Raw genomic sequence first — 139,855 nt, 5'->3', positions numbered from 1 at the left:
TTATATCAAAAAAATAAAAATCCATTCTATCTATATTTTATGCCAAAATTTTCCTTACATACCATTTTTATCTTTTTGTTTTGTTTTTTTTTTTGTTCGTTTTTTAGCTGATCAATCTTCCCACAGTTTTATCTATTTTGTTCACCTTTTAAAGACCAAACTTTTGGGGCACCTGTGGCTCAGTTGGTTAAGCGTCCGACAAGAGCTCTGAGATGATTTTGGCTCAGGCCATGATCTCACGATCCGTGAGTTCGAGCCCTGTGTCCAGCTCTGCACTGTCAGTCCTTGGGATTCTCTCTCTCTCCCTCTCTTTCTGTCCTTCCCCTCACCCCCCTCTAAATAAATAAATAAATAAATAAACTAAAAAAACACTTAAAAAAAGACCAAACTTTCAGCTTTATTGAACTTCATTATTTTTGTTTTCTTTTCTGTTTTATTAATTTCCACTCTTTTTTTTTAAGTATTTAATTTCTTCTATGTAGTTTGGGGACAATTCTATTGCTTTCCTTTAGCTTCTTAAGATAGGCCATTTAACTCTAATTTTAAGGTTTCCTCTCCTCTAATATAAAGATTTAAACATACAAATTAGAATCAAAACACTGCTTTTATTGCATCCCATGAGTTTTGATGTCATGTTTTATTATTATCCAATTTTATACATTTAGACCATTCTTCTTCTTATAGAAGAATAATCCACTCTTGAGTTTTTACCATTTATCCACTCTCTGTCCCCATCTTACCTCTGTCTGAAACAAGTAAGAAGGTTGCTACTGGCATCTAGTGGGTAGAGTCCAGCATGTGGCTAAACATGCTTCAGAGCTCAAAGCAGTACCTCCACTCTGCCGACAAATAATTATCTGGCCCAAAATGTCAATAGTGCCAAGGTTTAGGAACACTAATTGAGACCAACATATGAAAGTAATTAACAAATATTGTTACCTTGATTTCTCTCTGTCCCCTGTTATAAATCAGGCATCTCTTCAGAGAATACCAGATAAAACTCAAGCATGGTGCTTTGTAGAGATTGTGGATGGCTCAAAGGTAAAATTTCCATGGTGTGGTTAGCTCAATTCCCAGTACTGTGTCCATGTTCTGGATATGAGAAGAAATGGAATGGAAGTTTAGAGGTCCATGAAATATGGCTGAGGCTATGGTTTTACCTGATCTATTTTCTATGTTCCACACTACATGTGGCCAGATGAAAAAGACCATGCCAGAATGCCATTCCCTGACATCAAACAACAGGGATCTGTACATAGGCCTTAGGCTTCAGTATGCTGGCACACTGCCAGCAATATAATGGATGCTTAAACATGCCGGATGGCTCTTAAAACCTGCCTACTGCCCTTACATGTACAAGTGGTCATTGAGCTTTGGGGAATAGGTGGGAAAATACATTTGTGAACAGAAAAATCATTTGCACACAGAAAGGTTTATTTTCAGTAATATACACGCCATACAAGACAAACGCCTTTCCAATGCACAGACCACTGTTTTTCTTGTACATTGCAAATGTAAGACCCTGGAGCTAGAATTAGAGGCTATAGCCCTTGACCAAATCCTGTCCATAACTAGCCAAGTGGCCATTATTCATCTGTAAAAGGGAGGTGATCTTTCTAGTTCTGCCAGTTTAGAGGTCATTGTCAGGTTTAGCATAGAAAATACTTGTGAAATGAACTATTAATGCTTGGCATTAAAATAAATGGGTTACAAAAAGCAAAATCATAATATAGGCTGGAAGATAGCAAAGACTTTATTAGAAAGGAACCAGAAAAGCTTTCCCACATCTGGGAAGACAATGCAGAGTAATTATGAAAGGTGGAAGTAAGAAAGAAGAATAATAAGTATATAAAAATGATTATAATGAAATAGTAAACAAGGAAGAAACAAAAAAAATCATAAATTTGTGCTTTGTGATACTGAGAGGGAAAGTGGTGATCATTTTGCAAGGCTGCCACAATGACTGTAGGTCAAGGAGAAAGAATGCCTACAGCTATCAGAGATAAACAGCAAATAAAGACGAAGGCTATAAGACTGAAGTTCTTTGCAGCAACATGCATACTAGCAGAGCCTTTTAATCACGAGTATGACTAATAAAGGTGGTGGCAGCATGCTGGATGCCAATGAAGCCTGGTAGTAGACTTTGGGACAGTAATTGGAGAACTGATGATTGAGAGAACTTTGGTCTCTGTCACACAATGATTTAGTATGTGGATCAACAGTAGAAAGGTTGGCAGCAGCTGGACACACAGCAAGTGTGGAAGCAGGTGGTCCTACAGCAGGTAGTGTGGCAATGGGTTGGGCAGCAGCAGGGCTGGCAGCAGCTGGGCTGGCAACAGTTGGACCCACAGCCACGGGGCTGACAGCAGGTGGTCCTCCAGCAGGTGGTTTGACAGAAAATTGGGCCGCAGCTGCTGGACCCACAGTAGCTCTACCCACTACAGGTTTGTCCACAGCTGTTGGGCCCACAGCTGGGCTGGCAGCAGGTGGTTTGACAGCAAGTTGGGTGGCAGCAAGGCTGGCAGCAGCTGGACCCACAGCCACTAGGCTAATGGCACGTGGGGTGGAAGCAAGTGATCCGGCAGCAAGGGGAGCAGCACGAGTGGGTCATGGTGTCAGGAGTGAAGAGTGGGCTTCTTCTGAGGGGTGAGTTTCTCAGATTCAGGTGCCTCTTCCTGTTTTGGGGATTTTATGCACTGGAACCCAAAGTTTGGACCAATGGGAAGGACTTTCTTTGTTGGTATTTACATGGTGTTCCATAGTCACTGGGGGCTTGTAGAAGAGAAAGTTCCACAAATTTCAAGAATATTTAGAAAATAAATGTTTAATGTGTTTCCTATTTGAGAATAACTCATATAAACATTTTTAGATTAAAGGAAAGTGGTCACATCAGCAGTGTCATTCTTCAGTCATCATCAAATCATGTATTCAAGTTCTTGCTGGGCTGGGTAGGGTCAGAGCAGCGGTCCCTCCCCAGCTTTGTTTCTTAGGTTGCATGTAGACTGGGAGTATCCCTGGAGTAGGGGAGCAGGATGCTGATATGTTCATAGGGATGAATTAAATTCGTGCCTGAGCCCAAATCTCTTTCCCCCCAAAGCCTGATTCAAGACTCCCACAGGCATATCTGTCTCTTGTAGCACCCTACCCCACTTGTATATCCCAGTTCAACCAAAGACCCTTGGGTAGAGGATGTTTGGCATCATCTCTTCCATATGGCAAGGCAGAACCAAGGCAGGTGAGTAGAAGCAGCAGCAATACACTTGGACTAAGCAAGCATCAGTCAATGTACATCCTTGTTGACCAGTACTCCTGATTTACCTAAGACTGAAGGCTTTTGCAGGATATAGGACTTTCAGTGGTATAACTGGGGCAGTATGGGCAAACCAGGGTGAGTTGGATGATTCTAGTCCTAATCTTACTAACTAGCCTAGTCAGTGACTTAATGTGGCTGACTACATCTTTATTGTGCTGAATTGTTTTTAATTTTTAATTCTTTTGTTTCCTTCCTCCCTCTCCCTGTCTCTCATTCTTCATTTCTTCCTTTTTATGCTATGTCTGTCTCTCTCTTTCTGTCTTTTCTTCCCTTTCCCCTCCTTTGTTCATTCACTCATTCATTCGTTTGTTTGTTCATTCATTCCTTCCTTCCCTCCTTCCTTCCTCCCTTTCAATACCTCTTGCTCTTCCTCTTCTGCTTTCTCCTCAGTCTTGTTTTTCTTCTAGATACTGTGTCTGTCCACCAATCTGATGAACAAAATATTGGAGTGACTGGTGAAAACCATAGATTGTCAATGATATCTTGAATATGCCTGCCATATGTCATAGATGTAAGTGTGTTAGATCTGCATCTCTATGCCTAAGGGCTGTTTTCATGCAACAGCAGAATGTCATGCTTCCTATACATACCACATTGAGAGAAATGCTCAACAAATGATTCTGGAGAGTTGGTTTATAAAGACTCTAGCTCCCTCATTGCTATTAGGAGAATCCCAATGTGTGTATGTGTTACATCATCTCTGATATATTTTTCAGGTTTAAGGTTCACTTGCAAACTGTGACACTGGCCTTAAAGTGCTCCCTCCCTGTGTCACTTCCCCACACTCCTACCAGTGTGATCTGTCCTCCCCAGAGTAGCTTGCTGGAGAAACCAAACTATGACATTACTTTACCCTTCTCAGTCCCAATTTCCTCATCTCCACAATTGGGAACCTTAATACCTATGTTGAAAGTTTCCTCAAGAATTAAAGATACTACCAATTTAATGCAATCCCAATCAAAATACCAACAGCATATTTTTCATAGAACTAGAACAAATAATTCTAATTTGTATGGAGCCACAAAAGATCCCAAATAACCAAAGTTATTTGAAAAAGGAAAGCAAAGCTGGAGTTATCACAGTTCAAGACAAAGCCATAATAATCAAAACAGTATGGAACCGGCACAAAAATAGACACACAGACCAGTGGAATAGAATAGAAAACCCAGAAATAAACCAAGAATTATATGGTCAATTAGTGTCTGACAAAGGAGGCAAAAATATCCAATGGGAAAAAGACAGTCTCTTTAACAAATGGTGTTGGGAAAACTGGATAGCTACAGGCAAAAGAATGAAACTAGACCACTTTCTTACACCACACACAAAAATAAATTCTAAATGGATTAAAGACCTAAATGTGAGACCTGAAAGCATAAAAATTCTGGAAGACAGCACAGGCAGTAATGTCTCTGATACTGATAATAGCAAATTTTTTCTAGATAGGTCTCCTGAGGCCAGGGAAATAAAGCAAAAGTAATCTATCAGGACTACATCAAAATAAAAAGTGTTTGCATAGCCAAGGAAACAATCAACAAAACTAAAAGGCAACCTACAAAATGGAAGAATTTGTAACCGACATATCTGAAAAGGGTCAGTATCCAAATTATGTAAAGAACGTACACAACTCAACACCTCCAAAAAAGTAACCCAATTAAATAATGGACAGAAGACATGAACAGACATTTCTCCATAGAAGACATATAGATGGCCAACAGACACATGAAAAGATACTCAACATGACTCATCATCAGGGAAATGCAATTCAAAATTATAAGATATAGCACCTCACACCTGTTACAATGGCTACAACCAACAACAGAAAAACAACAGCTGTTGGTGAGGATGTGGAGAAAGGGAACTCTCCTGTACTACTGGTGGCTCCATTGTGGAAAACAGTATGGAGTGTCCTCAGAAAGTTAAAAATAGAACTACCTTATGATCCAGTAATTGCACTACTGGGTATTTACCTCTAAAATAGAAAAACACTAATTCAAAGGGATACATGCAACCCTATGTTTGTAGCAGCATTATTTACAATAGCCAGTATATGGAAGCAGCCCAAGTGTCCACTGATAGACAAATGGATAAAGAAGATGTGGTATATATCTACAATGGAATATAATTCAGCCATAAAAATGAGTGAAGTCTTACATTTGTAACGACATGGATAGAACTAGAGAGTATAATGCTAAATGAAATAAGTCAGTCAGAGAAAGACAAATACCATATGGTTTCACTCATGTGGAATTTAAGAAAGTAAATGAAAGAACAAAGGAAAAGAGAGACAGACTCTTTAACTAGAGAGAACAAACCGATGGTTACCAGAGGAGACAGTGGTGGGGGAATGGTTGAAATAGGTGACGAGGATTAAGGAGTGCATTTGTGATGAGCATTGGGTGCTGTATGGAAACGATGAATCACTATATTGTACACCTGAAATGAATTTGACATGGTAGATCAACTATATTGGAATTAAAATAAAAATTAATAAAAGGAAAGATTTAAAGATAATGTACATGAAACATTTGGTCAATACCTAGCAAGTAGTAGGACCATGGGTCATGTCAGTTCTTCATCCTGTCACACAGATACCCAGCTCTTAAGAATCAGAGGTAGGCAAGTTTAGTCTTGGCAGTCTCTCCAGAGCATCCCAGATACGTAGGCGTCAACGTTGGCAAGTGCCCTGGACATGAGCCTTCACAGCTCATCAGAGGTCCTTCCACTGATCCCAGAATGTGACCCAAGGCTTAATTCTCCTTTTACTCTCAGAGCCTGAATCAAGCCTCACACCCCTGAGTGCTGAGGCAGCACCATTAGTTCAGGACCAGAAGCACCAGCCTTCTGTCTATCACAACTCCTATGAATGTCCACCTTGTTTTCTCTTTTTCTTCCTCACATTCTTCTCACCACCCTGGAACAGGCATCTTTATTTCCCTCAAATGCTTCATAGTTCCTTCATAAAATAATGGATAGTGTTTGTTCTATAGATGGTTCAGAGCCCATGGATTACTTGAAGTCATACATGCCCATTGCACAGACTCTCAGTCCCTGACATTGTCCTTCCTTAATTGTCTTGGTAACATTTTGATCACAATAACAAATTGCCTTATAGTTGGGGAGCATAATATGTTTGGCATAAAATTTCCTGATACCTTTTAACTCTGCCATTAAGTCCTGAGGACTAGGAGGCCAAACAAGAATGTGATTTCCACAACCCAAACACAAGTGTGTTCAGCCACGTCTGTGGCTAATGAGGACACCACATACTCACCTGTATCTGATGCAGAGGAGTGCTGAGGGGCTGGATGGAGCCCAAGGCAGCAAAAAGATCCAAGATCTCTAAAGGGAAGGTCCCACTGCCCCCACATGAGGCTGCTGATGGCTGAACTGTAGGATACTAATGTCTACAACTTTGTCCCAGATGTCACCTGCATATACTGGAGAATATTACTTCTGTGGTCAGAGAAGACACTCAGATGAACATCTTGCTGGTGCTCAGTCCCAGGATGTTTTCTAACTTGTCTGGAGAGATGAATGTAAGTACCCTTCATCAAGGCAGGAGACACAGTCTGGGATCTGAGTCTGTCCATGTCAGGTACATGACATTCCACTGTGAAATTTCCTTATCTGAAAATGGAGACAATAATTAGTGGAGGACTGTACGAGGCTCCAAATAGATACTGCATGTGATATGCAACCTGTGTATAAATCCTTACATCGAGAATGCTGTACAAGGAAACAAAGATCATATGGGATGCAGAATGGTACAGAATTTCTTAAGAAATATAGATGAGATCCTTTATATCTAGGGAGACCTTCAAAGTGATCATGCAAAGAAGAAAGCAGGATACAAGGACCGTGAGTACACTGAAAAAGAAAACATAATTTGAAGATTTACAGTAGTTGCAGACACCTATGTATGAATCCTGAGGATTTCTTTCTCTATATTACTGATAGGGAGAGGGTGAAGATCTTGACTGTGGAGTTAAGGCAGAGATCATGACTCGGTATCAGGATGCATGAAGTTAGCACATGACTCATAAGATGATGGAAGAAGAGAATCAGGGAGAAGTGGTCCACACTTCATCAAACTGATTCATAAGCTTGTAGACAGGCAGATGAATAAGAGAAATGTTGGCGATTGCATGCTGACTTTCAACAATGATTGGCAGTGACTTTGTTTTCCAAATGGCAAACCATGTTGCATGGAGATGATGGTTCTTGGCAAGGCAATCGGCAGCAGGAAGGATGGCAGCAGCTGGACACACAGCAAGGGTGGCAGCAGGTGGTTCTACAGCAGGTGGTAGCATGACTGGCAGCAGGTAGACCCACTGCAAATTTGTCCACAGCCGCTGGACCCACAGCATGTGGTCTGGCAGCAGGAAGTCACACATGTTGGCTGGCAGCATGTGGTCTGGCAGCAGGTGGTCCTGCAGCACGTAGGCTGGCAGCAGGAGGGAAAACATGAGTGGGTCATGGTGTCAGGGGTGGAGGATGGGCAGGTCCTGTGCAGAGGTGAGGTTTTCAGATTTTGGTGCCTCCTCCTGATCTGGGGCTTTTATGTGTTGGACCGCCGAAGTTTAGACCAATGGGTGGGACTTTCCTTGTTGGTGTTTACATTGTTTTCCATAGTCACTGGGGGCTTGTAGAAGAAGACATTCCATAAATGACAGGAATCTTTAGAAAATAGGTGTTTAATGTGTTTCCTATTTGAGAATAACTCATAGAAACATTTTCAGATTAAAGGAAATTTGTCACATCAGCAGCATCGTTCTTGCTTCAATGATCATCAGATCATGTATTCATTTCCAGTTTGACTGGGTAGTGACAGAGCAGTGATCCTTCCCCAGCTTTGGTCCTTAGGTTGTATGTGGATTAGGAGTATTCCTGGGGAGAGGAACATGATGCTGATATGTTCATGGGGACAAATGTAGATGTGTGAGCCCAGGTCTGTTTCCCCACAAAAGCCTGATTCAAGACTCCCACAGGCATATCCGTCTCTTGTAGTAACTCAGTTCAACCAAGGACCTTTGGGTAGAGATATCCGGTATCATCTCTTTTACATGGCAAGGCATAACCAAAGCAGGTGGGTAGAAGCAGCAGCAGTACACTGGGACTAAGCAAGCATCAATGTACATCCTTGTTGACCAATAGTGCTGATTTGCCTAGGATTGAGTGCTTTCTCAGGATGTAGGACTTTCAGGGGTGTAACTGGGGCAGTATGGACGAACCAGTGTGAGTTGGGTGATTCTAGTCCTAACCTTGTTAACTAGCCTAGTCAGTGACTTCATGTTTAGAGTACATCTTTGTTGTGCTGAATTGTTTTTAATTCTTAATTCTTCCCTTCCTTCCTTCCTTCCTTCCTTCCTTCCTTCCTTCCTTCTTCTTTCTCTGCTTTGTGTCCATCTCTCTCTTATTTCCCTTTTTGTCTTCCCTTTTCTTCCCTCTTTGCTTTCTCCTTCCTTCCTTCTTTCCTTCTTCCTTCCTTCCTTCCTTCCTTCCTTCCTTCCTTCCTTCCTTTCCTTCTACCCTTTCAATTCCTCTTGCTTCTCCTCCTCTGTTTTCTCTTCAGTCTTATTTTTCTTCTAGATATTGTGTCTGTCCACCACTCTGATGAAAAAAATATTGGAGTGACTGGTGAAAACCATAGTTTCTCAATATCTTGAATATGCCCACTGTATGTCATAGATCTAAGTGTGTTGGGGACAATTTCTACCTACCAGACCTGCATCTCTATGCCTAAAGGCTGTTTTCATGCAACAGCAAAATGACATGCTTTCTATGTGTACCACACTGAGAGAAATGCTCAACCAACGATTCTGGAGAGTTGATTTAAAAAGACTCCAGCTCCCTTGTAGCTATTAGGAGAATCCCATCATGTGTGTGTTACATCATCTCTGATATATTTTTCAGGTTTAAGGTTCACTTGCAAACTGTGACACTGGCCTTAAAGTGCCCCCTCCCTGTGTCACTTCCCCACACTTCTACCAGTGTGATTTGACCTCCCCAAAGAAACTACATGCCTGGACTCTATCCTTCAGAGTAGATTCTGGGAGAAACCAAAGTCTGGCATTACTTTACCCTTCTCAGTCCTATTTCCTCATCTCCATAATGGGAACCTTAATACCTATGTTGAAAATTTCTTCATAGAAATTATTAATTTCTAATTCTCAACTCTTCTTAAAGAATTAAAGATAACGTACATGAAGGATTTGGTCAATACCTGGCAAGTAGTAGGAACTAGGTTGTGTCAGTTCTTCATCTCATCACCCAACCATCTGGCTCTTAAGAAGCAGTAGTAGGCTCGCATGGTCTTGGCAATCTCTTCAGAGAATCCCAGATATGTAGTCTACAATGTTGGCATGTGTCCTGGAAATGAACCTTCATGGTTCATCAAGATTCCTCCACTGCTCCCAGGAGGTGACTCGGGGCCTAATGTTCCTAAGTCTTCAGCCCAAATCAAGCCTCACATCCCTGAGTGCTGAAGAAGCACCATTATTTCAGGACCAGAGCGCCAACTTTCTATTATAACTCCTATGAATGCCCACATTGTGTTATTTGTCTTCTTCCTCACATTCTTCTCACCCTCCTGGAACACACTCTTCATTCCCCTCAAATCCTTCAGAGTTGCCTCACAGAATACAGGAGGTTGTTTAGTTTCTTGGATGGTTCAGAAAATCATATGTGCTCATTGCACAGTCTCTGAGTCTTTAATTTTGTCTTAAATTTCTTTAAGAATTTTTTTAATGTTTTTTCATTTTAGAGAGAGAGAGAGAGAGAGGCAGAAAGAGAAGGGGACATAGGAGCTGAAGTGGGCTCTGCCCTGGCAGCAGCAAGTCCAATGCAGAGCTCAAACTCACAAACCGTGAGATCATAACCTGAGCTGAAGAAGGGGGAGTGCAATATATGCTCCATTTTTTTATTACAGGGAATTACTTATTTTCTCATTCTGGTGGTAGATGTTTAGTAGAAGCAGGTTATTCTGAATTGGATTTGCACGAAACAAAGATATTAGTCAGTTTAGATGAGACTCTATTGTGAGGACACAATGGATCCTAACAAGATTTCATGGGGACAAATTGCACGTGTGGCTGAACATATGGAGATGGGAAAGGCTCCCTGTTTTCTTGACAGCTCCAAAATGCAGTCCTACCTGTCCTCACATGTATCTGCTGCTTGCTGAGTTGTGAGAAACTGATTTTTGAACAGATGTTATCTGCATATATGAGGGGTTATTTCCTCCATTGTTAAAGGAGAAATTCATTTGCACAGCTTACTAGTCTTCAGTACTAAATATTGTTGCTACTTTTACTGACATGTAAAAGTAGTTGCCTTTGAGCAGGAAAAAAAAAATATCCAGTCCTGAATCTGAGTCTGTCCATTATTGGCTATATGAAATTACACAGTGAAATATTCTCACCTAAAATGTGGAATACTATTCATGTTAGGCTGTTGTGTAGCTCATGTTTGATGATACACATGGTACCCAATATGTATACAAAGTTCTGATATCAATACAGTAAAACAAAGCAATATGGGGAGAATTAGGGTATAGACTTTATTAAGAGGCATATAAGCCAGGTAAAACACTTGCATCTAACGAGATGACTCAAACGATTATAAAAAAATGAAAGTAGGAGAAATAATCATAAGTACATTGAAAATATGATTATGAAGTTTATTAATCAGTTGCAGGAATCTATGAAAAAAACATGAAAACTTGTTTTCTTAAGTTACTTTGAGGGAGCAGGTGACCCTGACTTCAGAATCAAAGCCAAGGTCATAACTTAGTACCAAGAATTTCTGAAGCTGCACATGAGCCACATACATGGAGAGAGAGACTTGGAGGAAGTCCTTTGCACAGCATCAAGCTGATTCACAAGCTTATAAACATATATGAGAAACAAAAATGTTGGCGATTGCACGCTGGCTTTCACCAAAATCTAGGAAGGAAATTTGGCCCCCAAATGGCAAGCCAGTTAACAGGAGGGTGTTATGTGCAGATGGTGTTTGGTAAGACAATCAGCAGCAGGAAGGCTGGCAGCAGCTGGACCCACAGCCGCTAGACCCACAGCAGTTTTGTGCACAGCCGCTGGACCCACAGCAGCTGGGCTGGCAGCAGCTGGTCCTGCAGCAGGTGGTATGACAGCAAGTTGGGCAGCAGCAAGGCTGGCAGCAGCTCGACCCACAACAGCAAGGCTGGCAGAAGCTGGACCCACAGCATGTGGGCTGGCAGCAGGTGGTCCTGCAGCATGTAGGCTGGCAGCAAGGGGAGCAACACGAGTGGGTCATGGTGTCAGGTGTGGAGTATGGATTCCTGTTCAGAGGTGAGTTTCTCAGATTTTGATGTTTCCTCCTGTTTTGGGATTTTTATGCACTGGCGTCTCCAAAGTTCAGACCAATGAACAGGACTTTCCGTGTTGTTTACATGTTTTGGTTTTTTTGTTTTTGTAGTAACTGGAGAATTGTCAAGGAGGAAGTTGTTCCTTTAAAGTGTTTTGAGGCTTCAATAATTTAGTCTTTGTCACTTTCTTAATTGAGAATACTACATAAGAACCTTTTTCAGAAATGAGAAAGTCAGGAATCAACACCAGCTACATTTCTGGTCATTTGACATGATGTGGTCATGTGATACTTTCTGCTGGCTTAGCAAAGGTCAGAACAATTGTCCTTTGCTTGCTATGTTCCTTTGGGCATAGTTAGATGGGAAGTGTCCTTTATTTCTTCTCTGATCTTTGTTATTTCCTTCTTTATTGTAACTTTGGTTTTTGTTGTTGTTCATTTTTAAAGTTCTTTGAGGTGTAAAATTGGTTGTTTATTTGAGATTTTTTCTTGTTTCTTGATGTAGGCATTTATCACTATTAACTTCCTCTAAGAACTGCTTTTGCTGCATCGTGGAACTTTTGGTCCATTGTATTTCAGTTTTCATTTATCTCAGGGTAGTTTTTGATTTCTGTTTTGAATCCTTCTTTGACCCATTGGTTGTACACTGCATGTTGCTTAGTTTCCACATATTTGTGAATTTTGCAGTGTTCTTTTTCTAATTGATTTATACAGTTTTGACTCTTGTCATAAAATATGCTTGCTATGATTTTAATATTCTTTTTTAATAAAATGTTTAAGTTGTATTTATTGATTTTGAGAGAGCCAGAGACAGCATGAGTAAGGGAAGGGTAGAGAAGGGAAAGAGAGAATCCCAAGCAGGCTTCCCATGTCAGTGCAGGCTCCAACTCACCAACCTGTGAGATCATGATCTGAGACGAAACCAAGAGTCAGGATGCCCAACCAACTGAGCCACCCTCGTGTCCCTTATTTTAATATTCTTAAATTTATTAAGACTTGCTTTGTGGTCTAATATATGATCTCTCCTGGATAATATTCCATGTGCACTTGAGAAGAATATGTGTTCTGTTGTTTTTGGATGGAATGTTCTATATATGTCTGTTAACTCCATCTGTTGTAACATTGTTTAAAGCCCATGTTTCCGTACTGATTTCTGTCTGGATCTTCTACCCATTGGTAAAAGTAGGGTATTAAAGATCTCTACTATTATTGTATTGTTGTATATTCCTCCCTTTAGGTATATTAATATTCACTTTGTATTTTTAGGTGCTCCTATAATATAAACATTCTGATAGAGAAATAACATAAGCAATTCACCTGTTGGTGTTTCTCCAACAAAAACATGTAAGTAAATAAATAAATAAGTACATATATAATGAATATATAATGCAATGGTAAATGGGATAGATTCCTTGATTTCTCTTTCTGCAGATTCATAATTGGTGTATAGAAATGCAACCAATTTCTGTATGCTGATTTTATATCATGCGACTTTGCTGAATTCACGCATCAGTTGTAGCAGGTTTTTTTTGTGGAGTCTTTCAGGGTTTCCATGTAGAGTATCATGTCATCAGCAAAGAGTGAAAGTTTGACATCTTCTTTGCCAATTTGTATGCCTTTTATTTCTCTTTGTTGTCTGATTGTTGTGGCTAGGACTTCCAACACTATGTTAAACAAAGTGGTGAGACATTCCTGTTGTGTTCCTGACCTTAGGAGGAACAGTCTTTCCCCATTGAAGATATTAGTTGTGGGCCTATCATATATGGGCTTTTATGATGTTAGGGCATGTTTCTTCTATCCCTATTTTCTTGAGGGATTTTTATCAAGAAAGGATGTTGTATTTTGTCAAATGCTTTTTCTGCGTCTGTTGAAAAGATCATATGGTTCTTATCCTTTCTTTTATTGTGGTGTATCACATTGATTGATTTGCAAATATTGAACCAGTCCTGCAGCCCAGGAATAAATCCTGCTTGATCACAGTGAATATTATTTTAATGTACTGTTGAATTCGATTTACTAGTATTTTGTTGAGAATTTTTGCATCCTGGTTCATCAGAGATATTGGCCTATAATTCTCCTTTTTAGTGGAGTCTTTGATTGGTTTTGGAATCAAGGTAATGCTTCATAATAAGTTCGGAAGCTTTATTTCCATTTCTACTTTTTGGAACAGTTTGAGAAGAATAGGTATTAACTCTGCTTTAAATGTCTGGTAGAATTCTCCTGGGAAGCCACTGGCTGAGGACTCTTATTTGTTGGGAGAGTTTTGATAACTAATTCAATTTATTTTCTGGTTATGGCCCTGTTAAAATTTTCTATTTCTTCCTGTTTGTGCTCTGGTAGGTGTTAGTTTCTAGGAATTTGTCCATTTCTTTCAGACTGTCCAGTTTGTTGGCATATAGTTTTCCATAATATTCTTTTATTATTGTTTGTACATCTGTGGTGTTGGTTGTGATCTTTCCTCTTTCATTTGTGATTTTATCTATCTGGGTCCTCTTTTCTTTTTGAGAAGTCTGGGTAGGAGTTTATCAATTTTGTTTATTATTTCAAAAAACCAGCTTTTAGTTTCATTGGAAAACTGGACAGCAAAATGCAGAAGAATGAACCTGGACCACTTTGTTACACCATACACAAAAATAAATTCAAAGTGGATGAAAGGCCTAAATGTGAGACAGAAACCATCAAAATCCTACAGGAGAAAACAGGCAACAATTTCTTTGACCTCAGCCGCAGCAACTTCTTACTTGACATGTCTCCAGAGGCAAGGGAAATAAAAGCAAAAAGGAGCTATTGGGACCTCATTAAGAAAAAAGCTTCTTCCCAGTGAAGAAAACAATTAACAAAACTAAAAGGCAACCAACAGAATGGGAAAAGATATTTGCAAATGACATACCAGATAAAGGGTTAATAGCCAAAATCTATAAAGATCTTTTCAAACTGAACACCCCAGAAACAAATAATCCAGTGAAGAAATGGGCAGAAGGCATGAAAAGACACTTTTCCTAGGAAGACATCCAGATGGCTAACAGACACATGAAAAGATGCTCAACATCACTCATCATCAGAGAAATACAAATCAAAACCACAATACCACCTCAAGCATGACAGAATGGTTGAAATGAACAACTCAGGAAACAACAGATGTTGGCAAGGGTGCAGAGAAAGGGGAACCCTTTTTGCACTGTTTGTGGGAATGCAAAGTGGTGCAGCCTCTCTGGAAAATTGTATAGAGTTTCCTCAAAAAATTAAAAATAGAACTATCCTACGACCCAGTGATTGCACTACTAGGTAATTATCCAAAGGATTAAAAAATGAAGGGGCACATGCACCCCAGTGTTTATAGCAGCGATATCAACAATAGCCAAATTATGGAGGCACCTGTGTGGCTCAGTTGGTTAAGCATCTGACTCGATTTCAGCTCAGGTCATGATCTCATGGTTCATGAGTTCAAGCCCTGCGTTGGGCTTCACACACTGATAGTTAGAGCCTGCTTAGGAGTCTCTCTCCCTCTCTCCCTTTCTCTCTCTCATATAAACTTAAAAAAAATAGCCAGATTATGAAAAGAGCCCAAATCTCCATCAATTGATGAATGGATTATATAGATAGATAGATAGATATAGACATAGATATAGATATAGATACATACATAGATATATACATATCTATACATATATACACATATCTATATACATATCTATACATATATGTATATATTGTATACATATATACAATGGAATACTACTCAGCAATCAACAAATGAAATCTTGCCATTTGCAACAATGTGGATGGAACTTCACTTATGCTAAGTGAAATAAGTCAGAGAAAGACAAATATATGATTTCATTCATATGTGGAATTTAAGAAACACAACAGATGAACATAGGGGAGAGAAAGGAAAAATAAGATAAAAACAGAGAGGGAAACAAACCATAAGAGACTCTTAAACACAGAGAACAAACTGAGGGTTGCTGGAGGGGAGGTGGGTAGGGGGATGGGCTGAATGGGTGATGGGTCTCAAGGAGAGGACTTGTTGGGATGAACACTGGGTGTTATATTGTAAGTTACAAATCACTGGTTCTACTCCTGAAACCAACAGTACACTGTATGTTACCTGACTTGAATTTAAATAAATAAAACTTTAAAATAATAAAAAATAATGAATATATATCATAAGACTCATACAATAGAATTAATAGAACATTTTAATATTTGTAATATTTTTGATAGTTCCCAGGTGCAACAATATATATCACAATATATATCAATGGTATAAATATACATATATATGTACCACAATATATATCAATGGTAGATAAGCAAATACATTATATCATATTTATTCATTGGAAAATTATAAAGAAACAGAATTGAAGGAATTTCCTATATAAATCTCACATTCATAATATAAAGTAAAAGTAGCCAATTCTATATTTCCTTTATAAAAAAAATCTAAAAACATTTGAAGTGACTATTAACATATACAATGTGTGAGTCAATAGAACGATAACCTACCTTTGGGTATGATGAAGGATATAATTTGAAGGGGATGAAGTAAAATTCTATTTGCTAACCTGGTATTAGTGACATGGATGTTCATTTGGTGATATTCTATCATATTTAAAATGATTAACTTTAATGCATTATAATTTAAAAATTGAAGAACTTAAATTTTTTTTTAATGTTTATTTATTTTGAGAGAGAGAGAAAGAGTATGAGCAGGGGATGGGCAGAGAAAGAGAGAGAGGGAGAGAGAGAATCCAAAGCAGGCTCCATGCTCAGAGCAGAGCCCGACATGGGGCTCAACTCATGACCACAAGATCACGACAGAGAGATCACAACAGAGAGATCACGACCCAACCTGATATCAAGAGTCAGTTGTTTAACTAACTGAGCCACCCAGGCATCTCAATTGAAGTACTTTTTAAAATTAATGTTAATGTCCATGACCCATTTATCAGGGCACTTGTTGGGATGAGCACTGGATGTAATATGTAAGTGACAAATCACTAAATTCTACTCCTAAAACCAGTATTACACTATATAACTAACTTGGACTTAAATAAATAAAAAATAAATAAGATGAATATTAAGCTCTAAAAACATTTGCACATTTTAGAACTCACAAATACCTTAGGTGCCATCTTACCTAGACTACTCCTTCAATTAAAAGAAAATAGGAGAAAAAAATATATAATGAGTTATATGAGGTCAATGACTATGCAAAAAATGAATTAGGATTAAGTCATGAACTTATCCTGCTTTCCCCGAACCACCCCAGTTATATCAATGAAATTCCACGTGCTGGGAAAGCCCTCAGTTCTGAGTATATCAGGACCATTTATTACTCAGGATAACTGACTGATGCTTGCTTAGTCCCAGTGTACTGCTGCTGCTTCTACCCACCTGCTTTGGTTTTGCCTTCCCATATGGAAGATATTATGCCAGACATCCTGTACCCAAAGATCCTTGGATTGGGATATGTAGGTAGCAGAGGGTACTACAACAGACAGAAGCTTATGGGAGTCTTTAATCAGGCTCTGTGGGGGAAACAGACTTGGGCTTATGCATGATTCAGTTCATCTGTGTAAACAGGTCAGCATCATGCCCCTCAACCCAGAGATATTCCCATTCTACGTACAACATAAGGACCAAACCTGGAGAAGGACAACTGTGCTGATCTTACCCAGCTCAGTGAGAACTTGATCACATGCTGTGATGATCACTGAAGCAAGACCAATGTTGATGATGTGAATAACTTTCTTTCATCTGAAAATGTTTCTATGAGTTATTCTCAAATAGAACACATATTAAACACTTATTTTGTAAAAATTCATAATATTTAGGAAACAACTTCCTTTTTTACAATTCCTCTAGTGACTATGGAAAGCAATGTAAACACCAACAAGGAAAGTCCTGCCCATTGGTCTAAACTTCGGGGGTCCAGCGCATAAAAGCCCCAGAACCGGAGGAGGCACCAGAATCTGAAAACCTCACCTCCGGACAGGACCCGCCCACCCTCCACCCCCGACACCATGACCCACTCGTGCTGCTCCTCTTGCTGCCAGCCTACGTGCTGCAGGACCACCTGCTGCCGGACCACCTGCTGCCAGCCCAGCGGCTGTGGGTCCAGCGGCTATGGGTCCAGCTGCTGCCAGCCTTGCTGCCGCCCAACTTGCTGTCACACCACCTGCTGCCGGACCACCTGCTGCCAGCCCAGCTGCTGTGGGTGTAGCGGCTGTGGACACAACGGCGGTGGGTCTAGCGGCTGTGGTTCAGGCTGCTGCCAGCCTTGCTGCTGCCCAGTTTGCTGTCACACCACCTGCTGCCGGACCACCTGCTGCCAGCCCAGCTGCTGTGGGTCCAGCGGCTGTGGACACAACTGCGGTGGGTCTAGCGGCTGTGGGTCGAGCTGCTGCCAGCCTTGCTGCTGCCCAACTTGCTGTCACACCACCTGCTGCCGGACCACCTGCTGCCAGCCCAGCTGTTGTGGGTCCAGCGGCTGTGGGTCCAGCGGCTGTGGACAAAACTGCTGTGGGTCCCACTGCTGCCAGCCAGGTTGCTGAACCCCCGTGTACTGCATGAGAACCTGCTACCACCCCACCTGCTGCTGCTGCCTGCCTGGGTGCCTAGCCCAGGACTGTGGATCCAGCCGCTGCTAGCCTGATTACTGCCCAATATGCTGTCAGTCCACTTGCTGTAGGACCACATGCTGCTGCCCTTGCTGTGTCCAGCTGCTGCAAGCCTTCTTTGTTATTCATCTGCCTATTTAAGAGCTTGTGAATCAGATTGATGAAGTATGGACCACTTTTTTAAAATTATATTCTTCCTTATGTCCTGTGAATCACATGCCCTGTATCCTGCTTCATGTATCCTGCTATGGAGCCATGATCTCTGCTTTGACTCCAGGTCTTTGACTCAGGTCTTCATCCTGTCCCTCTAAGTATCTAGATAAAGAAACAAATCCTTATGACTCATACATGGGTGTCACCAAATAATGAAAGACTTCATATCATTTTTATATTTCAGTCCTCCTATGATGCTTTCTACCTGTCATGATCACTTTGAATATCTCCCTAGATGCAGAAAGTCTTACTTACATTTCTTAATAAATCCTGTTCTATTCTGAATCTCATTTTGTCTCTCTTTTTTTTTTTTGTCCAGTGCTCCCAATGTGAGAATTTATACACAAGTTGCCTATCAAATGTAATGTCCATTTGGAGCCTCATACAGTCTTCCACAAATTATTATCTCCACTTTTGGATAAGGAAAGTTCACAGCAGAATGTCGTAGCTGACATGGACAGACTCAGATCCCAGACTACATCTCCTTCCCTTTCTGAAGTGCACTTACATTCATATCTCCAGTCGTGTTAGAAAACACCCTGGGTGGAGAAGCCAAGATGGTGGAACAGCATGGAAGTTTTTTGTGTGTCTCGCATCCATGAAATACAGCCAGACCAACACTAAACCATCCTGCACACCTAGAAAACTGATCTGAGGATTAACACAACAATATGCACAACCTGAACCACAGAACTCAGCAGGTACATGGTGTGGAGAGGTGAACCTGAGGAGAGAGAAGCCTTGGAGGGCAGGGAGCTGCTTTTGCATGTGGAGAGAGGATGGAGACAGCAGGGGGTGTGTGGATACGGGAAAAGCACCCCTCCCCAAAAGCAGCTGGAGAGAAAGCGGAAAAGTGGAAACAGCTGCAAGGACTGAACTAAACAGGGAGAAAGGAGAAAGAAGAGGGTTTAAATTCCATTAAGACTGTAAACAGGGGAGTGCAGAGTCTGAAACTCTGCAGCTCAATACCTGGAGGTGCTCTGGTGTGAAGGGCGAATCCTCAGGAGCAGAGTGGGGTCTGGGACATTCTTGGGCCACATGGGGAGAAGTGGTTCCACTGCTGGAAGGACATTTGGTAGAGGCTGTGAGGCCACCTGGGCCCAGCAGACCCCAGAGAATGGCCACATTCGCTGGTGCTGGAACGATGTCATTGGGGGTGAAGCCTGGTGCCAGATGTGTGTTGTGATTTCCCATAATCCCTGAGGTGGTACTGCTACACTGTCTCATGAACTTTTTCTGGGGTGGGCTGGCACCTGGCCCCGGTCTCTGGGCATTGGCAGCAGCACAGTCCTGCAAGCATCCCTGGGTGCAGCTGGCACCCAGCCATTGCTCGGTGAGATCCTCCGCAGAGGGTCAAAGACACAGTCCCTCAGAAGTGGGGGGCCAGGGAAGGCAGCCGCATCTGAGACAAAACTCAGGAGGGAGGTGCTGTCTGGGGCTCAGTCATAGACGGTGTGGAAGCAGAGAGTGGACGGAAGCCAAAGACGAAGGACAGGTCCGCGATTGCTGATTGGGGAGAACAGAGTTCCCATACTAGAGACTGGGTAGCTGGGTGACACCATTTTCACTGCTCCCGCCCATGCGCATATGTACCTACAAGCACCACAATCCACCCCAGTAGGCTAGCAGCGCCATCTAGTGGAGAACGGAGCCATTACACTAAGCCCCGCCCAACTGGGCCAACCTCGCTCTCCAAGAACACAAGTCTCACTGCCTGCTAAGTTCATGGACTATGAAGTACTTCATAATTTGACTTCGAGAGAAAAATGAAGTAATTTCAGTCATATTTCAGTCTGTTAGCTGGTCCACCTATTCAACTTTCTTTCTTTCTTTTTTTTCCCTCTTTTTCATTTCTTTTATTTTTCTTAAATACAGAAAGAGAAAAAATTCATTTTTATTTTCAATTTTTATTAAACATATTTTTCTTTAATTTTTTCTACTATAGTTTTTACTTTTGTGTAAAGTTTTTCAAAATATATTTTATTTCCATAATTTCATTTTAGTCTACCTCAGTGTATTCATTTTTTCAAATTTTCAAACAATTTATTTTTTTTCTTTTTTCTCCTTTTTTTTCTTTAATTTATCAAGCCACTTGCAACACCCAGACCAAAACACATCTAGGATCTACCATCATTTATTTGATTTGTGTGTGTGTGTGTTTAATTTTAATATTTTTTTCATTTTCATTTTAATTTTTTCTACCTCATTAATTGCTTTTCTCCCTTCAAAATGATGAAATGAAGGAATTCACCCCAAAAGAAACAGCTGGAAGAAACGACAGCCAGGGACTTAACCAACACAGATACAAGCAAGATGTCTGAACCAGAATTTAGAATCATGATAATAAGAATACTAGCTGGAGTCGAAAATAGATTAGAATCCCTTTCTGCAGAGATCAAGGAGTAAAAGCTAGTCAGGATGAAGTAAAAAATGCTACAACTGAGCTGCAATCTCGAATGGATGCTGCGGCAGCAAGGATGGATGAGGCAGAGCAGAGAATCAGCAATATAGAGAACAAACTTACAAAGAATAGTGAAGCAGAAAAAAAAGAGGGAGATTAAGGCAAAAGAGAACGATTTAAGAATTAGAGAAATCAGTGTCTCATTAAAAAGGAACATCAGAATCACAGGGATGCCAGAAGAGGAAGAGAAAGAAATAGGGGTAGTAGGGTTATGTGAGCAAATCATAGCAGAAAACTTTCTTAACCTGGAGAAAGACACAGACATCAAAATCCAGGAAGCACAGAGGACTCCCATTAGATTCAACAAAAACCGACCACCAACAAGGCATATCATAGTCAAATTCACAAAATACTCAGGCAAGGAGAGAGTCATGAAAGCAGCAAGGTAAAAAAAAGTCCTTAACCTACAAGGGAAGACAGATCAGGTTTGCAGCAGACCTGTCCACAGAAACTTGGCAAGCCAGAAAGGAGTGGCAGGATATATTCAATGTGCTGAATCAGAAAAATATGCAGCCAAGAATTCTTTATCCAGCAAGGCTATCATTCAAAATAGAAGGAGAGATAAAAAGTTTCCCAGACAAACAAAAATTAAAGGAGTTTGTGACCACTAAACCAGCCCTGCAAGAAATTTTAAGGGGGACTCTCTGAGGGGAGAAAAGATGAATAAACAAACAAACAAACAAACAGATAAATACCAAAGGCAACAAAGATTAGAAAGGACCAGAGACCACCACCAGAAACCCCAACTCTACAAGCAACATAATGGCAATGAATTCACATCTTTCAGTACTCACTCTAAAAGTCAACGGACTCAATGCTCCAATCAAAAGACATAGGGTAACAGAACGGATAAGAAAACAAGACCCATCTATATGCTGTTTACAAGAGACCCACTTTAGACCTAAAGACACCTTTAGATTGAAAGTAAGGGGATGGAGAACCATCTATCATGCAAAAGAAAGCTGGAGTAGCCATACTTATATCAGACAATCTAGACTTTAAAATAAAGACTGTATCAAGAGATGCAGAAGGGCATTATATCATAATCAAGGGGTCTATCCACCAAGAAGACCTAACAATTGTAAACATTTATGCGCCAAATGTGAAAGCACCCAAATATATAAATCAATTAATCACAAACATAAGGAAACTCATTGATAGTAATACCATAATAGTAGGAGACTTCAACACCCCACTCACAACAATGGACACATCATCTAATCAGAAAATCAACAAGGAAACAATGGCTTTGAATGACACACTGGACCAAATGGACTTAACAGATATATTCAGAACATTTCATCCTAAAGCAGTGGAATATACATTCTTCTCCAGTGCACATGGAATGTTCTCCAGAATAGACCACATACTGGGACATAAATCATCCCTCAGCAAGCACAAAAAGATCGAGATCATACCGTGCATATTTTCAGACCACAACACTATGAAACTCGAAATCAACCACAAGAAAAGATTTGGAAAGGTAACAAATACTTGGAGACTAAAGAACATCCTACTAAAGAATGAATGGGCTAACCAAGAAGTTAAAGAGGAAATTAAAAAGTATATGAAATCCAATGAAAATGATAACACCACAACCCAAAACCTCTGGGATGTAGCAAAGATGGTCATAAGAGGAAAGTATATAGCAATCCACGCCTTCCTAAAGAAGGAAGAAAGGTCTCAGATACACAACCTAACCTTACACTTTAAAGTGCTGAAAAAAGAACAGCAAATAAAACCCAAAACCAGAGGAAGACAGGAAATAATAAAGATTAGAGCACAAATTAATGCTTTAGCAATCAAAAAACAGTAGAACAGATCAATGAAACCAAAAGCTGGTTCTTTGAAAGAATTAACAAAATTGATAAACCCCTAGCCAGTTTGATCAAAAAGAAAAAGGAAAGGACCCAAATAAATAAAATCATGAATTAAAGAGGAGAGATCACAACCAACAAAGCAGAAATAAAAACATTAATAAAAGAATACTATGAGCAATTATATGCCAATAAAATGGGCAATCTGGAAGAAATGGACAAATTACTAGAAACATATACACTACCAAAACTGAAACAGGAAGAAACAAAATTTGAACAGACCCATAACCAGTAAAGAAATTGAATTAATAATCAAAATCTCCCAAAAAACAAGAGGCCAGGGCCAGATGGCTTTCCAGGGGAATTCTACCAAACATTTAAGGAAGAGTTAACACTTATTCTCTTGAAGCTGTTCCAAAAAATAGAAATGAAAGGAAAACTTTCATACCCGTTCTATGAAACCAGCATTACCTTGATTCCAAAACCAACCTCACTAAAAAGGAGAACTATAGACCAATTTACCTGATGAACATGGATGCAAAAATCCTCAAGATATTAGCCCACTGAATCTAACAATACTTAAAAAAATTATTCACCACAACCAAGTGGGATTTATACCTGGGATGCAGGGCTGGTTCAATATCTGTAAAACAATTAATGTGATTCATCATATCAAAGTTCATCATAAAAGAAAGTTCAAGAACCATATGATCCTCTCAATAGATGCAGAGAAAGCATTTGACAAAATACAGCATCCTTTCTTGATAAAAACCCTCAAGAAAGTAGGGATAGAAGGATCATACCTTGAAATCATAAAAGCCATATATGAATGACCCAACACTAATATCATCCTCAATGGGGAAAATCTGAGAGCTTTCCCCCTAAGGTCAGGAACACGACAGGGATGTCCACTCTCACCACTGTTATTCAACATAGTATTGGAAGTCTTAGCCTCAGCAATCAGACAACACAAAGGAATAAAAGGCATCCAAATCAGCCAGGAGGGAGCCAAACTTTCACTTTTTGCAGATGACATGATACTCTATATGGAAAACCCAAAAGATTCCACCAGAAAACTGTTAGAACTGATTCATGAATTCAGCAAAGTTGCTGGATATAAAATCAATGCACAGAAATTGGTTGCATTCCTATACACCAACAATGAAGCAACAGAAAGAGAAATCAAGGAATCGATCCCATTTAAAATTGCCCCCAAAACCATAAAATACCTAGGAATAAATCTAACCAAAGAGGTGAAAAATCTATACAATGAAAACTATATAAATGTTATGAAAGAAATTGAAGAAGACACAAAAAAATGGAAAAAGATTCCATGCTCCTGGGTAGGAAGAACAAATATTGTTAAAATGTCTATACTACCCAAAGCAATCTACATATTCAATGCAATCCCTATCAAAATAACACCAGCATTCTTCACAGAGCTAGAACAAGTAATCCTCAAATTTGTATGGAACCAGAAAAGACCCTGAAAAGTCAAAGCAATCTTGAAAAAGAAAACCAAAGCAGGGGGCATCACAATCCCAGACTTCAAGCTATACTACAAAGCTGTAATCATCAAAACAGTATGGTACTGGCACAAGAACAGACATTCAGATCAATAGAACAGAATGGAGAATCCAGAAATGGAGCCACAAACGTATAGCCAACTAATCTTTGACAAAGCAGGAAAGAATATCCAGTGGAATAAAGACAGTCTCTTCAGCAAGTGGTGTTGGGAAAACTGGATAGCAACATGCAGAAAAAATGAACGTGGACCACTTTCTTACATCGTACATCGTACAAAAATAAACTCAAAATGGATGAAAGACCTAAATGTAAGACAGGAAACCATCAAAATCCTTGAGGAGAAAGCAGGCAAAAACCTCTTTGATCTTGGCTACAGCAACTTCTTACTCAACACGTCTCTGGAGGCAAGGGAAACAAAAGCAAAAATGAACTACTGGGACCTCATCAAAATAAGCTTCTGCACAGCAAAGGAAACAATCAGCAAAACTAAAAGGCAACCCATGGAATGGGAGAAGATATTTGCAAATGACATATCAAATAAAGGGTTAGTATCTAAAATCTATAAAGAACTTATCAAACTCAACACCCCCAAAACAAATAATCCAGTGAAGAAATGGGCAAAAGACATGAATAGACATTTCCCCAAAGAAGACATTCAGATGGCCAACTGACACATGAAAAAATGCTCAACATCACTCACCATCAGGGAAATACAAATCAAAACCACCATGAGATACCACCTCACACCTGTCAGAACGGCTAACATTAACAACTTAGCCAAAAACAGATGTTGGCGAGGATGCGGAGAAAGAGGTACCCTTTTGCACTGCTGGTGGGAATGCAAGCTGGTGCAGCCACTCTGGAAAACAGTATAGAGATTCCTCAACAACTTAAAAATAGAACTACCCTATGACCCAGCAATTGCCCTACTAGGCATTTATCCCAGGGATATAGGTGTGCTGTTTCGAAGGGACAATGCATCCCAGTGTTTATAGCAGCACTATCAACAATAGCCAAAGTATGGAAAGAGCCCAAATGTCCATCGATGGACGACTGGATAAAGAAGATGTGGTATACATACACAATGGAGTATTACTTGCCAATAAAAAAGAATGAAATCTTGCCATTTGTAACTATGTGGATGGAACTGGAGGGTATTATGCTAAGTGAAATTGGTCAGAGAAAGACAAAAATCATATGACTTCACTCATATGAGGACTTTAAGAGACAAAACAGATGAACATAAGGGAAGGGAAACAAAAATAATACAAAAACAGGGAGGAGGACAAAATTTAAGAGACTCTTAAATATGAAGAACAAACAGAGGGTTACTGGAGGGGTTGTGGGAGATGGGATGGGCTAAATGGATAAGGAGCATTAAGGAATCTACTCCTGAAATCATTGTTGCACTATATGCTAACTAATTTGGGTGTAAATTTAAAAAAAAAATTAAAAACATTAAAAAAAGAAAACACCCTGGGTCTGAGCACCAGCAAGATGTTCATTTGAGTGTCTTCTTTGACCACATAAGTATTGTTTTCCTGTATATGCAGGTGACTCTGGGTCAAAGTTGTAGACATCAGTGTTCTACAATTCAGACATCAGAAGCCACATATGAGGGCAGCGGGACCTGCCCTGTAAAGCTCTTGTGAACACAAGATCCCTTTGTTGCCTTGGGCGCTGCCCAGGCCCTCAGCACACCTCTGCATCAGGTATAGGTGAGCAGGCGGTGTCCTCATGGGAAAGAGACACATCTGAACATACTTGTTTTTGCATGTGAAGCAAAAATCACATGCAAGAAATCACATTCTTGTATGGTTTACTAGTCCTCAGGACCTAATGGCAGAGTAAAAAGGTATTAGTTAGTTTTCTGCCAAACATATTATGCTTCCCAACTGTAAGGCAATTTGTTATCATGATCAAAATGTTACCAAGACAATTAAGGAAAAACAATGTCAGAGACTGAGAGACCATGCAATGGGCATGTATGACTTTGAGAAATCCATGAGCTTTGGACCATCTAAGGAACAGAACACCTTCCATTTTTTTGTGAAGGAACCATGAAGCATTTGATGGGAGAAAGATGCCTGTTCCAGGGAAGTGAGAAGAATGTGAGAAAGAAGAAAGAGAAAAAAACGTGGGCATTCATAGGAGTCATGATGGACAGAAGGCTGGTGCTTCTGGTCCTGAAATAATGGTGCTCCCTCAGCATTCAGAGATGTGGGGCTTGATTCAAGTTCTGAGAGGAATATGAGACTATGCTCTGGATCACCTCCTGGGAGCAGTGGAAGGACCTCTGATGAGCTACAAAGGGTCATGTCTGGGACACATGCCAACATTGGAGCTTAGGCATCCAGGATCCTCTGGAGAGACTGTCAAGGGCAAACTTGCCTACTGCTGGTTCTTTTTTTTTTTAATGTTTATTTTTTGAGAGAGAGAGACAGGGTGCAAGTGGGGGAGGGGTAGAGAGAGAGAGGAAGACACAGAATCTGAAGCAGGCTCCAGGCTCTGAGATGTCAGAACAGAACCCGATGTGGGACTCGAACCCACGAGCCATGAAATCATGACATGAGCTGAAGTCAGACACTTAACTGACTGAGCCACCCAGGCGCCCCCAGAGCTGGAGTCTTTATAAACCAAATCTCCAGAAGCAAGAGTTGAGTATTTTCTTAGTGTGGCACACACAGGTAGTATGACATTGTGCTGTCCATGAAAAGAGCCCATAGGCAGAGATGCAGATCTGGTGGGTAGAAATTGTCCCAAACACACAAATTTCTGAGATATATGGCTGGTGTATTCAATACATCTTGGACAATCTATGGTTTTCATCACTCTTTCCAACATTTTCTTAATTTGCTTAATAAGCTGATACATTTTCTGGATGAAACAAAGATAAGATGGAGGAGGATGAAGGGGAAGGGGAGGAGGAGGAGTAAGGAGGCAAGGAGAGAGGAAGAAATGAAGGAAGGAGACAGAAAAGAAAAGAAAAAAGAAAAGGAAAAGGAAAAAGAAAAGGAAAGAAACTTCAGAACAAAGGAGAGGAGAGGAGAGGAGAGGAGGAGGAAGGGAAGGGAAGGGAAGGGAAGGGAAGGGAAGGGAAGGGAAGGGAAGGGAAAGAGAAAGAGAAAGAAGGAAGGAAAGAAGGAAGGAAGGAAAGAGAGCAAATGTACATAAAAGTGTAATCAGCTACGTGAAGACACTGACAAGGCTAGCTAACAAGGTAAGGACTAAGTCACCAATTCACCCTGGTTTGCCCATACTGCCCCACTTATAACACCTGAAAGTCCCACATCCTGTGAAAGCATTCAATCTAGGTAAATTAGGAGTACTGGTCAAAAAGGACTCACACTTACTGATGCTTGCTTAGTCCCAGTGTAGTGCTGCTGCATCTACCCACCTGCTTTGGTTCTGTCTTGCCACATGGAAGAGATGATGCCAGACATCCTTTACCCAAGAGACTTTGGTTGAACTGGGATACAAGTTGAGTAGGGTGCTATGGGAGACAGATTTGCCTGTGGGAGGCTTGAATCAGGTTTTTGTGGGGAAACAGACCTGGGCTCATGCAGCTACTAAATTTGTCCCTGTGAACATACCAGCATCATGCCCATCACCTCAAGGATACTCCCAATCCACATACAACCTAAAGATAAAAGCTGGGGAGGGACCACTGCTCTAACCCTAACTAGCAGGAACTAGATCACATGATGCAATGGTCATTGAAGTGAGAATGATGCTGCTGTTGTGACCACCTCCCTTTCACCTGAAAATGTTTCTGCGAGTTATTCTCAAATAAGAAACCATTAAACACTTATTTGTAACGATTCCTAACATTTAGGAAACAACTTCCTCATTTATGATTGCCCCCAGTGACTATGGAAAACGATGTAAACACCAACAAGGAAAGTCCTTCCCATTGGTCTAAACCTCGGGGGTGCAGCACATAAAAGCCCCAGAACCGGAGGAGGCACCAGAATCTGACAACCTCACCTCTGGACAAGACCTGCCCACCCTCCACTCCTGACACCATGACCCACTCGTGCTGCTCCTCTTGCTGCCAGCCTACGTGCTGCAGGACCACCTGCTGCCGGACCACCTGCTGCCAGCCCACATGCTGTGGGTCCAGCGGCTGTGGGTCCAGCTGCTGCCAGCCTTGCTGCTGTCCAACTTGTCACACGACCTGCTGCCGGACCACCTGCTGTAGGACCACATGCTGCCAGCCCAGCTGCTGTGGGTCCAGCGGCTGTGGACACAACTGCGGTGGGTCTAGCGGCTGTGGGTCCAGCTGCTGCCAGCCTTGCTGCCGCCCAACTTGCTGTCAAACCACCTGCTGCAGGACCACCTGCTGCCAGCCCAGCTGTTGTGGGTCCAGCTGCTGTGGGTCCAGCAGCTGTGGACACAACTGCGGTGGGTCTAGCGGCTGTGGGTCCAGCTGCTGCCAGCCTTGCTGCCGCCCAACTTGCTGTCAAACCACCTGCTGCCGGACCACCTGCTGCCAGCCCAGCTGTTGTGGGTCCAGCGGCTGTGGGTCCAGCGGCTGTGGGTCCCACTGCTGCCAGCCAGTTTGCTGTACCCCCGTGTACTGCACGAGAACCTGCTACCACCCCACCTGCTGCTGCCTGCCTGGGTGCCTAGCCCAGGGCTCTGGATCCTGCTGCCAGCCTTCCTGCTGCTGATTGCCTCGCCAAGAACCACCGTCTGACTTGCCACTTGGGAATCGGTCACTGCCAAGCGTTGCGGAAAGCCAGCCCGCAATCCCCAACATCTCGGTTATTCTTCCGCCTGTCTACCATCTTGTGAATCAGCCTGATGAAGTGTGGACCGCTTCTCCCTGATTCGCTTCTTCTTTCCTTCCTCTGGGTCATGTGCCAGCTTCACCCATCCTGATACAGAGTTAGGATCTCTGTTTGGTCTCCATAGTCAAGAACTTTATCCTGTCCCTCTAAATACGTCAGTGAAACAACTCCTCAGGAATGACCTGTAACTCGTGGAAACTACTGAAAGCCCACACGGGTATGTTTTCTTTCTCGGTGTACTCAAGAAGCTTGTATGCCTCTTGCTGCCTGTTATGTTCCCTTTCAATGTCTCCCTAGACGCGGGGAGTCTCACCTGTATCTCTTAATAAATTCTCTATCATTTGGAATCACCTATTGTCTTTGTTTTTTATTTTATTTTATTTTATTATTTTAATATAGTTTATTTTCCAATTGGCTAACATAAAACACCCAGTGCTCATCCCAACAAGGGCCATCCTCAATGCCCATCACCCATTTTCCCCTCTCCCACACCCCTGCCATCCATCCTCAGTTTGTTCTCTGTATTTCAGAGTCTCTTGTGGTTTGCCTCCCTCTCTCTCTGTTTGTAACTATTGTTTTTGCCCTTGCCTTCCCCCACGGACTTCTGTTCAGTTTCTCAAGATCCACATATGAGTGATAACGTAGGAGATCTGTCCTTCTTTGACTGACTGATTTCACTTAGCGTAATGCATCCAGTTGCATTCATGTTGCTGCAAATGGCCAGATTTCATTCTTCTCATTGCCAAGTGGTATTCCATTGTATATATAAATCACATCTTCTTTATCCATTCATCAGTTGATGGACATGTAGGCTCTTTCCATATTTTGGCTATTGTTGAAAGCGTTGCTAGAAACATTGGGGTCATGTGCCCCCAGCATCAGCACTCCTGTATCCCTCGGGTAAATTCCTAGAAGTGTTACTGCTGGGTCATAGGGTAGTTCTATGTTTAAGTTTTTGAGGAACCTCCACAATTTTCCAGAGCGGCTGCCCCACTTTGCATTTCCACCAACAGTGCAAGAGGGTTCCGTTTCTCCACTCCCTTGCCAGCATGTGTAGTTTCCTGATTTGTTCACTTTAGCCACTCTGACCGGTGTGGGGTGGTATCTCAGTGTGGTTTGATGTGTATTTGCCTTATGAGGGGTGATGCTGAGCATCTTTTCATGTGTCTGTTGGCCATCTGGATGTCTTCTTTGGAAAAGTGTCTATTTGTGTCTTCTGTCCATTGTGTCAAGAGCATACTTAAACATCATAAAAGCCATATATGAAAAGCCCACAGCTAACATCATCCTCCATGGGGAAAAACTGAGAGTGTTCCCCGTGAGAGCAGGAACACGACAGGCATGTCCACTCTAACCACTGTTGTTTAACGTAGTGTTGGAAGCCCTAGCATTAGCAATTGGACAGCAAAAATGAAATAAAAGGCATGAAAATTGGCAAAGAGGAAGTCAAACTTTCCCTTTTTGCAGAAGACATGGTACTCTACATGGACAACCCAAAAGACTCCAAAAGAAGACCCCCTAGAACTGATACATGAATTCAGCAAAGTCGCAGGGTACAAAATCAATGTACAGAAATCCATTGAATTTTTAGACACCAATAGTGAAGCAACAGAAAGAGAAATAAAGAAACTGATCCCACTTACAACTGCACCAAGAACGATAAAATCCCTAGGAATAAACCTAACCAAAGAGGTAAAAGATCTGTATGCTGAAAACTAGAGAAAGCTTATGAAGGAAATTGAAGAAGATGCAAAGAAACGGAAAAGCATTCCATGCTCATGGGTTCGAAGAATAAATATTGTTAAAATGTCAATACTACCCAAAGCAATCTATACATTCAATGCAATCCCAATCAAAATTGCACCAGCACTCTTCTCAAAGCTAGAAGAAACAGTCCTACAATTTGTATGGAACCACAAAAGACCCTGAAGAGCCAAAGTAATACTGAAAAGAAATACTGAAAACCAAAGCGGGAGGCATCACAATCCCAGACTTTAGCTTCTACTACAAAGCTGTAATCATCAAGACACTATGGTATTGGCACAAAAACAGACACACAGACCAATGGAACAGAATAGAGAATCCAGAATTGGACCCACAAATATATGGCCAACTAATCTTTGACGAAGCAGGGAAGAGTATTCAATGGGAAAAAGACAGTCTCTTTGGCAAATGGTGCTGGGAGAACTGGAAAGCAACATGCAAAAGAATGAAACTAGACCACTTTCTTTTACCATACACAAAAACAAACTCAACATGGATGAAAGACCTAAATATGAGACCGGAAACCATCAAACCCTAGAGGAGAAAACAGGCAACAACCTCTTCAACCTCAGCCACAGCAATTTCTTATTCAAAGCATCTCCAAAGGCATGGGAATTCAAAGCGAAAATGAACTATTGGGACCTCATCAAGATAAAACCCGTATGCACCGCAAAGGGAACAGTCAACAAAACTGAAAGATGACCGATGGAATGGGAAAAGATATTTGCAAATGACATATTGGATAAAGGGCTAGTATCCAAAATCTATGAAGAACTTACCAAACTCAACACCCGAAAAACAGATAATCCAGTGTCTTTGTGTTTTTGTACCCTGTTTCCAATGCAAGGATTTGTACGTACATTTTACATCACATGCAGTGTCCGTGTGGAGCCATACACAGTCCTCCACAAGTCATTATGCGCATTTTCAGCTGAGGAGATTTCACAGTGGAATGTCCCACAGCTGACATGGACACACTCAGATCCAAGACTGTGGTTCAGGCGCTTGCTGAAGCGCACTTACGTTCAGATCTCCAGACGTGGTAGCAAACGCCCTTAGTCTCAGCACCAGCAAGATGTCCATCCGAGGCCTTCTTTGAGCGCACAAGTGTTATTCTCCCGGACAGGCGGGCCATCACTGGCACTAAGTTGTAGACGTCAGTGTCGTACAACTCAGCCACAGCAGCCATACGTGAGGACAGCGGGACCCGCCCTTTAGAGCCCTGGGGAACCCAGGATGCTCCTGTTGCCTTGGGTGGCATCCAGGCCCTCAGCACTCTTCTGCCTCACATACAGGTGAGCCTGCGGTGTCCTCGTGAGCAACAGAGGCAGCTGAACACGCTTGTGTTTGGGTCGTGGAAATCACATTCTTGTTTGGCCTCCTTGTCCCCAGGACCTAATGGGATATAGTAAAATGGCATCTTGTGATTTTCTGCCAAACCTATGTCTCTCCCCTCCTGTAAGGCAGTTTGTCATCGTGATCAAAATGCTGCCCAGAGAGTTGATGAAGCATGGTGTCAGGGCCAGAGAGATCGTGCAATGGGCATGTAGGACTTTGAGTAATCCATGAGCTCTGAACCATCTAAGGAAACAGAATAAGCTCTGGTATATTGTGGAGGAAGTTTGAGCAACCGAGGGGGAAAAATGATGCCTGCTCCGTGGGGGTGAGGAGAATGTGAGGAAGAAAAAAGAGACAACAACGTGGGCATTCCTAGGAGTCAGGAACGAAGTCTGCTGCTTCTGGTCCTGAACTACTGGTGCCAACTCAGCACTCAGGGCTGTGAGGCCGATTCAGGCTCTGAGAGGAAGAGGAGACAGGGCCCCGGGTCACTTCCTGGGAGCAGTGGAGGGACCTCTGATGAGCTTCGAAGGCCCCTATCCAGGACACATGCCACCATTGGAGACTAGGTACCCAGGATGCTCTGGAGAGACTGCCAAGGCCAAACGTGCCTACCGCTGCTGGTTCTCAAGAGCGCGATGTTGGCAAAATGAGATGAAAACCTGACACCACCCATGTGTCCGCGTATTTGCTGGATGTTGACTAAATCCTTCGTGAGCATTCCCTTTAATTCTTGGAGGGATTTGCAAAGTAGGTATTAAGGTTCCCATTGTAGACATGAGGAAATTGAGACTGAGTGGGGTAAAGGAATGTCAGAGTTTGGTTTCTCCCAGAAACTACCCTGAATAAAGGAGTCTGGGAATGTGGTTTCTTTGCAGAGGTCACATCACACTGGTCGGAATGTAGTGAAGTGTCACAGGGAAGAAGCACTCTGAGACCAGCATCACAGTTTGCAACTAAAGCTTAAACCTGAAAGATATCTCAGAAATCACACACACACACACACACACACACACACACACACACACACGTTGAGATTCTCCTATTTCAGCAATGAGGGAGCAGGAGTCTTTATAAACCAACTCTCCAGAAGCACAGGTGGAGTGTTTTTCTCCATGTGGCATGCTCAGGCAGCCTGACATTCTGCTGTGCATGAAAAGAGCACTTAGGCATAGAGGTGCAGATATGGTAGGTACATTATCCTAAACATACTAATATCCAAGACATAGCCCTGGTGTAGTCAAGACACCTTTGGCAATCTATCATTTTCACCACTCATTTCAACATTTTCCTAATTCTATTGGTGGGCAGATGCAATTTCTTGAAGATACACAACAATAAGACAATAGAAGATGGAGGGCAGAAGCAGGAGTAGGGAGGCATCAAGAGGAAACACAGGAAAAGGAAGGAGGTAGGAAAAGAAAAGAAGAGAGGAAAAGGAAGAAACACACAAAAGGAAGAAGGAATGAAAGGTATAAAAGGAAAATTGGAGAAAGGAAATAACAGTTTGAAGGAAGGAAAGGAATGGAGGGAAAGAGAGTGATGAAGGGAGGGAGAGAGGGAGCCAGGGAGGAAGGAAGGAACAGAAAGGGAAAGAAAGAAAGAGAAAGAAAGAAAGAAAGAATGAAAGAAAGAAAGAAAGAGGGAAGGAAAGAAGGAAAGAAAGAAAGAAAGAAAGAAAGAAAGAAAGAAAGAAAGAAAGAAAAGAAAAAAAAGCAAGAACAAAAGAACAAAAGAAAGGAAGAAGGAAGATATGAGAGGAATGAAGGAAGGAAGAAAGGAAGGAAGGAAGAAAGGAACAAACAAACAAGTGAAGGAACAAAGGGAGGAAGAAAGAAAAAGAACTGACATAAATAAAGATGTAATCTGTTACATCAGTGAAGGCACTGTGCAGGCTAGTTAACAAGGTTAGTACTAGAGTCACCAAATCACCCTGGTATGCCCATACTTCCTTAGTTATACCACTGAAATTCCCTTATTCTGAGAAAACACTCAAGCCTAGGTAAATCAGGACTACTGGTCAATAGGAGGTACACTAACTGATGTTTGCTAAGTCCCAGTGTACTGCTGATGCCTCTTCCCACTTGCTTTGGTTATGCCTTGCCATATGGAGAAGATGAGGCCAGATATCTGCTAACCAATTGTCTTTGATTGAACTGGCATATAAGTGGGGTAGGGTGTTACAGGAGATAGATATGACTGTGGGAGTCTTGAACGAGGCTTTTGGGGGGAAACAGGCCTGGGCTCACACATCTACTAAATTTGTCCCAGTGAGCATATCAGCATCATGCCCCTCACCTCAGGGATACTCCTAATCCACATATAACCTAGGACCAAAGCTGGGGAGGGACAGCTGCTCTGACCCTACCCAGACCAGCAGAAACTAGATCACATGATGTGATGATCATTGAAGCAAGAACAATGCTGCTCATGTGATCATTTTCCTTTCATCTGAAAATGTTTGTATGAGTTATTCTCAAGTAGGAAACACATTAAACACTTATTTTGTAATGATTCCTAACATTTAGGAAACAACTTCGTCATTTATGATTCCCCCAGTGACTATGGACAAAATGTAAACACCAACTAGGAAAGTCCTGCCCATTGGTCTAAACTTCGGGGGTCCAGCGCATAAAAGCCCCAGAACCGGAGGAGGCACCAGAATCTGAGAACCTCACCTCCGGACAGGACCCGCCCACCCTCCACCCCCGACACCATGACCCACTCGTGCTGCTCCTCTTGCTGCCAGCCTACGTGCTGCAGGACCACCTGCTGCCGGACCACCTGCTGCCAGCCCTGCTGCTGTGGGTCCAGCGGCTGTGGACACAACTGTGGTGGGTCTAGCGGCTGTGGGTCGAGCTGCTGCCAGCCTTGCTGCTGCCCAACTTACTGTCGCACCACCTGCTGCCGGACCACCTGCTGCCAGCCCAGTTGTTGTGGGTCAAGCTGCTGTGGGTCCAGTGGCTGTGGGAAAAACTGCTGTGGGTCCCACTGCTGTCAGCCAGTTTGCTGTACCCCCGTGTACTGCACGAGAACCTGCTACCACCCCACCTGCTGCTGCCTGCCTGGGTGCCTAGCCCAAGGCTGTGGATCCTGCTGCCAGCCCTCCTGCTGCTGATTGCCTCGCCAAGAACCACCATCTGGTCACAACACTGATTTTTGTTTGGGAAACAAAGTCACTGTCAAACATTGCTGAAAACCAGCATGCAATCACAAACATTTCTGTTACTCATCTGCTGTTTACAAGCTTGTGAATCAGCTTGATGAAAGTCAACCACTTCTCCCTGATTATCTTCTTCCTTCGTTTTTAAGGCTCACATGCCAGCTTTACACATCCTCATACAGCCATGATTTCTGCTTAACTCTATAGTCAAGATCTTTATCCTGTCCCTCCAAGTACTTTGGAGAAACAAATCCACATAACTGATGCTTAAGTTTTTGCAAAAATGGGAAGTGTGCACTAATATGTTTTCTTTCTCGGTGTACTGATGGTTCTTGTATGCTGCTTTCTTCCTGTCATGATCCCTTTGAATGTCTCCCTAGGTGCCTCACGTATATTTTTTAATAAATCCATTTGTCATCTCATAATGTCTTTTTTTTAATTTTTAAAATTTATTTTATTTTTTCAAGTCTTTTTTTAAACGTTTATTTATTTTGATAGAGAGAGAGAGAGACCGAGGGAGGGGCAGAGAGAGAGGGAGAAAAAGAATCCGAAGTAGGGTCCATGCTGAGCATGAGATCATGACCTGAGCCTAAATCAAGAGTTGGATGTTCAACTTACTGAGCCACCAAGGCGCCACTTGTCTTTTTTTTTTTTTTTTTTGTATAGTGTTCCCAATGTAAGGATTTATACACAGGTGGAATATCACATGCAATGTCTAATTAGAGCCTCATACAGTCCTCCACAAATCATGATCTCCATTTTCAGATGATGAAATTTCACAGTTGAATGTCATAAGCGATATGGACAGACTAAGATCCCAGACTCTGTCTTTTGCCCTTGCTGAGGTGCACTTACATTCATATCTCCAGATGAGTTAGAAAAACCCTGGGACTAAGCACTAGAAAGATGTTCATCTGAGTGTCTTCTTTGACCACGAAAGTACTGTTTTCCTATATATGCAGGTGACGTCTAGCACTAAGTTGTAGACATCAGTTCCCTACAAATCATCCAATAGCAGCCACGTGTCAGAGCAGCGGGACCTGCCCTTTAGAGCTCTTGTGAATACAGGATCCTTTTGTTTCCTTGGGTGCTGTCCAGTCCCTCTGCACTCCTCTGCATCAGATACATGTGAGCATCCAGTGTCCTCACGAGAAAGAGACACAGCTGAGCACAATTGTGTTTGGGTCATGGAAATCACATTCTTGTATGACTTCCTGGTCCTCAGGACCTAATGGCAGAGTAAAAAGGTATCAGGTAATTTTATGCCAAACATATTTTGCTCCCCAATGGTAAAGCAATTTGTCATTGTGATCAAAATGCTGCCAAACCATAAGAGACTCTTAAAAACTGAGAACTATCTGAGGGTTGATGGGGGGTGGGAGGGAGGGGAGGGTGGGTGATGAGTATTGAGGAGGGCACCTGTTGGGATGAGCACTGGGTGTTGTATGGAAACCAATTTGACAATAAATTTCATATTTAAAAAAATGCTACCAAAACAATTAAGGAAGGACAACGTCAGGGATTGAGAGGTCATGCTTGGGGATGTAGACTTCGAGTAATCCATGAGCTCTGAACCACCTAAGGGAACAGAACAACCTCCGGTATTTTGTGAAGGAACTGTGAAGCATTTGAGGGGAGAAAAAGATGCCTGTTCCAGGGAAGTGAGAAGAATGTGAAGAAGGATAAAGAGAAAATGATGTGGACATTCATAGGGGTTGTGATAGAAGGCTGGCATTTCTGGTCCTCAACTAATGGTGCTGCCTCAGCACACAGGGATGTGAGGCTTGATTGAGGCTCTAAGAAGAATAGGTACCTTAATCCCTGAGTCACCTCCTGGGAGCAGTTGAGGGATCTCTGATGAGCTGTGAAGCCTCATATCCAGGGCACATGCCAATGTTTGAATTCTAGGTATCCGGGATGCTCTGGCAAGACTGAAAAAGTGAAACGTATCTACTGATGGGTCTTAAGAGCTAGGTGTTTAGGTTATGGGATGAAGAAATGACACAACGTGTGTTGTCTACTACTTGTTAGGTATTAAATGCTCTATGTACATTATCTTTAATTCTGAATAAACTTTCAAGGAAGTGTAAATATTCTAAATATTTTAGAAAAGAAGAAACTAAGACCAAGAGAGGTAAATTAAAGTCATAGTTTGTAACCTCAGAGAATATATTTTGAGAAAAAGAATAAAATACAGTTTGTTTAGGATGTGCACTGCACACTAACAGAGAATTGAAGAAATGGGGTGAGTAAGGGTGCACATGAATCTACTATCACTGTTTGCAACTGATTATACCTGAGTGAAAATTATCAGAAATGATATAAAATATACATTTTAGAGTTACCCTACCTGATGAAAATGGAGATGGAATCTTCATAGACAACTCTCCAGAATCATTGGTTGTGTTTTTCTCAACATTGTATGCACAGACAGCATGATTTTCTGCTGTTGCATGAAGAGAACCCTTAGACACAGAGATGCATATGTGGCAACTGGAAGTTGGCTTGAGCACACTGAGATCAAAGATACACGATTAGTTGTGCCAGTCAGTTTCAGGTGCTATAATGAACTTCCATAGACTGGTTGGATCACACAGTAATATTTATATGCCACAGTTCTGGAGGCTGATAAGTCAAAGATCAAAGTGCTGGCTGATTACATGTTTGGTTGGACCTTCTTCCTGGTTTGCTGATGGCTGCTTTATAGCTGTATCTTCAAATGGCAAGGAGAGAGTGAGAGGGCTTTGGTCTCTGTCTCTTATTAAAAGAGTATCAACCCTATTATTGGGGCCTTATCCTCATAAGTTACAAGGTGAACTATTGTAGAAAAAAATAGCTATTAATGGGTCTATCAATTGATTTAATTTAAGGTATTCCATAATTATATACCATGATCCTTTAGGTTTTTGCAGGGGCCAGACAGGCAATCAAATACAGTTGTGCTGGGAGCTACCATCCCTGTATTCTTTAAGTCTTTGAGGGAGCACTAAACTCCATGGATTGCTATTGCTTCTCTTTAATACATTGATCAGGAAGCGAGAAATTTTTAGGGGCTCTTATTTCACCTTTGTTTCTATTATGGTTTTCATTTCAGATGTCTGGAGATGTACTTCTGCTGCAAAGAGTGCAGGTAGCTGAGTTTCCAACTGTTAGCAACTTCAGGATCTACATCAGCTTTACAGATAAGGCCCTGTTCTTTCTGTAAACTCCTGGATAATTGCACACCATGAAGGTACTAGGGCCTAGCATTTTCTTCCCAACATGAGACTTGTTAATGGCTATCTTTGCTCTGGATATCTCCATTGGGTTGACCAATGTTTTGTTAGACCTGCATGGCAGTCTTATATCCTCCTTGCCTAATGCTGCCTCTTTCGTACTTTTTTTTTGAAAGATGTTACATCTACATGGCAGTCTGTAGGTTTTTGCTGTCTAATCCACCTTATTTCCCCCATTCTTTTTAAACCTTTCATAGGCATCACTCCCCAGTGAATGTCTTACATTCTTACCACTGTTTCAGTGTCTGATTCTCAGAGGACCCAAATGATACACAATGGAAGGATTCTGTCATTCACTACCTACTCAAGTAGAAGGGAAATGAGTATAAAGTGGACCTTAATACTAATTAGACCCACATGAGATGGACATGAATCAGAACTCCATTTATTACCTGGCCTCCATATGCATGCATTTTAACACAAGGAGTCCTGGTATCAGTGTCTGCTCAAACTCTGAATCCAACACCTTTAGATATATCTGGGTTCTCACCTTTCCCAAGTGTACAGTTACTCTGGCATATGATTATAAATCCGTTGTGGAAGGACTGGGGGGAAACAATGCTACACACACACACACACACACACTTCATTCTTGCAGTATCTTTCTCAAGAAGACTAACCCTCTCCTTCGATTGAAGGGCTTTAGTCTGAGAACTGACTTGGGTCTGGAAACTGAATGGGAGGTCATCATTTTCTATTGAAGTCACTAACAGCAGCCTCTGATTCACCTGTCCTTGATCCTTTTCCAGTGTATATACTGGTGTCAGGGTAATACTCTTGTTGGCTGCATAATTACCTCACCCTTAAGGAAGCCATAGTCTATTAGTCAGATCTCTGTGAGTCAAGGACCACTGATTGACCTTTCTTCCTATTTTAGTAATATATCTACCACAACTCTGCTCTCTGTCATTCCCCATTTCCCAGTTCCCCATCATCAGTTTATACCATCAATCCTGACCACAGATGACTACCACCACTGACCTTTTCAATGATGCATATATTTTACTGCTTCTGTGAAGGAATCTCTTTTGGGACCTCTCAGGGAACATGATTAGTTTGTGGGCTGATATGAAATAAATCCATTCTGCCATATATGTTTCTCTGAACCTTTTGACTCTATTCACAGTAGTCTACCAGGCAGTTCTAGAATCCTCAGTTCATGTTCTGTAGGCCACTACAAAACACTGCATTTCTAGACAACACCTTATCTAGTGAGGTTAACCTTGGCACTTGCTTACATATAATGCCATAAAAAGGCCAAGGGGAAAAATGTTATGGTCAATGACATATGAATGACTATTGTTTTCACATAATGTTATCCTTTCTCTATAATATATGGACTTTGGGAGGGAGAAAGAGAACATGTAGGCTTATAATTTGTAAATTTGAAGTACAATTTATGTTGCGTCAGGGATATAGAGTTAAACAACACAGACAAAATGCTAGATTATCACAGGAAGAATGAAGGGAGAATAAACTACTCTCTACTAAAAATAAGCACAATGGATTCAATGTGTTTTGTGGTAAAACTTGAAAATATAATAATTGTGGTCTTTTAAAGAAGGTTTCTGCCTTCAACTTGGCCCATCCATAATGGGAAAGAAGTAAGAAAAATTTCCAGAAAAATCAAAAGATTGACATGCACATGAAACAGAAATGAGATAAATATTTTGACCAAGCAATTCTATCTGCAATCTGCTCCTAGGTGGATTCCAAAGATATGTTTATATATGTTTACCAAACAACCTGCAAAGAAACATTCATAGAAGCACTATTTTTTAATAGTCCCAAACTTCAAAAAACTTACATGTTTATCAACAGGAAAGTCAAAAAATTAATTATGTCATATTCATTCAGTGAAAGAAACAGCAATGACAAAGAATAAACAACAAATAATTACATTGGTAGTCTCTCAATCATAATGTAAAGGGAGCCAATTCTATACTATTTCATATATATGAAGGTTTTAAAAAGCCGAAACTGACCTATACGGTTACAAGTCAACACAGTGATTAGTCACCTTTGGGGATAAGTGAAGAAGTATAAATTAGAGAGACTGAATTTAATTTCTATTTCTTATTCTGGTCACATTGATATGGGTGTGTTCATTTTGTGATAATCTATCAAGATGGATTAATAACTTGCACACTTTTTAAATGAATGGTATACCTAAAAATTTTTAAACATGTTAGATCCAAAAGATAAAATAACTATCACCTTAACTAATCCAATTCCCATATCAAATGAAAGCAAATAAAAAAGAAATATAAACAACAAATATTAACTGAAAATGTGCTATCAGTGAGGTGAGGCCACACACTCTGCTGGTTAACAAGGTTAGAAGTAAAGTCGCCAACTCATCCTGGCTGGCCCACTGACCCAGTTATTTAACTGAAGTCTGCAAATCCTGGGAAATCATTTGTTCCAAGATAAATCAAAATTACTGGTCATGAGGAGGTACATTAACTGATGCTGGCTTAGTCCCAGTGAACTGCTGCTGCTTCTACCCACCTACTTTGGTTATACCTTGCCATATGAAAGAGATGATGCCAGACATCTCACCCAAGAGTCTTTGAACTGGGGTACACAAGTGGGGTAGAGTGTTACAAGAGACAGATATGCCTGTGGGAGTCTTGAATCAGGCTTCTGTGGGGACACCAACCTGGGCTCAGGGATCTACTAAATCTGTCCCAGTGAGCATATCAGCATCATGCCCCTCACCTTGGGGATACTCCCAAACCAAATATAATGTAAGGACCAAGGCTGGGGAGGGAACACTGCTCTGACCTACCCAGACCAGCAGAACTTGATCACATGATGGATGCAATGATCATTGAAGCAAGAATGATGCTGCTGATGTGACAAATTTCCTTTAATCTGAAAATGTTTCTATTTGTTATTCTCAAATAGGAAACACATTAAACACTTATTTTGTAACGATTCCTAACATTTAGGAAACAACTTCCTCGTTTATGATTGCCCCCAGTGACTATGGAAAACAACGTAAACACCAACAAGGAAAGTCCTTCCCATTGGCCTAACCTTCGGGGGTCCAGCGCATAAAAGCCCCAGAACCGGAGGAGGCACCAGAATCTGAGAACCTCACCTCCGGACAGGACCCGCCCACCCTCCACCCCCGACACCATGACCCACTCGTGCTGCTCCTCTTGCTGCCAGCCTACGTGCTGCAGGACCACCTGCTGCCGGACCACCTGCTGCCAGCCCACATGCTGTGGGTCCAGCGGCTGTGGGTCCAGCTGCTGCCAGCCTTGCTGCCGCCCAACTTGCTGTCACACCACCTGCTGCCGGACCACCTGCTGCCAGCCCAGCTGCTGTGGGTGTAGCGGCTGTGGACACAACTGCTGTGGGTCTAGCGGCTGTGGCTCCAGCTGCTGCCAGCCTTGCTGCCGCCCAACTTGCTGTCACACCACCTGCTGCAGGACCACCTGCTGTAGGACCACTTGCTGCCAGCCCAGCTGCTGTGGGTGTAGCGGCTGTGGACACAACTGCGGTGGGTCTAGCGGCTGTGGGTTGAGCTGCTGCCAGCCTTGCTGCCGCCCAACTTGCTGTCATACCACCTGCTGCCGGACCACCTGCTGCCAGCCCAGCTGTTGTGGGTCCAGCGGCTGTGGACAAAACTGCTGTGGGTCCCACTGCTGCCAGCCAGTTTGCTGTACCCCTGTGTACTGCACGAGAACCTGCTACCACCCCACCTGCTGCTGCCTGCCTGGGTGCCTAGCCCAGGGCTCTGGATCCTGCTGCCAGCCTTCTTGCTGCTGATTGCCTCACCAAGAACCACCATCTGACTTGCCACTTGGGAAATAGTCACTGCTCAACATTGCAGAAAGCCAGCATGCAATACCCAATATCACTGTTATTTATCTCTCTTTTTTACAAGCTTGTGAATCAGCTTGATAAAGTGTGGACTCCCTCTCCCTGATTCTCTTCTTCCATCCTCTTATGGGTCACCTGCCAGCTTCATGCATTCTGATCCTGTCATGAGGCCTGCTTTGAGTGCATAGTCAAGATCTTCATCCTGTCCCTCGAAGTACCTTAGAGAAACAAATCCTCATAATTGACATACAGGTTTTTGCAACTATGGAAAGTCTACACTAATATGTTTTCTTTCTCAGTGTACTCTTGGTTCTTGTATGCTGCTTTCTTCCTGTCATGGTCTCTTTCAATGTCTCCTTAGATGCAGGGAGTCTCACTTATATTTCTTAATAAATCCTATACCATATGGCATCCCATATTGTCTTTGTTTTATTGTGCAGTGTTCCCAATATAGGGATTCATACATAGACTGCATATCACATACAGTGTCCGTTGGAGTCTGATTCAGGCCCCCACACATTTTAATCTCCATTTTCAGATGAATGTATTTCACAGGGGAATATCATATGTTGATATGGACAGACTTCTATCTCAGACTGCGTCTTATAATCTTGCTTAAGTGCACTTACATTCATAACTCCAGATGATTTAGAAAACACCTTGAGTGTTAAAACTAGCAAGATGTTCATTCGAGTGTCGTCTTTGACCATGGAAGCATTGTTCTCCTATATATGCAGGTGATGTCTGGAACTAAGTTGCAGACATCAGTGTCCTACAGATCAGCCTTCAGCAGCCAATGTGAGGGCAGCGGGACCTGCCCTTTACAGCTCTTATGATCATAGGATCCTTTGTTGCCTTGGGTGCCGTCCAGCCCCTCAGCACTCCTCTGCATCACATACAGGTGAGGATGTGGCATCCTCATGAGAAAGAGACATAGCTGAACACACTTGTTTTTGGATTGTGGAAATCACATTTTTATATGACTCCTTGGGTCTTCAGGACCTAATTGCAGAGTACAAAGGTATGAGGTAATTTTCTGCCAAACATATTATGCTTCCCAACTATAAGGCAATTTGTCATCATGATCAAAATGTTACCCAGACAATTAAGGAAGGATGAATCAAGGACTGAGAGACCATGCAATGGGCATGTATGACTTTGAGTAATCCATGAGCTCTGAACCATCTAAGGGAACAGAACACCCTCCGTTATTTTGTGAAGCAACTATGAAGCATTTGAGGAAAATAAAGATGCCTATTGCAGTGGGGAGAAGAATGTGAGGAAGGAGAAAGAGAAAAAAAGGTGGGCATTCATAGAAGTCATTTAGACAGAAGGCTGGTGCTTCTGTTCCTGAACTAATGGTGCTACCTCAGCACTCAGGAATGTGATTCTTGATTCAGGCTCTGAGAGGAATATGAGACTATGCCCTGGGTCACCTCCTGGGAGCAGTGGAGGGACCTCTGATGAGCTGTAAAGCCTCATGTCCAGGACACATGTCAATGTTGGAGACTAGGTATCCAGGATGCTCTGGAAGGACTGCTAAGACCAAACTTGCCTACTGCTGGTTCTTAAGAACTGGGTGTTTTCATGACCAGCTGAAGAACTGACATGACTCATGTTGCCTACTACTTGCTAGGTATTGACCAAATGCTTCATTTACATTAATTTTAATTCTTGAAGGAAATGTCACTGTAGGTTAAGTCTCCCATTGTATAGATCATGAAACTGAGACTGAGCAGGGTAAAGTAATGTCAGAGTTTGGTTTCTCCCAGAAGCTACTCTGAAGAAAAGATCCAGTGAATGTAGTTTCTTTGGGGAGGTCAGATCACACAGGAAGGAGTGTGAGACAATGACATGGAGAGGAGGCCAGTGTCACAGTTTTCAAATGAAGCTTAATCCTGAGAAATATATCAGAAATAATGTCAAACACCCATGTATGGATTCCCCTATTTCAGGAGCAAGAGACCTGAAGTTGCATAAGCCAAATCTCCAGAACAAGGGCTAAGTGTTTTCTCAGTGTGGCACCCACAGGCAGCATGACATTCTACTGTCATGAAAAGAGCCCTTAGACATAGAGATGCAGATCTGGTGTGTAGAAATTGTCCCAAACACACTAATATACAAGTTATAATGATGGCATATTCAAGACATCATCTGTAGTCTACAGTTTTCTTCCTTCACACCCAATATTTACTCTGAAGGATAGTGGACAGATACAATTTTTATAAGGAGAAGACAGAGGAGGAAAAGAGAAGAGGTAAAAGAGGAGGAGGAGGTAGGCAGGGAGAGAGGAAGGTAGAGTGAGAGAGAAAGAAGGAAGGAAAGAAGAAAGAAGGAAGGAAGAAGGAAGGAAGGAAGGAAGGAAGGAAGGAAGGAAGGAAGGAAGGATGGATGCTGTCATGTCACCTCATCCTGGTTTTCCCAAACTGCTCCAGTTATATCACTGAAAGTCCCATACCCTGGGAAAGACTTCATTTCTGGGTAAATCAGGACTACTGGTCATCCAGGAAGTATGTTAGTTGATGCTTTCTTAGTCTTAGTGTACTACTGTGGCTTCTATCTACCTGCTTGATTCTGCCTTGACATGTGAAAGAAATGACGTCAGACATCCTCCACTCGTGTCTTTGATTGAAGTTGGATACCAAGATGGACTAGGGGGCTACAAGAGACAGATGCCTGTGAAAATATTGAATCAGGCTTTTGTGAGGAAACAGACTTGGTCTCAGGCATGATTTTAATTCATCACTGTGAGCGCATCAACATCACACTCCTCACCTCAGAGATATTCCCAATCTACATGCAATGTAAGGACCAGCACTGGGGAAAGACCACTGAACTGACCCACTAACTACATCCCAGGCTAGTGGGAACTATATCACATAATGAAATTATTGTAGCAAGAGTGTTGCTGCTGATGTGACCATCTTGCTTTCATCTGAAAATGTTTCCATGAGTTATTCTCAAATAGGAAACACATTAAGCATGTATTCTCTGAAGATCATAATAACATTTAGGGAATAGCTTCCTCTTTTATTATCCCCCAGTGACTATTGAAAACAGCATGAACAACAGCAAGGTAAATCCTACTTATTGTTCTAACTCTGGGGGATCCAATGCATAAAAGCCGCAGATCAGGAGGAGGCACCAGAATCAGAGAAACTCACATCTGGACAGGACCTGCCCACCCTCCACCCCTGACACCATGACCTACTCGTGCTGCTCCTCTTGCTGCCAGCCTACGTGCTGCAGGACCACCTGCTGCCAGCCCACGTGCTGGGGGTCCAGCTGCTGCCAGCCTTGCTGCCGCCCAACTTGCTGTCAGACCACTTGCCATAGGACCACCTGCTGGCGTCCTTGTTGTGTGTCTAACTGCTGCCAGCCTTCCTGCCACTGACTGCCTCCTCACAAACCACTCTCCTCTGCACACAACCTTTGTTAACCATCTTTGCTCTGGAGAACAAATTCACTTCCTAGACTTTGCTGAGAACCAGCATACTATCACCTTAATTCCTGTTACTCATATGTCTGTTTGAGAACTTGTGAATCAGCTTGATAGAGTGCAGAGTACTTTCTCCAGTTCTCTTCCTCCTGTGTAGATGAATCATGTGCCACTATGGTGAATCCTCAATATGAAGCATTGGTCTCTGCTTTGACACTGAATCATGATCTTCATCTTCCCCCTCCATGTAACTCAAACAAATCTCATGAGTTTTTCTTAGGTTTCTGCAACTATCTTCATAATAATCATCTTATCATGTTTCATTTTAATGTATTTATGATTTATATAATCCACTTTATTCTTTCCATGATCACTTGGAATTTTCTTCATAGACACAGGAACTCTTTCCTATATTTCTTAATAAATCTGTGCCATTTTCATCCCAAGTTGTGTTTCATTTTACTGTGCAGCATTCCTGACATAGGGACCTATATACATATTGCATATCTCATGCATTGTCTATTCTGGGCCCTATGACAGCATCCCTCAAGTAAGATTTTCCATTTTTCAGAAGAGAAAATTTCACTGTGTGATGGTATGTAGGTAAAAATGAACAGATTCTAGTTAAAGAGTGGCTTTTCTGCTCCTATTCGAGGGCACATACATTTACCTATCAGGACAAGTTGAGGTGAAACTGGGACTGAATACCAGCAAGGTATGCTTTTCAACTGATTCCTAACAATGGAAGGAATATTCCCTTATGTATGCAGATAATATTTGTGTTTACCAAGTTCTTCCCAAATCAGTGCCCGACACCTCAGTGTGCATCAATGAGCAGATGTTTCAGTCAACAAGCAGTGGCTGCCTTTAAGAGCTCTCATGCATTCAGGGAAATCTTCTGTCTCAGGCTTGACCAGCCCTTTGGGTAATTCTTCTGCATCAAATAATTTTGAGCATCCATTGTGTCCTCATGAGAGAGAGACTCATTTATTGGATTTGTCCTTTGGTATCATGTAAATCAAATTCTTGTAAGGCTTCCTTCTCCTGAGTACCTTTTTAGAGCAAAAAAGAATTAAGTAATTCCCTGCAAAACACAGATCCTGTAGCATCCTTTAAACTTTAAACCAACTTGCTTCAATGTGGTATGGTTCATTTTCAGGAGGGATGTTATCCAATTAAGGGCTTGACATCAGTCTCTGCTGCTGAAAAACGGCACATTCAGCAGAGACAGTCATGGCAACAGAGAGCACATGCTGTTGGTTCTATGCAAAGCCTCTATTCATGCCAATGTGGCTACTCTGTTCATGGTTTCCTGTGTAAGTACTGGAGCATCTGAGGAGAGAAATGGGGCATTATCCCAGACTCATCCAGAGCCTCTCAAGAGATGGATACTCTCTGGTGGGCAGTGATTTGGGGACATAGAGAGGGAACACTTTATGTCCACACACCCAACTCTGTCTAGTGAGTCTCTAATCTTTCAACCTTGCTGCTTTCAGATCTCAGACCAAGCAATCAAGCTTTTTACCGCTTGCCAACAGGCCATGGACACCATTCCCTCAGTCCATTTTTCTTCAAACAAAATGCATAGCCATGTGTGCTGCTCACAGTTCTTTTCACTGGGAGTATATCCACTCTCCACTGCCTTTTCAGGCCAGAAATTGTTGATCTGTTGTAGTAAAAATTCTGTATGTGGCATAATAGCTGCTACCAAGGCTATCAGTTGATAAAATTCAAGGTATTCCATGATCATATGTCATATTACTTTAGGTTTCCACAGGAATCAAATGTGCTTGTAAACAAATCATGTACCCTTTAGTCATGTATCACTGAAGTCAGCACCAAACTCTGGATGTGATATTGTTTCTTGATAGTGCCTTGATCTGGAGGTTTAATTTATAAATTTGAGGTATAGTTTATGCTAAGTCATGGACACAAGGATAAATAAAGGAGGCAGAACCAAGGTTATTGAGGGAAAGAAAGATACATTCTATGTTATTAAGGATTTTGAATAAGATTTATTTCTGCTGTATTCCTTGAAAACATAAGAATTGTGATCTCTTATAGAGATATCTGCCTAAATACTGGCTGACATAATAAAGGAAAGGAAAAAGGGGCGACTGGGTGGCTCAGTTGATTAAGCGTCCAACTTCCACTCAGGTCATGATCTCATGGCCTGTGGGTTCAAGCCCCGCATTGGGCTCTGTGCTGACAGCTCAGAGCCTGGAACTGCTTCAGATTCTGTGTCTCCCTCTCTCTGCCCCTCCACCGCTCAACTCTGTCTCTCTCTCTCTCAAAAACAAATAAACATTAAAAAATGTTTAAAAAATAAAGGAGGGGAAAAAGAGAAAGAAATGATTCCAGACTAATCCATGGTGGACATACTATTTAAGGTGGAAGTGGGAAAAAGAAAGATACATAAAGGACAGATGACACAAAATACAGGAGAAACTTTCATAAAGGGGCATAAACATAGTCTATATTTTCCCCAAAACACGTAGCTAGTGAGTAGCGGAACCGGAATTTGAATACTCTTCTATATGATTCTAATTTTCATAATCAAGATCTATCATCTTTTCTTCCATGATAAAGAACTTACAGTTGAAGATAAAATTGGAGATGAATAGTTGCATAATTGTCGAGGGATCTTAGTACAGCAAATGGATAATGCAAACTAGAAGCATCTTACAAGTGACATGACAAAAGCAGGCTCCTTAATGGGGTGGGGGTGGAAGCTAGAAGCTCTACAGAATTTTTTCCTGTTTCTGTCCAGAAGTTTTGTAGTTTGGGGCTTTAAATTTATGTCTACAACCCATTTGAATAGGCTTTTGTATAGGATACAAATTACAGATTGAAATTCTTTTTTTTCTTCCGTGGATGTTAAATTGTTCCAGCACCATTTGTTTAAAAGATCACACTTGCTCTGCATATTAACTTGGCACCTTTCTTCAAAAATCAATGCATAGTAAGTGTGTGTCTCTTTCTGGACTCTCAATTGGGTTCCACTGATTTATATCTTTATGATTTCATCTGTACCCCACAGAAAAGCTTTGTTTTTGAAGCCAAGATGGTTTTGATGTTCATGAAATTTCCTACAAGTTACATTATTCAACACTGATTTCCTCAGCTCTAATATGGGGGGCAATAATACCCATTTTTCAGGATTGTGTGAGAATGAAAGATAGTGCAGATAAAGCATCTATCTCAGTAGCCAGTGTGTGGTAGGCCCTCAGGAAATGTTACTAATTCTTCCCATCCATTCTCCACATTGTAAAGTTTAGTAATCTGGCAAAATATTCAATACACCCTCTAGGAAGATCACACCCTCTGTCACATCTAGTGTGTTAACTAATCCAAAGAATTTTATATCTCTTAAGAAGATGGTCATAATTAAAATTGCTTATTTTCTGTACAGAGCCATATTAACCCTCGTACTGCTGGGTGCCTTAACTATTGTCTTTATTATTCAGCTTTGAATACAAAAATCCAGGTTTCTTCCACTTGGGAACTAACTTAATGTCCATCTTGGGTTTGAATACTGCGTCCTTTCTTCTCCTTTTTTTTTCATTTCTCTTTTTTCCTCTTTTTCCTGAAAATTCTGATTTTGATTTCCTTTAGCTTATGTGTCTTTATCTCATAGAACACAATAAATTGTTCTCTTTGCATTTACAGCTCAAATATTATGATGGGATAAAAGGGTTATATGCCTATTGCAGGGTACTTCAGTTCTCAGGCCTCTACAAACTTATCTTCTCTTAACAATGTCCAGGTGAGGAGACCAAATTGCCTCAAAGTTTGGGAGACCAGGAATTGTGGCCTGAGCTTGTGTTCTTTCCAAGTGTAATTCTTCATCCCAATTTCTGTTAGGATGAATGAAATGATACCAGTATGCCAATCCATAACATCAGAGAAGAGGCTCCTTTAGTCAAGAATAAGGCCAGGAACACTTTTGGGGCCAATGATACTCAGGTTACTTTTGGTGACAGATTGCACTAGTGGCAGATTAGAACCCAGAGATGTAAAGCCTCCCTTCATTAACTCTTCATTAACTCTTCATTAACTCTTAAAGGCAGTCTTTACTGGTCATAAAGGTGGGAAGAATATTTAGGAAGGTTTTTGTAGACTGAAGTGGTTTTATTTCCACTGTTAGAGAAATAATTCAAAATGTACATCTTCCCCATGCCCCATCACTAGTGTTATTTCTACTTATGGAAAGGTAAATAAAAATATCTTTGACCTGAAATAAAAGGACTTGCTTATGTCAATTAAAAGCTGTATGGCAAATAATTTCCTGATCCTTGAACTGAGAATTATAATGGAATTATAATCTTGGCTCTGCCTAATTTGTAGGACTATAGTGATAACTGAATGAGGTATTAAATATAGAGTGACCCCCCCCAAAAAAAAACAATGAAACCCAAAGGAAAGCTTCAAAAAGGAATTCATAAAGGAAATGCACACAAACACACAAACACACAAACATTGGATGCAGGATAATACAGATTTTATTAGGAAAGAATGGAAAGAAGAAAATTCAGTCATTGTGAAGAGTTTAGTAACCTGTCAGAAGTTACTAAATATAATGCATATATCTAAAAAGATGATCAATAATGATCACTGTGGAGAGCTAAATATACACATATAAGAGGTTGTTTAGGGGCACCTGGCTGGCTCAGTCGGTTAAGCTCCAACTCTTGATTTTGACTCACGTCATGATCTCATGGTTTGCGAGTTTGAGCCCACATTGGGCTCTGCCCTGAGAGCATGGAATCTGCTTGGGTTTCTCTCCCTCTCTCTCTGCTCCTCCCCACTCACATTTTCTCTCTCTCTGTCTCTCTTTCCCTCCCCCCGCCAAAAAAAAAAAAAAAACTTAAAAAAATTTGTTTAATGGTTTCTGGTCTCACATTTATGTTTTTCATCCATTTTGAATTTATTTTTGTGTATGGTGTAAGAAAGTGGTCCAGTTTCATTCTTCTGCATGTCCTCATCCAGTTTTCCCAACACTTTTTGTTGAAGAGACTGTCTTTTTTCCATTGGATATTCTTTCCTGCTTTGTCAAAGATTAGTTGACCATATAGTTGTGGGTCCATTTCTGGGTTTTCTATTCTGTTGCATTATGTGTCTGTTTTCGTGCCAGTGTCATACTATCTTGATGACTACAACTTTGTAATATAGCTTGAAATCTGGAATGGTGATGCTTCTAGTTTTGTTTTTCTTTTTCAGGATTGCTTTGGCTATTTAGGGTCTTCTGTGGTTCCATACAAATTTTTGGATTGTTTGTTTTGGCTCTTTGAAAAATGCTGGTGGTATTTTGATAGGGATTGCATTAAATGTGTAGATTGCTTTTGGTAGTATAGACATTTTAACAGTGTTTGTCTTTCCAATATGTGAGCAGTGAATGCTTTTCCGTTTATTTGTGTCCTCAATTTCTTTCATAAGTGGTCTATAGTTTTCAGAATACAGATTTTTTACCTCTTTGGTTAGGTTTATTCCTAGATATCTTATTGTTTTTGGTGCAATTGCAAATAGAATAGATTCCTTGATTTCTTTTTCTGCTGCTTATTTATTGGTGTATAGAAATACAACAGATTTTTGCATGTTGATTTTATATCCTGTGACTTTGCTGAATTCACATATTAGTTCTAGCAATTTTTTGGTGGAGTTTTTTGGGTTTTCTACATAGAGTATCATGTCATCTGTGACAGTGGAAGTTTGATGTCCTCCTTGCTGATTTGGATGCTTTTTATTTCTTTTTGTGTCTGATTTCTAAGGCTAAGACTTCCAGCACTACGTTAAATAGTAATGGTGAGAGTGGACATCCTTGTCTTGTTTCTGACCATAGGGGAAAGGCTCTCAGTTTTTCCTCACTTAGGATGGTATTAGCTGTGGGTAGTTTATATACGGCATTTATGACATTGAGGTATGTGTCATCTAACCCTACTTTGTTGAGGGTTTTTATAAAGAATGGATGTATTTTGTCAAATGCTTTTTATGCATCTATCGCTGATAGATGATTCTTATGATTCTTATCCTTTCTTTTACTAATGTGGTGTGTCACATTGATTTGTGAATACTGAACCAGTCCTGCAAACAAGGAACAAATCCCACTTGATCATGGTGAATAATTCTTTTAATGTACCATTGAACTAGATTCTCTAGTATCTTGTTGAGAATTTTTGCATCCATGTTCATCAGGGATACTGGCCTATGATATAGGAAACCATCAAAATCCTAGAGGAGAACAAAGGCAGCAACCTCTGTGACCTCAGTCAGAGCAATTTCTTACTAGACACGTTACCAAAGGCAAGAGAAACAAAAGCAAACATGAACTATTGGGACTTCATCAAGATAAAAACCTTCTGCACAGTGAAGGAAGCAACCAACAAAACTAAAAGGCAGACTACAGAATGGAGACGATATTTGCAAATGATATACCTGATAAAGGGTTAATATCCAAAATCCATAAAGAACTTAGCAAACTCAACACCAAAAAGCAAATAATCCAGATAAGAAATGGGCAGAAAACATGAAGAGACACTTTTCTAAAAAAGACATCCGGGGTGCTAGGGTGGCTCAGTCAGTTAAGCTACTGACTTCAGCTCAGGTCATGATCTCGCGGTTTATGAGTTTGAGGCCCACATTGGGCTCTGTGCTGATAGCTCAGAGCCTGGAGCCTGCTTCGGATTCTGTGTCTCCCTCTCTCTCTGCCCGTCTCCTGCTTGTGCTCCGTCTCTCTGTCTCTCTGTCTCTGTCTCTGTCTCTCTCTCTCTCAAAAAAAAAGACATCCAGATGGCTAACAGACACATGAAAAGATGCTCAACATTACTCACCATCAGGGAAATACAAATAAAAACCACAATGAGATATTACCTCACACCTGTCAGAATGGCTAGACTTAACACAAGAAACAACAGGTGTTTGTGGGAATGCAAACTGATGCTGCCATTCTGGAAAATAGTATGGAGGTTCCTTAAAAAACTGAACATAGAACTACCCTATGACCCAGCAAGTGCACTATTAGGTATTTACCCAAAAGACACAAAAATACAAATTTGAAGGGGTACATGCACCCTAATGTTTATAGCAGCATTATCAGCAATAGCCAAACTATGGAGAGAACCCAAATGTCCATCGATTGATGAATGGATAAAGAAGATGTGGTATATATATACAATAGAATATTTCTCAGCCACCAAAAAGAATGAAATTTTGCCATTTGCAATGATGTGGATGGATCTAGAATGTACTCTGCTAAGTGAAATATTCAGAGGACGACAAATACCATATAATTTCACTCATATGTGGAATTTAAGAAATAAAACACATGAACATTGAGGAGGGTAAAAAAGAGAATAGAGAGAGAAATAAACCACAAGAGACTCTTAATGATAGAGAACAAACTATGGTCTGACAGAGGCAGGCGGGAGAAGATAGGCTTGATGGCTAACAGGTATTAAGGAGGGCACTTGCTGTGATGGGCACTGGATGTTGTATGTAAGTGGTGAATCACTGAATTCTGTTCTTGAAACCAATATTTCACTATATGTTAACTAAATAAAATTTAAACAAAAAATAAAATACAAAGACAATTTAAATGCCATAGAAGTGAAAAGTGATGGTCACTTTTCCAAGGCTGAAACTATGAATCAACAGATGTTGACCAGCATCTGGAGTTGACCAGTTGGAGTAGATCAGCAATTCTTACAGTGATCAAGAGAAAATAAGAATAAGATTAAATTTAAGTAGACTTCATTCCCTTAATAGAATCACAAGCATTGCAGTAAAAGATGATGAAAGTGCAGAATAAGCATGTGTTCCCAGTAAAGTTTAGGGAGAAAGTTCTTACAGGAACAGCAACTTTGGTAAACTGGTCTAGAAATATATCTTTGGTCAGTGGTGGGTCTACAACAAGTCGATCAGCAGCAGGAAGGCTAGAAAGAGCTGGACACACACACAGTGCAGCAGCAGGTAGTCCTGCAGCAGGGGCTGTGGTACCAGGTTGGGCGGCAGTAGGCTGACAACAGCTGAATGCACAACCTTGAGCTAGGCACCCAGGCAGGCAGGAGCACGTGGGGTGGTAGTAGGTTCTCTTGCAGTACACGGGGATAGAGCAATCTGGCTGGGAGCAGGCTGTACAGCAGCAACTGGGGCAGCAGCAAGGCTGGCAGCAGCTGGACCCACAGCCACTGGATCCACAGCAGGTGGTCCTGCAGAAGGTAGGCTGGGAGCAAGAGAAGGAACATGAGTGGGTCATGGTGTCAGGGGTAGAGGGTGGGCAGGTCCTGTTCAGAGGTGAGTTTCTCAGATTCTAGTGCTCCTTCCTGTTCTGAGGCTTTTGTGCCCTAGACCCCTGAAGTTTGGATCGTGGGAATGGCTTTTCTTCTTGTTGTTATTGTTTACATTGATTTCGAAGATCACTGGGGGAGGTGTGGAAAAAATGAGGAAGCTGTTCCCTAAATGTTATGATTTTCAGAAAATAAGTGTTTAATGTGTTTCCTATTTGAGAATGACTCATAGAAAAATTTTCAGATTTGGGTTACAGGTTGGCTTAATTGGATAAATGTCCAACTCTTGATCCCAGCTAAGGTATTAATCTCAGGAAGATGAGCTCAAGACCTACATTGGGCTCCATGTTGGGCACAATGCCTATGATAAAAAAAAAAAAAAGAGGAGAGAACGAAAGAAACTAAATACCCAGATAAAACCAAGGTGGTCACATCAGGAGCAACACTTTTGCTACAATAAATTAATCGTGTGATATTGTTCCTACTGGCCTGGGGTGTGGTTGGTAGGTGAGGTCAGCAGATATCCCCAGGTTGCTCCATAGGTTGAACACAGATTGGGATGTTCCTGAAATGAGGGACATGATGTTGATATGTTCACAGTAATGAATTAAAATCATGACTGAGACTAAGTCTGTTTCCTCCCAAAAGCCTGATTCAACCCTTTCACAGTCATCTGTCTCTTGTACCACCCTAGTCCATCTGGGTATCCCATCTCAATGAAAGACACATGAGTGGAGGATGTCTGAAAAACAACTATTCCAAATGTGAAAGCAGAATCAAAGAGGAAGATAGAAGCCACAGAGTACACTGAGACTAAGAAAACATCAATAAATATACTTCCTGGATAAACAGTGCTCCTGATTTATGAAGAACTGGCAAATTGCCTTATGGGAGGGAAGAGAAACAGACTTGGCACAAAATCACAAGATGCCATTTTAATATACCATTAGGTCCTGGGGACAAGGAGGCCAAACAAGAATGTGATTTCCACGACCCAAACACAAGCGTGTTCGGCTGCCTCTGTTGCTCACGAGGACACCGCAGGCTCACCTGTATGTGAGGCAGAAGAGTGCTGAGGGCCTGGATGCCACCCAAGGCAACAGGAGCATCCTGGGTTCCCCAGGGCTCTAAAGGGCGGGTCCCGCTGTCCTCACGTATGGCTGCTGTGGCTGAGTTGTACGACACTGACGTCTACAACTTAGTGCCAGTGATGGCCCGCCTGTCCGGGAGAATAACACTTGTGCGCTCAAAGAAGGCCTCGGATGGACATCTTGCTGGTGCTGAGACTAAGGGCGTTTGCTACCACGTCTGGAGATCTGAACGTAAGTGCGCTTCAGCAAGCGCCCGAACCACAGTCTTGGATCCGAGTGTGTCCATGTCAGCTGTGGGACACTCCACTGTGAAATCTCCTCAGCTGAAAATGCGCATAATGACTTGTGGAGGACTGTGTATGGCTCCACACGGACACTGCATGTGACGTAAAATGTACGTACAAAAAAAAACACAAAGACAATACGGGATTCCAAATGATTAGGGTTTATTAAGAGATACAGGCGAGACTCCCCGCGTCTAGGGGGACATTGAAAGGGAACATGACAGGCAGCAAGAGGCGTACAAGCTTCATGAGTACACCGAGAAAGAAAACATACCCGTGTGGGCTTTCAGCGGTTTCCACGAGTTATAGGTCATTCCTGAGGAGTTGTTTCGCTGACGTATTTAGAGGGACAGGATAAAGTTCTTGACTACGGAGAGCAAACAGAGATCCTAACTCTGTATCAGGTTGGGTGAAGCTGGCACATGACCCAGAGGAAGGAAAGAAGAAGCGAATCAGGGAGAAGCGGTCCACACTTCATCAGGCTGATTCACAAGATGGTAGACAGGCGGAAGAATAACCGAGATGTTGGGGATTGCGGGCTGGCTTTCCGCAACGCTTGGCAGTGACCGATTCCCAAGTGGCAAGTCAGATGGTGGTTCTTGGCGAGGCAATCAGCAGCAGGAAGGCTGGCAGCAGGATCCAGAGCCCTGGGCTAGGCACCCAGGCAGGCAGCAGCAGGTGGGGTGGTAGCAGGTTCTCGTGCAGTACACGGGGGTTCAGCAACCTGGCTGGCAGCAGCAGGACCCACAGCAGTTTTGTCCACAGCCGCTGGACCCACAGCCGCTGGACCCACAGCAGCTGGGCTGGCAGCAGGTGGTCCGGCAGCAGGTGGTGCGACAGTAAGTTGGGCAGCAGCAAGGCTGGCAGCAGCTCGACCCACAGCCGCTAGACCCACCGCAGTTGTGTCCACAGCCGCTGGACCCACAGCAGCTGGGCTGGCAGCAGGTGGTGCGGCAGCAGGTGGTGTGACAGCAAGCTGGGCAGCAGCAAGGCTGGCAGCAGCCTGAACCACAGCCGCTAGACCCACCGCCGTTGTGTCCACAGCCGCTACACCCACAGCAGCTGGGCTGGCAGCAGGTGGTCCGGCAGCAGGTGGTGTGACAGCAAGCTGGGCAGCAGCAAGGCTGGCAGCAGCCTGAACCACAGCCGCTAGACCCACCGCCGTTGTGTCCACAGCCGCTACACCCACAGCAGCTGGGCTGGCAGCAGGTGGTCCGGCAGCAGGTGGTGTGACAGCAAGTTGGGCGGCAGCAAGGCTGGCAGCAGCTGGACCCATAGCCGCTGGACCCACAGCCGCTGGGCTGGCAGCAGGTGGTCCGGCAGCAGGTGGTCCTGCAGCACGTAGGCTGGCAGCAAGAGGAGCAGCACGAGTGGGTCATGGTGTCGGGGGTGGAGGGTGGGCGGGTCCTGTCCGGAGGTGAGGTTCTCAGATTCTGGTGCCTTCTCCGGTTCTGGGGCTTTTATGCGCTGGACCCCCGAAGGTTAGGCCAATGGGCAGGACTTTCCTTGTTGGTGTTTACATCGTTTTCCATAGTCACTGGGGGAATCATAAACGAGGAAGCTGTTTCCTAAATGCTAGGAATCGTTACAAAATAAGTGTCTAATGGTTTCCTACTTGAGAATAACTCACAGAAACATTTTCCAACGAGAGGAAGGTGGGCACATCAGCAGCATCGTTCTTGTTTCAGTGATCATGGCATCCATCGTGTGATCACGTTCTGCTGGGGTGGCTAGGGTCACAGCAGTGTTCCCTCCCCAGCCTTTGCCCTTAGACTCAATGTGGATTGCGAGTATCTCTGAGGTGAGGGGCATCATGCTGATATGTTCACTGGGACAAATGTGGTAGATCCCTGAGGCCAGTTCCGTTTCCCCACAGAAGCCGGATTCGAGACTCCCACAGGCATATCTGTCTCCTGTAGCACCCAACCCCACCTGCGTATCTCAGTTCCATCAAAGACCCTTGCGTAGCCGATGTCTGGTGTTTTCTCTGCCACATGGCAAGGCAGAAGCAAAGCAGGTGGGGAGAAGCAGCAGCAGTAGTCTGGGACTAAGCAAGCATCAGTCAATATACGTCCTTGTTGAACGGGACCCCTGATTTTCCTAGGGTCGAATGCTTTCACCGGAGGTGGGGCTTTCAGGGGCATAAAGGCGGGGGCAGGATGGGCAAAACCAGGTGAGTTGGGGACTCTAGCCCTAACCTTGTTAGCTAGCCTCGTCAGTGTCCTCACGTCGCTCATTACATCTTTATTTATGGTTGCTCTTTCTTTTTTCTGTCAGGCTGTCTTTCTTTTTCTGCCTTTCTCCCTTCCTCCCTGCATGCCTGTCCATGCAGGTCCCTTCCTCGCACCGTGCCTTCTTTCCTTCCTTCCTTCCTTCCTTCCTTCCTTCCTTCCCTTCATTCTTTAGTTTCTTTCTTTCTTCTCTTCCCTTTCTCCCTCTCTTCCTCCCTCCCCCCTTCCTTCTATGCTTCCTTTTGTTCCTCCCTCCCTTCTCCTTTTCCCCCTACTCCTCTCCTCATCCCCCCCATTCATATTCCACCCTCTTCTTCTGTCTCTTCCAATGATTTTCTCCATCCGCCCGGCTAATTAAGAACATAGTGGAATGAATGGTGACAACCATAGTCTGCCAAAGACGTCTGAAGCCACCAAACCTATCTCTTGGGTATTGGTGTGTTTGGGACAACTTCTGCCTACCAGCTCTGCACCTCAATGCCTAAGTGCCCTTTTCACGCGCAGCAGAATGTCAGGCTGCCTGAGCATGCTACACGGAGAAAACACACTCAACCTTTGCTTCTGGAGAGTGGGTTTATAAAGACTCCAGCTCCCTCGTGGCTGAAATAAGAGAATCTCAGCCTGTGTGTGTGTGTGTGTGTGTGTGTGCATGTGTGTGTGCATGTGTGTGTGCACGCGCGCGCGTGTGTGTGTGTGTGTGCGCGCGCGTCTGTGTGCCTGTTTGGAGTTGTACCGTTTCTGAGATACCTTTCAGATTAAAGCTTTGGTTGCAAACTGTGATGCTGGCCTCAAAGTGTTTCTTCCCTGGGACACTTCCCTACACGCGGGCCAGTGTGATATGACCTCCCCAAAGAATCCACATTCCTGGACTCTTTACTGAAGAGGAGCTTCTGGAAAACCAAACTCTGACATTCCGTTACCACACTCAGTCTCAATTTCCTCACGTCTACAATGGGAACCTTAATACCTACTTTGCAAATCCCTCCAAGAATTAAAGGGAATGCTCACGAAGGATTTAGTCAACATCCAGCAAATACGCGGACACATGGGTGGTGTCAGGTTTTCATCTCATTTTGCCAACATCGCGCTCTTGAGAACCAGCAGCGGTAGGCACGTTTGGCCTTGGCAGTCTCTCCAGAGCATCCTGGGTACCTAGTCTCCAATGGTGGCATGTGTCCTGGATAGGGGCCTTCGAAGCTCATCAGAGGTCCCTCCACTGCTCCCAGGAAGTGACCCGGGGCCCTGTCTCCTCTTCCTCTCAGAGCCTGAATCGGCCTCACAGCCCTGAGTGCTGAGTTGGCACCAGTAGTTCAGGACCAGAAGCAGCAGACTTCGTTCCTGACTCCTAGGAATGCCCACGTTGTTGTCTCTTTTTTCTTCCTCACATTCTCCTCACCCCCACGGAGCAGGCATCATTTTTCCCCCCTCGGTTGCTCACACTTCCTCCACAATATACCAGAGCTTATTCTGTTTCCTTAGATGGTTCAGAGCTCATGGATTACTCAAAGTCCTACATGCCCATTGCACGATCTCTCTGGCCCTGACACCATGCTTCATCAACTCTCTGGGCAGCATTTTGATCACGATGACAAACTGCCTTACAGGAGGGGAGAGACATAGGTTTGGCAGAAAATCACAAGATGCCATTTTACTATATCCCATTAGGTCCTGGGGACAAGGAGGCCAAACAAGAATGTGATTTCCACGACCCAAACACAAGCGTGTTCAGCTGCCTCTGTTGCTCACGAGGACACCGCAGGCTCACCTGTATGTGAGGCAGAAGAGTGCTGAGGGCCTGGATGCCACCCAAGGCAACAGGAGCATCCTGGGTTCCCCAGGGCTCTAAAGGGCGGGTCCCGCTGTCCTCACGTATGGCTGCTGTGGCTGAGTTGTACGACACTGACGTCTACAACTTAGTGCCAGTGATGGCCCGCCTGTCCGGGAGAATAACACTTGTGCGCTCAAAGAAGGCCTCGGATGGACATCTTGCTGGTGCTGAGACTAAGGGCGTTTGCTACCACGTCTGGAGATCTGAACGTAAGTGCGCTTCAGCAAGCGCCCGAACCACAGTCTTGGATCCGAGTGTGTCCATGTCAGCTGTGGGACACTCCACTGTGAAATCTCCTCAGCTGAAAATGCGCATAATGACTTGTGGAGGACTGTGTATGGCTCCACACGGACACTGCATGTGACGTAAAATGTACGTACAAAAAAAACACAAAGACAATACGGGATTCCAAATGATTAGGGTTTATTAAGAGATACAGGCGAGACTCCCCGCGTCTAGGGGGACATTGAAAGGGAACATGACAGGCAGCAAGAGGCGTACAAGCTTCATGAGTACACCGAGAAAGAAAACATACCCGTGTGGGCTTTCAGCGGTTTCCACGAGTTATAGGTCATTCCTGAGGAGTTGTTTCGCTGACGTATTTAGAGGGACAGGATAAAGTTCTTGACTACGGAGAGCAAACAGAGATCCTAACTCTGTATCAGGTTGGGTGAAGCTGGCACATGACCCAGAGGAAGGAAAGAAGAAGCGAATCAGGGAGAAGCGGTCCACACTTCATCAGGCTGATTCACAAGATGGTAGACAGGCGGAAGAATAACCGAGATGTTGGGGATTGCGGGCTGGCTTTCCGCAACGCTTGGCAGTGACCGATTCCCAAGTGGCAAGTCAGATGGTGGTTCTTGGCGAGGCAATCAGCAGCAGGAAGGCTGGCAGCAGGATCCAGAGCCCTGGGCTAGGCACCCAGGCAGGCAGCAGCAGGTGGGGTGGTAGCAGGTTCTCGTGCAGTACACGGGGGTTCAGCAACCTGGCTGGCAGCAGCAGGACCCACAGCAGTTTTGTCCACAGCCGCTGGACCCACAACAGCTGGGCTGGCAGCAGGTGGTCCGGCAGCAGGTGGTGCGACAGTAAGTTGGGCAGCAGCAAGGCTGGCAGCAGCTCGACCCACAGCCGCTAGACCCACCGCAGTTGTGTCCACAGCCGCTGGACCCACAGCAGCTGGGCTGGCAGCAGGTGGTGCGGCAGCAGGTGGTGTGACAGCAAGCTGGGCAGCAGCAAGGCTGGCAGCAGCCTGAACCACAGCCGCTAGACCCACCGCCGTTGTGTCCACAGCCGCTACACCCACAGCAGCTGGGCTGGCAGCAGGTGGTCCGGCAGCAGGTGGTGTGACAGCAAGCTGGGCAGCAGCAAGGCTGGCAGCAGCCTGAACCACAGCCGCTAGACCCACCGCCGTTGTGTCCACAGCCGCTACACCCACAGCAGCTGGGCTGGCAGCAGGTGGTCCGGCAGCAGGTGGTGTGACAGCAAGTTGGGCGGCAGCAAGGCTGGCAGCAGCTGGACCCATAGCCGCTGGACCCACAGCCGCTGGGCTGGCAGCAGGTGGTCCGGCAGCAGGTGGTCCTGCAGCACGTAGGCTGGCAGCAAGAGGAGCAGCACGAGTGGGTCATGGTGTCGGGGGTGGAGGGTGGGCGGGTCCTGTCCGGAGGTGAGGTTCTCAGATTCTGGTGCCTCCTCCGGTTCTGGGGCTTTTATGCGCTGGACCCCCGAAGGTTAGGCCAATGGGCAGGACTTTCCTTGTTGGTGTTTACATCGTTTTCCATAGTCACTGGGGGAATCATAAACGAGGAAGCTGTTTCCTAAATGCTAGGAATCGTTACAAAATAAGTGTCTAATGGTTTCCTACTTGAGAATAACTCACAGAAACATTTTCCAACGAGAGGAAGGTGGGCACATCAGCAGCATCGTTCTTGTTTCAGTGATCATGGCATCCATCGTGTGATCACGTTCTGCTGGGGTGGCTAGGGTCACAGCAGTGTTCCCTCCCCAGCCTTTGCCCTTAGACTCAATGTGGATTGCGAGTATCTCTGAGGTGAGGGGCATCATGCTGATATGTTCACTGGGACAAATGTGGTAGATCCCTGAGGCCAGTTCCGTTTCCCCACAGAAGCCGGATTCGAGACTCCCACAGGCATATCTGTCTCCTGTAGCACCCAACCCCACCTGCGTATCTCAGTTCCATCAAAGACCCTTGCGTAGCCGATGTCTGGTGTTTTCTCTGCCACATGGCAAGGCAGAAGCAAAGCAGGTGGGGAGAAGCAGCAGCAGTAGTCTGGGACTAAGCAAGCATCAGTCAATATACGTCCTTGTTGAACGGGACCCCTGATTTTCCTAGGGTCGAATGCTTTCACCGGAGGTGGGGCTTTCAGGGGCATAAAGGCGGGGGCAGGATGGGCAAAACCAGGTGAGTTGGGGACTCTAGCCCTAACCTTGTTAGCTAGCCTCGTCAGTGTCCTCACGTCGCTCATTACATCTTTATTTATGGTTGCTCTTTCTTTTTTCTGTCAGGCTGTCTTTCTTTTTCTGCCTTTCTCCCTTCCTCCCTGCATGCCTGTCCATGCAGGTCCCTTCCTCGCACCGTGCCTTCTTTCCTTCCTTCCTTCCTTCCTTCCTTCCTTCCTTCCTTCCCTTCATTCTTTAGTTTCTTTCTTTCTTCTCTTCCCTTTCTCCCTCTCTTCCTCCCTCCCCCCTTCCTTCTATGCTTCCTTTTGTTCCTCCCTCCCTTCTCCTTTTCCCCCTACTCCTCTCCTCATCCCCCCCATTCATATTCCACCCTCTTCTTCTGTCTCTTCCAATGATTTTCTCCATCCGCCCGGCTAATTAAGAACATAGTGGAATGAATGGTGACAACCATAGTCTGCCAAAGACGTCTGAAGCCACCAAACCTATCTCTTGGGTATTGGTGTGTTTGGGACAACTTCTGCCTACCAGCTCTGCACCTCAATGCCTAAGTGCCCTTTTCACGCGCAGCAGAATGTCAGGCTGCCTGAGCATGCTACACGGAGAAAACACACTCAACCTTTGCTTCTGGAGAGTGGGTTTATAAAGACTCCAGCTCCCTCGTGGCTGAAATAAGAGAATCTCAGCCTGTGTGTGTGTGTGTGTGTGTGTGTGCATGTGTGTGTGCATGTGTGTGTGCACGCGCGCGCGCGTGTGTGTGTGTGTGTGTGCGCGCGCGTCTGTGTGCCTGTTTGGAGTTGTACCGTTTCTGAGATACCTTTCAGATTAAAGCTTTGGTTGCAAACTGTGATGCTGGCCTCAAAGTGTTTCTTCCCTGGGACACTTCCCTACACGCGGACCAGTGTGATATGACCTCCCCAAAGAATCCACATTGCTGGACTCTTTACTGAAGAGGAGCTTCTGGAAAACCAAACTCTGACATTCCGTTACCACACTCAGTCTCAATTTCCTCACGTCTACAATGGGAACCTTAATACCTACTTTGCAAATCCCTCCAAGAATTAAAGGGAATGCTCACGAAGGATTTAGTCAACATCCAGCAAATACGCGGACACATGGGTGGTGTCAGGTTTTCATCTCATTTTGCCAACATCGCGCTCTTGAGAACCAGCAGCGGTAGGCACGTTTGGCCTTGGCAGTCTCTCCAGAGCATCCTGGGTACCTAGTCTCCAATGGTGGCATGTGTCCTGGATAGGGGCCTTCGAAGCTCATCAGAGGTCCCTCCACTGCTCCCAGGAAGTGACCCGGGGCCCTGTCTCCTCTTCCTCTCAGAGCCTGAATCGGCCTCACAGCCCTGAGTGCTGAGTTGGCACCAGTAGTTCAGGACCAGAAGCAGCAGACTTCGTTCCTGACTCCTAGGAATGCCCACGTTGTTGTCTCTTTTTTCTTCCTCACATTCTCCTCACCCCCACGGAGCAGGCATCATTTTTCCCCCCTCGGTTGCTCACACTTCCTCCACAATATACCAGAGCTTATTCTGTTTCCTTAGATGGTTCAGAGCTCATGGATTACTCAAAGTCCTACATGCCCATTGCACGATCTCTCTGGCCCTGACACCATGCTTCATCAACTCTCTGGGCAGCATTTTGATCACGATGACAAACTGCCTTACAGGAGGGGAGAGACATAGGTTTGGCAGAAAATCACAAGATGCCATTTTACTATATCCCATTAGGTCCTGGGGACAAGGAGGCCAAACAAGAATGTGATTTCCACGACCCAAACACAAGCGTGTTCAGCTGCCTCTGTTGCTCACGAGGACACCGCAGGCTCACCTGTATGTGAGGCAGAAGAGTGCTGAGGGCCTGGATGCCACCCAAGGCAACAGGAGCATCCTGGGTTCCCCAGGGCTCTAAAGGGCGGGTCCCGCTGTCCTCACGTATGGCTGCTGTGGCTGAGTTGTACGACACTGACGTCTACAACTTAGTGCCAGTGATGGCCCGCCTGTCCGGGAGAATAACACTTGTGCGCTCAAAGAAGGCCTCGGATGGACATCTTGCTGGTGCTGAGACTAAGGGCGTTTGCTACCACGTCTGGAGATCTGAACGTAAGTGCGCTTCAGCAAGCGCCCGAACCACAGTCTTGGATCCGAGTGTGTCCATGTCAGCTGTGGGACACTCCACTGTGAAATCTCCTCAGCTGAAAATGCGCATAATGACTTGTGGAGGACTGTGTATGGCTCCACACGGACACTGCATGTGACGTAAAATGTACGTACAAAAAAAACACAAAGACAATACGGGATTCCAAATGATTAGGGTTTATTAAGAGATACAGGCGAGACTCCCCGCGTCTAGGGGGACATTGAAAGGGAACATGACAGGCAGCAAGAGGCGTACAAGCTTCATGAGTACACCGAGAAAGAAAACATACCCGTGTGGGCTTTCAGCGGTTTCCACGAGTTATAGGTCATTCCTGAGGAGTTGTTTCGCTGACGTATTTAGAGGGACAGGATAAAGTTCTTGACTACGGAGAGCAAACAGAGATCCTAACTCTGTATCAGGTTGGGTGAAGCTGGCACATGACCCAGAGGAAGGAAAGAAGAAGCGAATCAGGGAGAAGCGGTCCACACTTCATCAGGCTGATTCACAAGATGGTAGACAGGCGGAAGAATAACCGAGATGTTGGGGATTGCGGGCTGGCTTTCCGCAACGCTTGGCAGTGACCGATTCCCAAGTGGCAAGTCAGATGGTGGTTCTTGGCGAGGCAATCAGCAGCAGGAAGGCTGGCAGCAGGATCCAGAGCCCTGGGCTAGGCACCCAGGCAGGCAGCAGCAGGTGGGGTGGTAGCAGGTTCTCGTGCAGTACACGGGGGTTCAGCAACCTGGCTGGCAGCAGCGGGACCCACAGCAGTTTTGTCCACAGCCGCTGGACCCACAACAGCTGGGCTGGCAGCAGGTGGTCCGGCAGCAGGTGGTGCGACAGTAAGTTGGGCAGCAGCAAGGCTGGCAGCAGCTCGACCCACAGCCGCTAGACCCACCGCAGTTGTGTCCACAGCCGCTGGACCCACAGCAGCTGGGCTGGCAGCAGGTGGTGCGGCAGCAGGTGGTGTGACAGCAAGCTGGGCAGCAGCAAGGCTGGCAGCAGCCTGAACCACAGCCGCTAGACCCACCGCCGTTGTGTCCACAGCCGCTACACCCACAGCAGCTGGGCTGGCAGCAGGTGGTGCGGCAGCAGGTGGTGTGACAGCAAGCTGGGCAGCAGCAAGGCTGGCAGCAGCCTGAACCACAGCCGCTAGACCCACCGCCGTTGTGTCCACAGCCGCTACACCCACAGCAGCTGGGCTGGCAGCAGGTGGTCCGGCAGCAGGTGGTGTGACAGCAAGTTGGGCGGCAGCAAGGCTGGCAGCAGCTGGACCCATAGCCGCTGGACCCACAGCCGCTGGGCTGGCAGCAGGTGGTCCGGCAGCAGGTGGTCCTGCAGCACGTAGGCTGGCAGCAAGAGGAGCAGCACGAGTGGGTCATGGTGTCGGGGGTGGAGGGTGGGCGGGTCCTGTCCGGAGGTGAGGTTCTCAGATTCTGGTGCCTCCTCCGGTTCTGGGGCTTTTATGCGCTGGACCCCCGAAGGTTAGGCCAATGGGCAGGACTTTCCTTGTTGGTGTTTACATCGTTTTCCATAGTCACTGGGGGAATCATAAACGAGGAAGCTGTTTCCTAAATGCTAGGAATCGTTACAAAATAAGTGTCTAATGGTTTCCTACTTGAGAATAACTCACAGAAACATTTTCCAACGAGAGGAAGGTGGGCACATCAGCAGCATCGTTCTTGTTTCAGTGATCATGGCATCCATCGTGTGATCACGTTCTGCTGGGGTGGCTAGGGTCACAGCAGTGTTCCCTCCCCAGCCTTTGCCCTTAGACTCAATGTGGATTGCGAGTATCTCTGAGGTGAGGGGCATCATGCTGATATGTTCACTGGGACAAATGTGGTAGATCCCTGAGGCCAGTTCCGTTTCCCCACAGAAGCCGGATTCGAGACTCCCACAGGCATATCTGTCTCCTGTAGCACCCAACCCCACCTGCGTATCTCAGTTCCATCAAAGACCCTTGCGTAGCCGATGTCTGGTGTTTTCTCTGCCACATGGCAAGGCAGAAGCAAAGCAGGTGGGGAGAAGCAGCAGCAGTAGTCTGGGACTAAGCAAGCATCAGTCAATATACGTCCTTGTTGAACGGGACCCCTGATTTTCCTAGGGTCGAATGCTTTCACCGGAGGTGGGGCTTTCAGGGGCATAAAGGCGGGGGCAGGATGGGCAAAACCAGGTGAGTTGGGGACTCTAGCCCTAACCTTGTTAGCTAGCCTCGTCAGTGTCCTCACGTCGCTCATTACATCTTTATTTATGGTTGCTCTTTCTTTTTTCTGTCAGGCTGTCTTTCTTTTTCTGCCTTTCTCCCTTCCTCCCTGCATGCCTGTCCATGCAGGTCCCTTCCTCGCACCGTGCCTTCTTTCCTTCCTTCCTTCCTTCCTTCCTTCCTTCCTTCCCTTCATTCTTTAGTTTCTTTCTTTCTTCTCTTCCCTTTCTCCCTCTCTTCCTCCCTCCCCCCTTCCTTCTATGCTTCCTTTTGTTCCTCCCTCCCTTCTCCTTTTCCCCCTACTCCTCTCCTCATCCCCCCCATTCATATTCCACCCTCTTCTTCTGTCTCTTCCAATGATTTTCTCCATCCGCCCGGCTAATTAAGAACATAGTGGAATGAATGGTGACAACCATAGTCTGCCAAAGACGTCTGAAGCCACCAAACCTATCTCTTGGGTATTGGTGTGTTTGGGACAACTTCTGCCTACCAGCTCTGCACCTCAATGCCTAAGTGCCCTTTTCACGCGCAGCAGAATGTCAGGCTGCCTGAGCATGCTACACGGAGAAAACACACTCAACCTTTGCTTCTGGAGAGTGGGTTTATAAAGACTCCAGCTCCCTCGTGGCTGAAATAAGAGAATCTCAGCCTGTGTGTGTGTGTGTGTGTGTGTGTGCATGTGTGTGTGCATGTGTGTGTGCACGCGCGCGCGCGTGTGTGTGTGTGTGTGCGCGCGCGTCTGTGTGCCTGTTTGGAGTTGTACCGTTTCTGAGATACCTTTCAGATTAAAGCTTTGGTTGCAAACTGTGATGCTGGCCTCAAAGTGTTTCTTCCCTGGGACACTTCCCTACACGCGGACCAGTGTGATATGACCTCCCCAAAGAATCCACATTGCTGGACTCTTTACTGAAGAGGAGCTTCTGGAAAACCAAACTCTGACATTCCGTTACCACACTCAGTCTCAATTTCCTCACGTCTACAATGGGAACCTTAATACCTACTTTGCAAATCCCTCCAAGAATTAAAGGGAATGCTCACGAAGGATTTAGTCAACATCCAGCAAATACGCGGACACATGGGTGGTGTCAGGTTTTCATCTCATTTTGCCAACATCGCGCTCTTGAGAACCAGCAGCGGTAGGCACGTTTGGCCTTGGCAGTCTCTCCAGAGCATCCTGGGTACCTAGTCTCCAATGGTGGCATGTGTCCTGGATAGGGGCCTTCGAAGCTCATCAGAGGTCCCTCCACTGCTCCCAGGAAGTGACCCGGGGCCCTGTCTCCTCTTCCTCTCAGAGCCTGAATCGGCCTCACAGCCCTGAGTGCTGAGTTGGCACCAGTAGTTCAGGACCAGAAGCAGCAGACTTCGTTCCTGACTCCTAGGAATGCCCACGTTGTTGTCTCTTTTTTCTTCCTCACATTCTCCTCACCCCCACGGAGCAGGCATCATTTTTCCCCCCTCGGTTGCTCACACTTCCTCCACAATATACCAGAGCTTATTCTGTTTCCTTAGATGGTTCAGAGCTCATGGATTACTCAAAGTCCTACATGCCCATTGCACGATCTCTCTGGCCCTGACACCATGCTTCATCAACTCTCTGGGCAGCATTTTGATCACGATGACAAACTGCCTTACAGGAGGGGAGAGACATAGGTTTGGCAGAAAATCACAAGATGCCATTTTACTATATCCCATTAGGTCCTGGGGACAAGGAGGCCAAACAAGAATGTGATTTCCACGACCCAAACACAAGCGTGTTCAGCTGCCTCTGTTGCTCACGAGGACACCGCAGGCTCACCTGTATGTGAGGCAGAAGAGTGCTGAGGGCCTGGATGCCACCCAAGGCAACAGGAGCATCCTGGGTTCCCCAGGGCTCTAAAGGGCGGGTCCCGCTGTCCTCACGTATGGCTGCTGTGGCTGAGTTGTACGACACTGACGTCTACAACTTAGTGCCAGTGATGGCCCGCCTGTCCGGGAGAATAACACTTGTGCGCTCAAAGAAGGCCTCGGATGGACATCTTGCTGGTGCTGAGACTAAGGGCGTTTGCTACCACGTCTGGAGATCTGAACGTAAGTGCGCTTCAGCAAGCGCCCGAACCACAGTCTTGGATCCGAGTGTGTCCATGTCAGCTGTGGGACACTCCACTGTGAAATCTCCTCAGCTGAAAATGCGCATAATGACTTGTGGAGGACTGTGTATGGCTCCACACGGACACTGCATGTGACGTAAAATGTACGTACAAAAAAAACACAAAGACAATACGGGATTCCAAATGATTAGGGTTTATTAAGAGATACAGGCGAGACTCCCCGCGTCTAGGGGGACATTGAAAGGGAACATGACAGGCAGCAAGAGGCGTACAAGCTTCATGAGTACACCGAGAAAGAAAACATACCCGTGTGGGCTTTCAGCGGTTTCCACGAGTTATAGGTCATTCCTGAGGAGTTGTTTCGCTGACGTATTTAGAGGGACAGGATAAAGTTCTTGACTACGGAGAGCAAACAGAGATCCTAACTCTGTATCAGGTTGGGTGAAGCTGGCACATGACCCAGAGGAAGGAAAGAAGAAGCGAATCAGGGAGAAGCGGTCCACACTTCATCAGGCTGATTCACAAGATGGTAGACAGGCGGAAGAATAACCGAGATGTTGGGGATTGCGGGCTGGCTTTCCGCAACGCTTGGCAGTGACCGATTCCCAAGTGGCAAGTCAGATGGTGGTTCTTGGCGAGGCAATCAGCAGCAGGAAGGCTGGCAGCAGGATCCAGAGCCCTGGGCTAGGCACCCAGGCAGGCAGCAGCAGGTGGGGTGGTAGCAGGTTCTCGTGCAGTACACGGGGGTTCAGCAACCTGGCTGGCAGCAGCGGGACCCACAGCAGTTTTGTCCACAGCCGCTGGACCCACAGCCGCTGGACCCACAGCAGCTGGGCTGGCAGCAGGTGGTCCGGCAGCAGGTGGTGCGACAGTAAGTTGGGCAGCAGCAAGGCTGGCAGCAGCTCGACCCACAGCCGCTAGACCCACCGCAGTTGTGTCCACAGCCGCTGGACCCACAGCAGCTGGGCTGGCAGCAGGTGGTGCGGCAGCAGGTGGTGTGACAGCAAGCTGGGCAGCAGCAAGGCTGGCAGCAGCCTGAACCACAGCCGCTAGACCCACCGCCGTTGTGTCCACAGCCGCTACACCCACAGCAGCTGGGCTGGCAGCAGGTGGTGCGGCAGCAGGTGGTGTGACAGCAAGCTGGGCAGCAGCAAGGCTGGCAGCAGCCTGAACCACAGCCGCTAGACCCACCGCCGTTGTGTCCACAGCCGCTACACCCACAGCAGCTGGGCTGGCAGCAGGTGGTCCGGCAGCAGGTGGTGTGACAGCAAGTTGGGCGGCAGCAAGGCTGGCAGCAGCTGGACCCATAGCCGCTGGACCCACAGCCGCTGGGCTGGCAGCAGGTGGTCCGGCAGCAGGTGGTCCTGCAGCACGTAGGCTGGCAGCAAGAGGAGCAGCACGAGTGGGTCATGGTGTCGGGGGTGGAGGGTGGGCGGGTCCTGTCCGGAGGTGAGGTTCTCAGATTCTGGTGCCTCCTCCGGTTCTGGGGCTTTTATGCGCTGGACCCCCGAAGGTTAGGCCAATGGGCAGGACTTTCCTTGTTGGTGTTTACATCGTTTTCCATAGTCACTGGGGGAATCATAAACGAGGAAGCTGTTTCCTAAATGCTAGGAATCGTTACAAAATAAGTGTCTAATGGTTTCCTACTTGAGAATAACTCACAGAAACATTTTCCAACGAGAGGAAGGTGGGCACATCAGCAGCATCGTTCTTGTTTCAGTGATCATGGCATCCATCGTGTGATCACGTTCTGCTGGGGTGGCTAGGGTCACAGCAGTGTTCCCTCCCCAGCCTTTGCCCTTAGACTCAATGTGGATTGCGAGTATCTCTGAGGTGAGGGGCATCATGCTGATATGTTCACTGGGACAAATGTGGTAGATCCCTGAGGCCAGTTCCGTTTCCCCACAGAAGCCGGATTCGAGACTCCCACAGGCATATCTGTCTCCTGTAGCACCCAACCCCACCTGCGTATCTCAGTTCCATCAAAGACCCTTGCGTAGCCGATGTCTGGTGTTTTCTCTGCCACATGGCAAGGCAGAAGCAAAGCAGGTGGGGAGAAGCAGCAGCAGTAGTCTGGGACTAAGCAAGCATCAGTCAATATACGTCCTTGTTGAACGGGACCCCTGATTTTCCTAGGGTCGAATGCTTTCACCGGAGGTGGGGCTTTCAGGGGCATAAAGGCGGGGGCAGGATGGGCAAAACCAGGTGAGTTGGGGACTCTAGCCCTAACCTTGTTAGCTAGCCTCGTCAGTGTCCTCACGTCGCTCATTACATCTTTATTTATGGTTGCTCTTTCTTTTTTCTGTCAGGCTGTCTTTCTTTTTCTGCCTTTCTCCCTTCCTCCCTGCATGCCTGTCCATGCAGGTCCCTTCCTCGCACCGTGCCTTCTTTCCTTCCTTCCTTCCTTCCTTCCTTCCTTCCTTCCTTCCTTCCCTTCATTCTTTAGTTTCTTTCTTTCTTCTCTTCCCTTTCTCCCTCTCTTCCTCCCTCCCCCCTTCCTTCTATGCTTCCTTTTGTTCCTCCCTCCCTTCTCCTTTTCCCCCTACTCCTCTCCTCATCCCCCCCATTCATATTCCACCCTCTTCTTCTGTCTCTTCCAATGATTTTCTCCATCCGCCCGGCTAATTAAGAACATAGTGGAATGAATGGTGACAACCATAGTCTGCCAAAGACGTCTGAAGCCACCAAACCTATCTCTTGGGTATTGGTGTGTTTGGGACAACTTCTGCCTACCAGCTCTGCACCTCAATGCCTAAGTGCCCTTTTCACGCGCAGCAGAATGTCAGGCTGCCTGAGCATGCTACACGGAGAAAACACACTCAACCTTTGCTTCTGGAGAGTGGGTTTATAAAGACTCCAGCTCCCTCGTGGCTGAAATAAGAGAATCTCAGCCTGTGTGTGTGTGTGTGTGTGTGTGTGTGCATGTGTGTGTGCATGTGTGTGTGCACGCGCGCGCGCGTGTGTGTGTGTGTGTGTGCGCGCGCGTCTGTGTGCCTGTTTGGAGTTGTACCGTTTCTGAGATACCTTTCAGATTAAAGCTTTGGTTGCAAACTGTGATGCTGGCCTCAAAGTGTTTCTTCCCTGGGACACTTCCCTACACGCGGACCAGTGTGATATGACCTCCCCAAAGAATCCACATTGCTGGACTCTTTACTGAAGAGGAGCTTCTGGAAAACCAAACTCTGACATTCCGTTACCACACTCAGTCTCAATTTCCTCACGTCTACAATGGGAACCTTAATACCTACTTTGCAAATCCCTCCAAGAATTAAAGGGAATGCTCACGAAGGATTTAGTCAACATCCAGCAAATACGCGGACACATGGGTGGTGTCAGGTTTTCATCTCATTTTGCCAACATCGCGCTCTTGAGAACCAGCAGCGGTAGGCACGTTTGGCCTTGGCAGTCTCTCCAGAGCATCCTGGGTACCTAGTCTCCAATGGTGGCATGTGTCCTGGATAGGGGCCTTCGAAGCTCATCAGAGGTCCCTCCACTGCTCCCAGGAAGTGACCCGGGGCCCTGTCTCCTCTTCCTCTCAGAGCCTGAATCGGCCTCACAGCCCTGAGTGCTGAGTTGGCACCAGTAGTTCAGGACCAGAAGCAGCAGACTTCGTTCCTGACTCCTAGGAATGCCCACGTTGTTGTCTCTTTTTTCTTCCTCACATTCTCCTCACCCCCACGGAGCAGGCATCATTTTTCCCCCCTCGGTTGCTCACACTTCCTCCACAATATACCAGAGCTTATTCTGTTTCCTTAGATGGTTCAGAGCTCATGGATTACTCAAAGTCCTACATGCCCATTGCACGATCTCTCTGGCCCTGACACCATGCTTCATCAACTCTCTGGGCAGCATTTTGATCACGATGACAAACTGCCTTACAGGAGGGGAGAGACATAGGTTTGGCAGAAAATCACAAGATGCCATTTTACTATATCCCATTAGGTCCTGGGGACAAGGAGGCCAAACAAGAATGTGATTTCCACGACCCAAACACAAGCGTGTTCAGCTGCCTCTGTTGCTCACGAGGACACCGCAGGCTCACCTGTATGTGAGGCAGAAGAGTGCTGAGGGCCTGGATGCCACCCAAGGCAACAGGAGCATCCTGGGTTCCCCAGGGCTCTAAAGGGCGGGTCCCGCTGTCCTCACGTATGGCTGCTGTGGCTGAGTTGTACGACACTGACGTCTACAACTTAGTGCCAGTGATGGCCCGCCTGTCCGGGAGAATAACACTTGTGCGCTCAAAGAAGGCCTCGGATGGACATCTTGCTGGTGCTGAGACTAAGGGCGTTTGCTACCACGTCTGGAGATCTGAACGTAAGTGCGCTTCAGCAAGCGCCCGAACCACAGTCTTGGATCCGAGTGTGTCCATGTCAGCTGTGGGACACTCCACTGTGAAATCTCCTCAGCTGAAAATGCGCATAATGACTTGTGGAGGACTGTGTATGGCTCCACACGGACACTGCATGTGACGTAAAATGTACGTACAAAAAAAACACAAAGACAATACGGGATTCCAAATGATTAGGGTTTATTAAGAGATACAGGCGAGACTCCCCGCGTCTAGGGGGACATTGAAAGGGAACATGACAGGCAGCAAGAGGCGTACAAGCTTCATGAGTACACCGAGAAAGAAAACATACCCGTGTGGGCTTTCAGCGGTTTCCACGAGTTATAGGTCATTCCTGAGGAGTTGTTTCGCTGACGTATTTAGAGGGACAGGATAAAGTTCTTGACTACGGAGAGCAAACAGAGATCCTAACTCTGTATCAGGTTGGGTGAAGCTGGCACATGACCCAGAGGAAGGAAAGAAGAAGCGAATCAGGGAGAAGCGGTCCACACTTCATCAGGCTGATTCACAAGATGGTAGACAGGCGGAAGAATAACCGAGATGTTGGGGATTGCGGGCTGGCTTTCCGCAACGCTTGGCAGTGACCGATTCCCAAGTGGCAAGTCAGATGGTGGTTCTTGGCGAGGCAATCAGCAGCAGGAAGGCTGGCAGCAGGATCCAGAGCCCTGGGCTAGGCACCCAGGCAGGCAGCAGCAGGTGGGGTGGTAGCAGGTTCTCGTGCAGTACACGGGGGTTCAGCAACCTGGCTGGCAGCAGCGGGACCCACAGCAGTTTTGTCCACAGCCGCTGGACCCACAACAGCTGGGCTGGCAGCAGGTGGTCCGGCAGCAGGTGGTGCGACAGTAAGTTGGGCAGCAGCAAGGCTGGCAGCAGCTCGACCCACAGCCGCTAGACCCACCGCAGTTGTGTCCACAGCCGCTGGACCCACAGCAGCTGGGCTGGCAGCAGGTGGTGCGGCAGCAGGTGGTGTGACAGCAAGCTGGGCAGCAGCAAGGCTGGCAGCAGCCTGAACCACAGCCGCTAGACCCACCGCCGTTGTGTCCACAGCCGCTACACCCACAGCAGCTGGGCTGGCAGCAGGTGGTCCGGCAGCAGGTGGTGTGACAGCAAGCTGGGCAGCAGCAAGGCTGGCAGCAGCCTGAACCACAGCCGCTAGACCCACCGCCGTTGTGTCCACAGCCGCTACACCCACAGCAGCTGGGCTGGCAGCAGGTGGTCCGGCAGCAGGTGGTGTGACAGCAAGTTGGGCGGCAGCAAGGCTGGCAGCAGCTGGACCCATAGCCGCTGGACCCACAGCCGCTGGGCTGGCAGCAGGTGGTCCGGCAGCAGGTGGTCCTGCAGCACGTAGGCTGGCAGCAAGAGGAGCAGCACGAGTGGGTCATGGTGTCGGGGGTGGAGGGTGGGCGGGTCCTGTCCGGAGGTGAGGTTCTCAGATTCTGGTGCCTCCTCCGGTTCTGGGGCTTTTATGCGCTGGACCCCCGAAGGTTAGGCCAATGGGCAGGACTTTCCTTGTTGGTGTTTACATCGTTTTCCATAGTCACTGGGGGAATCATAAACGAGGAAGCTGTTTCCTAAATGCTAGGAATCGTTACAAAATAAGTGTCTAATGGTTTCCTACTTGAGAATAACTCACAGAAACATTTTCCAACGAGAGGAAGGTGGGCACATCAGCAGCATCGTTCTTGTTTCAGTGATCATGGCATCCATCGTGTGATCACGTTCTGCTGGGGTGGCTAGGGTCACAGCAGTGTTCCCTCCCCAGCCTTTGCCCTTAGACTCAATGTGGATTGCGAGTATCTCTGAGGTGAGGGGCATCATGCTGATATGTTCACTGGGACAAATGTGGTAGATCCCTGAGGCCAGTTCCGTTTCCCCACAGAAGCCGGATTCGAGACTCCCACAGGCATATCTGTCTCCTGTAGCACCCAACCCCACCTGCGTATCTCAGTTCCATCAAAGACCCTTGCGTAGCCGATGTCTGGTGTTTTCTCTGCCACATGGCAAGGCAGAAGCAAAGCAGGTGGGGAGAAGCAGCAGCAGTAGTCTGGGACTAAGCAAGCATCAGTCAATATACGTCCTTGTTGAACGGGACCCCTGATTTTCCTAGGGTCGAATGCTTTCACCGGAGGTGGGGCTTTCAGGGGCATAAAGGCGGGGGCAGGATGGGCAAAACCAGGTGAGTTGGGGACTCTAGCCCTAACCTTGTTAGCTAGCCTCGTCAGTGTCCTCACGTCGCTCATTACATCTTTATTTATGGTTGCTCTTTCTTTTTTCTGTCAGGCTGTCTTTCTTTTTCTGCCTTTCTCCCTTCCTCCCTGCATGCCTGTCCATGCAGGTCCCTTCCTCGCACCGTGCCTTCTTTCCTTCCTTCCTTCCTTCCTTCCTTCCTTCCTTCCTTCCTTCCCTTCATTCTTTAGTTTCTTTCTTTCTTCTCTTCCCTTTCTCCCTCTCTTCCTCCCTCCCCCCTTCCTTCTATGCTTCCTTTTGTTCCTCCCTCCCTTCTCCTTTTCCCCCTACTCCTCTCCTCATCCCCCCCATTCATATTCCACCCTCTTCTTCTGTCTCTTCCAATGATTTTCTCCATCCGCCCGGCTAATTAAGAACATAGTGGAATGAATGGTGACAACCATAGTCTGCCAAAGACGTCTGAAGCCACCAAACCTATCTCTTGGGTATTGGTGTGTTTGGGACAACTTCTGCCTACCAGCTCTGCACCTCAATGCCTAAGTGCCCTTTTCACGCGCAGCAGAATGTCAGGCTGCCTGAGCATGCTACACGGAGAAAACACACTCAACCTTTGCTTCTGGAGAGTGGGTTTATAAAGACTCCAGCTCCCTCGTGGCTGAAATAAGAGAATCTCAGCCTGTGTGTGTGTGTGTGTGTGTGTGTGCATGTGTGTGTGCATGTGTGTGTGCACGCGCGCGCGCGTGTGTGTGTGTGTGTGTGCGCGCGCGTCTGTGTGCCTGTTTGGAGTTGTACCGTTTCTGAGATACCTTTCAGATTAAAGCTTTGGTTGCAAACTGTGATGCTGGCCTCAAAGTGTTTCTTCCCTGGGACACTTCCCTACACGCGGACCAGTGTGATATGACCTCCCCAAAGAATCCACATTGCTGGACTCTTTACTGAAGAGGAGCTTCTGGAAAACCAAACTCTGACATTCCGTTACCACACTCAGTCTCAATTTCCTCACGTCTACAATGGGAACCTTAATACCTACTTTGCAAATCCCTCCAAGAATTAAAGGGAATGCTCACGAAGGATTTAGTCAACATCCAGCAAATACGCGGACACATGGGTGGTGTCAGGTTTTCATCTCATTTTGCCAACATCGCGCTCTTGAGAACCAGCAGCGGTAGGCACGTTTGGCCTTGGCAGTCTCTCCAGAGCATCCTGGGTACCTAGTCTCCAATGGTGGCATGTGTCCTGGATAGGGGCCTTCGAAGCTCATCAGAGGTCCCTCCACTGCTCCCAGGAAGTGACCCGGGGCCCTGTCTCCTCTTCCTCTCAGAGCCTGAATCGGCCTCACAGCCCTGAGTGCTGAGTTGGCACCAGTAGTTCAGGACCAGAAGCAGCAGACTTCGTTCCTGACTCCTAGGAATGCCCACGTTGTTGTCTCTTTTTTCTTCCTCACATTCTCCTCACCCCCACGGAGCAGGCATCATTTTTCCCCCCTCGGTTGCTCACACTTCCTCCACAATATACCAGAGCTTATTCTGTTTCCTTAGATGGTTCAGAGCTCATGGATTACTCAAAGTCCTACATGCCCATTGCACGATCTCTCTGGCCCTGACACCATGCTTCATCAACTCTCTGGGCAGCATTTTGATCACGATGACAAACTGCCTTACAGGAGGGGAGAGACATAGGTTTGGCAGAAAATCACAAGATGCCATTTTACTATATCCCATTAGGTCCTGGGGACAAGGAGGCCAAACAAGAATGTGATTTCCACGACCCAAACACAAGCGTGTTCAGCTGCCTCTGTTGCTCACGAGGACACCGCAGGCTCACCTGTATGTGAGGCAGAAGAGTGCTGAGGGCCTGGATGCCACCCAAGGCAACAGGAGCATCCTGGGTTCCCCAGGGCTCTAAAGGGCGGGTCCCGCTGTCCTCACGTATGGCTGCTGTGGCTGAGTTGTACGACACTGACGTCTACAACTTAGTGCCAGTGATGGCCCGCCTGTCCGGGAGAATAACACTTGTGCGCTCAAAGAAGGCCTCGGATGGACATCTTGCTGGTGCTGAGACTAAGGGCGTTTGCTACCACGTCTGGAGATCTGAACGTAAGTGCGCTTCAGCAAGCGCCCGAACCACAGTCTTGGATCCGAGTGTGTCCATGTCAGCTGTGGGACACTCCACTGTGAAATCTCCTCAGCTGAAAATGCGCATAATGACTTGTGGAGGACTGTGTATGGCTCCACACGGACACTGCATGTGACGTAAAATGTACGTACAAAAAAAACACAAAGACAATACGGGATTCCAAATGATTAGGGTTTATTAAGAGATACAGGCGAGACTCCCCGCGTCTAGGGGGACATTGAAAGGGAACATGACAGGCAGCAAGAGGCGTACAAGCTTCATGAGTACACCGAGAAAGAAAACATACCCGTGTGGGCTTTCAGCGGTTTCCACGAGTTATAGGTCATTCCTGAGGAGTTGTTTCGCTGACGTATTTAGAGGGACAGGATAAAGTTCTTGACTACGGAGAGCAAACAGAGATCCTAACTCTGTATCAGGTTGGGTGAAGCTGGCACATGACCCAGAGGAAGGAAAGAAGAAGCGAATCAGGGAGAAGCGGTCCACACTTCATCAGGCTGATTCACAAGATGGTAGACAGGCGGAAGAATAACCGAGATGTTGGGGATTGCGGGCTGGCTTTCCGCAACGCTTGGCAGTGACCGATTCCCAAGTGGCAAGTCAGATGGTGGTTCTTGGCGAGGCAATCAGCAGCAGGAAGGCTGGCAGCAGGATCCAGAGCCCTGGGCTAGGCACCCAGGCAGGCAGCAGCAGGTGGGGTGGTAGCAGGTTCTCGTGCAGTACACGGGGGTTCAGCAACCTGGCTGGCAGCAGCGGGACCCACAGCAGTTTTGTCCACAGCCGCTGGACCCACAACAGCTGGGCTGGCAGCAGGTGGTCCGGCAGCAGGTGGTGCGACAGTAAGTTGGGCAGCAGCAAGGCTGGCAGCAGCTCGACCCACAGCCGCTAGACCCACCGCAGTTGTGTCCACAGCCGCTGGACCCACAGCAGCTGGGCTGGCAGCAGGTGGTGCGGCAGCAGGTGGTGTGACAGCAAGCTGGGCAGCAGCAAGGCTGGCAGCAGCCTGAACCACAGCCGCTAGACCCACCGCCGTTGTGTCCACAGCCGCTACACCCACAGCAGCTGGGCTGGCAGCAGGTGGTGCGGCAGCAGGTGGTGTGACAGCAAGCTGGGCAGCAGCAAGGCTGGCAGCAGCCTGAACCACAGCCGCTAGACCCACCGCCGTTGTGTCCACAGCCGCTACACCCACAGCAGCTGGGCTGGCAGCAGGTGGTCCGGCAGCAGGTGGTGTGACAGCAAGTTGGGCGGCAGCAAGGCTGGCAGCAGCTGGACCCATAGCCGCTGGACCCACAGCCGCTGGGCTGGCAGCAGGTGGTCCGGCAGCAGGTGGTCCTGCAGCACGTAGGCTGGCAGCAAGAGGAGCAGCACGAGTGGGTCATGGTGTCGGGGGTGGAGGGTGGGCGGGTCCTGTCCGGAGGTGAGGTTCTCAGATTCTGGTGCCTCCTCCGGTTCTGGGGCTTTTATGCGCTGGACCCCCGAAGGTTAGGCCAATGGGCAGGACTTTCCTTGTTGGTGTTTACATCGTTTTCCATAGTCACTGGGGGAATCATAAACGAGGAAGCTGTTTCCTAAATGCTAGGAATCGTTACAAAATAAGTGTCTAATGGTTTCCTACTTGAGAATAACTCACAGAAACATTTTCCAACGAGAGGAAGGTGGGCACATCAGCAGCATCGTTCTTGTTTCAGTGATCATGGCATCCATCGTGTGATCACGTTCTGCTGGGGTGGCTAGGGTCACAGCAGTGTTCCCTCCCCAGCCTTTGCCCTTAGACTCAATGTGGATTGCGAGTATCTCTGAGGTGAGGGGCATCATGCTGATATGTTCACTGGGACAAATGTGGTAGATCCCTGAGGCCAGTTCCGTTTCCCCACAGAAGCCGGATTCGAGACTCCCACAGGCATATCTGTCTCCTGTAGCACCCAACCCCACCTGCGTATCTCAGTTCCATCAAAGACCCTTGCGTAGCCGATGTCTGGTGTTTTCTCTGCCACATGGCAAGGCAGAAGCAAAGCAGGTGGGGAGAAGCAGCAGCAGTAGTCTGGGACTAAGCAAGCATCAGTCAATATACGTCCTTGTTGAACGGGACCCCTGATTTTCCTAGGGTCGAATGCTTTCACCGGAGGTGGGGCTTTCAGGGGCATAAAGGCGGGGGCAGGATGGGCAAAACCAGGTGAGTTGGGGACTCTAGCCCTAACCTTGTTAGCTAGCCTCGTCAGTGTCCTCACGTCGCTCATTACATCTTTATTTATGGTTGCTCTTTCTTTTTTCTGTCAGGCTGTCTTTCTTTTTCTGCCTTTCTCCCTTCCTCCCTGCATGCCTGTCCATGCAGGTCCCTTCCTCGCACCGTGCCTTCTTTCCTTCCTTCCTTCCTTCCTTCCTTCCTTCCTTCCTTCCTTCCCTTCATTCTTTAGTTTCTTTCTTTCTTCTCTTCCCTTTCTCCCTCTCTTCCTCCCTCCCCCCTTCCTTCTATGCTTCCTTTTGTTCCTCCCTCCCTTCTCCTTTTCCCCCTACTCCTCTCCTCATCCCCCCCATTCATATTCCACCCTCTTCTTCTGTCTCTTCCAATGATTTTCTCCATCCGCCCGGCTAATTAAGAACATAGTGGAATGAATGGTGACAACCATAGTCTGCCAAAGACGTCTGAAGCCACCAAACCTATCTCTTGGGTATTGGTGTGTTTGGGACAACTTCTGCCTACCAGCTCTGCACCTCAATGCCTAAGTGCCCTTTTCACGCGCAGCAGAATGTCAGGCTGCCTGAGCATGCTACACGGAGAAAACACACTCAACCTTTGCTTCTGGAGAGTGGGTTTATAAAGACTCCAGCTCCCTCGTGGCTGAAATAAGAGAATCTCAGCCTGTGTGTGTGTGTGTGTGTGTGTGTGCATGTGTGTGTGCATGTGTGTGTGCACGCGCGCGCGCGTGTGTGTGTGTGTGTGTGCGCGCGCGTCTGTGTGCCTGTTTGGAGTTGTACCGTTTCTGAGATACCTTTCAGATTAAAGCTTTGGTTGCAAACTGTGATGCTGGCCTCAAAGTGTTTCTTCCCTGGGACACTTCCCTACACGCGGACCAGTGTGATATGACCTCCCCAAAGAATCCACATTGCTGGACTCTTTACTGAAGAGGAGCTTCTGGAAAACCAAACTCTGACATTCCGTTACCACACTCAGTCTCAATTTCCTCACGTCTACAATGGGAACCTTAATACCTACTTTGCAAATCCCTCCAAGAATTAAAGGGAATGCTCACGAAGGATTTAGTCAACATCCAGCAAATACGCGGACACATGGGTGGTGTCAGGTTTTCATCTCATTTTGCCAACATCGCGCTCTTGAGAACCAGCAGCGGTAGGCACGTTTGGCCTTGGCAGTCTCTCCAGAGCATCCTGGGTACCTAGTCTCCAATGGTGGCATGTGTCCTGGATAGGGGCCTTCGAAGCTCATCAGAGGTCCCTCCACTGCTCCCAGGAAGTGACCCGGGGCCCTGTCTCCTCTTCCTCTCAGAGCCTGAATCGGCCTCACAGCCCTGAGTGCTGAGTTGGCACCAGTAGTTCAGGACCAGAAGCAGCAGACTTCGTTCCTGACTCCTAGGAATGCCCACGTTGTTGTCTCTTTTTTCTTCCTCACATTCTCCTCACCCCCACGGAGCAGGCATCATTTTTCCCCCCTCGGTTGCTCACACTTCCTCCACAATATACCAGAGCTTATTCTGTTTCCTTAGATGGTTCAGAGCTCATGGATTACTCAAAGTCCTACATGCCCATTGCACGATCTCTCTGGCCCTGACACCATGCTTCATCAACTCTCTGGGCAGCATTTTGATCACGATGACAAACTGCCTTACAGGAGGGGAGAGACATAGGTTTGGCAGAAAATCACAAGATGCCATTTTACTATATCCCATTAGGTCCTGGGGACAAGGAGGCCAAACAAGAATGTGATTTCCACGACCCAAACACAAGCGTGTTCAGCTGCCTCTGTTGCTCACGAGGACACCGCAGGCTCACCTGTATGTGAGGCAGAAGAGTGCTGAGGGCCTGGATGCCACCCAAGGCAACAGGAGCATCCTGGGTTCCCCAGGGCTCTAAAGGGCGGGTCCCGCTGTCCTCACGTATGGCTGCTGTGGCTGAGTTGTACGACACTGACGTCTACAACTTAGTGCCAGTGATGGCCCGCCTGTCCGGGAGAATAACACTTGTGCGCTCAAAGAAGGCCTCGGATGGACATCTTGCTGGTGCTGAGACTAAGGGCGTTTGCTACCACGTCTGGAGATCTGAACGTAAGTGCGCTTCAGCAAGCGCCCGAACCACAGTCTTGGATCCGAGTGTGTCCATGTCAGCTGTGGGACACTCCACTGTGAAATCTCCTCAGCTGAAAATGCGCATAATGACTTGTGGAGGACTGTGTATGGCTCCACACGGACACTGCATGTGACGTAAAATGTACGTACAAAAAAAACACAAAGACAATACGGGATTCCAAATGATTAGGGTTTATTAAGAGATACAGGCGAGACTCCCCGCGTCTAGGGGGACATTGAAAGGGAACATGACAGGCAGCAAGAGGCGTACAAGCTTCATGAGTACACCGAGAAAGAAAACATACCCGTGTGGGCTTTCAGCGGTTTCCACGAGTTATAGGTCATTCCTGAGGAGTTGTTTCGCTGACGTATTTAGAGGGACAGGATAAAGTTCTTGACTACGGAGAGCAAACAGAGATCCTAACTCTGTATCAGGTTGGGTGAAGCTGGCACATGACCCAGAGGAAGGAAAGAAGAAGCGAATCAGGGAGAAGCGGTCCACACTTCATCAGGCTGATTCACAAGATGGTAGACAGGCGGAAGAATAACCGAGATGTTGGGGATTGCGGGCTGGCTTTCCGCAACGCTTGGCAGTGACCGATTCCCAAGTGGCAAGTCAGATGGTGGTTCTTGGCGAGGCAATCAGCAGCAGGAAGGCTGGCAGCAGGATCCAGAGCCCTGGGCTAGGCACCCAGGCAGGCAGCAGCAGGTGGGGTGGTAGCAGGTTCTCGTGCAGTACACGGGGGTTCAGCAACCTGGCTGGCAGCAGCGGGACCCACAGCAGTTTTGTCCACAGCCGCTGGACCCACAACAGCTGGGCTGGCAGCAGGTGGTCCGGCAGCAGGTGGTGCGACAGTAAGTTGGGCAGCAGCAAGGCTGGCAGCAGCTCGACCCACAGCCGCTAGACCCACCGCAGTTGTGTCCACAGCCGCTGGACCCACAGCAGCTGGGCTGGCAGCAGGTGGTGCGGCAGCAGGTGGTGTGACAGCAAGCTGGGCAGCAGCAAGGCTGGCAGCAGCCTGAACCACAGCCGCTAGACCCACCGCCGTTGTGTCCACAGCCGCTACACCCACAGCAGCTGGGCTGGCAGCAGGTGGTCCGGCAGCAGGTGGTGTGACAGCAAGCTGGGCAGCAGCAAGGCTGGCAGCAGCCTGAACCACAGCCGCTAGACCCACCGCCGTTGTGTCCACAGCCGCTACACCCACAGCAGCTGGGCTGGCAGCAGGTGGTCCGGCAGCAGGTGGTGTGACAGCAAGTTGGGCGGCAGCAAGGCTGGCAGCAGCTGGACCCATAGCCGCTGGACCCACAGCCGCTGGGCTGGCAGCAGGTGGTCCGGCAGCAGGTGGTCCTGCAGCACGTAGGCTGGCAGCAAGAGGAGCAGCACGAGTGGGTCATGGTGTCGGGGGTGGAGGGTGGGCGGGTCCTGTCCGGAGGTGAGGTTCTCAGATTCTGGTGCCTCCTCCGGTTCTGGGGCTTTTATGCGCTGGACCCCCGAAGGTTAGGCCAATGGGCAGGACTTTCCTTGTTGGTGTTTACATCGTTTTCCATAGTCACTGGGGGAATCATAAACGAGGAAGCTGTTTCCTAAATGCTAGGAATCGTTACAAAATAAGTGTCTAATGGTTTCCTACTTGAGAATAACTCACAGAAACATTTTCCAACGAGAGGAAGGTGGGCACATCAGCAGCATCGTTCTTGTTTCAGTGATCATGGCATCCATCGTGTGATCACGTTCTGCTGGGGTGGCTAGGGTCACAGCAGTGTTCCCTCCCCAGCCTTTGCCCTTAGACTCAATGTGGATTGCGAGTATCTCTGAGGTGAGGGGCATCATGCTGATATGTTCACTGGGACAAATGTGGTAGATCCCTGAGGCCAGTTCCGTTTCCCCACAGAAGCCGGATTCGAGACTCCCACAGGCATATCTGTCTCCTGTAGCACCCAACCCCACCTGCGTATCTCAGTTCCATCAAAGACCCTTGCGTAGCCGATGTCTGGTGTTTTCTCTGCCACATGGCAAGGCAGAAGCAAAGCAGGTGGGGAGAAGCAGCAGCAGTAGTCTGGGACTAAGCAAGCATCAGTCAATATACGTCCTTGTTGAACGGGACCCCTGATTTTCCTAGGGTCGAATGCTTTCACCGGAGGTGGGGCTTTCAGGGGCATAAAGGCGGGGGCAGGATGGGCAAAACCAGGTGAGTTGGGGACTCTAGCCCTAACCTTGTTAGCTAGCCTCGTCAGTGTCCTCACGTCGCTCATTACATCTTTATTTATGGTTGCTCTTTCTTTTTTCTGTCAGGCTGTCTTTCTTTTTCTGCCTTTCTCCCTTCCTCCCTGCATGCCTGTCCATGCAGGTCCCTTCCTCGCACCGTGCCTTCTTTCCTTCCTTCCTTCCTTCCTTCCTTCCTTCCCTTCATTCTTTAGTTTCTTTCTTTCTTCTCTTCCCTTTCTCCCTCTCTTCCTCCCTCCCCCCTTCCTTCTATGCTTCCTTTTGTTCCTCCCTCCCTTCTCCTTTTCCCCCTACTCCTCTCCTCATCCCCCCCATTCATATTCCACCCTCTTCTTCTGTCTCTTCCAATGATTTTCTCCATCCGCCCGGCTAATTAAGAACATAGTGGAATGAATGGTGACAACCATAGTCTGCCAAAGACGTCTGAAGCCACCAAACCTATCTCTTGGGTATTGGTGTGTTTGGGACAACTTCTGCCTACCAGCTCTGCACCTCAATGCCTAAGTGCCCTTTTCACGCGCAGCAGAATGTCAGGCTGCCTGAGCATGCTACACGGAGAAAACACACTCAACCTTTGCTTCTGGAGAGTGGGTTTATAAAGACTCCAGCTCCCTCGTGGCTGAAATAAGAGAATCTCAGCCTGTGTGTGTGTGTGTGTGTGTGCATGTGTGTGTGCATGTGTGTGTGCACGCGCGCGCGCGTGTGTGTGTGTGTGTGTGCGCGCGCGTCTGTGTGCCTGTTTGGAGTTGTACCGTTTCTGAGATACCTTTCAGATTAAAGCTTTGGTTGCAAACTGTGATGCTGGCCTCAAAGTGTTTCTTCCCTGGGACACTTCCCTACACGCGGACCAGTGTGATATGACCTCCCCAAAGAATCCACATTCCTGGACTCTTTACTGAAGAGGAGCTTCTGGAAAACCAAACTCTGACATTCCGTTACCACACTCAGTCTCAATTTCCTCACGTCTACAATGGGAACCTTAATACCTACTTTGCAAATCCCTCCAAGAATTAAAGGGAATGCTCACGAAGGATTTAGTCAACATCCAGCAAATACGCGGACACATGGGTGGTGTCAGGTTTTCATCTCATTTTGCCAACATCGCGCTCTTGAGAACCAGCAGCGGTAGGCACGTTTGGCCTTGGCAGTCTCTCCAGAGCATCCTGGGTACCTAGTCTCCAATGGTGGCATGTGTCCTGGATAGGGGCCTTCGAAGCTCATCAGAGGTCCCTCCACTGCTCCCAGGAAGTGACCCGGGGCCCTGTCTCCTCTTCCTCTCAGAGCCTGAATCGGCCTCACAGCCCTGAGTGCTGAGTTGGCACCAGTAGTTCAGGACCAGAAGCAGCAGACTTCGTTCCTGACTCCTAGGAATGCCCACGTTGTTGTCTCTTTTTTCTTCCTCACATTCTCCTCACCCCCACGGAGCAGGCATCATTTTTCCCCCCTCGGTTGCTCACACTTCCTCCACAATATACCAGAGCTTATTCTGTTTCCTTAGATGGTTCAGAGCTCATGGATTACTCAAAGTCCTACATGCCCATTGCACGATCTCTCTGGCCCTGACACCATGCTTCATCAACTCTCTGGGCAGCATTTTGATCACGATGACAAACTGCCTTACAGGAGGGGAGAGACATAGGTTTGGCAGAAAATCACAAGATGCCATTTTACTATATCCCATTAGGTCCTGGGGACAAGGAGGCCAAACAAGAATGTGATTTCCACGACCCAAACACAAGCGTGTTCAGCTGCCTCTGTTGCTCACGAGGACACCGCAGGCTCACCTGTATGTGAGGCAGAAGAGTGCTGAGGGCCTGGATGCCACCCAAGGCAACAGGAGCATCCTGGGTTCCCCAGGGCTCTAAAGGGCGGGTCCCGCTGTCCTCACGTATGGCTGCTGTGGCTGAGTTGTACGACACTGACGTCTACAACTTAGTGCCAGTGATGGCCCGCCTGTCCGGGAGAATAACACTTGTGCGCTCAAAGAAGGCCTCGGATGGACATCTTGCTGGTGCTGAGACTAAGGGCGTTTGCTACCACGTCTGGAGATCTGAACGTAAGTGCGCTTCAGCAAGCGCCCGAACCACAGTCTTGGATCCGAGTGTGTCCATGTCAGCTGTGGGACACTCCACTGTGAAATCTCCTCAGCTGAAAATGCGCATAATGACTTGTGGAGGACTGTGTATGGCTCCACACGGACACTGCATGTGACGTAAAATGTACGTACAAAAAAAACACAAAGACAATACGGGATTCCAAATGATTAGGGTTTATTAAGAGATACAGGCGAGACTCCCCGCGTCTAGGGGGACATTGAAAGGGAACATGACAGGCAGCAAGAGGCGTACAAGCTTCATGAGTACACCGAGAAAGAAAACATACCCGTGTGGGCTTTCAGCGGTTTCCACGAGTTATAGGTCATTCCTGAGGAGTTGTTTCGCTGACGTATTTAGAGGGACAGGATAAAGTTCTTGACTACGGAGAGCAAACAGAGATCCTAACTCTGTATCAGGTTGGGTGAAGCTGGCACATGACCCAGAGGAAGGAAAGAAGAAGCGAATCAGGGAGAAGCGGTCCACACTTCATCAGGCTGATTCACAAGATGGTAGACAGGCGGAAGAATAACCGAGATGTTGGGGATTGCGGGCTGGCTTTCCGCAACGCTTGGCAGTGACCGATTCCCAAGTGGCAAGTCAGATGGTGGTTCTTGGCGAGGCAATCAGCAGCAGGAAGGCTGGCAGCAGGATCCAGAGCCCTGGGCTAGGCACCCAGGCAGGCAGCAGCAGGTGGGGTGGTAGCAGGTTCTCGTGCAGTACACGGGGGTTCAGCAACCTGGCTGGCAGCAGCGGGACCCACAGCAGTTTTGTCCACAGCCGCTGGACCCACAACAGCTGGGCTGGCAGCAGGTGGTCCGGCAGCAGGTGGTGCGACAGTAAGTTGGGCAGCAGCAAGGCTGGCAGCAGCTCGACCCACAGCCGCTAGACCCACCGCAGTTGTGTCCACAGCCGCTGGACCCACAGCAGCTGGGCTGGCAGCAGGTGGTGCGGCAGCAGGTGGTGTGACAGCAAGCTGGGCAGCAGCAAGGCTGGCAGCAGCCTGAACCACAGCCGCTAGACCCACCGCCGTTGTGTCCACAGCCGCTACACCCACAGCAGCTGGGCTGGCAGCAGGTGGTCCGGCAGCAGGTGGTGTGACAGCAAGCTGGGCAGCAGCAAGGCTGGCAGCAGCCTGAACCACAGCCGCTAGACCCACCGCCGTTGTGTCCACAGCCGCTACACCCACAGCAGCTGGGCTGGCAGCAGGTGGTCCGGCAGCAGGTGGTGTGACAGCAAGTTGGGCGGCAGCAAGGCTGGCAGCAGCTGGACCCATAGCCGCTGGACCCACAGCCGCTGGGCTGGCAGCAGGTGGTCCGGCAGCAGGTGGTCCTGCAGCACGTAGGCTGGCAGCAAGAGGAGCAGCACGAGTGGGTCATGGTGTCGGGGGTGGAGGGTGGGCGGGTCCTGTCCGGAGGTGAGGTTCTCAGATTCTGGTGCCTCCTCCGGTTCTGGGGCTTTTATGCGCTGGACCCCCGAAGGTTAGGCCAATGGGCAGGACTTTCCTTGTTGGTGTTTACATCGTTTTCCATAGTCACTGGGGGAATCATAAACGAGGAAGCTGTTTCCTAAATGCTAGGAATCGTTACAAAATAAGTGTCTAATGGTTTCCTACTTGAGAATAACTCACAGAAACATTTTCCAACGAGAGGAAGGTGGGCACATCAGCAGCATCGTTCTTGTTTCAGTGATCATGGCATCCATCGTGTGATCACGTTCTGCTGGGGTGGCTAGGGTCACAGCAGTGTTCCCTCCCCAGCCTTTGCCCTTAGACTCAATGTGGATTGCGAGTATCTCTGAGGTGAGGGGCATCATGCTGATATGTTCACTGGGACAAATGTGGTAGATCCCTGAGGCCAGTTCCGTTTCCCCACAGAAGCCGGATTCGAGACTCCCACAGGCATATCTGTCTCCTGTAGCACCCAACCCCACCTGCGTATCTCAGTTCCATCAAAGACCCTTGCGTAGCCGATGTCTGGTGTTTTCTCTGCCACATGGCAAGGCAGAAGCAAAGCAGGTGGGGAGAAGCAGCAGCAGTAGTCTGGGACTAAGCAAGCATCAGTCAATATACGTCCTTGTTGAACGGGACCCCTGATTTTCCTAGGGTCGAATGCTTTCACCGGAGGTGGGGCTTTCAGGGGCATAAAGGCGGGGGCAGGATGGGCAAAACCAGGTGAGTTGGGGACTCTAGCCCTAACCTTGTTAGCTAGCCTCGTCAGTGTCCTCACGTCGCTCATTACATCTTTATTTATGGTTGCTCTTTCTTTTTTCTGTCAGGCTGTCTTTCTTTTTCTGCCTTTCTCCCTTCCTCCCTGCATGCCTGTCCATGCAGGTCCCTTCCTCGCACCGTGCCTTCTTTCCTTCCTTCCTTCCTTCCTTCCTTCCCTTCATTCTTTAGTTTCTTTCTTTCTTCTCTTCCCTTTCTCCCTCTCTTCCTCCCTCCCCCCTTCCTTCTATGCTTCCTTTTGTTCCTCCCTCCCTTCTCCTTTTCCCCCTACTCCTCTCCTCATCCCCCCCATTCATATTCCACCCTCTTCTTCTGTCTCTTCCAATGATTTTCTCCATCCGCCCGGCTAATTAAGAACATAGTGGAATGAATGGTGACAACCATAGTCTGCCAAAGACGTCTGAAGCCACCAAACCTATCTCTTGGGTATTGGTGTGTTTGGGACAACTTCTGCCTACCAGCTCTGCACCTCAATGCCTAAGTGCCCTTTTCACGCGCAGCAGAATGTCAGGCTGCCTGAGCATGCTACACGGAGAAAACACACTCAACCTTTGCTTCTGGAGAGTGGGTTTATAAAGACTCCAGCTCCCTCGTGGCTGAAATAAGAGAATCTCAGCCTGTGTGTGTGTGTGTGTGTGCATGTGTGTGTGCATGTGTGTGTGCACGCGCGCGCGCGTGTGTGTGTGTGTGTGTGCGCGCGCGTCTGTGTGCCTGTTTGGAGTTGTACCGTTTCTGAGATACCTTTCAGATTAAAGCTTTGGTTGCAAACTGTGATGCTGGCCTCAAAGTGTTTCTTCCCTGGGACACTTCCCTACACGCGGACCAGTGTGATATGACCTCCCCAAAGAATCCACATTCCTGGACTCTTTACTGAAGAGGAGCTTCTGGAAAACCAAACTCTGACATTCCGTTACCACACTCAGTCTCAATTTCCTCACGTCTACAATGGGAACCTTAATACCTACTTTGCAAATCCCTCCAAGAATTAAAGGGAATGCTCACGAAGGATTTAGTCAACATCCAGCAAATACGCGGACACATGGGTGGTGTCAGGTTTTCATCTCATTTTGCCAACATCGCGCTCTTGAGAACCAGCAGCGGTAGGCACGTTTGGCCTTGGCAGTCTCTCCAGAGCATCCTGGGTACCTAGTCTCCAATGGTGGCATGTGTCCTGGATAGGGGCCTTCGAAGCTCATCAGAGGTCCCTCCACTGCTCCCAGGAAGTGACCCGGGGCCCTGTCTCCTCTTCCTCTCAGAGCCTGAATCGGCCTCACAGCCCTGAGTGCTGAGTTGGCACCAGTAGTTCAGGACCAGAAGCAGCAGACTTCGTTCCTGACTCCTAGGAATGCCCACGTTGTTGTCTCTTTTTTCTTCCTCACATTCTCCTCACCCCCACGGAGCAGGCATCATTTTTCCCCCCTCGGTTGCTCACACTTCCTCCACAATATACCAGAGCTTATTCTGTTTCCTTAGATGGTTCAGAGCTCATGGATTACTCAAAGTCCTACATGCCCATTGCACGATCTCTCTGGCCCTGACACCATGCTTCATCAACTCTCTGGGCAGCATTTTGATCACGATGACAAACTGCCTTACAGGAGGGGAGAGACATAGGTTTGGCAGAAAATCACAAGATGCCATTTTACTATATCCCATTAGGTCCTGGGGACAAGGAGGCCAAACAAGAATGTGATTTCCACGACCCAAACACAAGCGTGTTCAGCTGCCTCTGTTGCTCACGAGGACACCGCAGGCTCACCTGTATGTGAGGCAGAAGAGTGCTGAGGGCCTGGATGCCACCCAAGGCAACAGGAGCATCCTGGGTTCCCCAGGGCTCTAAAGGGCGGGTCCCGCTGTCCTCACGTATGGCTGCTGTGGCTGAGTTGTACGACACTGACGTCTACAACTTAGTGCCAGTGATGGCCCGCCTGTCCGGGAGAATAACACTTGTGCGCTCAAAGAAGGCCTCGGATGGACATCTTGCTGGTGCTGAGACTAAGGGCGTTTGCTACCACGTCTGGAGATCTGAACGTAAGTGCGCTTCAGCAAGCGCCCGAACCACAGTCTTGGATCCGAGTGTGTCCATGTCAGCTGTGGGACACTCCACTGTGAAATCTCCTCAGCTGAAAATGCGCATAATGACTTGTGGAGGACTGTGTATGGCTCCACACGGACACTGCATGTGACGTAAAATGTACGTACAAAAAAAACACAAAGACAATACGGGATTCCAAATGATTAGGGTTTATTAAGAGATACAGGCGAGACTCCCCGCGTCTAGGGGGACATTGAAAGGGAACATGACAGGCAGCAAGAGGCGTACAAGCTTCATGAGTACACCGAGAAAGAAAACATACCCGTGTGGGCTTTCAGCGGTTTCCACGAGTTATAGGTCATTCCTGAGGAGTTGTTTCGCTGACGTATTTAGAGGGACAGGATAAAGTTCTTGACTACGGAGAGCAAACAGAGATCCTAACTCTGTATCAGGTTGGGTGAAGCTGGCACATGACCCAGAGGAAGGAAAGAAGAAGCGAATCAGGGAGAAGCGGTCCACACTTCATCAGGCTGATTCACAAGATGGTAGACAGGCGGAAGAATAACCGAGATGTTGGGGATTGCGGGCTGGCTTTCCGCAACGCTTGGCAGTGACCGATTCCCAAGTGGCAAGTCAGATGGTGGTTCTTGGCGAGGCAATCAGCAGCAGGAAGGCTGGCAGCAGGATCCAGAGCCCTGGGCTAGGCACCCAGGCAGGCAGCAGCAGGTGGGGTGGTAGCAGGTTCTCGTGCAGTACACGGGGGTTCAGCAACCTGGCTGGCAGCAGCGGGACCCACAGCAGTTTTGTCCACAGCCGCTGGACCCACAACAGCTGGGCTGGCAGCAGGTGGTCCGGCAGCAGGTGGTGCGACAGTAAGTTGGGCAGCAGCAAGGCTGGCAGCAGCTCGACCCACAGCCGCTAGACCCACCGCAGTTGTGTCCACAGCCGCTGGACCCACAGCAGCTGGGCTGGCAGCAGGTGGTGCGGCAGCAGGTGGTGTGACAGCAAGCTGGGCAGCAGCAAGGCTGGCAGCAGCCTGAACCACAGCCGCTAGACCCACCGCCGTTGTGTCCACAGCCGCTACACCCACAGCAGCTGGGCTGGCAGCAGGTGGTCCGGCAGCAGGTGGTGTGACAGCAAGCTGGGCAGCAGCAAGGCTGGCAGCAGCCTGAACCACAGCCGCTAGACCCACCGCCGTTGTGTCCACAGCCGCTACACCCACAGCAGCTGGGCTGGCAGCAGGTGGTCCGGCAGCAGGTGGTGTGACAGCAAGTTGGGCGGCAGCAAGGCTGGCAGCAGCTGGACCCATAGCCGCTGGACCCACAGCCGCTGGGCTGGCAGCAGGTGGTCCGGCAGCAGGTGGTCCTGCAGCACGTAGGCTGGCAGCAAGAGGAGCAGCACGAGTGGGTCATGGTGTCGGGGGTGGAGGGTGGGCGGGTCCTGTCCGGAGGTGAGGTTCTCAGATTCTGGTGCCTCCTCCGGTTCTGGGGCTTTTATGCGCTGGACCCCCGAAGGTTAGGCCAATGGGCAGGACTTTCCTTGTTGGTGTTTACATCGTTTTCCATAGTCACTGGGGGAATCATAAACGAGGAAGCTGTTTCCTAAATGCTAGGAATCGTTACAAAATAAGTGTCTAATGGTTTCCTACTTGAGAATAACTCACAGAAACATTTTCCAACGAGAGGAAGGTGGGCACATCAGCAGCATCGTTCTTGTTTCAGTGATCATGGCATCCATCGTGTGATCACGTTCTGCTGGGGTGGCTAGGGTCACAGCAGTGTTCCCTCCCCAGCCTTTGCCCTTAGACTCAATGTGGATTGCGAGTATCTCTGAGGTGAGGGGCATCATGCTGATATGTTCACTGGGACAAATGTGGTAGATCCCTGAGGCCAGTTCCGTTTCCCCACAGAAGCCGGATTCGAGACTCCCACAGGCATATCTGTCTCCTGTAGCACCCAACCCCACCTGCGTATCTCAGTTCCATCAAAGACCCTTGCGTAGCCGATGTCTGGTGTTTTCTCTGCCACATGGCAAGGCAGAAGCAAAGCAGGTGGGGAGAAGCAGCAGCAGTAGTCTGGGACTAAGCAAGCATCAGTCAATATACGTCCTTGTTGAACGGGACCCCTGATTTTCCTAGGGTCGAATGCTTTCACCGGAGGTGGGGCTTTCAGGGGCATAAAGGCGGGGGCAGGATGGGCAAAACCAGGTGAGTTGGGGACTCTAGCCCTAACCTTGTTAGCTAGCCTCGTCAGTGTCCTCACGTCGCTCATTACATCTTTATTTATGGTTGCTCTTTCTTCTTTCTGTCAGGCTGTCTTTCTTTTTCTGCCTTTCTCCCTTCCTCCCTGCATGCCTGTCCATGCAGGTCCCTTCCTCGCACCGTGCCTTCTTTCCTTCCTTCCTTCCTTCCTTCCCTTCATTCTTTAGTTTCTTTCTTTCTTCTCTTCCCTTTCTCCCTCTCTTCCTCCCTCCCCCCTTCCTTCTATGCTTCCTTTTGTTCCTCCCTCCCTTCTCCTTTTCCCCCTACTCCTCTCCTCATCCCCCCCATTCATATTCCACCCTCTTCTTCTGTCTCTTCCAATGATTTTCTCCATCCGCCCGGCTAATTAAGAACATAGTGGAATGAATGGTGACAACCATAGTCTGCCAAAGACGTCTGAAGCCACCAAACCTATCTCTTGGGTATTGGTGTGTTTGGGACAACTTCTGCCTACCAGCTCTGCACCTCAATGCCTAAGTGCCCTTTTCACGCGCAGCAGAATGTCAGGCTGCCTGAGCATGCTACACGGAGAAAACACACTCAACCTTTGCTTCTGGAGAGTGGGTTTATAAAGACTCCAGCTCCCTCGTGGCTGAAATAAGAGAATCTCAGCCTGTGTGTGTGTGTGTGTGTGCATGTGTGTGTGCATGTGTGTGTGCACGCGCGCGCGCGTGTGTGTGTGTGTGTGTGCGCGCGCGTCTGTGTGCCTGTTTGGAGTTGTACCGTTTCTGAGATACCTTTCAGATTAAAGCTTTGGTTGCAAACTGTGATGCTGGCCTCAAAGTGTTTCTTCCCTGGGACACTTCCCTACACGCGGACCAGTGTGATATGACCTCCCCAAAGAATCCACATTCCTGGACTCTTTACTGAAGAGGAGCTTCTGGAAAACCAAACTCTGACATTCCGTTACCACACTCAGTCTCAATTTCCTCACGTCTACAATGGGAACCTTAATACCTACTTTGCAAATCCCTCCAAGAATTAAAGGGAATGCTCACGAAGGATTTAGTCAACATCCAGCAAATACGCGGACACATGGGTGGTGTCAGGTTTTCATCTCATTTTGCCAACATCGCGCTCTTGAGAACCAGCAGCGGTAGGCACGTTTGGCCTTGGCAGTCTCTCCAGAGCATCCTGGGTACCTAGTCTCCAATGGTGGCATGTGTCCTGGATAGGGGCCTTCGAAGCTCATCAGAGGTCCCTCCACTGCTCCCAGGAAGTGACCCGGGGCCCTGTCTCCTCTTCCTCTCAGAGCCTGAATCGGCCTCACAGCCCTGAGTGCTGAGTTGGCACCAGTAGTTCAGGACCAGAAGCAGCAGACTTCGTTCCTGACTCCTAGGAATGCCCACGTTGTTGTCTCTTTTTTCTTCCTCACATTCTCCTCACCCCCACGGAGCAGGCATCATTTTTCCCCCCTCGGTTGCTCACACTTCCTCCACAATATACCAGAGCTTATTCTGTTTCCTTAGATGGTTCAGAGCTCATGGATTACTCAAAGTCCTACATGCCCATTGCACGATCTCTCTGGCCCTGACACCATGCTTCATCAACTCTCTGGGCAGCATTTTGATCACGATGACAAACTGCCTTACAGGAGGGGAGAGACATAGGTTTGGCAGAAAATCACAAGATGCCATTTTACTATATCCCATTAGGTCCTGGGGACAAGGAGGCCAAACAAGAATGTGATTTCCACGACCCAAACACAAGCGTGTTCAGCTGCCTCTGTTGCTCACGAGGACACCGCAGGCTCACCTGTATGTGAGGCAGAAGAGTGCTGAGGGCCTGGATGCCACCCAAGGCAACAGGAGCATCCTGGGTTCCCCAGGGCTCTAAAGGGCGGGTCCCGCTGTCCTCACGTATGGCTGCTGTGGCTGAGTTGTACGACACTGACGTCTACAACTTAGTGCCAGTGATGGCCCGCCTGTCCGGGAGAATAACACTTGTGCGCTCAAAGAAGGCCTCGGATGGACATCTTGCTGGTGCTGAGACTAAGGGCGTTTGCTACCACGTCTGGAGATCTGAACGTAAGTGCGCTTCAGCAAGCGCCCGAACCACAGTCTTGGATCCGAGTGTGTCCATGTCAGCTGTGGGACACTCCACTGTGAAATCTCCTCAGCTGAAAATGCGCATAATGACTTGTGGAGGACTGTGTATGGCTCCACACGGACACTGCATGTGACGTAAAATGTACGTACAAAAAAAACACAAAGACAATACGGGATTCCAAATGATTAGGGTTTATTAAGAGATACAGGCGAGACTCCCCGCGTCTAGGGGGACATTGAAAGGGAACATGACAGGCAGCAAGAGGCGTACAAGCTTCATGAGTACACCGAGAAAGAAAACATACCCGTGTGGGCTTTCAGCGGTTTCCACGAGTTATAGGTCATTCCTGAGGAGTTGTTTCGCTGACGTATTTAGAGGGACAGGATAAAGTTCTTGACTACGGAGAGCAAACAGAGATCCTAACTCTGTATCAGGTTGGGTGAAGCTGGCACATGACCCAGAGGAAGGAAAGAAGAAGCGAATCAGGGAGAAGCGGTCCACACTTCATCAGGCTGATTCACAAGATGGTAGACAGGCGGAAGAATAACCGAGATGTTGGGGATTGCGGGCTGGCTTTCCGCAACGCTTGGCAGTGACCGATTCCCAAGTGGCAAGTCAGATGGTGGTTCTTGGCGAGGCAATCAGCAGCAGGAAGGCTGGCAGCAGGATCCAGAGCCCTGGGCTAGGCACCCAGGCAGGCAGCAGCAGGTGGGGTGGTAGCAGGTTCTCGTGCAGTACACGGGGGTTCAGCAACCTGGCTGGCAGCAGCGGGACCCACAGCAGTTTTGTCCACAGCCGCTGGACCCACAACAGCTGGGCTGGCAGCAGGTGGTCCGGCAGCAGGTGGTGCGACAGTAAGTTGGGCAGCAGCAAGGCTGGCAGCAGCTCGACCCACAGCCGCTAGACCCACCGCAGTTGTGTCCACAGCCGCTGGACCCACAGCAGCTGGGCTGGCAGCAGGTGGTGCGGCAGCAGGTGGTGTGACAGCAAGCTGGGCAGCAGCAAGGCTGGCAGCAGCCTGAACCACAGCCGCTAGACCCACCGCCGTTGTGTCCACAGCCGCTACACCCACAGCAGCTGGGCTGGCAGCAGGTGGTCCGGCAGCAGGTGGTGTGACAGCAAGCTGGGCAGCAGCAAGGCTGGCAGCAGCCTGAACCACAGCCGCTAGACCCACCGCCGTTGTGTCCACAGCCGCTACACCCACAGCAGCTGGGCTGGCAGCAGGTGGTCCGGCAGCAGGTGGTGTGACAGCAAGTTGGGCGGCAGCAAGGCTGGCAGCAGCTGGACCCATAGCCGCTGGACCCACAGCCGCTGGGCTGGCAGCAGGTGGTCCGGCAGCAGGTGGTCCTGCAGCACGTAGGCTGGCAGCAAGAGGAGCAGCACGAGTGGGTCATGGTGTCGGGGGTGGAGGGTGGGCGGGTCCTGTCCGGAGGTGAGGTTCTCAGATTCTGGTGCCTCCTCCGGTTCTGGGGCTTTTATGCGCTGGACCCCCGAAGGTTAGGCCAATGGGCAGGACTTTCCTTGTTGGTGTTTACATCGTTTTCCATAGTCACTGGGGGAATCATAAACGAGGAAGCTGTTTCCTAAATGCTAGGAATCGTTACAAAATAAGTGTCTAATGGTTTCCTACTTGAGAATAACTCACAGAAACATTTTCCAACGAGAGGAAGGTGGGCACATCAGCAGCATCGTTCTTGTTTCAGTGATCATGGCATCCATCGTGTGATCACGTTCTGCTGGGGTGGCTAGGGTCACAGCAGTGTTCCCTCCCCAGCCTTTGCCCTTGGACTCAATGTGGATTGCGAGTATCTCTGAGGTGAGGGGCATCATGCTGATATGTTCACTGGGACAAATGTGGTAGATCCCTGAGGCCAGTTCCGTTTCCCCACAGAAGCCGGATTCGAGACTCCCACAGGCATATCTGTCTCCTGTAGCACCCAACCCCACCTGCGTATCTCAGTTCCATCAAAGACCCTTGCGTAGCCGATGTCTGGTGTTTTCTCTGCCACATGGCAAGGCAGAAGCAAAGCAGGTGGGGAGAAGCAGCAGCAGTAGTCTGGGACTAAGCAAGCATCAGTCAATATACGTCCTTGTTGAACGGGACCCCTGATTTTCCTAGGGTCGAATGCTTTCACCGGAGGTGAGGCTTTCAGGGGCATAAAGGCGGGGGCAGGATGGGCAAAACCAGGTGAGTTGGGGACTCTAGCCCTAACCTTGTTAGCTAGCCTCGTCAGTGTCCTCACGTCGCTCATTACATCTTTATTTATGGTTGCTCTTTCTTCTTTCTGTCAGGCTGTCTTTCTTTTTCTGCCTTTCTCCCTTTCTCCCTGCATGCCTGTCCATGCAGGTCCCTTCCTCGCACCGTGCCTTCTTTCCTTCCTTCCTTCCTTCCTTCCCTTCATTCTTTAGTTTCTTTCTTTCTTCTCTTCCCTTTCTCCCTCTCTTCCTCCCTCCCCCCTTCCTTCTATGCTTCCTTTCTTTCTCCCTCCCTTCTCCTTTTCCCCCTACTCCTCTCCTCATCCCCCCCATTCATATTCCACCCTCTTCTTCTGTCTCTTCCAATGATTTTCTCCAACCACCCGGCTAATTAAGAACATAGTGGAATGAATGGTGACAACCATAGTCTGCCAAAGACGTCTGAAGCCACCAAACCTATCTCTTGGGTATTGGTGTGTTTGGGACAACTTCTGCCTACCAGCTCTGCACCTCAATGCCTAAGTGCCCTTTTCACGCGCAGCAGAATGTCAGGCTGCCTGAGCATGCTACACGGAGTAAACACACTCAACCTTTGCTTCTGGAGAGTGGGTTTATAAAGACTCCAGCTCCCTCGTGGCTGAAATAAGAGAATCTCAGCCTGTGTGTGTGTGTGTGTGTGTGTGCATATGTGTGTGCATGTGTGTGTGTGCGCGCGCGTGTGTGTGTGTGTGTGTGTGCGCGCGCGTCTGTGTGCCTGTTTGGAGTTGTACCGTTTCTGAGATACCTTTCAGATTAAAGCTTTGGTTGCAAACTGTGATGCTGGCCTCAAAGTGTTTCTTCCCTGGGACACTTCCCTACACGCGGACCAGTGTGATATGACCTCCCCAAAGAATCCACATTCCTGGACTCTTTACTGAAGAGGAGCTTCTGGAAAACCAAACTCTGACATTCCGTTACCACACTCAGTCTCAATTTCCTCACGTCTACAATGGGAACCTTAATACCTACTTTGCAAATCCCTCCAAGAATTAAAGGGAATGCTCACGAAGGATTTAGTCAACATCCAGCAAATACGCGGACACATGGGTGGTGTCAGGTTTTCATCTCATTTTGCCAACATCGCGCTCTTGAGAACCAGCAGCGGTAGGCACGTTTGGCCTTGGCAGTCTCTCCAGAGCATCCTGGGTACCTAGTCTCCAATGGTGGCATGTGTCCTGGATAGGGGCCTTCGAAGCTCATCAGAGGTCCCTCCACTGCTCCCAGGAAGTGACCCGGGGCCCTGTCTCCTCTTCCTCTCAGAGCCTGAATCGGCCTCACAGCCCTGAGTGCTGAGTTGGCACCAGTAGTTCAGGACCAGAAGCAGCAGACTTCGTTCCTGACTCCTAGGAATGCCCACGTTGTTGTCTCTTTTTTCTTCCTCACATTCTCCTCACCCCCACGGAGCAGGCATCATTTTTCCCCCCTCGGTTGCTCACACTTCCTCCACAATATACCAGAGCTTATTCTGTTTCCTTAGATGGTTCAGAGCTCATGGATTACTCAAAGTCCTACATGCCCATTGCACGATCTCTCTGGCCCTGACACCATGCTTCATCAACTCTCTGGGCAGCATTTTGATCACGATGACAAACTGCCTTACAGGAGGGGAGAGACATAGGTTTGGCAGAAAATCACAAGATGCCATTTTACTATATCCCATTAGGTCCTGGGGACAAGGAGGCCAAACAAGAATGTGATTTCCACGACCCAAACACAAGCGTGTTCAGCTGCCTCTGTTGCTCACGAGGACACCGCAGGCTCACCTGTATGTGAGGCAGAAGAGTGCTGAGGGCCTGGATGCCACCCAAGGCAACAGGAGCATCCTGGGTTCCCCAGGGCTCTAAAGGGCGGGTCCCGCTGTCCTCACGTATGGCTGCTGTGGCTGAGTTGTACGACACTGATATCTACAACTTAGTGCCAGTGATGGCCCGCCCGTCCGGGAGAATAACACTTGTGCGCTCAAAGAAGGCCTCGGATGGACATCTTGCTGGTGCTGAGACTAAAGGTGTTTGCTACCACGTCTGGAGATCTGAACGTAAGTGCGCTTCAGCAGGCGCCCGAACCACAGTCTTGGATCCGAGTGTGTCCATGTCAGCTGTGGGACACTCCACTGTGAAATCTCCTCAGCTGAAAATGCGCATAATGACTTGTGGAGGACTGTGTATGGCTCCACACGGACACTGCATGTGACGTAAAATGTACGTACAAAAAAAACACAAAGACAATACGGGATTCCAAATGATTAGGGTTTATTAAGAGATACAGGCGAGACTCCCCGCGTCTAGGGGGACATTGAAAGGGAACATGACAGGCAGCAAGAGGCGTACAAGCTTCATGAGTACACCGAGAAAGAAAACATACCCGTGTGGGCTTTCAGCGGTTTCCACGAGTTATAGGTCATTCCTGAGGAGTTGTTTCGCTGACGTATTTAGAGGGACAGGATAAAGTTCTTGACTACGGAGAGCAAACAGAGATCCTAACTCTGTATCAGGTTGGGTGAAGCTGGCACATGACCCAGAGGAAGGAAAGAAGAAGCGAATCAGGGAGAAGCGGTCCACACTTCATCAGGCTGATATACAAGATGGTAGACAGGCGGACGAATAACCGAGATGTTGGGGATTGCGGGCTGGCTTTCCGCAACGCTTGGCAGTGACCGATTCCCAGGTGGCAAGTCAGATGGTGGTTCTTGGTGAGGCAATCAGCAGCAGGAAGGCTGGCAGCAGGATCCAGAGCCCTGGGCTAGGCACCCAGGCAGGCAGCAGCAGGTGGGGTGGTAGCAGGTTCTCGTGCAGTACACGGGGGTACAGCAAACTGGCTGGCAGCAGTGGGACCCACAGCAGTTTTGTCCACAGCCGCTGGACCCACAGCCGCTGGACCCACAACAGCTGGGCTGGCAGCAGGTGGTGTGACAGCAAGTTGGGCAGCAGCAAGGCTGGCAGCAGCTCGACCCACAGCCGCTAGACCCACCGCAGTTGTGTCCACAGCCGCTGGACCCACAGCAGCTGGGCTGGCAGCAAGTGGTCCTACAGCAGGTGGTCCTGCAGCAGGTGGTGTGACAGCAAGTTGGGCGGCAGCAAGGCTGGCAGCAGCTCGACCCACAGCCGCTAGACCCACCGCAGTTGTGTCCACAGCCGCTGGACCCACAGCAGCAGGGCTGGCAACAGGTGGTCCGGCAGCAGGTGGTGTGACAGCAAGTTGGGCGGCAGCAAGGCTGGCAGCAACTGGACCCATAGCCGCTGGACCCACCGCATGTGGGCTGGCAGCAGGTGGTCCGGCAGCAGGTGGTCCTGCAGCACGTAGGCTGGCAGCAAGAGGAGCAGCACGAGTGGGTCATGGTGTCAGGGGTGGAGGGTGGGCAGGTCCTGTCCGGAGGTGAGGTTGTCAGATTCTGGTGCCTCCTCCGGATCTGGGGCTTTTATGCGCTCGACCCCCAAAGTTTAGACCAATGGGAAGGACTTTCCTTGTTGGTGTTTACATCGTTTTCCATAGTCATTGGGGAATCATAAATGAGGAAGTTGTTTCCTAAATGTCGGGAATCGTTACAAATATGTGTTTAATGGTTTCCTATTTGAGAATAACTCACAGAAACATTTTCCAACGAGAGGAAGGTGCGCACATCAGTAGCATCGTTCTTGTTTAAGTGATCATGGCATCCATCGTGTGATGGACGTTCTGCTGGGGTGGCTAGGGTCACGGCAGTGTTCCCTCCCCAGTCTTTGCCCTTAGAGTGTATGTGGATTGCGAGTATCTCTGAGATGAGGGGCATGATGCTGATATGTTCACTGGGACAAATGTGGTAGATCCCTGAGGCCAGTTCCGTTTCCCCACAGAAGCCGGATTCGAGACTCCCACAGGCATATCTGTCTCCTGTAGCACCCAACCCCACCTTCGTATCTCAGTTCAATCAAAGACCCTTGTGTAGCCGATGTCTGGTGTTTTCTCTGCCACATGGCCAGGCAGAAGCAAAGCGGGGGGGATTGTCCAGTACCCCCGGTTATACCTAGGATCGAATGGTTTCACAGGATGTGGGGCTTTCAGGGGCAGAAAGGGGGGCATTATGGGCAAAACTTGGTGAGTTGGGCACTGTAGTCCTAACCTTGTTAGCTAGCCTCATCAGAATCCTCATGTAGCTGATTACATCTTTATTTATCTTTGCTCTTTCTTTTTTTTGTCAGGCTGTGTTTCTTTTTCTGCCTTTCTCCCTTCCTCCCTGCATGTCTGTGCATTTCTTCCTCCTACCGTGCCTTCTTTCCTTCCCTCCTTTCCTTCATTCTTTAGTTTCTTTCTTTCTTGTCTTCCCCTTTGTCCCTCTCTTCCTCCCTCCCTCCTTCCTTCTATGCTTTCTTTCTTCCTCCCTCCCTTCTCCTTTTATTCCTACTTCTTCTCATCCCCCATTCATATTTCACCATCTTCTTCTGTTTCTTCCAATTACTTTGTCTATCCACCAAGCCAGTTAATAAAATAGTGGGATGAATGTTAAAAACCATGGATTGTCAATGATGTCTTGAATTTGCCAGCCCTACATACGCCCTGACTCCTAATCCTTGCCTAAGGGCTCTTCATGCACAGCATAATGTCAGCCTGCCTGAGTATGTCACTCAGAGAAAGAACACTCCATCTGTGCTTCTCGAGACCTGGTTTATAAAGATTCCAGCTCTCTCATTGCTGATATAGGAGAATCTCAGTATCTGTGTCTGTGTCTGTATATGTGTGAGACATCATTTCTGATATATCTTTCAGGTTAAAGCTTTAGTTGCTACCTGTGATTCTGGCTTCAAAGTGCCTTTTCCCTTGACACTTACCTGCACTCAGACCAGTGCAATATGACCTCCTTGCAAAACCAAATTCCTGGACATTTTTCTTCCAAGTAGCTTCTGGAAGAAACAAAACTCTGACCTTCCTTTACCCCACTCAGTCTCAATTTCCTCACTTCCACAATGGGAACTTTAATACCTACTTTGTAAGTTCCTCCAAGAGTTAAAGGGAATGCTCATGAAGCATTTAGTCGACATCCAGCAAATATTCGGAAACATGGGTGGTGTCAGGTTTTCATCTCATTTTGCCAACATCGCGCTCTTGAGAACCAGCAGCGGTAGGCACGTTTGGCCTTGGCAGTCTCTCCAGAGCATCCTGGGTACCTAGTCTCCAATGGTGGCATGTGTCCTGGATAGGGGCCTTCGAAGCTCATCAGAGGTCCCTCCACTGCTCCCAGGAAGTGACCCGGGGCCCTGTCTCCTCTTCCTCTCAGAGCCTGAATCGGCCTCACAGCCCTGAGTGCTGAGTTGGCACCAGTAGTTCAGGACCAGAAGCAGCAGACTTCGTTCCTGACTCCTAGGAATGCCCACGTTGTTGTCTCTTTTTTCTTCCTCACATTCTCCTCACCCTCACAGAGCAGGCATCATTTTTCCCCCTCTGTTATTCACAGTTCCTTCACAAAATACCGGAGGGAGTTCCTTTGCCTTTGATGGTTTAGACGTTATGAATTACTCAAAGTCATACATGACCATTGCACGATCTCTCAGTCCCTGACATCATTCTTCTTTAATTGCCTTGGGAACACTTTGATCATGATGACAAACCACCTTACAGTTGGGGAGATAAATAGGTTTGGCGAAACTACCTGATTCTTTTTTACTCTGCTAATAGGCCCTGAGGACCAGGAAGCCAAGCAAGAATGTGATTCCCAAGAACCAAATACAATGTGGTCAGCTCCATGTGTTTCTTGTGGGAACACTGCATGCTCGCCTGTGTCTGATGCAGGGGAGTGCTGCGGAGCTAGGAGTCTAAAGCAACAAAACTCCTACGTTCACAAGAGCTTCAAAGGGCAGGTCCTGCTGCTCCCACATGTGGCTACTGTCAGCTGAATTGTTGGACATTGATATCCACAAGTTATTCCCAGATGTCACTTGCATACACAAGAGAATATTACTTCCTTGGCCAAAAAGACACTCAAATGAACATCTTGCTACTCTTGAGACTCAGGGTGCTTTCTAACTCATCTGGAGAGAATGAACATATGTGCGCTTCATCAAGGGCAGGAGACACAGTCTGGGTTCTGAGTCTGTGCATATCAGCTTGAGACAGGCGACTGGAAGTTTGTTCGTATGAAAATGGAGATAATAATTTGTGAGACACTGTATGAGGCTCCAAATGGGTACTGCATTTGGTATGTATCCTGTGTACAAATACCTACATTGGGAACACTGTACAAAGAAATGAACATCATATGGGACGCGAATGGTACAGGCTTTATTGAGAAATAAAGGTGAAGACTCCCTGTGTCTCAGGAGACATTTACATGGATCACAAGAAGAAGAAAGAAGGATATAAGAACCATGAGTACACTGAAAAAGGAAACATGATTTGAAGACTTTGAGTAGTTGTAGACACCTATGTGTGAGTCACTAGAATTTCTTTTTGTATGTTATTGAAAGGGAGAGGGTGACAATCTTGACTGTGGAGTCAAGGCAGAGGTCATGACTCCATATTAGTATGCATGAAGTTGGCACATGATCCAAAGATGAAGGAAGATGAGACTCAGCTAGAAATGGTCCACGCTTCCTCAAGGTGATTCACAAGCCTGTAATGTTGTTGACTATGCGCAGGCTTTCAGCAATATTGGCAGTGACTTTGTTTCCCAAATGACAAATTGGTGTTTTATGCAGATGGTGCCTCTCGGCAAAGCAATTAGCAGCAGGAAGGCTGGCAGTAGGTTTGGACACACAGCATATGTGACAGCATGAGGTCCTATAGAAGGTGGTGTTGCAGCAGGTTGGGTGGCAACAAGGCTGGCAGCAGCTGGCTCCATGGCAGCTGGCCCCACTGTGGGTTTGTCCACTGCAGCTGGCCCCACAACAGTTTGTCTGCACCACTGGTCCAACAGAAGGTGGTCCTGTAGCACAAAGGCTGGCAGCAGGAGCTGCAGCCAGAGTAGATCATGGTCTCAGATGTGCAGAGTTGGGTTTCTGAGCAGAGATAAATTTTTAAGCCATTGAAATTATCTTCTCCACTAGGCCTTTCATACACTGGTTCCAAATTTGGAACCAATGATCAGAATTTTCCTGGTATCATTTATAATGTATTTTTCTAGATACATGGAGAATTACCCAAGGAGAAAGAGTCCCTTAAAGATTATGAACTTCTGAATGTAAATGGTAGGACTGTTCCCCTAGTTAATTAATAACCCTTAGGAACTTATTTTCAGAAGTGGAAGAGGCAGTAGGCAATAACAGCATCATTTAATTATGAATCACTATTTTTTAAGACAGAATACATCCTCTGGTCACCTGACAATTCAAGCTAATGTGGAGAAGTCAGAACCACTGTCACCACCTACTTTTTTTCCTTTGGCACTAACTATTTAGGGATATACTTCTGATAATAGATGAAACACAGGTGATGATTTCAAAACATACTTTAACACATTTTTAACTAAAGCCATATTTTCACAAGATGTACATCTGTGTCACAAAATTCAGTAATTGATAAATGTATTAGTAGCAACAACTTCATTAGGTATCTTGTTTCCTGCATCAGGGGACTGATTTGAGTATAACTGACAGTCTTTTACATGCTGAGCTCCAAATCTGATAAAAAAGCTTTCTCTGCAGATAGTATATTTACATTTAATGGTAAAGAGAAGGGTTTCAAAGAAGTTTGACAACTATAATATTTGCTTTGAAGTGCAGTTTAAAAGAACAAATGCCAATAAATATTTTTCCAAGAAGACATACAAATGGCCAATGGACACAAGAAAAGATGCTCAACATCACTAATCATCAGAGAAATGGAAATCAAAACCACAATGAGATATCACCTTACACCTATCAGAATGGCTAGAACCAAAAAGAAAATATATAACAAGTGATGGTGAGGATGTGGAGAGAAAGAACCCTCATGCACTACTGGTGGGAATGCAAATTGGTGCAACCCCCGTGGAAAACAGTATGGAGACTCATCAAAAAAATTAAAAATAGAATTACCATATGATCTAGTAATTCCACTACTGAGTATTTACCCAGAGAATATGAAAACACTAACTTGAGAAGATATATGCACCCTTATAGTTATCGCACCATTATTTACAACAGCCAAAATATGGAGGCATCCCAAGTGTCCGTCAATAGATGAATGAATAAGGAAGATGTGGTATGTTTAAAACATGGAATATTACTCAGCCAGAAAAAAGAACAAGATCTTGCCATCTTCAACGACATGGATGGATTTAGAGGATATAATGGTAAATGAAGTAAATCAGATAGAGAAAGACACAAACCATATGATTTCACTGACATATGGAATAAAAGATACAAACAAATGAACAAAGGAAAAAAAAGACAAATGAAAAAACAGACCCTTAAATACAGAGAACAAAGTGGCATTTTCCAGAGGGGAAGTGGATGGGGATGTGGGTGAAATAGATAAAGTGGATTAAGAGTAAATTTACCGTGGGGTGCCTGGGTGGCTCAGTTGGGTTGAGCATCCAACTCAACTTCAGCTCAGGTCATGATCCCAGGGTCATGTTGGGCTCTGCACTGAGGGTGGAGCCTGCTTAAGATTCTCTCTCTCCCATTGCCCCTCTCCCCAGTTTGCACTCTCTCTAAAAACAAAAAATAATAAAAAATTTTTAAAAATTAAAAAGAGTACATTTACCGTGATTAGCACTGAATAATGTGTAGAATTGTTGAAACATCATATTGTACACTTGAGACTAATATAACAATGTATGTTAATCATACTTCAATAAAAAATTAAAATAAACATAAAATGTATTCATGCAGGAACAAAAGGGACAATTACTCCATCCTGTGTATAAATGGAGCAAAGCAGAGTAAGCGCACAATATTTTGGACACTTCCCAATTTCTACACTTGTAACCTTTTAAGGAAAAGAGCCTTTTCCTTTCAGTGGCAACAATGTGGCTCTTGATGGAGCTTCATTTGCTCTGACTTAACCAAGGCTAGTATTTTGGATGCATCTGCAGGTGCCTCTGTTGCTGGCATATGTTGCTGAAGCGGATAAAGGTGGATAAATGTGGATGAAGGTGTATAAACCTCCTGTTTGCAGACCCAGCATATGGGTAATGGCCTTACCAATCCACCCTGTCAAATAATCTGCTGTTGTTCAGCAAGTCAGAATGGAGTCCTAGTGGCAAAAGGATGGGGTGGATATTATTTGCTTCTGTGTCTATGTCCTGAGAATGGCTCCAGCATAGAGAGAATCAATACACGATCATTTGAAGAAAGGAGAACTCTAGTAACTTTATTAGCTTGAAAACTTGGACCAAAAATAAGTAATTTGTAATAGGACTGGATAATTGGGGTGTTGGTTTAGAAAAAGTGAGAGAATGACCAATTCAATTTTGAATGAGATAAACTTGAAGCCACATGCCTTAAACCCAGTTGTATTTCTTAGCTTCTTCACTAAGTTACAGGTGTGCTGGGCTGGTTTTACCACTAGCCATGGTGCTACAGTGGAGTGGGGTCTCATTTCCTTTTTCTTTTTCCTTTTCCTTTTTTTTTTTTTTTTTTTTTTTTTTTTTTTGTGCAATAGCATATCCACGTTTGTGTCTGTTTTAAGTGTTGTCCTGATAGGAGGAAATGTGGTTCTGTGTCTCTTTTGGATATAAGAGGTTAAATGATTGGAAGGCCAAAGAGTGACTCCAAGTATGCTCAGAATATCCAATGATACATATTAAAAGGATAAGACAAACAGATGAGATGATGCTGAAACAGAAAAGAAAGGCAAGTGATGCTTTTAGGGATAAATTACATGAAAACTGTGTAAGCATCCATTCTACTTTTTAAAATTTATTATTATTGTTTTTAAGAGAGTGGGAAGGGAAGAGGGGCAGAGGAAGAGAGAGAATCTTAAGCAGGCTCCACTCTCAGTATGAAGCCCAATGCAGGGCTTGATCCCACAACCTGAGCTGAAATCAAGAGTCAGTCGTTCAACTGACTGAGCCACCTAAGCTCCCCATAAGCATCCATTTTAAATGCAAAGTGACCTCTGCATGAGAGTCATGCCACAATCACAATGTCTGATAAGTTCTTTTTAAACATGGTAAACAAGGGGTACCTGGGTGGCTCAGTCAGGTAAGCATCTGACTCCAGCTCAGGTCATGATCTCATGGTGCATGGGTTCGAGCCCAGCATCAGGCTCTCAGCTGACCACAGCTCAAAGCCTTAAACCTGTTTCAGATTCTCTCTCTCTTCTCTCTCTCTTCTCTCTCTCTCTCTCTCTCTCCCTCCCTCCCTCTCTCTCTGCTCCTCCCATGCTTGTGCTCTCTCTCTCTCTCAAAAATAAATAAATAAACATAAAAAATAAACATGATAAACAATAGCAAGAAAATAACCCTGGATGTGATGATGACAGCTCTTCAGTAGAGTTTGGGAGAAGAAGATTTCCACTTGAGAATCTCATTGTCCTGGAGACCCACACAGAACATCCATCATTTCGTACCAGGGTCAGCTCCTGTTGTAGCTCTGTCTGCTCTGACAAGGGCTTTGGCCATGGCCTCTACCAGGAGACCTGTTGCTGACCCAGCTGCTATGTGTCCAGCTGCTGCCACCTTACCTGCTATGACTCCAGCTGCTTCCACTCAGCAGGTTGTCAGACTCCCTGGGGCCCCCTGGGGCCATATGACCTGCTGTTGCCCTGTTTGCTGTGGATCCTCTTATTGTTGACTTTGCTCCTCACCACCAGCCCTGAGTTGAGCACCATCATGCCAATGTACTCGTCTTATTCTCATTTCTTTTGTCCACAGCATCTGGCCATGTTCTGATCTGTCACTGTATTTATTTATCTTATTGGTCATGCCACCAAGCAACTAAATACCATGCAAACCCTCCAAGTTCTATGCCTATTACCTTGACATTCAGTCAAATATCTACCTTACTTCATGGGGACAGGTTCCTAATCTTATGATTGTTGTGCATGCTTGGCCTTTGCAACGAATTATGTGAGATAGAATAATTATGTCTCAATAAATGCTTACTCTGTGTCAGAAACATTTGTGGTCCTTAATTATTTTTTAATGTTGATTATGAACTGAAGATAAGTTTGGGTTTCTGCCCTACAAAGAAAACTGATTTTGCACATATCAATCAAAGCCTACATTAGAGAAAATGCAAATAATTAAATTTTCCCCAAACCAGACTGTCCACCTCTCTCCCATCAAGTTTATCAAGAGAAAACAAGAATGTCCTTTTTACTATAATTGAATTTTAGGCCACCTAGCAAGGTCCTTGTGCTATTGGGTTCTGGGAAGTACACATGTGGGATGAGACCCAGTTCTCACCCCTCATGGAACTCACAATGGAATCTTGAATTTAATAGGAAGATACGTGCCAGTAGAGTGTGTTGGTAATACTGGAGAAGAATAATAAATAAGGATTGATTCACAGAAATAAAATGTGTCAAGTTTGAAAACTCAGGAGAAGGCATACAGCTCACAAACACGTAAGACAAGACAAAGTGAAGGAGAGAACTGGGTAAAAGCAGAGTGTTTGTATTCTTATGAAGGCAATCTTTACTTTAAAAGTATCAGGAAAACAGTATAACCAGTTAAGGAGTAGAAGTATATCAATATTAATTCATGGATTGGGACAATGAGAAGACAAGAGCCAGAGATTCCTGGGTGAAACAACAAATGCCATAGGAAATAAGTTAGTATGGTGGGTGAAATGTATTTATGGGAAAGAGTAAGGAAAGTTAGGTTGGAGATTCTGGTTGAGTTTTATTTTTGAGGAGCAGCATCTCAGCTGAGTACAAAGAGGGCACTGTGGAAGGAGATAACCAAACTCAGGAACTCACTCATCTGGAAATGATGAACCTCCACCATCCGACACCACAGTCAGCTCCTATTGTGGTTCCATCTGCTCTGACCGGGGCTGTGGCACAGCCTCTGCCAGGGGACCTCTTGGTGCCCCAGCTACTGCCACCCTAAATGTGATATGTCCAGTCGCTACCACCCTAGCTGCTGGATACCCAGATGCCACCAGATCACTTGTTTCCATACCACCTGCTGCTGCCCTCGCTGCTATGGATCCTCTTGTTGCTGAATGCCCTATCCCACACTTGCACCTTCCCCATCAACATCATTACAGAATCAAAAGCTTCTTTTATGCAAGGCACCAGGACACAGAGTCCTGGGTGATGTTACTCAAATGAGTTGTGATGGCTGTGTGTCTAGTTTCTGATTTCTCTCCCACATTTTCCCTAAGACCATCACTCTGCATGAGGCACTCTGTAAGTGACTACCAGGCATTCAACACCATCTCCCATCACTCAGTAAGAAAGACGTTATTGGCCAAGGTTATATGACTCTGAGTAGATCATCTTAATTCTCAGTTTTTATTGATGACATTTTCTTAGATTTTTCTCTTCTACTGATTATCCCATTTTTTAATTCAATATTCACTTTTCTCATCACAGAAATAAAACGGACTTACTTCTCCTGTGTTTATAACTAGCTCCTGAATAACTGATTTTGTATACAGATACAGACAAGAATTTAGACCTGGATCACTACATAACAGAATTTCTAAACTTATTTTAACAACAAAAAAGCATCAGATAACACAAAGAAAACTCATCTCTTTGAGTCTTTAATGAACCAGCAATGCTTCATTTTTTTCTACTTACCCTAGCTTCAAGAGAATGGCCACTGGGTGAAGAAAATTTTTGGCAAGAGTTATTCGCCATTCATACACCATATGCAGATTTCATTCATGCTTCAGTTTCTTACCCTTACATGATTCAAGCTAAAGAGAAAAATCTATGTCTCCTGCCCCATCAGTGTTGCTCTGTGACATTCCAACATCCCCCAAAGTATACATCACATCCTAAGGTTATTTTAATGTTTTTTTAAATTTTTTAAAAATGTTTATTTATTTTTGAGAGAGAGAGAGAGAGAGAGAGAGAGAGAGGAAGGGAGACACAGAATCTGAAGCAGGTTCCAGGCCCCAAGCTGTCAGCACAAAGCCCGACATGGGGCTTGAACCCACGGACCACAAGATCATGACCTGAGCCAAAGTCAGCTCCCCACATCCTAAGGTTATTTTAAAGTACAGGAATGCTAGAGTACCCCTGTAACTCTAGCTCTCCAAAATCACTTCCCACTCCATGAACACACCATGCTCTCCCATGTCTCTGCCCCTTTGTACATGTCAGCATTTCTGTCTCAAATTCATTCTCCATCTGTCCCCTTTTGCTCTTTGAGGTCTAAATCTAATGTCCCTTTTCTGCATCACTTTTAGACAGTTATTTCTCCTATCCTGAGACAGTCTACAGGAGCACTTGGTTCTCCATAAAGAATTTTTCTTTGGACTAGAACTGTCTCTTTATTCATCTCTTTCTCTGTCCACACTGAGTTTCTCAAAGGTGGAGACTATATGATTTATTTAACAAATGTGTATATGGAACTAGCTCTTGGCCATGCTGCAAGCTAGGCATGGGGGCTATAAGATACCTCCAGGGGTGCCTGGCGCAGTCAGTTAAGTGTCTGACTTCAGCTCAGGTCATGATCTCACAGTTCTCGGGTTTGAGCCCCACATCAGGCTCTGTGCTGAATACTTGCTCAGAACCTGGAGGCTGCTTCAGATTCTGTGTCTCTTCTCTCTGCCCACCACCCCCCCTGCCCCCCACTCGCTCATGCTCTGTCTCACTCTGTCTCTCAAAAATAAGTAAGTGTAAATTAAAAAAAAATTTTTTAAAGATACCTCCAGGGTATTAGAAGAGGGAAAGGCAGTTTGAGTGGAGAGTATCAAGCAGAGTTTGTTGGATGAGGTAATGACACTTGAGTCTTAAAGAACAAGTAGTACGGACATTCATGCATAGTGCCTGGAACAAAATAGGGAAGCTTTCAACTGCTGTTTGCTACATATATCAGTGAGTGACAATCTACAGCTCTACAAGACTCTAGTTTTATGATTCTACCAAACCCAACAAAGACCTTTCCAGAAGAACATTTTTTTTAGTTTTATTTATTTATTTGTTTTGAGAGAGAGAGAGAGAGACAGAGCAAGCAAGGGAGGGGCAGAGAGAGAGAGAGAGAGAGAGAGAGAGAGAATTCCAAGCAGACTCGTCACCGGCAGAGTACAGCCCAATGCAGGGCTCGAACCCACAAACTGTGATATTGTGACCTGAGCCAAAACCAAGAGTTGGATGCTTAACCAGCTGAGCCACCCAGGCACCCCAAGGAGAACATTTCTAACCAACATGTAGCTTGTCTGCAAACATGGGCCTGCTATTGTGATTTGAACTGTGAGTCACTTGGGGCTTTGTAGGCCCCAACACAATCCCTACATGATCATGTGCACATCCTAAACATTAAAGACTATGGGACCAGTGATTCGCTTTCACTCTCAGGAAAGTAATTCTATTCTAAGGACATTATACATTCCTGGGAGTGTCATGTATTGGGGCAATTATCCATTATGTGGCTGACACATTACCAGAACCATGAGAAAAGGATTAGAACAATGTCCTAAATGTCTCCTACACCCTTTAAATCTCTTGCTATGACATTCACACAATAAAATATCACTAATTTGGACACATTCCATCAGTGACATGTGCAGGCTAATTCTTCCTGGCCTGCGCCCACCTGAAACTTGGCATCTTCTATAAAATGATTGTTTGTAAGGCAAACTGAGACAGTGAATTTAATTACAGAAGATATATTTAACACAGTGTGGACTTACTCAATGCTAACTGCAAATGAATCATATCATTCTGTACCTATGCCTTGATCCTATCACTTAGAAGCATTCTTTAGCTATGATTCTTAATTACACTTTAAATGTATTGGAAAGAAGCTAAAAGGTAGTATTTTTTTAAGTTTATTTATTTATTTATTTATTTATTTATTTTGAGAGAGAGATAGAGTGTGAGTGGAGGAGGGACAGAGAGAGAGAGACAGAGAATCCCAAGCAGGCTCCACACTGTCAGTGCAGAGCCCAGTGCAGGGCTCGATCTTACAAACCATGAGATCATGACCTGAGCTGAAATCAAGAATCAGACACTTAACCAACTAAATCCCTAAAGGTGCCACCTAAAAGTGCCCCTAAAGGCAATATTTTAAAAAGTTCTAGCCAGCTAAATTAGGCCAGTCTGCTCTCTTATTTTTCAATTAGTGAAATTTCATTATATTGTTTCTATGCAGACATTTTATAACTTAGTATCATAATACAACTTAAAAGATCTTTAAAGTTATTTTAATGTTTTCTCAAGCTCCAAAACCTTTTATTGAGAATATACTATGAGCCAAGGACTTTGCTAGATGTGGAGGATTCAAACAAGAACAACATGGTTGCAGCTCTGTAGCCAAGATGAATTGAACTCTATGGGAATATCAAAGAAATAACACCAAATAACTGTTTGAAGGAGTAAGAGAAGCTATCAGAGAGTGGCATTTGAGCTATGTTCTTGTGAGGTAGAAAATAAGGAATAGGTTTTCTAGGGTCTTGGACAGAATTGCAAAGGGTTGAATCTGAAAAGTGTGGACTAGAGCTTAGGGCAATGAGGAAGATGAGAGAGTGACTGTAGATGGGGTTGGAAAGTAGGTGTGTGAAGGGTGTTGAGAAGTTTGGAATACATCCTAAGGGCACCAGAGAGTCAATAGCCTGTTATCATGAGGCCTTGCCCCATGCCTGGTAGGGTCACACAAAATCTGGAAGAGGTTATAACAAGAATCCATAGTTCATGAGATGTGTTTCTTGGCTAAGCCAAATCTCCTGTTTGTTTTAAAAAACTTGATTTTATTTGAAAACACTGAAAAGAAGGCAAAAGTATTTCTAATAACCCAACATGAAGAAAATTTATAAAGTATAAAGTAAAAGTCTCCCTAATGACTTTCTTCCTATCCCTAGATTGATAGATATCATTCCTGACCTTTTCCCGTGTTTATATAAATATTTCTATGTTTAAATATGTATACACACACGCGATGACCCTGCCCAACGGAATCATGTGCTATATTTATTCATTCATTCAGCAAATACTTACTGAATGCTTACTATATATCAGAGCAATATTCAAGCTACTGAGAATGTAATACCAAGAGTTGATATTCTAGAGGGCAACACATGACAATAAGCACATGATTGTGCTTTCAAATAAAGGTAAGTTCTAGGAAGACAAGTGAAACACAAAGAGTACAATATGATGAGAGGGACTGAGAAATCCTTGCGATTGTGAGGTCAGAGGTGGTTTCTCTTGTGAAGGGGATGATTTGAGCTGAGACCTGGATGATATTGAGAAGTATAGGTGCTGAGGGCAGACTGTCCCCAAAGGGGCCACTTTGGCATGAACCTTGAGTTAAAACCAATCAAAACCCAGCAGATTCAGGAAACATTCTTTACCTCCCGTCAACTGCCTGCTTTTATCAGGAAGAGAATTATTAATGAAGATGGCTAAGAAGCTTATCAACATAATAGGGCAACTTTGCTTTGTAAACATCTCTCACCTTCCGGATAATGGTCTTTTCCCCATTTGTATCCTTAGACTCCCACCCTTCTCCTTAGCTCATAGAAGCATCATGCTGCCTCATGATCTTTGGAATTTCAGTGTCCCCAGATGTATGCTATTAAAATTGATTTTCTCCTGTTAATCTGTTTCATGTCAACTTGTTTCTTTTCAAACAAAATTTTTTTTTTAATTTTTATTTTGAGAGAGACAGAGACAACACAAGTGGGGGAGGGGCAGAGAGAGAGGGATACTGAATCTCAAGTAGGCTCTGCACTGCCAGTGCAGAGCCCAACATGGGGCTCGAACACATGAAAGTGTAAGATCATGACCTGAGCTGAAACCAAGAGTGAGAAGCTTAACCGAATGAGCCACCCAGGTGCCTCTGTCAACTTGTTTCTTAGTCCAGCTAGAAGGACCTTGAGGGGAAAAGGAAATTCTTCCTCCCTGACAGTATCATCCTGATCTGGTATCTTCCAACCCCCAGTCCTAGAGGGTCACATTAGAGATCTCTAAATAGTGGTGTAATTGCACAACAAGGTTTTCTTTTTCTTTTTTTCTTTCTTTTTCTTTCTTTCTTTCTTTCTTTCTTTCTTTTTCTTTCTTTTTTCTTTCTTTCTTCTTTTCTTCCTTCCTTCTTTTCTTTTTTCTTTTCTTTTCTTTTCTTTACAAAAGAAAAGTCATCAAAGAAAAGTAGAAGATAAAAGTGTTAAGGAGAAAATTAACAGTTTCCGTAAGTCCACCAACCAGAAATACTGTTAATATCATTTTTAATATCTGTAATTAAATGTTAATAAAATTAATATTTGTAATAATTTCAATATTTCTCTATGTTTTTACATAATTGGGGCTATACTGTATATTCTATTTTATATATAAATATAAATTTTTTTGCATATATTAGGTTCTCTTATCAATTCTAGTGGTGGTGATTCCTGAAGGGCTATATGTCCATTCCAGATACATATTTGTTCTTTAAAAACAGCAAGTCCAGGAAATGGGATTAGAACACAGTCTGAGTATCTTGAGAATTCTGCATGTGCCCACAACTGTTTTTGCTAACAACTGACCACACTGATGGATTTTACTTTGACTTCTCAGGTTAAGATTCCATTCTTCTGAGATTTTCTTATATCTGGATTTAACCTATGACTAAATCTTTTTTCCATAAGAAATGCTGCAAAAATTGCAAGCATGATAAGACCCACAGATGAGGAAGAGTGAAACCTGGACTACTCCATGTCAAGGTTCACCATGACAACTGCTCTCTGGAAGAAGCTTCTCTGTCTGTAAACATAGATGGTGCCTACAAGGACAGAATTACCAGGGATGATTCAGGAGGAAAGGGCAGATGGAGAGAGAGTCAACATATTCAGCTTAGAATCTGAGCCAAGATGATTCATACAAAGGAAGACAGCCAAGATGTGACAGGGGAGGAGATAATGGGATAAATCCTAATCAGGCAAAGGAAACAATGTTTTCCATCCAACTTGGAAAATGTAATTACCTAATTAAACGATTGCTTACTTGTTAGGGTAAACAGTAACATGGAAAGAGGTCCCTCAGCAGGGTGTAAAAGGGGGCCTGGAGCAAGAAGTCTTCTAGATTCAAGGAATACACTCTTCTGGAAACCCAACCAGAGCCTCTGCCCTCTGACACCATGGTCAACTCCTGTTGTGGCTCCATCTGCTCTGACCAGAGCTGTGGCCGTGGCCTCTGCCAGGAGACTTGTTGCTGCCCCAGCTGCTGTCAGACCACACACTGCAGGACCACCTACTGTTGCCCCAGCTGCTGTGTGTCCAGCTGTTGCCACCCCTCTTGCTGCCAGACCACCTGCACCTGCTGCTGCCCCAGCTGCTATGGCAGTTCTTGCTGCTGAACATCCTGCTCTGGACTGGAACCTCCTTGCCCCCATCCTTCAGTCCAGGAAGAAAGCATCTAATTTAACAAAACACATGGCACTTCCTGATGTCATGAACTTACAAACAGACCCATGGACTGATCTGGAAACCTCTGGTCTCTATGTCACTTATTCTCTTATGTAGAAATACCTTATTGCCAAATGAGTCAGAATTTATGGTCAGATTATGCAGCTGATTTTTCAGAATTTCTAATTCTGATTCTAAATATAAAAGTCTTTAAATGTTCCTCTTCTAGGTTTTTTTTCTTTCCAATGTTTCTCAATGGAATCTATGTTCATGTGGAATTTCTTGAGGCTCCCAAATAAAACTTTTTAGTATTGGAAGGCACTGATATTGCTCATCTCTCATTATTTCTTATTAATGAAATGTTCAATGCATATTGCTCTTTTTCATGTGACATAGGAGCACATATTCTCAGGGGACCCTACAACAGAAAAATTAAACTGGTACTCACCAATGAGATTTTTATCCAGGTCACAATTAAGTGTTAGCAGAAACAAGAAAAGGTTTAAAGGGAGGCATCTTTGAACCTAATACATATAACATGAGAGCTATGGATTACAACTGCCAACAAAAAAGAGTCCTTAGAAAACTATAATCCATGAATTGATTTAAACCAATTTAAACAGAGGCAGCTCAGTGTAGATAGCCCACGGACTTGGGAATTAGACTTAGGTCTGAATTTTGACTGTACCACATACTAACTGTGGCCTTGGACGTGTTACTTAAACTCTCAATTTAGGATTGCTTTTCTCCAAAGAAAGGATGATGATACACACCTATAAAATTGTCACACACCATTAATCATCAGGGAAATGCAAATCAAAATCACAATGAGATATCACCTGATACCTATTAGGATGGCTATTATTAAAAAAAAAAGACAAGTGTTGATAGGGATGTTGAGAAAAGGGAATTCTGGTATACTGTAGGTGAAAATGTTAAGTTGGTACAGCTATAATGGAAAAAAATATGGAGGTTCCTCAAAAATTAAAACACAGGGGCTCCTAGGTGGCTCATTTGGTTAGGCATCTGACTTCAGCTCAGGTCCATGATCTTGTGGTTTGTGAGTTCGAGCCCTTCATTGGTCTCTGTGCCGACAGCTAAGAGTCTAGAGCCTGCTTCAGATTCTGTGTCTCCCTCTCTCTTTGCCCCTCATCTGCTCTCTCTCTCTCAAAAATAAATAAACATTAAAAAATTAAAAAATTAAAAAACAGAACTACCATACAATCCAGCAATCCCATTTCTGAGTATGTATCCAAAGTAACTGAAATCAGAACCTCAGAGGAATACCTGTACTCCAATATTTATGGCAATAATATTCACAATAGCCAAGATATGGAAACAACCTAAGCATTCATCTATAGATGAACAGATAAAGAAAAAATAGTGTATATATAGAATGGAGTATTATTCAGCTTTAAAAGGAGGAAATCCTGCCATTTGCAACATGGGTGGACTTGGAGGACATTATGCTAAATGAAATAAGTCAAATACAGAAAGACAAATACTGCATGATCTTACATGCATAAAATAATCAAACTCAATAATCAAATAGAAGCAGGGAGCAGAATGGTGATGCCAGGGGCTGAGGAAAGGAATAAATGGGAAGATGCTGGTCAGAGTACAAAGTTTCAGTTATGCAAGATAAGTAACTTCTGGAGATCTACTATATAGCATAGTGCTGACAGCTGACAATACTGTTTTATATACTTAAAATTTTCTAAGAAGGTATATCTTAAGTGTTCTTACACTTAAGATACACTTAAGTGTTTTTACACTTGTTTTAAAAATTTTTTTAAACTCTATGTGTCTGACTTCAAGGCAGCAAACTAGAATTTTCAAATTTTATCTCATACCTACAAGAATCTCTTCATTTCTCAAATATATATTTTATTGATTGAAGGAAAAAGACAGTTGTGACAAAGATTTAATAAGATAAAGGTACATGGTAGACAAAAGTATGCTCCCTTTTACCTCCACTGAGCTTTATTTTACATTTTATTTTGAAATAACTATAGGTTCACAAGAAGTTGAAAAACAGTACAGCAAAATTCTGGGTACTCTCTATCCAATTTCCCCCAATGGTCACTTCTTATAGAATTATAGTACACACCAAAACTCAGAAACTAACATTAGCACAATCTACAGAACTTGTTCAGATTTTACCAGTTTTATGTGCACTTGTATGTGTGAGCCTGGGTTTTTAGCTTGGTTGTGTCAGCTTGGAAATTAGGGCCAGGGCATAATGGCCACGAAAAAAAAAAAAAGAAGCACCGTAAAGAATTTGATTGCTTAGACTTATAGGTCCCTTATGGTAGAAAGGAATCCTCAAAGTCATTTCACCCAATCTCCTCCATCTGGTTCATGAGTCTTCCTCTGCAACACCAGCTTACACTTACGTCCCCCTGCTATGTATGGAGGAAGCCATTCCATAAAACTTTATGGTGAGTATAAATTTTTTTTTCTCTATGAGCCACCCACTTATCCTGTGTCAGCCCATGACATTCATTTGGGGCAAGTCCAATCTCTCACATACAGCTCCTCCATGCTGCACAGCCATGCCTTTGCTCCACTTTTCTTTTCTTTAAGCCAATTTTCCCAAGTTTTTTCACCTGCTCTTCATTGATCACGATGTCACCATCTTAGCAATTTTGCTTTTAATATACCACAATTTATCTCTATTATTCTAAATGTAGGCAAGAACTGAACACATTTTCAGATGTGTTCTGAATGCTCAGAAAGGAGTAGAACTGTGTCTTCTTCCTTTTAAAATACCACACTTGCGTTAATGTATTAATGTCTGCATTCAGCATTTAATGGCACTAAATGTGGACTTGTTCTGAGGTTACAATATCATGTAAACACCTATGTCTTTTTCATTACAAACTGCTTCAATCTATGCTTATAGATGTCCAGTGGTTATCTGAAGAGCAGCAATTCTGAATCTCTTTTGCTACCCAATACCACTAGTAACATGGCTCATTCTGGTAATAATATACCCAAGGAAGAGCTGCTAAGGGTACATACAACCTTAGGATATGTAGGCAGTTCAAATAAATTCTCCCAAGAAGTTTAGATATATTTACTCCTCCTCGATCCCATGTGCCATGTTGCATTGGTAACTACTCTTTTAGATCTAAGAAAGGCTCTGAGATTTCCTTGTGCTAGATTTTGCCTCTTATGCTAGGACGTCCAAGTCACTTGGAATCATGATTCTGGCATTCAATATATTCAATCTTTCCCAACTTCATGATTTGATAAACATATTTTACGGAAAGACTCAACAAAGTTGAGATGTCCATGGTTCCGTTTTCAGAAAGACCAATCCAAGAATGAAATGACTACTCAAAAACCATCCTAAAGTTGAAAATGACATATATTTGGAAGAACATAATTCAAAGACAAGGTTTTCCAGTGTTCTCCTCATTCTCTGGGTTCCCTTGTTCTCCACGGGGAAAATGTATTTGAAGAGCCAGCTGATGAACTGGCAGTGCCCCTATTTTTTTGAAACACTAGTCTGCTAGTCATTTGGTTGGGAATTTTGTAACCTTTAAGCTTTTACTCCATCCCACTATGAATAAATAGGTTGGTGTTGTCTAACCTGGATATTCATTTTATGTCTCCTTTCTTGGAAATAAAGACCTAGAAAGTGAAATCTGATCAACAATTTAAGTAATGAAGCAGAAAAATATAGGGTATCTTCAGAGCCCAGCAATTTAAAGAGACAGCAAGATGGTAAGATATGAATTACAGTAAAAGGCAAGGACACTGGGCAATCTAACTTGTATTGACAAGTAAATCTTGGAAACAGAGATAAGTCAACATGCCCTGACAAAGACAGAAAAACAAGAAGTCAAAGTCAGAAGAAAAGTCAGCCCAACAAAGCAGAAGTTAAGGGACTTGAACCTTATGATACAGGTAGATAGAGGGCTTCTATCTCTGCAGCTGACTTCCCTTAAGAAGCCCTAAAGCTGAATTCTGGAGGTTTGTTTGTGGAGAAAAATGAAATACCACCTCACATCTGTAACACCCCACCAAAGATAGCAAATATTGGTGAGGATGTGGAGAAATTAGAACCCTTTTACACTGTTGGGATGTAAAATGGCGCAGCCACTATGGGAAACAGTATAGAGGTTCCTAAAAAATGAAAAATAGAACTACTGTATAAATCAGCAACCCTACTTTTGGGTATATATCTGAAAGAAGTGAAATCAGGATCTTGAGGAGGTATCTGCACTCCCATGTTTATAACAGCATTATTCACAATAGTGAAGATATGGAAATAACCCATATGTCCACTGACAGACAAATGGATTTAAAAAATATGAAATAGCCACATAATGGAATATCATCACCCTTATAAAAATAAGGAAATCCCATTATTTGCAGCAATATGGATGGACCTAGAAGACATTAGGCTAAGTGAAGTAAGTCACAGAAGGACAAGTAAATACTGCATGATTACACATAAAATCATCAAGTCCATAGGAGCAGAGAGTACAATGGTGGTTTCCAGGGAGGAAGAGGAAATGGGTAGTTCTTTAATGAATATAAAATTATACTTATACAGGATGAGTAAGCTTTAGAGATCTACAGAACAACAATGTACATATAGCTCACAATACAACAGGGTGCACTGACAAACTTGTTAAGAGGGTAGATCTCATGCTAAGTGTTCTTACCACACATAACATGCAGAGCAAGAGGACAAATAAATCTTTGGGCGATGACAGATAATATTTATTACCTCAATTGTGGTGTTGGTATTATGGGTCTAGGCATATATCCAAACTCAACAAAATGGAAACATTGACCATGTGGAATTTTTTGTATTTTAAGTATGCCTTGATAGACCTGAGAGAAAACAAGATATATCAAAATTTGTGACCTAGTTTTACTTCTTAGAAAAGTTATTTCTTTCCAAGCAGGAAGTCTAGATAATGGGGCATGATCACAATGGGGAGGAGGTGTGTCCTAAGATTCTTATCCTCATGACAGTGATCCCCTAATCCATACTCAAAAGTTCCCAGCATAAATGACCCACTATGAATGGGCCATCAGACTGAAATGCACCCTGATATTCCCAGGTCACCAAAACAAATGTGGGCCTCTAAGAACCATTATCTCCCAAGAGTACATATGATTTGCTAAGCACAATTAGATAAACACATATACCTCTAGACATAAATCAGGTGACAGCTTTCTTTTAGGTAGCTAAAGCAAGACAAACACATTAAAGATGATTCAGGAAAAGCAGATGGGATGAGTCATGTATCAGGAAAATGAAATCATGTTATCCATCTATCTTGAAAACCTTAACCTGAAAATGAAAACTGGCTAATTTGATAACTGGCTACTATTAGGACAAACAATGAAAAGAAAAGAGTGTTGCATGTGAGACACTGGCCACCAAGCAAGGTATAAAAGGTGACCTTGGGGAAGCAGATGTTCAAATCTTCCAAACCCACCTTCCTGGAAACCCACCCCAAACCTCCCTCTGACACCATGGTCAACTCCTGTTGTGGCTCCGTCTGCTCTGACCAGGGCTGTGGTCAGCAGACTTGTTGCCGCCCCAGCTGCTGCCAGACCACCTGCTGCAGGACCACCTGCTGTCGCCCCAGCTGCTGTGGCTCCAGCTGCTGCCAGCCTTGCTGCCGCCCCACCTGCTGCCAGACCACCTGCTGCAGGACCACTTGCTGCCGCCCCAGCTGCTGTGGTTCCAGCTGCTGTGGTTCCAGCTGCTGCCGCCCCAGCTGCTGCATCTCTAGCTGCTGCCGGCCCTGCTGTGGGGGTTCCAGCTGCTGTGGCTCCAGCTGCTGCCAGCCTTGCTGCCGACCCACCTGCTGCCAGACCACCTGCTGCAGGACCACCTGCTGCCGCCCCACCTGCTGCGTGTCCAGCTGCTGCCGCCCCTGCTGTGGGGGTTCCAGCTGCTGTGGCTCTAATTGCTGTGGCTCCAGCTGCTGCCAGCCTTGCTGCCGCCCCACCTGCTGCCAGACCACCTGCTGCCGGACCACCTGCTGCCGCCCCACCTGCTGTGTGTCCAGCTGCTGCCGCCCCAGCTGTTGCTAGACCCCCTGCCACCACCCACCAACCTGCTCTAGTGGCTCTTGCTGCTGCTGAGTGCCCTGACCTGCACCCTGCTGTTTTCATCAGCCAATCTCCTTCATGTCGTCCAACTGGGAGCTGAATCATGTGAGGCCAACTGTAAAACCTCAGCTCCCGGTGATTTTTCAACTGGTTGGCCTTGGAATATACCACCCCACCGCCCAATTCCCTCCCACCTCTTTCTTATGATGTCCATCCCAAGTCAGTACAAAGGTTGTATTTTCCCTGATATACGATAACATATCATCCCAACTGATGTATCTGTTACTGCCAGATGTTCTGTATGGAGATGTTTCTATATAGCAAATAAATCTTAACTTCCCAGGCATTAAATATAAAGAATCGTGTCTCATTCTTTTTTCCTTCGTGAATGGTCACCCTTAGCTGCCAGGTCTTCTAATTCTCTGCACAAAGAGGAGATCATAGCAGGCCATTTCAGGATTTTCACTTCTATCACCTCAGTCCTTCCCACACTAACAGTGTAGGATGGTGGCTTACAGCAAGCGCCTGGAACTCTCTGCGGAGGGCTCAGTCTACGTGAAGGAGCAGATCGCAAAGGACACAACAGGGAAGGCACGTGCCCGGGAGAAGCGTTCAAACGGTGGCCAGTAGTTGGTGCATAAGTGCTCTAGCCTCTATTCCCTCTAGTGGGACATGTGAGACCAGAGGGCCTCAGTAGCACTGAACGAACCCCCGATGCCCACAGGACTCACCTGCTGTTGAAATCAACCTGGATTGGTTTCTACCCTTCCCTGGATCACTTCACAGTATCCCTAGAGCACTACTTGGGATCACCTCCCAGACAATCTACTTGGTCTCAAGCCTCTGTTTTGAGCTCCGACCCTGAGGTCGACCTGACACCAGTGTTCCAAGTCTCAGTAACAGTGCCTTCAAACATTTCCCTATGATATGAACGGTCACTGGGTGACACCGTGGGCTCTTGACCTGATTCTCCGCTGAACCACTGAATCTTTTCATAGGATGCTGTTGCTTCTCACAGTTTGTGCACACTTGGTTTTAGACTTCCTGTGTCCAATTCTTGGAACATCATATATCCCAAAGGACCGCAGACACTCCCACGAATAAAACAGCTCGCCATGTTAGGAAGTGTCTCTCTCAAGGAGGCTATGCTTGAGGCGGACCGCACCAAACTGTGATTCTCACGTTGCATTCAAAACACCAGAGCCGACAACGGGTATTCCTGCATAAGTACTGCAGAAGGAAGGAGGTGCTCTCAGGAGACCCAGTGTAAAGCGGAGTCAGCACAGGGCAGTAAAAGAAGCTAAGACAAAGGGTGCTTTCAGTTCAACTCACCCCCGTATTCTGACCCACACATGAGGGGTGTGTACTGGGCCACGGACTCGCTCATCTTAGTGGAAAAAGCGGTTGGGCCTTTGTGCTCCTACGTCACCTATCGCTACCTGTCAACATCCTTTGGTGAGTGGAAAGGATGGAGAGGAAGAACTCCAGGTGGCCCCCACCCCAGAGCCTGAGACAGTTACCTGCAGATAGTGGGTGATCAGTGTGAACCACGCGTAGCCCACACTCGCACTACCTTGTGGATGAGGGCATGTATGACAAAGAGAATCAGAATGGGTTATCGTATACCTACTCCTGGTTCTGCCCATATCTATGCATTTCTCTCAGTAACCTTGCTCCAGGTCGTTTGCCACAGTTTCTATCAAAACCTAGAAGATGAGAGTTAGTGGGCAGCTTCTGCGCTCCTTTAGCTGACTTGCCTGGTAAAGTGACCATGGTCTCCATTCCTGAGAGTTCTGAACCCATGGTTCCTGTGTCCTCTTCAGACTACAACTACTTGTCCATCTGCAGTGAATGTCGGGAATAGGAATACCATGAATGTCCCTGTAGATCGCCTAAACATGTAATATGCTAAACATATTCCTTGTGGCTCCCATAGCTCCTATGTCTGGGCACTAGAAGTCCAAAAGGATAAGGTGGCAGCCGGAGGTTAATTCCACACAGAACTTTACCATGTCCCTTCCAGGTAGCTTTCCTGTCTTAGAGCCGAGACCTGTAGATGTTCACAGCCTACGATTATGGTAGAAGGTGGCACAAATTCCCCCCAGTGGATCACTGCGATGAAGGTAGTGAGGAACCTTCTCCTTTAACTCTGACATTAGATCAAGGTGTTTAAATAGGAACCATGAATGATTGTACATATCCAGTAGTGAGTTCAGCTCATATCTCATCCGACAGCCTGCAAACACATGAGTATTCCTGTTTCTGCTGAACCAATGGCCATAGATTCCTTCAGTAAGGATGAAAGAAATTCTATGATATATACTTGTGCAGCCCTTCATCCTCGACGATTGGCCTCTTCATTTCTAGGTTAATGGTTTCTAGGTCTACTAATAGCCTGACTCTGCAAACTCCGCCAGGGATCATGACTTTCCATTGGTTCATGGTCTCAGCCTTTGTTCTTTTATTCTTGTTCCTTTAATTGCATGCACACACCTATACACACACACACACACACACACACACACACACACACACACTCTTCTATAAAGGTGTATCTGAGTTGGCTAACTATATCCTATATGAGGGACATCATGCTTTATTACCATATTGAAAGATCCCTGAGGGTCACATATCATTCTGCCCCCTTTGTCATTCCAACATTGTTGGCAATCACATAATTATACCCACATTACTTCCTACAATTAAGTCCTGCACATGACTCAGTCATTCAGAGCTATGACCATCCCCATTCTTCCTAGGGAGCACAGTTTGGTCACAGTATTCCCTACCACAACCTCTAACATTAGACCATAGGCACTCCTCTCCCAAGATGCTGCTGACACCGGTACTTGATGATTCCCTAATAGTGTGGTAAAGAGAGTGCCCCAGACCCTCCCAGGGAATGGCTGCTTGGCTTTGTGACCTTATGACTATATCCATTTTAGCATTTCTATTTCTTGGCACCTTTCGATGCCTCCCTTCTCACCTGTGTGTGCTGTGGTCCTAGATAAATCTATACTGGTTACCTACTGTTATGTAACATTACCCCCACATTTAGCAGCTTATAGTGACATTTATTTTCTCTATTTCTGAGGATCCAAATCCAGGTATGGCCCACCCAGACTCTCCATTTCATAGGGTTTCACATGGCTGCACTCAAGGTGCTGGCTAGCACTGGGGTCTCATCTGAGGTCTCACCTGGGGAAGACTCTACTTCCAACTACATTTATGTGGCAGGATTCAGATCCTTAAGGGCCACAGGAGGGAGGCCCTCGCTTCCTTGCTGGTTGTTGAATGGAGACTATGCTCAGTTCTTTGCTGCAAGGATCTCGCACGTAGGACCTGGCTTCATCAAAGCCAGTGGGAGAGAGAAAGAGTTGGCATTAAGATGAAAGTCACAATCTTTTGTAACTCAATCACTTGATGTTGTCATCTCCTGTTGATACGCAGTTTACTTGAGGGGTGGGAATTACATGACACCATGAACTCCAAGAGGTGGAAAACATTGGACCTTCTTGGAAGCTACCTACCCAAACTCTTCCATAATATTGAGTACAAAAGTTACACTTAGGGGCGCCTGGGTGGCTTGGTCGGTTGAGTGTCCGACTTCGGCTCAGGTCATGATCTCACAGTCCGTGAGTTCGAGCCCCGCGTCGGGCTCTGTGCTGACAGCTCAGAGCTTGGAGCCTGTTTCAGATTCTGTGTCTCCCTCTTTCTGCGACCCTCCCCCGTTCATGCTCTGTTTCTCTCTGTCTCAAAAATAAATAAAAACTTTAAAAAAAAAGTTACACTTACAGTAAGGTTTCATTCATATAAAAATTCAGAAAGATGCGAAATAAAACTGTATCATATAGGGATGCCTACATAGGTAATGAAACTGCAAGAAAAATAAATGAAAAGATTACTTCAAAAATCGGCATAATAATCATCTGTAGGGTGGAAAAATGTTCGTGGTCAAGAAAAGGCATAGAAGAGCCTTCTTAGTAGTAACAGGGTTCTATTTCTTGACTCAAGATTTTGATATGTGGATGTTTGCTCTATAACTATTTTTTTAATGTTTACTTATTTTTGAGGGAGCGAGAGAGAGACAGAGCACGATCAGGGGAGGGGCAGGAGAGGGAGACACAAAATCGGATGCAGGCTCCAGGCTCTGAGCTGTCAGCACAGAGGCCGACATGGGGCTCGAACCCACAGAATGCGAGATCATGACCTGAGCCGAAGCTGGACGCTCAACCAATTGAGCCACCCAGGTGCCCCTATAACTATTTTTTATCACATACATGTACTTTGTACGCTTTACACCATATGTGCATTTTTTTTCATTGTAAAAATGCAATATTAGGGTGTTGTTAGTCAAATGAATGCTTCCATGGGGTCTTCACAAGAAAAAGAATTCATATGTTAATATGTGAGCTGGCTCCTCCATGGAAAAATACAATATATAACAGTTGTTTTTTCTAATAGGATTTGAGAAGTGGTAAGCTTTCTTCTATTTCTCATTTTTCACGGTGAGATCCACTGACATTTACCAGTGGGTAAGAGATTTAGAAAGGTTTAGAAAGAGATTGCATTTGCCAGTGGGTCACAGATGGGCTCTTCTTTAAAAAACAATTTTTATTTAATTTATTTTTTTTTTATTTACATCCAAGTTAGTTAGCAGATAGTGTAACAGTGATTTCAGGAGTAGATTCCTTAATGTCCCTTGCCCATTTAGCCCATCCCCCCTCCCTCAACCCCTCCACTAACCCTCTCTTTGTTCTCTCTTTGTTCTCCATATTTATGAGTCTCATGTTTTTGTCCCCCTCCCTGTTTTCATATTTTTCTTCCCTTCCATTATGTTCATCTGTTTTGTATCTTAAAGTCCTCATATGAGTGAAGTCATGTAATATTTGTCTTTCTCTGACTTGCTAGTTTTGCTTAGCATAATACCCTCTAGTTCCATCCACATAGTTGCAAATGGCAAGATTCCATTCTTTTTGATTGTCGAGTAATACTCCATTGTGGATATATGTGTGTGTGTGTGTATAAATATATATATATATGTATGTATATATATATACGTATGTATATATATATACACGTATGTATATATATACGTATACATATATATATGTACGTATATATATATACGTATACATATATATATGTACGTATATATATATATACGTATATATATACGTATACATATATATAAACGTTAGGGTGCATATGTCCCTTCGAAACAGCCCACCTGTATCCCTTGGGTAAATACCTAGTAGTGCAATTGCTGGGTCGTGGGGTAGTTGTACTTTTAATTTGTTGAGGAACCTCCATACTGTTTTCCAGAGTGGCTGCACCAGTTTGCATTCCCACCAGCAGTGCAAAAGAGATCCTCTTTCTCCACATCCTCGCCAACATCTGTTTTTGCCTGAGTCGTTAATGTTAGCCATTCTGATAGGTGTGAGGTGGTATCTCATGGTGGTTTTGATTCGTATTTCCCAGATGTCTTCTTTGGAGAAGTGTCTGTTCATGCCTTTTGCCCATTTCTTCACTGGATTATTTGTTTTGGGGGTGTTGAGTTTGATAAGTTCTTTATAGATTTTGGATACTAACCCTTTATCTGATATGTCGTTTGCAAATATCTTCTCCCATTCCGTGGGTTGCCTGTTAGTTTTGCTGATTGTTTCCTTTGTTGTGCAGAAACTTTTATTTTGATGAGGTCCCAGTAGTTCATTTTTGCTTTTGTCTCCCTTGCCTCCAGAGACATGCTCAGTAAGAAGCTGCTGTGGCCAAGGTCAAAGAGGTTTTTGCCTGCTTTCTCTTTGAGGATTTTGATGGCTTCCTGTCTTACATTTAGGCCTTTCATCCATTTTGAGTTTATTGTTGTGGATGGTGTAAGAAAGTGGTCCAGGTTCGTGTTTCTGCATGTCGCTGCCCAGTTTTCTCAGCACCACTTGCTGAAGAGACTGTCTTTATTCCATTGGATATTCTTTCCTGCTTTGTCAAAGATTAGTTGGCCATAAGTTTGTGGATCCCTTTCTGGGTTCTCTATTGTGCTCCACTGACCTGAGTGTCTGTTTTTGTGCCATACTGTCTTGATGATTACAGCTTTGTAATGCAGCTTGATGTCCAGAATTGTGATGTCTCCTGCATTGGGTTTCTTCTTCAAGAATGCTTTGGCTATTTGGGGTCTTTTCTGGTTCTACACAAATTTTAGGATTGTTTGTTCTACCTCTGTGAAGAATGCTGGTGTTAGTTTGATAGGGATTGCATTGAATATGTAGGCTGCTTTGGGTAGTATTGACCTTTTAACAATATTTGTTCTTCCTATCCAGGAGCATGGAATATTTTTCCTTTTTTGGGTTTGTCTTCTTCAATTTCTTTCATAAGCTTTCTATAGTTTTCAGTGTATAGATTTTTCACTTCTTTGGTTAGATTTATTCCTAGGTATCTTATGGTTTTGGGTGCAATTGTAAACAGCATCGATTCCTTGATTTCTCTTTCTGTTGCTTCTCTTTCTGTTGTTGGTGTATAGGAATGCAACCGATTTCTGTGCATTGATTTTATATCCTGCAACTTTGCTGAATTCATGAATCAGTTCTAGCAGTTTCTGGTGGAATCTTTTGGGTTTTCCATATAGAGTATCATGTCATCTGCAAAGAGTGAAAGTTTGACTCCCTCCTGGCCGATTTGGATGCCTTTTATTTCTTTGTGTTGTCTGACTGCTGAGGCTAAGACTTCCAATACTATGTTGAATAACAGTGGTGAGAGTGGACATCCCTGTCGTGTTCCTGACCTTACGGGGAAAGCTCTCAGTTTTTCCCCACTGAGGATGATATTAGTGTTGGGTTGTTCATATATGGCTTTTATGACCTCGAGGTATGATCCTTCTGCCCCTACTTTCTTGAGGGTTTTTATCAAGAAAGGACGCTGTATCTTGTCACATGCTTTCTCTGCATCTATTGAGAGGATCATACGGTTCTTGAACTCTCTTCCATTGATGTGATGAATCACGTTGATTGTTTTGCAGATATTGAACCAGCCCTGCATCCCAGGTATAAATCCCACTTGGGCGAGGTGAAGAATTTTTTTTTAAGTATTGTTGGATCCAGTTGGCTAATATCTTGAGGATTTTTGCATCCATGTTCATCAGGGAAATTGGTCTATAGATCCCCTTTTTAATGGGGTTGGTTTTGGAATCAAGGTAATGCTGGCTTCATAGAAAGGGTATGAAAGTTTTCCTTTCATTTCTATTTTTTGGAACAGCTTCAAGAGAATAGGTATGAACTCTTCCTTAAATGTTTGGTAGAAGTCCCCTGGAGAGCCATCTGGCTCTGGACTCTTGTGTTTTGGGACATTTTTGACTACTAATTCGATTTCTTTACTGGTTATGGGTCTGTTCAAATTTTCTACTTCTTGATGGGCTCTTAAATGTCTATGCTTTCCTTCTAACTCTAGCTCAGTACCAAGGGACAGATCCTCGTCCAACTACTGGACGTATTCTCTGCTCTTCAGACGATGTGGTATGGCCTGAATTTTTTCACAACAAATCTGCCAAAATGTAAAGTAAAAATACCACCTACTCTTACTTAAACACATGGGAATATATTGCTCTTAAGCTAAAAGAATGCCTTTTATAATGGGTTTATTCTGTTTGCCATGCGGAGATGAATTACCAGTACTTACTTGGCCATGTCTTGGCCTCCTTAAGCACTTCCTCTTACGTGGCCAGGAACCCAGCTTTCAGAGTGCAGCCAGAAATGGAAGTCAAGGCTGGTTGTCTACAAAGTAGTGACATGTAGACCTATATCTTGACATCAGGGATCATACTGGTTTCTTGTTTCTTTTCCCTCTGTAGATGAATTTTATAGTTTCTATAGATCTAGGATCTGCCATGGAAACAGCGAAGGGCCACCCACTCATTGCCGAGTCTCAGATTTCCTCCCTCCCTCCCTCCTTCCTTCCTTCCTTCCTTCCTTCCTTCCTTCCTTCCTCCCTTTCTTCTCCCTCCCTCTGTTTTTCTTTCTTTTTCTTTCTCTTTCTTTCTTTCTTTCTTTCTTTCTTTCTTTCTTTCTTTCTCTTTCTTTCTTTCTTTCTTTCTTTCCTTCTTTCCTTTTCTTTTCTTTTGTTTTCTTTTCTTTCTTTTCTTTCATCCAAGTTAGTGAACATACAGGGTAGTAATGGTTTCAGCAAAAGAAGTTAGTGATTCCTCACTTACATAAACACCCAGTGCCCATCCGAACAAGTGCCCTCCCCAATGCCATCACCCACTTAGCCCATTCCCCCACGCAAGCCCCTCCAGGGATCCTTAGTTAGTTCTCTGCCCTTAACAGTCTCTGTCTCTAGAGAGGGAGGCAAAGCCTAAGAGAGTCCTAAATACAGAGAACAAACCGAGGGTCAGTGGGGTGGGGAAAATGGGTGATGGGCACAGAGGAGGCACCCAGTGGGACAAGCACCAAGTGCTGCATGCAAGTGACAAACCAAGGGAATCAACTCCCAAAGCCAAGAAAGACCATGCTGCACACACTGCATATGTGCATTTTAAATAATATGAAAGACTTTTTTAAAAATTTAGGGCGCACTGAAATGCATCTCTATTTAAGATTAAAAATGAAAGATGGGCTTAAGGAATGCCTGGTTACCCTACCATGACATACATTGGAAACAGTTAGGATAAGTCTTGATACTTCTCTCGTATAGCACAAAATGAACCACTAATATATGCACCAGTGTTAGTGATTCGCATAGGCATAGGCATGTTAATGGTGCCAAACAGAGGAGAAATAACATATTCTCTAGAAACAGTATATATGCTAGAGATATATACTACATATCATCTATTCAAAAGTCTAGATCAAAACTAATCTATAGTGAAAAATACATGAAAACGGTGATTGCCTCTATGGTAGTTCAGACTTTAGTAAGGGACAAGTGGGGACTTTCTGCCATAATGGAAATGTTCTCCTGAGAGATGTGGGGATTACATGGACCTGCTTCTGTGTATCATAACTCATCACTATGGATGAGTACACTTAGGATAAATAGATTCAAATAAAAACAAACATACATGACACCAAGGTTAACACTTCATGAACTATGAAGCATGGCAGTGATGGGAACCATACAGATAATTGTCTGCCACGGTTGTAGGGTAGAGGACGTGATCCAAGGTAGAAACATCCAAAAGAATCCAGTCCAGGGGCTAGAAATCAGCAACGTCATATAAATCTACAGCTGTCCCCTTTGCTCAAAACTGCCCCACAAAAGAGGGCCTTTTCTTCTTGTCACATGCAGATCATTACTCATGCCACTGATCATTGGAAGAAATGCACAACCAAAAATAGGACTGCCCTTATCCTACCTGCTAGGGGATACAGGAGGGAGAGTACGAAATGTAATTGCAAATGCCACCTATCACAAGACAGCCCACGGTGGAGGAAGATGAGGAGAAAGTGGTCAGGAAGATGCCAGTGGGTGTGAATCAGGAGGAAACACAGACCAGATAGAATTCATCACATCCAGAAAAGAAATTTTGTTTCCCACAAGTTTAAACCATTACATGCACAAACATTATTGTGTAATCTGATAATTAGTTAATATTAGGTAAACAAACACAAGGAAGATGTGTTGACAACTCACCACGGACGGGCAGTATATAAGAGGCCATGGCACGAGGAGACGTCAGACTCAAGCCCCTCACTCTCCTGGAAACCATCCCAGAACCTCCACCCTCTGACACCATGGTCAACTCCTGTTGTGGCTCCGTCTGCTCTGACCAGGGCTGTGGCCAGGAGACTTGTTGCCGCCCCAGCTGCTGCCAGACCACCTGCTGCAGGACCACCTGCTGTCGCCCCAGCTGCTGTGGCTCCAGCTGCTGCCAGCCTTGCTGCCGCCCCACCTGCTGCCAGACCACCTGCTGCAGGACCACTTGCTGCCGCCCCAGCTGCTGTGGTTCCAGCTGCTGTGGTTCCAGCTGCTGCCGCCCCAGCTGCTGCATCTCTAGCTGCTGCCGGCCCTGCTGTGGGGGTTCCAGCTGCTGTGGCTCCAGCTGCTGCCAGCCTTGCTGCCGACCCACCTGCTGCCAGACCACCTGCTGCAGGACCACCTGCTGCCGCCCCACCTGCTGCGTGTCCAGCTGCTGCCGCCCCTGCTGTGGGGGTTCCAGCTGCTGTGGCTCTAATTGCTGTGGCTCCAGCTGCTGCCAGCCTTGCTGCCGCCCCACCTGCTGCCAGACCACCTGCTGCCGGACCACCTGCTGCCGCCCCACCTGCTGTGTGTCCAGCTGCTGCCGCCCCAGCTGTTGCTAGACCCCCTGCCACCACCCACCAACCTGCTCTAGTGGCTCTTGCTGCTGCTGAGTGCCCTGACCTGCACCCTGCTGTTTTCATCAGCCAATCTCCTTCATGTCGTCCAACTGGGAGCTGAATCATGTGAGGCCAACTGTAAAACCTCAGCTCCCGGTGATTTTTCAACTGGTTGGCCTTGGAATATACCACCCCACCGCCCAATTCCCTCCCACCTCTTTCTTATGATGTCCATCCCAAGTCAGTACAAAGGTTGTATTTTCCCTGATATACGATAACATATCATCCCAACTGATGTATCTGTTACTGCCAGATGTTCTGTATGGAGATGTTTCTATATAGCAAATAAATCTTAACTTCCCAGGCATTAAATATAAAGAATCGTGTCTCATTCTTTTTTCCTTCGTGAATGGTCACCCTTAGCTGCCAGGTCTTCTAATTCTCTGCACAAAGAGGAGATCATAGCAGGCCATTTCAGGATTTTCACTTCTATCACCTCAGTCCTTCCCACACTAACAGTGTAGGATGGTGGCTTACAGCAAGCGCCTGGAACTCTCTGCGGAGGGCTCAGTCTACGTGAAGGAGCAGATCGCAAAGGACACAACAGGGAAGGCACGTGCCCGGGAGAAGCGTTCAAACGGTGGCCAGTAGTTGGTGCATAAGTGCTCTAGCCTCTATCCCCTCTAGTGGGACATGTGAGACCAGAGGGCCTCAGTAGCACTGAACGAACCCCCGATGCCCACAGGACTCACCTGCTGTTGAAATCAACCTGGATTGGTTTCTACCCTTCCCTGGATCACTTCACAGTATCCCTAGAGCACTACTTGGGATCACCTCCCAGACAATCTACTTGGTCTCAAGCCTCTGTTTTGAGCTCCGACCCTGAGGTCGACCTGACACCAGTGTTCCAAGTCTCAGTAACAGTGCCTTCAAACATTTCCCTATGATATGAACGGTCACTGGGTGACACCGTGGGCTCTTGACCTGATTCTCCGCTGAACCACTGAATCTTTTCATAGGATGCTGTTGCTTCTCACAGTTTGTGCACACTTGGTTTTAGACTTCCTGTGTCCAATTCTTGGAACATCATATATCCCAAAGGACCGCAGACACTCCCACGAATAAAACAGCTCGCCATGTTAGGAAGTGTCTCTCTCAAGGAGGCTATGCTTGAGGCGGACCGCACCAAACTGTGATTCTCACGTTGCATTCAAAACACCAGAGCCGACAACGGGTATTCCTGCATAAGTACTGCAGAAGGAAGGAGGTGCTCTCAGGAGACCCAGTGTAAAGCGGAGTCAGCACAGGGCAGTAAAAGAAGCTAAGACAAAGGGTGCTTTCAGTTCAACTCACCCCCGTATTCTGACCCACACATGAGGGGTGTGTACTGGGCCACGGACTCGCTCATCTTAGTGGAAAAAGCGGTTGGGCCTTTGTGCTCCTACGTCACCTATCGCTACCTGTCAACATCCTTTGGTGAGTGGAAAGGATGGAGAGGAAGAACTCCAGGTGGCCCCCACCCCAGAGCCTGAGACAGTTACCTGCAGATAGTGGGTGATCAGTGTGAACCACGCGTAGCCCACACTCGCACTACCTTGTGGATGAGGGCATGTATGACAAAGAGAATCAGAATGGGTTATCGTATACCTACTCCTGGTTCTGCCCATATCTATGCATTTCTCTCAGTAACCTTGCTCCAGGTCGTTTGCCACAGTTTCTATCAAAACCTAGAAGATGAGAGTTAGTGGGCAGCTTCTGCGCTCCTTTAGCTGACTTGCCTGGTAAAGTGACCATGGTCTCCATTCCTGAGAGTTCTGAACCCATGGTTCCTGTGTCCTCTTCAGACTACAACTACTTGTCCATCTGCAGTGAATGTCGGGAATAGGAATACCATGAATGTCCCTGTAGATCGCCTAAACATGTAATATGCTAAACATATTCCTTGTGGCTCCCATAGCTCCTATGTCTGGGCACTAGAAGTCCAAAAGGATAAGGTGGCAGCCGGAGGTTAATTCCACACAGAACTTTACCATGTCCCTTCCAGGTAGCTTTCCTGTCTTAGAGCCGAGACCTGTAGATGTTCACAGCCTACGATTATGGTAGAAGGCGGCACAAATTCCCCCCAGTGGATCACTGCGATGAAGGTAGTGAGGAACCTTCTCCTTTAACTCTGACATTAGATCAAGGTGTTTAAATAGGAACCATGAATGATTGTACATATCCAGTAGTGAGTTCAGCTCATATCTCATCCGACAGCCTGCAAACACATGAGTATTCCTGTTTCTGCTGAACCAATGGCCATAGATTCCTTCAGTAAGGATGAAAGAAATTCTATGATATATACTTGTGCAGCCCTTCATCCTCGACGATTGGCCTCTTCATTTCTAGGTTAATGGTTTCTAGGTCTACTAATAGCCTGACTCTGCAAACTCCGCCAGGGATCATGACTTTCCATTGGTTCATGGTCTCAGCCTTTGTTCTTTTATTCTTGTTCCTTTAATTGCATGCACACACCTATACACACACACACACACACACACACACACACACACACACACACTCTTCTATAAAGGTGTATCTGAGTTGGCTAACTATATCCTATATGAGGGACATCATGCTTTATTACCATATTGAAAGATCCCTGAGGGTCACATATCATTCTGCCCCCTTTGTCATTCCAACATTGTTGGCAATCACATAATTATACCCACATTACTTCCTACAATTAAGTCCTGCACATGACTCAGTCATTCAGAGCTATGACCATCCCCATTCTTCCTAGGGAGCACAGTTTGGTCACAGTATTCCCTACCACAACCTCTAACATTAGACCATAGGCACTCCTCTCCCAAGATGCTGCTGACACCGGTACTTGATGATTCCCTAATAGTGTGGTAAAGAGAGTGCCCCAGACCCTCCCAGGGAATGGCTGCTTGGCTTTGTGACCTTATGACTATATCCATTTTAGCATTTCTATTTCTTGGCACCTTTCGATGCCTCCCTTCTCACCTGTGTGTGCTGTGGTCCTAGATAAATCTATACTGGTTACCTACTGTTATGTAACATTACCCCCACATTTAGCAGCTTATAGTGACATTTATTTTCTCTATTTCTGAGGATCCAAATCCAGGTATGGCCCACCCAGACTCTCCATTTCATAGGGTTTCACATGGCTGCACTCAAGGTGCTGGCTAGCACTGGGGTCTCATCTGAGGTCTCACCTGGGGAAGACTCTACTTCCAACTACATTTATGTGGCAGGATTCAGATCCTTAAGGGCCACAGGAGGGAGGCCCTCGCTTCCTTGCTGGTTGTTGAATGGAGACTATGCTCAGTTCTTTGCTGCAAGGATCTCGCACGTAGGACCTGGCTTCATCAAAGCCAGTGAGAGAGAGAAAGAGTTGGCATTAAGATGAAAGTCACAATCTTTTGTAACTCAATCACTTGATGTTGTCATCTCCTGTTGATACGCAGTTTACTTGAGGGGTGGGAATTACATGACACCATGAACTCCAAGAGGTGGAAAACATTGGACCTTCTTGGAAGCTACCTACCCAAACTCTTCCATAATATTGAGTACAAAAGTTACACTTAGGGGCGCCTGGGTGGCTTGGTCGGTTGAGTGTCCGACTTCGGCTCAGGTCATGATCTCACAGTCCGTGAGTTCGAGCCCCGCGTCGGGCTCTGTGCTGACAGCTCAGAGCTTGGAGCCTGTTTCAGATTCTGTGTCTCCCTCTTTCTGCGACCCTCCCCCGTTCATGCTCTGTTTCTCTCTGTCTCAAAAATAAATAAAAACTTTAAAAAAAAAGTTACACTTACAGTAAGGTTTCATTCATATAAAAATTCAGAAAGATGCGAAATAAAACTGTATCATATAGGGATGCCTACATAGGTAATGAAACTGCAAGAAAAATAAATGAAAAGATTACTTCAAAAATCGGCATAATAATCATCTGTAGGGTGGAAAAATGTTCGTGGTCAAGAAAAGGCATAGAAGAGCCTTCTTAGTAGTAACAGGGTTCTATTTCTTGACTCAAGATTTTGATATGTGGATGTTTGCTCTATAACTATTTTTTTAATGTTTACTTATTTTTGAGGGAGCGAGAGAGAGACAGAGCACGATCAGGGGAGGGGCAGGAGAGGGAGACACAAAATCGGATGCAGGCTCCAGGCTCTGAGCTGTCAGCACAGAGGCCGACATGGGGCTCGAACCCACAGAATGCGAGATCATGACCTGAGCCGAAGCTGGACGCTCAACCAATTGAGCCACCCAGGTGCCCCTATAACTATTTTTTATCACATACATGTACTTTGTACGCTTTACACCATATGTGCATTTTTTTTCATTGTAAAAATGCAATATTAGGGTGTTGTTAGTCAAATGAATGCTTCCATGGGGTCTTCACAAGAAAAAGAATTCATATGTTAATATGTGAGCTGGCTCCTCCATGGAAAAATACAATATATAACAGTTGTTTTTTCTAATAGGATTTGAGAAGTGGTAAGCTTTCTTCTATTTCTCATTTTTCACGGTGAGATCCACTGACATTTACCAGTGGGTAAGAGATTTAGAAAGGTTTAGAAAGAGATTGCATTTGCCAGTGGGTCACAGATGGGCTCTTCTTTAAAAAACAATTTTTATTTAATTTATTTTTTTTTATTTACATCCAAGTTAGTTAGCAGATAGTGTAACAGTGATTTCAGGAGTAGATTCCTTAATGTCCCTTGCCCATTTAGCCCATCCCCCCTCCCTCAACCCCTCCACTAACCCTCTCTTTGTTCTCTCTTTGTTCTCCATATTTATGAGTCTCTTATGTTTTTGTCCCCCTCCCTGTTTTCATATTTTTCTTCCCTTCCATTATGTTCATCTGTTTTGTATCTTAAAGTCCTCATATGAGTGAAGTCATGTAATATTTGTCTTTCTCTGACTTGCTAGTTTTGCTTAGCATAATACCCTCTAGTTCCATCCACATAGTTGCAAATGGCAAGATTCCATTCTTTTTGATTGCTGAGTAATACTTCATTGTGGATATATGTGTGTGTGTGTGTATATATATATATATGTATGTATATATATATACGTATGTGTATATATATACACGTATGTATATATATACACGTATGTATATATATATACATATACATATATATATGTACGTATATATATATATACGTATATATATACATATACATATATATAAACGTTAGGGTGCATATGTCCCTTCGAAACAGCCCACCTGTATCCCTTGGGTAAATACCTAGTAGTGCAATTGCTGGGTCGTGGGGTAGTTGTACTTTTAATTTGTTGAGGAACCTCCATACTGTTTTCCAGAGTGGCTGCACCAGTTTGCATTCCCACCAGCAGTGCAAAAGAGATCCTCTTTCTCCACATCCTCGCCAACATCTGTTTTTGCCTGAGTCGTTAATGTTAGCCATTCTGATAGGTGTGAGGTGGTATCTCATGGTGGTTTTGATTCGTATTTCCCAGATGTCTTCTTTGGAGAAGTGTCTGTTCATGCCTTTTGCCCATTTCTTCACTGGATTATTTGTTTTGGGGGTGTTGAGTTTGATAAGTTCTTTATAGATTTTGGATACTAACCCTTTATCTGATATGTCGTTTGCAAATATCTTCTCCCATTCCGTGGGTTGCCTGTTAGTTTTGCTGATTGTTTCCTTTGTTGTGCAGAAACTTTTATTTTGATGAGGTCCCAGTAGTTCATTTTTGCTTTTGTCTCCCTTGCCTCCAGAGACATGCTCAGTAAGAAGCTGCTGTGGCCAAGGTCAAAGAGGTTTTTGCCTGCTTTCTCTTTGAGGATTTTGATGGCTTCCTGTCTTACATTTAGGCCTTTCATCCATTTTGAGTTTATTGTTGTGGATGGTGTAAGAAAGTGGTCCAGGTTCGTGTTTCTGCATGTCGCTGCCCAGTTTTCTCAGCACCACTTGCTGAAGAGACTGTCTTTATTCCATTGGATATTCTTTCCTGCTTTGTCAAAGATTAGTTGGCCATAAGTTTGTGGATCCCTTTCTGGGTTCTCTATTGTGCTCCACTGACCTGAGTGTCTGTTTTTGTGCCATACTGTCTTGATGATTACAGCTTTGTAATGCAGCTTGATGTCCAGAATTGTGATGTCTCCTGCATTGGGTTTCTTCTTCAAGAATGCTTTGGCTATTTGGGGTCTTTTCTGGTTCTACACAAATTTTAGGATTGTTTGTTCTACCTCTGTGAAGAATGCTGGTGTTAGTTTGATAGGGATTGCATTGAATATGTAGGCTGCTTTGGGTAGTATTGACCTTTTAACAATATTTGTTCTTCCTATCCAGGAGCATGGAATATTTTTCCTTTTTTGGGTTTGTCTTCTTCAATTTCTTTCATAAGCTTTCTATAGTTTTCAGTGTATAGATTTTTCACTTCTTTGGTTAGATTTATTCCTAGGTATCTTATGGTTTTGGGTGCAATTGTAAACAGCATCGATTCCTTGATTTCTCTTTCTGTTGCTTCTCTTTCTGTTGTTGGTGTATAGGAATGCAACCGATTTCTGTGCATTGATTTTATATCCTGCAACTTTGCTGAATTCATGAATCAGTTCTAGCAGTTTCTGGTGGAATCTTTTGGGTTTTCCATATAGAGTATCATGTCATCTGCAAAGAGTGAAAGTTTGACTCCCTCCTGGCCGATTTGGATGCCTTTTATTTCTTTGTGTTGTCTGACTGCTGAGGCTAAGACTTCCAATACTATGTTGAATAACAGTGGTGAGAGTGGACATCCCTGTCGTGTTCCTGACCTTACGGGGAAAGCTCTCAGTTTTTCCCCACTGAGGATGATATTAGTGTTGGGTTGTTCATATATGGCTTTTATGACCTCGAGGTATGATCCTTCTGCCCCTACTTTCTTGAGGGTTTTTATCAAGAAAGGACGCTGTATCTTGTCACATGCTTTCTCTGCATCTATTGAGAGGATCATACGGTTCTTGAACTCTCTTCCATTGATGTGATGAATCACGTTGATTGTTTTGCAGATATTGAACCAGCCCTGCATCCCAGGTATAAATCCCACTTGGGCGAGGTGAAGAATTTTTTTTTAAGTATTGTTGGATCCAGTTGGCTAATATCTTGAGGATTTTTGCATCCATGTTCATCAGGGAAATTGGTCTATAGATCCCCTTTTTAATGGGGTTGGTTTTGGAATCAAGGTAATGCTGGCTTCATAGAAAGGGTATGAAAGTTTTCCTTTCATTTCTATTTTTTGGAACAGCTTCAAGAGAATAGGTATGAACTCTTCCTTAAATGTTTGGTAGAAGTCCCCTGGAGAGCCATCTGGCTCTGGACTCTTGTGTTTTGGGACATTTTTGACTACTAATTCGATTTCTTTACTGGTTATGGGTCTGTTCAAATTTTCTACTTCTTGATGGGCTCTTAAATGTCTATGCTTTCCTTCTAACTCTAGCTCAGTACCAAGGGACAGATCCTCGTCCAACTACTGGACGTATTCTCTGCTCTTCAGACGATGTGGTATGGCCTGAATTTTTTCACAACAAATCTGCCAAAATGTAAAGTAAAAATACCACCTACTCTTACTTAAACACATGGGAATATATTGCTCTTAAGCTAAAAGAATGCCTTTTATAATGGGTTTATTCTGTTTGCCATGCGGAGATGAATTACCAGTACTTACTTGGCCATGTCTTGGCCTCCTTAAGCACTTCCTCTTACGTGGCCAGGAACCCAGCTTTCAGAGTGCAGCCAGAAATGGAAGTCAAGGCTGGTTGTCTACAAAGTAGTGACATGTAGACCTATATCTTGACATCAGGGATCATACTGGTTTCTTGTTTCTTTTCCCTCTGTAGATGAATTTTATAGTTTCTATAGATCTAGGATCTGCCATGGAAACAGCGAAGGGCCACCCACTCATTGCCGAGTCTCAGATTTCCTCCCTCCCTCCCTCCTTCCTTCCTTCCTTCCTTCCTTCCTTCCTTCCTTCCTCCCTTTCTTCTCCCTCCCTCTGTTTTTCTTTCTTTTTCTTTCTCTTTCTTTCTTTCTTTCTTTCTTTCTTTCTTTCTTTCTTTCTTTCTCTTTCTTTCTTTCTTTCTTTCTTTCCTTCTTTCCTTTTCTTTTCTTTTGTTTTCTTTTCTTTCTTTTCTTTCATCCAAGTTAGTGAACATACAGGGTAGTAATGGTTTCAGCAAAAGAAGTTAGTGATTCCTCACTTACATAAACACCCAGTGCCCATCCGAACAAGTGCCCTCCCCAATGCCATCACCCACTTAGCCCATTCCCCCACGCAAGCCCCTCCAGGGATCCTTAGTTAGTTCTCTGCCCTTAACAGTCTCTGTCTCTAGAGAGGGAGGCAAAGCCTAAGAGAGTCCTAAATACAGAGAACAAACCGAGGGTCAGTGGGGTGGGGAAAATGGGTGATGGGCACAGAGGAGGCACCCAGTGGGACAAGCACCAAGTGCTGCATGCAAGTGACAAACCAAGGGAATCAACTCCCAAAGCCAAGAAAGACCATGCTGCACACACTGCATATGTGC

General features: G+C 45.7%; 17 protein-coding genes and 1 pseudogene across 23 annotated transcripts; 6 read left to right on the top strand and 12 right to left on the bottom strand.

Moving 5' to 3' along the window:
* Nucleotides 1-2,215: 2,215 nt before the first annotated feature.
* Nucleotides 2,216-9,920, bottom strand: LOC102968684 (annotated as a pseudogene).
* A 7,703-nt stretch (nt 9,921-17,623) lies between these two features.
* On the top strand, nt 17,624-18,223 carry LOC122233455 (keratin-associated protein 9-1-like). Its single transcript, XM_042965634.1, has one exon. The coding sequence runs from the start codon at nt 17,686-17,688 to the stop codon at nt 18,214-18,216; it is 531 nt and encodes a 176-aa protein (XP_042821568.1). The 5' UTR covers nt 17,624-17,685; the 3' UTR covers nt 18,217-18,223.
* A 10,102-nt stretch (nt 18,224-28,325) lies between these two features.
* LOC102949421 (keratin-associated protein 9-9-like) lies at nt 28,326-28,987 on the top strand. 3 transcript variants are annotated; one of them, XM_042965610.1, is made up of 2 exons: nt 28,326-28,408; nt 28,475-28,987. In XM_042965610.1, the coding sequence occupies exons 1-2, from the start codon at nt 28,326-28,328 to the stop codon at nt 28,971-28,973; spliced, it is 582 nt and encodes a 193-aa protein (XP_042821544.1). In that variant the 3' UTR covers nt 28,974-28,987. The 3 variants fall into 3 exon arrangements, with proteins under 3 accessions (XP_042821544.1, XP_042821542.1, XP_042821541.1); XM_042965608.1 differs by having other exon boundaries at nt 28,326-28,531; nt 28,583-28,987; XM_042965607.1 differs by having other exon boundaries at nt 28,326-28,987.
* Nucleotides 28,988-34,835: 5,848 nt separating this feature from the next.
* LOC122233458 (keratin-associated protein 9-8-like) lies at nt 34,836-35,313 on the top strand. The gene has a single exon (XM_042965637.1). The coding sequence runs from the start codon at nt 34,912-34,914 to the stop codon at nt 35,311-35,313; it is 402 nt and encodes a 133-aa protein (XP_042821571.1). The 5' UTR covers nt 34,836-34,911.
* Nucleotides 35,314-41,671: 6,358 nt separating this feature from the next.
* LOC122233448 (keratin-associated protein 9-9-like) lies at nt 41,672-42,413 on the top strand. The gene has a single exon (XM_042965622.1). It carries the CDS (start codon nt 41,778-41,780, stop codon nt 42,411-42,413), a length of 636 nt encoding a protein of 211 aa, XP_042821556.1. The 5' UTR covers nt 41,672-41,777.
* Nucleotides 42,414-55,239: 12,826 nt separating this feature from the next.
* LOC122233437 (keratin-associated protein 9-8-like) lies at nt 55,240-56,977 on the bottom strand. Its single transcript, XM_042965595.1, is given in 1 exon segment — nt 55,240-56,977. A coding segment is annotated over 1 exon segment (768 nt). The 5' UTR covers nt 56,943-56,977; the 3' UTR covers nt 55,240-56,174.
* A 1,663-nt stretch (nt 56,978-58,640) lies between these two features.
* LOC122233439 (keratin-associated protein 9-1-like) lies at nt 58,641-62,247 on the bottom strand. Its single transcript, XM_042965611.1, has one exon. It carries the CDS (start codon nt 61,245-61,247, stop codon nt 60,600-60,602), a length of 648 nt encoding a protein of 215 aa, XP_042821545.1. The 5' UTR covers nt 61,248-62,247; the 3' UTR covers nt 58,641-60,599.
* Nucleotides 62,248-62,990: 743 nt separating this feature from the next.
* Nucleotides 62,991-66,567, bottom strand: LOC122233445 (keratin-associated protein 9-1-like). Its single transcript, XM_042965618.1, has one exon. It carries the CDS (start codon nt 65,558-65,560, stop codon nt 64,913-64,915), a length of 648 nt encoding a protein of 215 aa, XP_042821552.1. The 5' UTR covers nt 65,561-66,567; the 3' UTR covers nt 62,991-64,912.
* A 730-nt stretch (nt 66,568-67,297) lies between these two features.
* LOC122233438 (keratin-associated protein 9-1-like) lies at nt 67,298-70,889 on the bottom strand. Its single transcript, XM_042965606.1, has one exon. It carries the CDS (start codon nt 69,880-69,882, stop codon nt 69,220-69,222), a length of 663 nt encoding a protein of 220 aa, XP_042821540.1. The 5' UTR covers nt 69,883-70,889; the 3' UTR covers nt 67,298-69,219.
* A 742-nt stretch (nt 70,890-71,631) lies between these two features.
* LOC122233443 (keratin-associated protein 9-1-like) lies at nt 71,632-75,208 on the bottom strand. Its single transcript, XM_042965615.1, has one exon. The coding sequence runs from the start codon at nt 74,199-74,201 to the stop codon at nt 73,554-73,556; it is 648 nt and encodes a 215-aa protein (XP_042821549.1). The 5' UTR covers nt 74,202-75,208; the 3' UTR covers nt 71,632-73,553.
* Nucleotides 75,209-75,948: 740 nt separating this feature from the next.
* On the bottom strand, nt 75,949-79,525 carry LOC122233444 (keratin-associated protein 9-1-like). Its single transcript, XM_042965616.1, has one exon. It carries the CDS (start codon nt 78,516-78,518, stop codon nt 77,871-77,873), a length of 648 nt encoding a protein of 215 aa, XP_042821550.1. The 5' UTR covers nt 78,519-79,525; the 3' UTR covers nt 75,949-77,870.
* Nucleotides 79,526-80,265: 740 nt separating this feature from the next.
* Nucleotides 80,266-83,878, bottom strand: LOC122233442 (keratin-associated protein 9-1-like). Its single transcript, XM_042965614.1, has one exon. It carries the CDS (start codon nt 82,833-82,835, stop codon nt 82,188-82,190), a length of 648 nt encoding a protein of 215 aa, XP_042821548.1. The 5' UTR covers nt 82,836-83,878; the 3' UTR covers nt 80,266-82,187.
* Nucleotides 83,879-84,342: 464 nt separating this feature from the next.
* Nucleotides 84,343-88,173, bottom strand: LOC122233440 (keratin-associated protein 9-1-like). Its single transcript, XM_042965612.1, has one exon. The coding sequence runs from the start codon at nt 87,134-87,136 to the stop codon at nt 86,489-86,491; it is 648 nt and encodes a 215-aa protein (XP_042821546.1). The 5' UTR covers nt 87,137-88,173; the 3' UTR covers nt 84,343-86,488.
* A 464-nt stretch (nt 88,174-88,637) lies between these two features.
* On the bottom strand, nt 88,638-92,468 carry LOC122233441 (keratin-associated protein 9-1-like). The gene has a single exon (XM_042965613.1). The coding sequence runs from the start codon at nt 91,429-91,431 to the stop codon at nt 90,784-90,786; it is 648 nt and encodes a 215-aa protein (XP_042821547.1). The 5' UTR covers nt 91,432-92,468; the 3' UTR covers nt 88,638-90,783.
* Nucleotides 92,469-92,928: 460 nt separating this feature from the next.
* Nucleotides 92,929-96,104, bottom strand: LOC122233446 (keratin-associated protein 9-1-like). Its single transcript, XM_042965619.1, has one exon. It carries the CDS (start codon nt 95,720-95,722, stop codon nt 95,075-95,077), a length of 648 nt encoding a protein of 215 aa, XP_042821553.1. The 5' UTR covers nt 95,723-96,104; the 3' UTR covers nt 92,929-95,074.
* Nucleotides 96,105-99,185: 3,081 nt separating this feature from the next.
* On the bottom strand, nt 99,186-100,814 carry LOC122233447 (keratin-associated protein 9-7-like). Of its 2 annotated transcripts, XM_042965621.1 has the most exons (2): nt 99,704-100,814; nt 99,186-99,652 (listed from the first exon to the last, which is right to left on the bottom strand). In XM_042965621.1, the coding sequence occupies exons 1-2, from the start codon at nt 99,895-99,897 to the stop codon at nt 99,262-99,264; spliced, it is 585 nt and encodes a 194-aa protein (XP_042821555.1). In that variant the 5' UTR covers nt 99,898-100,814; the 3' UTR covers nt 99,186-99,261. The 2 variants fall into 2 exon arrangements, with proteins under 2 accessions (XP_042821555.1, XP_042821554.1); XM_042965620.1 differs by having other exon boundaries at nt 99,186-100,814.
* A 13,872-nt stretch (nt 100,815-114,686) lies between these two features.
* On the top strand, nt 114,687-121,149 carry LOC102950787 (keratin-associated protein 4-3-like). Of its 4 annotated transcripts, none has more exons than XM_042965605.1 (3): nt 114,687-114,827; nt 115,588-115,591; nt 120,515-121,149. In XM_042965605.1, exons 1-3 carry the CDS (start codon nt 114,691-114,693, stop codon nt 121,025-121,027), a joined length of 654 nt encoding a protein of 217 aa, XP_042821539.1. In that variant the 5' UTR covers nt 114,687-114,690; the 3' UTR covers nt 121,028-121,149. The 4 variants fall into 4 exon arrangements, with proteins under 4 accessions (XP_042821539.1, XP_042821538.1, XP_042821537.1 ...); XM_042965604.1 differs by having other exon boundaries at nt 114,687-114,853; nt 115,584-115,591; XM_042965603.1 differs by lacking the exon at nt 115,588-115,591 and having other exon boundaries at nt 114,687-114,868; nt 120,507-121,149.
* A 9,583-nt stretch (nt 121,150-130,732) lies between these two features.
* Nucleotides 130,733-131,453, top strand: LOC122233451 (keratin-associated protein 4-2-like). Its single transcript, XM_042965627.1, has one exon. The coding sequence runs from the start codon at nt 130,765-130,767 to the stop codon at nt 131,329-131,331; it is 567 nt and encodes a 188-aa protein (XP_042821561.1). The 5' UTR covers nt 130,733-130,764; the 3' UTR covers nt 131,332-131,453.
* Nucleotides 131,454-139,855: the final 8,402 nt, after the last annotated feature.

The sequence above is a fragment of the Panthera tigris genome, chromosome E1 (assembly GCF_018350195.1).
Source record: "Panthera tigris isolate Pti1 chromosome E1, P.tigris_Pti1_mat1.1, whole genome shotgun sequence".
NCBI lineage: Eukaryota > Metazoa > Chordata > Mammalia > Carnivora > Felidae > Panthera > Panthera tigris.
Note: the sequence above shows the minus strand (reverse complement) of the source record. Positions and strands in the feature narration are given on the sequence as shown.

What these genes read in the sequence shown, in the direction of transcription:
- LOC122233440 (XM_042965612.1), bottom strand. Translation starts at nt 87,136, where the DNA reads ATGACCCACTCGTGCTGCTCCTCTTGCTGCCAGCCTACGTGCTGCAGG.
- LOC122233445 (XM_042965618.1), bottom strand. Translation starts at nt 65,560, where the DNA reads ATGACCCACTCGTGCTGCTCCTCTTGCTGCCAGCCTACGTGCTGCAGG.
- LOC122233439 (XM_042965611.1), bottom strand. Translation starts at nt 61,247, where the DNA reads ATGACCCACTCGTGCTGCTCCTCTTGCTGCCAGCCTACGTGCTGCAGG.
- LOC122233441 (XM_042965613.1), bottom strand. Translation starts at nt 91,431, where the DNA reads ATGACCCACTCGTGCTGCTCCTCTTGCTGCCAGCCTACGTGCTGCAGG.
- LOC122233451 (XM_042965627.1), top strand. Translation starts at nt 130,765, where the DNA reads ATGGTCAACTCCTGTTGTGGCTCCGTCTGCTCTGACCAGGGCTGTGGC.
- LOC122233458 (XM_042965637.1), top strand. Translation starts at nt 34,912, where the DNA reads ATGACCCACTCGTGCTGCTCCTCTTGCTGCCAGCCTACGTGCTGCAGG.
- LOC122233446 (XM_042965619.1), bottom strand. Translation starts at nt 95,722, where the DNA reads ATGACCCACTCGTGCTGCTCCTCTTGCTGCCAGCCTACGTGCTGCAGG.
- LOC102949421 (XM_042965607.1), top strand. Translation starts at nt 28,326, where the DNA reads ATGACCCACTCGTGCTGCTCCTCTTGCTGCCAGCCTACGTGCTGCAGG.
- LOC122233438 (XM_042965606.1), bottom strand. Translation starts at nt 69,882, where the DNA reads ATGACCCACTCGTGCTGCTCCTCTTGCTGCCAGCCTACGTGCTGCAGG.
- LOC122233442 (XM_042965614.1), bottom strand. Translation starts at nt 82,835, where the DNA reads ATGACCCACTCGTGCTGCTCCTCTTGCTGCCAGCCTACGTGCTGCAGG.
- LOC122233455 (XM_042965634.1), top strand. Translation starts at nt 17,686, where the DNA reads ATGACCCACTCGTGCTGCTCCTCTTGCTGCCAGCCTACGTGCTGCAGG.
- LOC122233447 (XM_042965620.1), bottom strand. Translation starts at nt 99,897, where the DNA reads ATGACCCACTCGTGCTGCTCCTCTTGCTGCCAGCCTACGTGCTGCAGG.
- LOC122233443 (XM_042965615.1), bottom strand. Translation starts at nt 74,201, where the DNA reads ATGACCCACTCGTGCTGCTCCTCTTGCTGCCAGCCTACGTGCTGCAGG.
- LOC102950787 (XM_042965602.1), top strand. Translation starts at nt 114,691, where the DNA reads ATGGTCAACTCCTGTTGTGGCTCCATCTGCTCTGACCAGAGCTGTGGC. An exon ending in CTGCTGCTGCCCCAGCTGCT is followed by an intron (nt 114,890 to 120,524) that starts ATGGCAGTTCTT and finishes AGACTTGTTGCC; the next exon opens with GCCCCAGCTGCTGCCAGACC.
- LOC122233448 (XM_042965622.1), top strand. Translation starts at nt 41,778, where the DNA reads ATGACCCACTCGTGCTGCTCCTCTTGCTGCCAGCCTACGTGCTGCAGG.
- LOC122233444 (XM_042965616.1), bottom strand. Translation starts at nt 78,518, where the DNA reads ATGACCCACTCGTGCTGCTCCTCTTGCTGCCAGCCTACGTGCTGCAGG.